General features: G+C 46.3%; 4 protein-coding genes across 5 annotated transcripts; 1 reads left to right on the top strand and 3 right to left on the bottom strand.

Moving 5' to 3' along the window:
• Positions 1-3518: 3518 nt before the first annotated feature.
• Positions 3519-57687, top strand: MGAT4B (alpha-1,3-mannosyl-glycoprotein 4-beta-N-acetylglucosaminyltransferase B). Its single transcript, XM_082489801.1, has 15 exons — positions 3519-3656; positions 41502-41681; positions 42380-42520; positions 43364-43497; positions 46091-46137; positions 48240-48353; positions 48764-48839; positions 49214-49328; positions 50092-50222; positions 53209-53316; positions 54283-54476; positions 54871-54949; positions 55417-55504; positions 56505-56617; positions 56702-57687. The coding sequence occupies exons 1-15, from the start codon at positions 3560-3562 to the stop codon at positions 56723-56725; spliced, it is 1641 nt and encodes a 546-aa protein (XP_082345927.1). The 5' UTR covers positions 3519-3559; the 3' UTR covers positions 56726-57687.
• Positions 57688-58702: 1015 nt separating this feature from the next.
• LOC309677264 (leukotriene C4 synthase-like) lies at positions 58703-65764 on the bottom strand. The gene is made up of 5 exons (XM_082490031.1): positions 65559-65764; positions 61791-61890; positions 59837-59907; positions 59173-59254; positions 58703-58910 (listed from the first exon to the last, which is right to left on the bottom strand). The coding sequence occupies exons 1-5, from the start codon at positions 65722-65724 to the stop codon at positions 58763-58765; spliced, it is 567 nt and encodes a 188-aa protein (XP_082346157.1). The 5' UTR covers positions 65725-65764; the 3' UTR covers positions 58703-58762.
• A 6313-nt stretch (positions 65765-72077) lies between these two features.
• On the bottom strand, positions 72078-92528 carry MAML1 (mastermind like transcriptional coactivator 1; the record flags this gene model as incomplete). The annotated part of the gene is made up of 5 exons (XM_082489849.1): positions 72078-73069; positions 75273-75387; positions 78038-78307; positions 80887-82299; positions 92160-92528. The coding sequence occupies 5 exons, from the start codon at positions 92526-92528 to the stop codon at positions 72078-72080; spliced, it is 3159 nt and encodes a 1052-aa protein (XP_082345975.1).
• A 1014-nt stretch (positions 92529-93542) lies between these two features.
• Positions 93543-119097, bottom strand: CANX (calnexin). 2 transcript variants are annotated; one of them, XM_082489982.1, is made up of 15 exons: positions 119067-119097; positions 106385-106573; positions 105850-105923; positions 105281-105339; positions 104792-104933; positions 103436-103517; positions 101587-101779; positions 100467-100656; positions 99635-99748; positions 99019-99175; positions 98478-98693; positions 97946-98065; positions 97706-97841; positions 97466-97557; positions 93543-96846 (listed from the first exon to the last, which is right to left on the bottom strand). In XM_082489982.1, the coding sequence occupies exons 2-15, from the start codon at positions 106568-106570 to the stop codon at positions 96793-96795; spliced, it is 1815 nt and encodes a 604-aa protein (XP_082346108.1). In that variant the 5' UTR covers positions 106571-106573; positions 119067-119097; the 3' UTR covers positions 93543-96792. The 2 variants fall into 2 exon arrangements, with proteins under 2 accessions (XP_082346108.1, XP_082346107.1); XM_082489981.1 differs by lacking the exon at positions 119067-119097 and adding an exon at positions 118983-119026.
• Positions 119098-120617: the final 1520 nt, after the last annotated feature.

Raw genomic sequence — 120617 nt, 5'->3', positions numbered from 1 at the left:
ATAAATTTGGGTTATGTTTTATAATGAGACCTAATAAACATTTTCTCATTCTAATTTTTGTACCAGCCTGTGGATTGCTATCGGAGTGTTATCTGTGGAAGCTCCTCATTTGAGCAGCATGCTCAGTATTGCCAACATCAGCTGTTCGAAGATCGTGAGATCACCTTAAAAAACCATCTTCACTTTGTTTATTTGCTGCTGGGGTTTTGAGTCTCTGCACTTCGTATTTTAAACTTCACTCTGCAAAAGGACCAAGGCTCAAAACTTGCTTTTTAAAAACAGAATAAAAGACAAAATTGGGGTAGGAGGGAGGGACTTCAAGAAGAAAAGTGAACTTTGCAGGTCTGATGTAAAAATCGCAAGTGCTGACCATTTTGCTTCATCCCTCATTTTTTTTCAAGAGAGCCCAAGGTTTTTGTCATGGGAGGGTGGTATAAAGCTCATTCATTTCTTCAGACTTTTATGAAGACAAAGTATAACAGCAGAAATTAGATTAAGCTTTATCCTTGGGAAAGAGTCTAATTAATTGTCTTGGAGAGATTATTAATGTTATTCTGTTCCCTTCTGCTGCAGACACACCGCATACCTGGAGCAGTAGGAGCATTTTGCACATCTGAAAATAAACGCCCAACATCTAATGCACTACAGCGTGTCATGTTGTTTCTCTAAACGCTTTAACGGCAGTAGGGTATCACGCGCCTTTCCCACCAGCAGCTCCGACTTGTCTGCTGGAGGGTTTTTGCCATTAATTCCTTGTGAACCCTCTGTCGGCTCCTGGGTTTAACACGCAGGTTTGAGGCGAGAAAGCGAGCAGGCTGGGTGGGACAGAGCTTCTGGGGCTTGTGTTCTTTGCTCTGAAGGTGAAAATGCTCTCGCTGGCGTGGTTGAGGCTTTACCTGCAGCCGAGGAGCGAGTTACGGGCAGGTGTGCCGGGTTGGGGCTCTGAGCCTGAGGACGTGGCTGCTCTCCCAGCAGCCGACCAAGCGCACAGCGGCTGAACTGCTCCGAGACGGGGGACGTGCTGCTGGCTCGGCTTCTGCAGGTGGCGGTGGCTTGGGCAGTGCCCTGCAAAATCCAGGTGAGGACACACAGATGCAACCTCCCTCTTTGTTTATTTTTTTTTTTCAATATTCCTGAGAGCGGTGTTCAGTGCATTTCCCTACTCAGGGATGTGCCCGGTGCGAGCAACGGTCTGTGCTGGTGCTCTCCAGCTTCTGGCAGCGGAGGCAGAAACTTTCGGTGCCATCCAAAGGGCTCCCTCTGCCGATGTCCTTCCTGAGTTTTCTAATCACCGGGAGAGGCCATTTCAAAATTTGAAAAATGTGGGTTTTTTTAGGAACTAGAGAAGTGTCCAAGGCTGCAGGTAGGGACAGGACCATCTCCTGCGGAAACGGGCGACCCGTGCTTTTCCTCATACACGTGTACAGCTTTCAATGAGGCACGCGTATTGCCCGGAGCGCCCCGAGGCAGCCCCCACCCCGCACCCACCCCTCCTGGGTCCTGAGCTCCTTCACCCCTCGCCTTTCCAGAAGGAAACAGAGCGGAGGCCTGAGGACGCTTTTGCCAGATTTTCCCGTTTTGGGAGGATTCCTATGTCAGCTGCAGCGGTGCCTGGAGGGGCCGTGCCTGTGGAGCCCGGCTGGTTCCCAGTGCATCCCTGCTGGTTCCCAGTGCATCCCTGCTGGTTCCCAGTGCATCCCGGCTGGCTCCCAGCGCATCCCTGCCTGGTCCGGCTCTGAGCGCCTGTGTCACCGCTCCTGCCTCTGGCACAGGCACGCGCTCCGCTTTACATTACTCCCTAATTGAGCCAAACATTTTAAAGAGCAGACTTTGATCGCTGGAAGCCAGTCCTACTATATTTACATGTCTGAGAAATATTTACGTACTAAAAGAGGTCCAGGGAATGAAAGATGACACCTTTATAGCCAGAGGAATTATGTCCTCGTGTACAGGGCACACGAGCTGCCGCCTCCTGTTTGACCTCACAGGCAAGAGCAGAAGCACGTTCAGGTGACGGAGGCACGGAAACACCGCATTTTGCACCTGACCGCACTGTACAGCTCCTCCTTTAATATATAAAAATTAATAAAAAACAAAAAGAATAAAAAAAAAATAAAGCCAGATACATTAAGAGAAGAAAACACAAGCAAAATAATTTTAAAACCTGATTTCTTCTATCCTTCATCTGGGCAAGCAGCTGGAGGCCATAACCGCCGAACGCCGCGTCCTTTGGAAGAGCGACGACGTCCTTCTGGGCGGCAGCTCCCATTTGCGATATTCATCTGGCATCGATTTTCCCTCAAGAAACATGAGATGCTGTTCCCTTAACCAGGTTGAAACATTTCTGCGGGAATGGCAGTGAGTGCGCACCGCGCGTCTGCGGGGACTGCTGCCCCCCACCTCGTCCTGCACACCCCCCAGAGCTGTGCACCCCCCCATATGTAGGGGCACCCCATGCACAGGGGCTGACACAGCTCCATCCATAGGCACCCGTGTGCACCCCGGGTGTTGGGAGACGCGTCCACCCGGCCCGGTGCGTGGAGATGGGAACACGCGGGTCTGTGGGTGTATGCTCCATGCAGCGATGCACGCTCCCCCGTGCATGGGTAGAGGTGCTGAGGCCAGAACACATGTGCACGCACACGCATGGACACAGGGACCCAGGCACACGCGCACACACACGCATAGACCCACGCAGTCACCCATAGGTAGATATGTATATTTGTATGGACGTACACATGTGCACAGGTATGCATGCATACATCTGTATGAATAAACCAAGTATATAGGTGTGTGCATTTATATATGTGACCCACGAATGTGCAACTGTGCGCACATGCACACACACATGCACACAAACATACACACACATACAGACACACATACACACACGTGCGCACACATGCACGCACACACACACACGTACACACACATACATACACACACGCATGTATGCACACGCATGTATGCACACACATACACACAAACACACACAGAGGTGTACACACACACATACACATACACATACATATACATATACATATACATATACATATACATATACATATACATATACATATACATGCATACATATGTACATACACGTACACACACGTACACCCACATACACATGCATACACGTGTACACACACGTACACACACACATACACACGTACACATAGAAACACGTGTACACACACACGTACACACATACACGCATATGTGTACACACACGCGTACACACACACCCACAGAGTCCCCCTTCCCCCCGCCCCGCCCCGCTCCCCGCAGCAGCCCCGCAGTCCCCCGCACGGGGGCGCCCTCCGCCCGCTGCCGCCCCGCCCCTCGGCCCCGCCCCCCGGCCCCGCCCCCCCGAGCCCCGCCCCGCCCCGCCCCGCCCGCCCGCCCGGCGCGGCGCGGCCCGGCCCGGCGCGGGCGCTGCATGCGGGCGGGCGGGCAGCGCGCCCCGCTCCGCTCCGCTCCGCTCGCCGGGGCCCCCGGGGCCGCCGAGGCCGCGCCGCGCCCGGGACATGCGGCCGCCCCCGCCGGCCAGGAGGCGATGAGGCTCCGCAGCGGCACGGCGCTCACCCTGCTGCTCGGCTGCCTGTGCGCCCTGCTCTCTCTCTCCTGGTACGGCGCCTTCGGCGGGCACAAAGGTAAGGGGGCTCGGCCGCCTCCCCCGGGGGAGCCCCGGGCCGCGGCCCCAGCGCGGGAGCTGGCGGGGCTCCGGGAGCCGGGCCCGGCTGGACCCCGGGGATGCGAGGCGATGCGGACCCTGCGGGATCCTGTCCCCCCCAGCCCCCGCGGGACCGGGACCCGTGGGACCCCCGGTGCGGGCGTGCCCGTGCCCAGCAGGGCGGGTGGTGACAGGGCCGGGGGTCCCTGCTCGTCCCCGGGCCGCCCACGGAGGATGGGGGGGCTGGGGGGTGACCGGCGGGCTGTCTGCCGGGTCGGGGCGCGTTGGGCTTCGCTTGGGTGATGCGCTCCTTTGCACCCCTGCGTTTATGGCGAAAACCTTCGCGGGTGGTGGGAATCCTCGTGGGGAGGTGGTGATGCCATCGATTGCGGGGAGCCCTCGGATGCTGGGGTGTCTCTGGGCAAACTGGAGGTGAGGGGGGATCTGAGCAGCTCCGACTTCCCCACACAGCACACGGCTCTTGCAGCTCGATGCCGTGTCCCATAACTTAAGTGCACGGGGGACGGGTGCGAGGGCTGCCAGCGTCAGCGCTGAAACATCGGCACTGGTTTTGCAGCGAGTAGGCGGCTGCAACGCAGGGGTGCAGGGGCCCGTCCCGTCGAAGCTGCGGGGAATCCCGCAGAGGTGTCGCAGAGATGCTCACCACTGGTTTTTCCTGACAGCGTAATAGTTGCTTTTCCCCTATCCTGTCACTCACGAAAGCAGCGCATCAGATTTATCCTGGCCTGGAGGACAATTCTGGTAGTTGCTTCTGAATTGTGTATCTGCCTCGTGTGTGGTTGTGCAAGGTCTCACGCCCGTGCTAGTCACTCAGCTCTTCCAGTTCCTGCAGTTTTAGGGGTCGATAGAGGCGGGCGGTCCGGCCATCCAGCTCTTGACCCTCTCTTCCCACTTGCTGTAGAAGCATCTTTTCCCACTACAGGTGAGAAGCAGCTTTTGCTGAGCGTAAGACGTGACTTGATGGCTTTGCAGTCCCGCGGCACACCATGCACAATCACAAGGTGCAGCTTGTGCGTGGTGCGAGACCGGCGTCAGGGCTGGGGCAGCGCTGGGGGAAGACTTTTTGGCTTTTATGGGCAGGATGACATTAGCCCATGTAGGTTCCCATCCAGCCCATCCCCTTCCCTGGCAGCAGGGCAGGAGCTCCTGGGATGTGCCATCTTCTCCTGGCAGCTGCAGGTGTCTGACGGGCGGCTGCTTGGACTCCTCTGCCTCGTTCGTCAGCTGAAGGACTCTCCTGTTGTGCTGCTAATGGGGTTTAAATCCCACCAGAGCTGCCTCCCCGCAGAGGTTTGGGTGCCGGGCGTTTGTAGCGCAGGGGTACCGCTGGTGGATCGGTTAGTTTCTGCTGGTGAGGTTTTCAACTGGACGAAATGTTTGCGCACCCAGGTGGTGGTGTACGCGCTTTCAGCCAGAAATGCTAGACCGTGGTGAGTTGTGCAGGGGCAGAGGAGCTCTGAGAGCTGCTTTCTTGTGGTTACCGCTGAGCAGTCGCTTTGCTCGTAGCTCCCTCCCATAAATGAAGTGAAACCAGCCTGCGGAGCTGCACGGGCTGCGAGCAGTCACTCCTGCTTGCTGAAGAAGGGTGGCCAACCCCGCTGTGTAGTCTGTGCTGTCCGGACTGTGTCATCCTTTGACTCACTTGTATTTTTTTAACAAGTAGGTTTTCCGCACTGCTCATTCAAGTGCCAGAATAATAACCTTGGGTACCGCTGTCCCTGTCCTCCTTGGCAGGACACTCCCTGGGATATGTGTTTTCCTCTGACAGCAACAGATTGTCGCTTGCAAACAGGGATCACTACAACAGGTCACAAATAACGCGGGTCGGGCTGTGTCAGCACAGCAGGTTTCCGGCTATTATGGTCATTTACGTATCAGGCTGTTATTCAGTACAGAGCTGGAGAAGACCTTGAGAGGTCATTCAGTCCATCTCCTGCCCCTGTGCGGGATCGATGATAACCAGCCCCTTCCTGACAGATATTTATCATATTAATTCTTGAAAACCTCCGATGACAGAGATGCCTAAGGTCCCCGGACAATCTGTTTGACATTTAGCAGCTCTGCCATTAGATTTTTCTTAGGATCTGAACAGAAATGTCTTTCCCTTCAGTTTGGTTTCATGATTTCTTTTTTCCATTTATTGGTCACAGGCAGAAAAGTTCCCTCCTTCATTCTTTGCAGGAGCCTCTTAGATAGTTGGAAGTTGCTATCGTGTCTCCCCTTAGTCCCTGCTAATATAGATTTAACCATACTCCTTCCTTTCATCATTCTTTTTAGCTATGTATTCTTGATCCGCAGTTGTTCTTGTTATTCTCTTCTGGACCACCATCCTTCATGAAGAGAGATGCTTAACCTGCAATACAGGACTGAAGTTGCTGCCTTAGTTTTGCTCAGAAGAAAAAGGGATTGCTTCAGGTCTTTTACCTACCATGATCCTGTCTATACATCCCAGTGTGTTTGCTTTCTGCTGTTGCCACAGATGACTTGTGTTTAAATTTTTTTTTTATCCCATTGGCCCTTCAGCCATTCTTCTCCAGAACTTCTGTTTTTCATTCCTCATCTTGTGTTTGCCTGGTTAATTATTCTTACCAAATCGCATTACCTCACGCTTGTCCTTGTTGAACGGCGTCCTTTTTTTTTTTTTTTTCCAGACTGCTTCTTCTAAAGTGTCAGTGTTGTTTTGAATTCTGATCCTGTCCTCCCGCGTGCTTGCAGTCCCCCTCAGCTTGGTGTAGCCTTCCAAGGCAATCAGCGTGTTTTCTCTGCCATCGGCTGAGTTGTGGGTGAAAACACCGAGTGGTATCAGATATGGGATGGTTTCTCCTTGAACCCGCTTCAGTAAGGTCCTCCCAGTCTGTGCTCAAAGAGCAATGACCAGATCACTGGTGGTCTTCTCAGCAGCGGTGCACCCACCTTCAGGTGGCTCAGTCCAGCCCCTGCGTCCCTAGCTGGGTCATGGGGATGTCCCGGGAGGCACTATCAGAGGTCTCTCTGAAATCTTTGTTTCTTCTCCCCTTCCTACAAGTCCTGGCACCCTGTTGCAGAAAGAACTACGATAGATTTGATGTGATTTGTTCTTGATAATCAGAGATTAGCTCTTGCTCAAGTTCTCGTCTTCTGAGCACTTCAGCGGAAGTTAAGGTGATTATTCTGTAATTTCCTGCATCGTCCTTATCCCCATCCCCTTATTTTTCAAAGACAGGCTTCACATTTGCCAGTCCTCTGTAACATCAACTGGCCCCCGTGAGTGACTGGAGAGAATTCCCAGTGATCCTGAGCTCTTCGTATCATTGCATTGTGGGGAAGGCTGGCAAGGTGTCCACCTTGCCTCCAATAGGGAATAAAAAGATATTAAAACACATGTAAAGCATCACAGAGCCTGCTTGTCTTCCCTCTCTGTGTTGGGAGGACAAAGCAATTAGTCTAAAGAAAATAAACCAGGTCAAACCAGCTCTAGAGCTGCTTTTCTGTGACGGGTGCAGGGTTTGTTTACCTGCTAATGGTGCCTTGCCATGCTGTGGTTATTAGTGAAGTTTTGACCTCGTGGTCTGCAAAAACAGATGCTGCCTCTTCCCAATTATAAACGAGGTTTGAAATAGTCTGCTGGAGTAGGAAGAGAAGGGCAGCCTCAAATAGCACAACCAGTCACCCAGGCGGCCCGTGTCCAGCATCACGGGGTGGTTCGGAGGTAGACCACGTGCTGTGCATCATGGTGGTGGGTGTCTTGGCCAATGTTTAATATTCTCTCTTTCCTGATTTTAGGTTTAAGTACAGTTTAACTTTCAAAACCCAACAGCTGCCTTGGAAGAAGCTCTTCTGTAACCTGCTGTCAGGAGGTTGGCCTGCAGGGTTTAACTGTGGAGGGCGACCTGCAGTCGGAGGATCAAGCCTTCGGAGAGGCATGGGCCGGCGTGGGCAGTAGCGTGCCCGACGTGGGGATGGCAGGGGGAGTTTTACTGAGGGCTCAGTAAAACCGAGAAGCTTTCATGACTTTAGATAAGAAACAAGTGCAGATGGGATGAGGGTGAAAAAGTTTAACCTACAAGATGTTGGGCTTTTTTTTCTTTCCAATGATGAAAACTGTTCAGTTCTCATCCATAATGTTTCTTCTACTCTTGACTGACCAACCAGCTAGGCACTATCTTTCCAGCCCTTCTCTTTGCCCCTTGCAGCCTACCCAAGAGCCTTAAATCATAGAATCATAGAATGGTTTAGGTTGGAAGGGACCTTGAAGATCATCTCGTTCCACCCCCCTGCCTTGGGCAGGGACACCTCCCACCAGCCCGGGTTGCTCAAAGCCCCGTCCAACCTGGTCTTGAACACCTCCAGGGGTGGGGCATCCACAGCTTCTCTGGGCAACCTGCACCAGGGGCTTGCCACCCTCAAAGGGAAAAATTTCTTCCAAATATCTAAATCTAACTTCTTCCAGGTATGCTGCAGGATATTTGTTTTTTTAGGTGTATGTTGTTTTTTTTTTTATTGAATGGGAAATTCTAAACCTTGTGTGAACCTTGTAGGAGACTCCTGACATGCTCCCTCTTGGAAATGACACGTTCTGAGGTTGTACCTCCAGGGTATGGCTGCGTAGCTCAGGGTGGGCTCTATACCCACGCTGCCTGTGCAGGCTTCCCCTGGCAGGTTCCCCCCCCCCCCCTCAAATTTTAATGATTTCTCGTTACCCAGTGCCAGCCAGCTCCGGGTTTCCATTGTAAAACCTCAACTCTGGGCACGTCCGTACCTGTAGACTTGCCTGCGAAGCGGGGTTGCTCTTTGCCTAGTGGCTTCACACCCCTAGCATCAGTTTTGATTTTGCGGTATTTTGGATGCTCATCCCGAGGGACCTGCTCTTCCCGCGGGCGTTGTGAAAGCGCTTCAGAACAGATGCGCACAGCTCCTTGAAGGACTTGCCGCTGGCGTCCCGGGTGGGTGTCTCGGTGCGGGTCTGAGCACGGGGTCTCTCCTTTGACTTGCGAAGGTGGTGGGGAGCGGGGTGCTGGGGTGTTGGTGATCGCGGGGCACCGGCTGCAGCGTGGACGTTGCTCCAGTGCCCGTTGCAGCCGTTAGGCTCAGGCAGCATCTCCCTAAAGAAATACTGCTTGTTCGGTGCCTCGCGCAGCGGGATGCTCCGCTCGCTCGGGGTGTCCTTTGTGGGAAGCAGACTGCGTCCCGGAGGGACGTTCCTCTGAGCGTGTTTACAAAGTCTTCTTATATAACGCGTAAAAGCCGTGAACGCTAATCCGCTGGAGAAGCTGCGGAGTCAAAGCCTGCGATACTGCTAAATATGAGCCGTATCTTGCGGCACGCGGGGGTTCCCGCTGCTTTTTCGTTTCTGTTACCCCCACCAGCTTGGCTTCAGGTTTGTGCAGTGTCTTTGAGGTCTCGGGCACAGGCTGCAGCCGGACGGGTGCGAGAGAAAGCCCTGGTCGGAGCTGGGCTGGTTTCAGTGCAACCCGTGGAAGCATTTACCAGGAGGAGAGGCCCTGGCAGCAGACCCAGCGTGAGCTTCTGATGGCTGAGGAGGTGCAGGTGAGGACCCGGTTGAGGAACCGTAGAGTTCAGCAGTCTGTCATTAAAATGCATGGCGAATAAAGAGATGTGCAGGAGCATTTCTGAGAGCCTTTGCTTTGCCCCTGTGGAGCTCAGCAGACATTGTGTGTAACTGGTGGCTGGAATGCAGCAACATTTGCAAAATTGTCCTGCATATGATTTGACCAAATTCATCCCAAGAGCGAGGGACACCATGCAGTCTGTCAGTACGCATTCATCAAAATAAATCTTTCATTGTCTGGAGTCACCTGTATTTCTGTTTTTCTTTCTTTGCGGTTTTTGTTAGGTCTTTAAGCCGGGCTCCTGACCTGCGCTGCACGTGCACTTGCCCGTGTCCCATTGCTGCTCCGATGGTCAGAGCAGCAGTTGTGTGATGGAGTTGAAGTTCCTGGAAGCGGAAGAGGGCTTTCTCCTAACGCAGACAGTGTTCCCTGGCGTTGGAGACTTGGATTTGGGTCCCTGCTATGTCGTATCCCTCCCAGTCTTGGGAAAGTCAGTCGGCTGATTTCACGCCTCAGTTCCCATCTGCTCTCTGGGGACAGTGACATCTCTTGTCACAGGGGGTTGGAGGACACAGCCGCGCTTCTGTGACAGCGGGGACTGCGTCAGTGCGTAGGAGAGGAGCAGGCAGGGCAGGTTAACACACCCCCCCAGTTACACCGAGTGCTTCTCTTGGTTTACTTCGGTAACTGAACAAAACCTTTCTCATTCGCGATTCCCTTTGATTCATCTAAAACAAACCATTGATTTGTGCTTATATCCTGAATGTTCATTGATTATTCACTTAGTGTTTAATGTAAACTGCATCTATAGCCGGCTAGTTTAAGTGAAGCTGCTGGTCATCTCCAGAAAGCTTTGAAGCCTGCTAAGTGATGGAGAAATTGCTTTAGTGATAGATTGGGCAAGGCTGCTGGCAGGCTACTGCAGGCAGGCTCGGGTTATCCCCGGTTCTTCCTCTTCACGAAACCCAAACCAGTCCCCGAAAACTGATTTCTCAGTTCAAGGTGTAAAGAAACACGGAACAAATATCTGTGCCGGGGTGCCTGGCTCGGCACGGGGATCCGCAGCCACCCGGCGCTTGCCCGTGGGAAGGTGCTGGTCGGGAGGCTGCACCATGGATGCAGGATGGTGGGGTTCGTGGGGTGAGGATGGAGAAGAAAATCTTCTCTTGGGGTGTGCTCAGGGCTTCCAGCGTGAGGTGGGATGGGACGTGTCCCCCCTGATTTTCACTGGTGGAAAAAAGTGAAGTGAAATTCGAGGTTGGAGCCTACTTGAGGCTACGTTGCAGGAAACCTTTGCGGAGGTGGGGCCGAGCCACCTGCCTAAAAGGATTTGGAGATGAAGCTTTACGTTTCTCATGAAGATTTTCCCTGTCTTTATTGTGCCAATTCTGATGTAGACATTTTGTTTTTTTCACGAGATGAAGCCCAAGAGGTTGGTGAGGCTTTGTGGGTGGAGAGGGCTGCTGCGGCAGCAGAAGTCACCGGTCAAGTTAAAGGATTATGGAAACTATTAAAATACACGAAGGGCTTCAGCAGGGGCTGGCAGGTTAATGCTGTTAGGAGAGGCTTTTCGGGGACTGCTGATCAAGTATCTGCTTAATAGCTTCCTGGTTCGGGGACAGGATTGTTGTCTTTGATGAAGGGAAATGCATTTTTTTCTGCCTTTTTAATTTGAATTGAAGTGTAGGGTTTTTTTTATTCGGCGATGCCCTTCTTGGGTTTGTTTTTGAGCTCACGTCAGGTTTCTCTTGCGGAGCAAGAAAATCTGGGAGGGGCAGATTTCTGTTTTAAATCATCTCTTTCTGCTTTAATTGTGGCACGGGCCGCTTCTCCATCTGGTTTTTGTCCCGGTATCAAGTCACATTCGAGTCTCCAGGATCTGTGCATTAGCATGGACACATCTCTGATGCACAGAGGCGCTTCCATAACTCCATCTTCCCTCCTGCCAGCCCCTGCCTTGGAGTGACTCCCCCAATATTTCAACATTCCTGCCCTCTTGTGCTACATACAGGACAAATACTTACCTAAAGGTTAATCTGTATTTTGAAGTGACTGGACACATTTGTGCAAGATGTTTTCGCCTCTGCTTATATTGAAGTGGGCAGCAGTAGCATTAAAATGTAAATCGTCAGGCTTTAAAGAAGCTTCTCTGCAAAAAATAATCTCCACCTGTCTTTTATTTTTGTTATGAGTTTTGTTGAGTTGTAACCTCCTTTTACTGGTAACTATAATTGTAACTAACCACCGCCAACTGGTGGTTTAGGACTTGTTGGCAGAGGGATGGGTGCTGAACCGGGGGAAGAGCTCGATGTTGGTTTGTGTCAGTGCTGCTGCCTGGTCCACACCTATTCCTCAATGAGTTTTTAGACCATCTTGATCACATTTTCAGGACTGCCTTAGAGCACATAGGTTTTTCTTCTCTCCCAGTGATGGTGAGAGCTTTCTGGAAACAAGGTTTAACCTGGAGACCCTTTTTTGTCACTTGCTACTTGTACATACACGGCAATAAATCCTCTATGTATTGTCACTGCTCCGAGGAGTTCCATGGCTTGGATAGGAGGCCTGCGGTACCAAAACAGTTGTGTAGCCCTCAAAAGCTCCTGTACATAATCAAAGAAATGCTTCCAATACTGAGATACGAGCTACTTAAGATACGTGTAACAGCACTGCATGTTTGCTCTAGTGAAAGCATAGTAGCAACATTAACCCTGCCAAGTACCAAGAACTTTGTACAGAAGAAGCTGGAGAAGTTTTCTGAGTGAGGAGTAAATTGCTGTATTCCTCCCCAAAAGGCGGGCACTCAGGGGAGCAGTGCTGCTGTGTGGCGTCCCCGTGGCATGTCCCCATGCTGGATGTGAAGAGCAAGAACAGTATCTGACCGTACGGGTTGCCTGGTGGAGGGCTGGACCTGCACAGTGTTGGACACTCTCAGACCCAACCACTGCCACTGACAAGTGCCTGTCAAATGAATTATTCAGACAATGCTGGCGAAAGCCGTGTGATAGTCTCCCCTCCCTTCTCTCTGTGCCCAGACTGTGATCTTTTGCTTTTATTTGATCTTGCTTTTCATGTTTTAACTATTCCTTTTTCGTGCCATCTCTCATTGCGCTCTCTCCAGAGCTGGCTTTGATATCTTTTCTCTTTGTCTTCCTTTTCCCTCGGATTCCTCCCTTCCTTCTTCCTTTGATGTTGCAGCAAATGACCAGGATGGACATCTTCCCACATCTCTCCCTCTCTTAATCTTGTCCGGTTCAAGTGATCCGCCATTTGAGGAACTTTACCAGGTGCTCACCTGATAGTGTGGCTTCATTGACTCCAAGCACTGATTTTGGGTAGAAGCTGGTAAACGTTGGGCTGTCTGAGGAGGAGGTGGCGCTGGTCTTTCCACCGGGTGTCGGGGGATGCTCCGAGTCCCTCCGGGTCCCAGGAGTGATGGTGAGGCAGGGTGCAGCCCCCTGGGACGAGCCCTCCCGGTTCCAGGGTGGGGACGTGTGGTGGGGACGCTCTCATGGGCATAGCGCGTGGGCGGCGGGTGCTGCCGGGCGGCGGGAGCTCATCCCGCACCCCACAGACGGAGCTTAAACTACAGAGAAGGCAAAGCAAGAATCGTGTTTGAAAGCAGATTAATTTGCTGACTTTGAGGAGCGAAGGGTATTTAGAAAAAAAAATGGAAATGCAAATTCTAGCCGAGCTCAAACTTCGTCATCGGATGGCTGAAATTCTCTGCTTTGTCGTGCCAGTGAAGCTGCGTGAAACATGTATTTTCCCGGAGCTAAAGAGCTGACCTGGGTGGGGGAGGTAAGTACCCAGAATGCTGGATGAGCATAATTGGGACGTGGATTGTGGGTTGGCTCCGTAAAGATCAGTTTGTGTTTCGTTAACGTCTGGTTCCACCCTGTCTGTCTGTTTTATTAGATTAATTTATTACTTTCTGAAAGTGCCTGTCCAGTGAGCTAAAATATCTATTTACTGGAAGTATTTGGTTACCATGAAAAAGTGTATTTGGCTTGTGTTTGGCAAATATTAACTACTTTCTTCTGTTTCTTTTGCAGTTTAATTGTCTATTTATCTTGGGTATTGATTGCTGAAGGCCTTGGTAATTATTTGCTGATTTTGGAAATAATGATTTTAAAGGCTCGGGTTACTTTTGTAATATTAATCATTACCTTCATGTGCTTGCCTCAAAGGATGGGATCTCTCTGACGGCTCCAGTTGCAATGTGGACATGTACTGTCTGAAACTATGCCGCCGTCTTAAAATAACAAAATCATTACTGGCGTTTTGTTGCTGAAATTAAGCAGATATTTGCAGAGATGCAAACCTGGCAGTCGCAATTAGCTCACAAATTTGCTGTTTCTGTTGGCGGGAGGAGTGGCCAGATTCTGGAGTCAAATAAAAAGATAATTTTATTTACTTTCTGCTGTTTCATTCTTTCCAAATTAATTTCATGCCGTAGTGGTCTCGGTTCTGGCGCAGGGCTGGTGGGGAGATGGGAGGCCCCGCGCCAGTGGTGGCATGGCGGCGACGCGGCTTTGCTTTGTGAGAGAGAAGCAAAACTCTGAAAGGGTGTTACACCCGCAAGGAAATGTGCTGCCGTACAGCGGCACATCTTGCTTTGGGGGAAGGTGAGAAATTGGAAAGTCTCTGCTGGGAGCTGAGTAATTGGCACCTGCTATTATTGTGCCCCTCCTCCCCCTTTTAATAACTTGTTTATAAAGATAACTCTCCTACGGATCTCATCACACAGCCGTAAAGCACGCTTTGTTAAAAAATAAATGCATTCCTATTCACATCAGGTCGGAATACCGACCTCCTTAGGTTTCTGTGAGGAGGAGGAGGGATAGTTTTTGTGTCGTCCAGGCATCTTGCCTCACTGCTGGGCAGACTCGTGGATGCCCATGGGGAGGCGAGCTGTGTCCCCGCCATACCTGGAAGGAGATGTAATTCTTCCGTTAATGCAAAACCTGGCAGGCGGCTAGAGCGGCTGGGAGGGGAATTTTGTCGTCTTGTTGTTTCAGGCCTTGAAGCAAGGGATTGTGTTGGCGGTTTGAATGATGTTGGCCGTATCTCCATCGGAGCTTGCGGAGTGGCATCTATTACTAGAGAGCACGACACGCGACGTTTAGCTTGCGCCCCTGGGATCTCCAGTGCCGGGAATCCCACTTCTTTCTCTTGCATCGAGTGATTTGTTTAATTGGTTTGAACAGTTTCATCCTCGTTCTTTTTATCAGTGGATTGTGGCGCAAAAGGAAGCCGGGAGCGTTTTTGGATCCTGTCCTGGGTAATTTGATGACTAAGTCTCGTTGAGCTTCATCTCTGTGCAGGTGCAGCGGTGCATCTCCTGCAGGGGATGCGGTGGGAAGAGCATCTCCTCCTCCTCCCGAACGCACGCGTGGGGGAAGGAAGAGGAGGAGAGGGCAAAATCATGTCCGTGACAATTGTTTTCTGATTCTTTTCATCACCTTGCAGAACAAAAATGATAAAAGGGGCCTCAGAAAAGAGGGCATTGCAGCAAGCCCTGGCCGGCATGTAATCTCTTTTCTTTGTACTGAGGTATAAAGATAATTCCAATCTGGATTGAAACAGCGGATGGCAAATAATTCTTGAACAATCCGCTTATGGTGTTCCAGGATGCGAATGAAAACCACTAATGGGATAAAGAAGGATCTAGATAATTATCTCTGCTGCATTAAATCCTGTCCTTTCAGGAGAGTACTCTTATGTGGACACTAATTTCATGTGTATGAAATCCTAAAGCTGACTAGACATTTTCAGAAGTTAGCTGCTTCCAAAGTAGCCATCATCGCTTGGTGACCATCTATCTTTTATCTACCTGGTTGGCCCTAATAAATCTGATTTCTGGTCTCTGCCATCCTGTTTCCTTCCTCCCCCCTCCCTACAGCAGGTTAAAGCTGCGACACACATTCTTTCCAGGGCGGATTTGAAACCTCCTTCATCCTTTTCTTTTTTCATTTGGTCTGTTGGTTTGGGAGACTTCCTGGGGTTTTTTCCCTTTTACATCTGGTAATGCTGTTGGTTTAAGTCTGATGGAAGAACTGCTTACAATATTAAGGTATGCAAGATATTTTTTTAATTTGATTCATTTTTTTCCCCCAGCGAGAGCTGTGCCTTGCGGCGCGGGGGACAGCACCGTGCTCCAAAACAAATCCGGTTGTACAGTCAGTTAATGAGGCTCTTGTTGTAGGCTCTGTGCTGCCTTTGTGTTTGAACCTAATGGATGCCCCATGGATGAAGTGGAAAGGAACCGTTTTGTATTGACAGCAACCGTGACATTTGGATGAGGTCGGATCAGTTAACAGTGTTGAAAGATCTGTGTTACGGGATCTCTGTTCTCTACGACCCCGTGGTCAGAGGAAACCGGCTGTTCGGAGGTATGGGTGACAGAAAGGCACTTCTTAGAAGTAGCTGCTTCTTCATTATCCCCCATCAGCTGCAGGCGGCTGCATTTGGCAGCTGTCAGAGGGTCGTTTCTCCCCAGCCTCACACTGAGCGAATTGAGGCATGCCTGGACCGGCTGCAGCATCCTTTGGCGAGCCGGGCTCTGCATCCGACAACGGGAGCCAGGTCTGGGGACTTCAGCTGAGCTGGTTGCCCGTGAGCCGTCCTGCAGCTGGAAGAGGAGGATGGGCAGTCAGCATCGTCCCTTTGCACACTGGAGGACAGGTGCTGTGCATGGCTGTCTTGTCAGGGAAGGACTCCGTCATTCACCGTGTGGAGAGTGCCCAAATGTAGTTTCTCAGCAGTAGACCCTCTCGAATCACAAGGTTCCCATCTTTTCTTGCTTGCACGGCAGTACAGTTAAGGTTCAGATGTCTTTTGGAAGTACGGAAGGGCTTCCTTGCTTTTGATGAGAAGTCAAACAAGAAATGCCGTCCCATCCAAGGTGGGCTTGGGTTTCCAGTCTCTTTCACGTGGCACAGAGAGGTCACAAGGGCCAATATTTTGTGTTGAAATCTGAGGAGTCGGTATGTCTATTTTTGCTGTGGGCTGGAAGTTGCTCTTGACACCAGATTCGCTGTTGACACAGCCATGAGCTGGGACTTGCCTGTCCCAACTGGAGAATGTCCTTCGAGGCACATGAAGCTCAGCCCTGCCATACCAGGCATGGATCTGGGACAGAAAGGCTGCAAGAGGGTCTGATACGCAATTAGGCACACCTCAAGAAGGCACTTGGTCAGTAGGGCTCTGTGTAGAGAGGAGAGTAGGTGGGATCCTTGCTGCCTCTGGAAGACTCTTTAAGAAAACAAATTACACTTAAGAAATGTGGTCACCTTTCGTCTTGGTGACATGCTTCTTGAACAGCAGCTCTTAAACTGAATGGCTCACACAGAAGAGTGGGTATCAAGGTTTCTTCACCTCCCGGTCACAGTTACCAGCCCTGTGGCTGTAGGAGCAGGGCTGAATTTAACAGTGGTGCCTGGTGCAGGCTTTTGCCCTAAAACCACCGTCATTCTGCAAGAGCAGTCTGGTGAGGTCTGGCAGTTGACCCCTAAAATCAATCGATTGCTGTGTAAGGCAAAAGATACTCATCTTATCTCAGAGAACACCAGCCCTCCTACCTGCCCTTGACTTCCACAGAGATCTTAATGGGGATTTTTTCCTGGTTCTTGGTGTCACTGCATGCCCTTTGAATGAACCACTCACTAAGAAATCTCATTACTTGCTCCTCATTAAAGGCGTCTGGTTAGCGGAGTTGGTAGTTGAAGTGTCCTTTCCTCAACGCTGTGCTGTGATGAGGTGGTACCTGGAGCTGTTGTGCCAAGTGTTACCTCCATAGAGCATAATAAATTATCTCCTGCCATCTCCTGCCTGGGTGAGCTGTACCCAGAGAGAAACGGTGTTTTTTCCGGGATGTCTGCAGAGCGTTCTGTCTGCGCGTCGTGTAAGTCACTTGAGAAAGGCAGATATTTCACATCTCTTTGGAAATCTGTCAAGACAGTGGCAGATAGCTTAGCCTGAGTGGTGTTGTCTGGGCTGTGGTTCTGAGCTTCTAAAATGCAGGTCAAGAAGTATTGCTGTAATAGTTAAAGGTTAGGCAAAATGACAGCCTTTAGCCCTTCGTAGCGGGAGGTGTTTTACTGCTGGGCTTGAAACTTTAAGCACTCATCTGTTGTTCCAGAGCGCCGGTTAATTATTCTTAAAGCCTTCAAACCAAAGGTGGTCACTTCTGTAGCTACCCCTGATGGTGACCCCGTGGTGCTCGGATGCCCCAGCCAAGAGCAGGATCCTCTCTGCTGTGCCCGGAACGTGCTGGGTGCACGGGGAGGCTTTCCACTCCCATCACCGTGAGAGGCTGGGCTAGGAGAAGTGGGTCCGTGGAGGTGGGGCGGTCATCAGTGGCAGAATCGGCCATTTAAAATCCACATCTGCTCATCAGCATCATTTGGTGGCCAGGATTGCTGCAGTGCCGGGGAGGGGCGCGGGGGTCGCTTGCATCAGGCTTACAGATTTGGCAGAGGGGAGGAAAGGGGAAGAAGCTGGCAAGAGAGAGGGCTCGTAGGCGCTTAAAATTGGATTGCCAAACAGTGCGGAAAAGGTCAAGAACTTCTTTTGTCTGGTGGTGCGCGGCGTAGCGCACAGGTGAGAAGGTGGGGATTTATTTGTATGTGCACTCTTGTTTAGTTTGGCTTCCAGGAGAAGTCCTTATCTCTCCTCCTGCTGCCAGCTTCCTTTGAGCTGCCCTCTTTCCCTCTGCTCTGCCTACATTTCTTGCTGTGATTTCAATTATTTATAGTATTTCTTTTCCCCTTAAACTACTCCGCTGCGTGTGCGCTGTTGAAGCAGCTGTCGCTTCCCGAGCCCGTTCCGCTGGTAGGTGAAGAGACGATCCCCGCGCGTACAACTCGTTAAGAGCATTTCAGGGCTCTTCAGCGCAGGCAACTATGTGGATGTAAAATTGCAGTTGGATCTTATCTTCTGGAAGGTTTTGATTGCGGCTGGTGACATAATGATCCACTTGTTGGTGTAGAGTAACAGGAGGAAGCTGGTGAGGATAACGAGGGGAGAGGAAAACGAGTTTTGCAGAGGAGCGTGCCCCCTTTTTTGGTGAAACTTTAGCAGCCTGAAACAAGAGGCATATTCTCCCCTCGGTTACATCAGTGTGCGTCCGGAAGAACCTCGTTAAAATAATTTAATTTCTTTTTGACACAGGCTGGTGTCACAGCGAGGGGACTCTTTGGTTGCAGGGAGGCGCAGGCTGACCCGGCTGGTCTGATCGCAGAGCCGAGGCGGGGAGAGGCAGGTTTAGCTGTTCAATTTAGTGCTCCCTCATTTTTACCTCTGCAGTAGCCAGCTTAGAAAGGAAGCAGAAGATATTTATTTAAATCCCTTTCTTCCTTGCTGCCCTGTTCAAACGGAATGAACTCTCGTCCGAAGGAAGCCTGAGCTGTAGGAAGCATCTGCCACGGTCCAAATTGCGTTTGAGGTGGGAATTAAAATGTGTGTAACTGTTCAGCGGTGAGCAATGAATACGCAAATCCTGCTCTTTGCCAACAGTTGTTTCGCGAGACATGATTTGTACGCTTCCCTTGTACCTGTGCGGTTACACGAATGTGTTATTGGAATACGAACCAGCACAACGTGTCTCAGGAAATAACGATTATCGGTGAAGTGGCTCGCTGGAATGTCAAATAGTTCCTTATTTCAAGCTTACATTTGTTGGTTTATTTGTTTTCTACGAACAGCGTTTCTGGAGTGTACAAATAATTGATGTGAGGGTGCAGTTGTATTCACGGGGCGTCCGTGTCAGGGGCAGTATTTATGTGCAGTGACTGCTCCGTGAAGTATTTGTTCTCTTGGCTTCTCTGTCCAATGGGTTGACGTAAGCTCTGGGGGAAAGTACGAACAATTTTTAGAGCTGTTCTAGATATAGTCCGTACAGATTTTTTCATTGTGTAACTGAAAAGAGCTTTTGAAAAGACAGAACAAGTCTCGAGTATAGGCCCACCAGGGAGAGGCTGGTGCTTTGCTGTATTTGACGAGCTTTCGGTCTGATGAATTAAGAAAAACTAAAGCTCCCATTTTATGGAGTATTGTCTGAGGACCGGGACTCTTGGGGTATATTTGGGTGCGTAGGCTTCCTTCTGGCTTCTTTTGGGTAAAGACCGTTCAAGTTTGAAAAAATTGTTCAAGTTCTTTAAATTGTGTCCTGTCTTTCAGCGGGAATTGCAGAGATAATTGCAAAATAGACTGAGGAGCGGCTGACAAAAATGAGCAAGGCAGAAGTTTGGGCAGGACTCGGTCACGTGTGCTAATGCTGTATTTCTGGTGCACGGTGGCAAACGTTGGTACCCCCTGTATTTCAGAGTTTAGTTACGTGATACTGCCAAATTCCCACTGGATTAATGGACGTTTGGGTTCAGACTGACAGCTCCCGAGGCCCCAGAGCAGCACGGTGAGGGTGGTGGCACCGGTGCCCTAGAGGTGGGGGTGGATTGATTAAAAGCAAAGCCCTCTACAAAGCTGGCCGGGTGTCATTCAGCACAGGTGGGAAATCAAGGCACAGGAGGGGTTCCCAACCTGCAAGGTGCATAAATCCCTCTGAAACCTCCCTCCGACCGTCTCTCCTGCAGCCGCTCAAACACAAAAGCCGTGTCTACAGCAGGACGGGTTTGCGTTTCTCTCCTGGCACGTTTGCTGGCAGAGAAGTGCCATTTATTGGGTGGCTCCGGAAAGTCTACGCTTGTACTGGGATGGAAAGCCTGCGGGGCTCAGGGCAGGCACCTCGAGCGCTGCGGTAGCTGTTGGGAGGGCAGATGGAGAAACCGTCCACGTACCTGTGGCTGAGATGCTGCATCATCTCGCCCTGCTCAGCTGTGTGTCCTTCAGCAAGACTGCTGGTGCTAGACAAAATACCTGTGTGGGCGGGAGGACGGTGCCAAAGCAGCAGTTGGCCATTCATTTGCTCTAAGGTTGGGTGCATTGATTCTGCTGCTGTGAAACCCCAAGTGGATGAAGGGGCAGGAGGACAGGGGTGGTAGGTCACACCAGAGTCTGCTGTTGGCGCAGAAGAGGGGGATATTTATGTTTTGTGGCGCCTCTTTTCCTACTTTGAAAAAAGCTTCCTTTTTATGTGCCTGTGTAAATGCTCTGTAGCCCGAGTGCTGCGACTTTGAGTAGTTCCTTGGAAATTGATGGTGAATTTTGACCACGTACAGCCAGTGTCTTCAAGTTCCTGAGAATTCTGCTCTCAGTTTGCGATGTGGGTTTTTTCCCTGCATTTAAATGGGTGATTTCATATAACTTTTCTGACTTTTGGCAGACTTACAATTGATTTCCTCCTGTTTTTTCAGTTCTCTTTAACCTTGTTTTTTTCTAAAGGACTGAAGCTATGTCCTTCTTCCCAACAGGTTTCAAACTCCTAGTCTCACTTTAGCCCCATTGAGTCGCAGTATGAAGATCCCAGAGGTGATCTAAAATCCTTCAGGTACTTCTGAAGGTATCCAGGGGAGCAGAAGAGAGAAGGTCTGTAGGTGGCTCTGCTGGAGAATAGTATGAACTTCTCCATCAGGTGGTGATCCATACAGAAGGTGTTATCTTCATAAAGCCCCAGCCATGAGAAATGCTTTAATCAAAGCTTTCGGTGGAGTATGGGACACCCAGATGTTGTGTTCCTCCCTATGGAGGGATGTGGTGGGGTGGCCATGGCCACCACTGTTCTCTGCGCCCAGTCAACAGCTCAGCCGATCCCTCATGAAGTCCTGCCAAGTGCAGAAAATAAACAAGACCAAGGCTGTTTTTTCCTTCTCACACTTCTAGCGAGGGTTAGAAATAACCACAGAAAGAACATAATCGGGTTTGGGTTTGTTTTTTTTTTTTTTGTAATGGGACCATCCATTTCAGTATTGCTACCTATGGCTGATGCCTCATTCTCTAATTTTTGTTGCTCCGTCTGCTTTGTTTTTCTTTGCTGCAATCAAGATAATGCAGTACAATACTGCACGAGGAATTTCAGCTATTCAATTACCTTTCAGAAGTTGACTTAATTGGCTCTTTGAGTGATAGCTCTCTATTGTGTGCAATCAGCACCACTCAAGGAGGGAGCAGGAAGAGGATAAGGACTTTTTTTTCTAATCAATAAATAAAGGTCTTTGAAATAATACTGCTTGCAATTTGTATCACCGGTTAAATTACGCCAAAGATGATAGTCCGCACCCTCCTTGCGGAGCACGGCTATAACAGAGTAATAAGCCCTCGCTATCAGCAAGCACGAGGGCTATTTTACTCTGTGCTTCCAGCAAATCCCATTCTCCCCTTGGATTTTTTTTTTTTTCCCCTCAAGTATTAGAGAAAAAACTCAAACCAAAACTGCTGCAGAGCCTGGCACAGATGGTTTGGGAAAGCCTACTATGTAATGACTAATCATTTCTTTTGCACCTCATAAAGTATGCAAATGAATGTGATACCTGATGATAAATAATTCAAAATGGAGCTGCAAGGCAAGGGGACATTATAGACAGAATAAATATACAGTAAACCGACCTTAAAAAAAATAAGCAAATGCAAAAGCCTAAGCTTGGATCCATAGAAATAGCTGCTGCTTGGTGCGGGTTTGTCTCCAGTGCTTGAATCCAAGGGACTCCGGGCCAGCAGGATTTCTAGAGTTTGCAGTCGGGGTTTGGCCGAAGCTACAAATCTCACCTTTGCAGAGCTCTGTTGCACCTCAGGTCATCACCGAGCGTATTCCTGCCTTGGTTTAGGCAGCAGGAAAACTTTGCCAAGCAAAGGTTTCTTTTGGAATTTTTTTTTTTTTCCTAGTTAAAGTGAGTTAAAAGTGATTGGCTGCTTCACGCTTTTATTAAAGCTAAAATTACTAACCATAATTAATGATTTAGAAATATTTTTAATCCAGAACGGTCTTCTTGAGATTGCAAGAGGCACAAGACTGGAGGCCCCCCTCAGCCCCCTTACGTGGGCGGTACTGCCAGTGCCTGTGACAAACCCAGCTCCTGTCACCACGGTCCCCTCCCCGAATCCATCCCCTTCCCAGCCGCAGGGGAAGCTGAGAGGTGCAGGTGCAGAACTGAGTAGAGCCACAGGATTTAATGTTTGAGCATCCAGCACTCTCCTGGGTACGGCGCGTGTCTCCGCACTCCGTTTCCAACACCTGCAGGCGTAAGGGGTTGTGGTTTTTTGGGGGGGGACCGGCCAAGGGGTGTTCTTTGCAAGGATCGGCAAGCTCACAGCAAGATGGGATTTAATTGATTAAAGATGCTTCCTCCTTTGCTCCCTGCCTGCTCCCGTCCTGGTAAGAGACGGGTGATCACCCTTCAGTGCGACGTTCTTGCTGGGGGAGGGAAGCCGGTGGTGATCCAGATTTATAATCCTGCTCCGAGGAGCAGCTTTAAGACCACTTCACATACTGGCTTTTACTAGTTTTCACAAAACTGTGGAGGTGAATTGAGCTTGCCCTTTTATCAGCTGGAAACGGTGATGCTACGGCGTCCTGGTCCAGCTCGGCGTTAAGCATGGCCTTAAATCGCCAGCAATCTTCTCCTGGCAGCCGCTGGCTGGTGTCGGGCGCCTTCGTGCCCAGACACCCCGACAAGGCTGCGTTTGTTAGCGGAGGGCTGGTACGGTCTTGCTTCGGTGGAGGAGTGGAACTGAATGGTCGTTTTGTGATGACAGTAATTGCAGCGTCCATGTAGTTTCACCATCCAGGCGTTTTACTGATGGTCCTAAGCGCCGCATTGATTCCGTATTGACTTTGCCGAGCGCCGCGGGGCTGGGAAGGTGTGTGGCATCTATTTATACGATGCAGTAACTGCTGGTTTGCTCGTCATTTTGTCTGTATTGGGCTAAGCAATATAGGGGAAGAAGGGCACAAGAAACTTCTTTGTTGTAAATTTACTCTGTGGCTTCTTTTGGTCCTGGGAAGGGCTGTTATGATAAAGTCTGATAGATTTTTTTCACATCTGCCTATGAAGAATGTAGGATTTATCCTTCAAATGAAATTTGCTTTGCTGTGCTGCCAGCGGGGTTTTGGGTTGGGTTTGTTTTTTTTTTTTTTTTCCCGATGAGCTATTTTTGTGAAATATAACCTGAGAATTTATATTGGCTTAACACTTAAAATGTAGCCAGGGGAAGATGGAATATTCATCTTTATTGTATTTGTTTCTCCCGTAATGAGACATTACTGTCTGTCGTAAAGGAAGCGGTCCCCGAGCCCGGGGAACGTGCCCAGTTATTTTCTGCTCGCTCCATTAGCTCGTGCGCAGACCTCCCGATATTTTTTTTTTGTGTGTGTGTGTGTGCATGTGCTTTTCTCCTTGTTTAATCCTGCCAACTGCTCTTCTGGTTGGAAATCCATTTCTATAATGCTGGGTATTACACAAATTTGTTGAAGCTCTTAATGCCGATAACGTGGGGGTGAGGCTGGTTTGCCCAATCCGGCTGTGCCGACTTTCTGCTTTCCATCAGTCGCACACAGAGCTTTACGCTGCAGCTCACTGAGGGCGTAAAACGCACGCAGTAAAGAAGAATAAAGTTTAAGGAACAACTAGGGTGCTGTAAACATTGCTTAGATTTTGATTTACAAAGTCCAAGCACAGCACAAATTGTACGGCTTGCTGTGCCCCGTGGAAATCTCTCTTTGTATTCCTTTTTTTTTTTTTTTTTTTTTTTTTTTTTGAAAAATTTCCATAACTAGTAATCACGGGATCGTAGCAGAGAGCCCTTCTGTAAATAGCTTTTTGGTCACCGCTGCTGTTTACTATTACTCTGTACAGCGTGGTAATCGCAGCTCCTCCTTCACGGGAACATTCGTAATGAATTGCAGCGGGGATGCGGGCGGCGGAGCTGCGCAGCCCCGGATTTCGGGGGTTTGTTGTGTGCGTGATGCTTTGGGGACCAGAGCCGGGGTGGTGAGAGGCACCTTCTCCCCGCCAGCGCCGCGTGTGAGTCGCAGCGTTTGCGTAGCCGTTTCCAGCAGAACTGAGCACATGCCTGCCAGTTGTACTGTTCTGGTTGTTTTAATCTGTCGAATTTACCCGTGGCACTTTGCCTGGTGGAGAGCGGTGGGAATGTTGTCAGCAGTGGCAGAGAAGGATGCCAGGCTGCTTTTTTTTATTATTATTATTTGTAGTGAAGCCATACAAAGTCCATCCAGGGCCTCACGGCAAGGGTTGAAGTAACTCTCAAGCACGCATGTCACCTTTGTTTAAGCAATGGAGTAGGCAACCTGCTCAAAGTTTAGTGTGAATTTATATCCTTGTGTTAACTTCTGACTTAACTATCCAGCTATATTAAAAATAAAAGGAACGAAATCATTCTGGCACACTTTGATAGCTACAGCAGTTGGAAACTCTTCAGCTTCTCTCTCTTCTCTTTCCTGATTTCCTCCCAAGAGTAGTTGCAACGCTTTTCTTTTTTAGGACTTTGCCCTAATAATTACATCTGTGAAGATCCGCTGGGATGGGTTATCCCACAAGCAGGATTATGCCCTTAAATGGAAAATAAGCCACCGCAACAGCCAAAGTTTGGGAAAAAATATTATTGTGGGAAAACTAAGTTGCTGGATGTATTATTCCACGTTGCGGAGCTGCACAGTCAGGAAGTGCTCGTTAGTGCGGAGAGGAAACGCTCGTGTTTTCTAAATACTTGTTGCATTCTTTTTTTAATCGTTGTTAAAAGAGGAAAACATACCTCTAATAAAATACCAGCTAACACACCCTCTGTAACAGGGGCGGGAGGCGTGAGAAAACACTCGAGGGAGACGGGGAGGCCGGTCTTGCTTTATGAACTCTTTAATTTATTCGCTGGCTCACGCTCCCTCGCGTTCCCTCCCCCCAACCCGGTGGAGGTGCAGGTCCTCTCCAGGCTGCCCGGCTGGTTCCCCGGCCCCGCTGCCTCTCGGCCAACGATTTGGGCTAAATAATCCAATTAAGCTTTGCAGCTTATATAACTCTCTTGGCTTGAGGCAGCAGCCGGACTGACGGGGATACAAAACACATCTGGAAATCGTGTACTAAACATACTACGGCGGCCGGAGCCAAAACGATTTGGACAAATTTGCTCATACGCACAAGATGTCCTTTAACAGCAAGACGGTCTCCTTGCTGAAGAAGTCGAAGTTTGAAAATGCTCCTATCCATAAATCGTTGCCCCGGCTGGGGAACTTAACTGGCTTTTCTCCTCTCCTCCTTCGCCTTTGGAAGATGGTCTGGCTCTTCGTCAGCTCCGGAGGATCAGCCAGTCCCCGTAGTATGCTGATCATAAATAACACATAGGTTTATGTATTTCAAAGGTGGGAAGGAATGCCAGCCTCATTGAGGCTGACTTCTTATCTGATACCCATCACAGGAGTCGCTTTTTATTTAAACTGAAATATAACTTGGTGTATAACTGGAACGTAGCTCCGAAGAAACAATCAAGGTTTGTTTTTTTTTCCTGAGAATTCATTATAACCCTGCTAATTTATGCTAATGGTTAATCACACTTACTATTAAAACGTGGGCATTTTACGTCAGCTTGAGGGCTGGGGAGAAAGAAGAACTCAGCGATTCTGTATTTCAAGTAGCGTGCCCAGCACAAGCCTAGGAAAAAAACAGCGCACGTTTTAGCACTCTCAGATGTCTGTTCTCCTGTTGATACCCATTACTCTCAGTAGGGAAGTTATGGGCATTAGCAGCAGAATGAATTTCCCTTCATGTGCAGTGATATGCTCTTGTAGCTTCATTTTATCATCTACTGTCTGATGTTAAAGTAAAGAATTTATTTGTCTTTGCAGGTGTGCAGGGCTGGTTTAGCGTCCTGCCCGCTCCCGCGCGCCTGCATGGCCGCCTGCCCGACACCTCCCAAATCTGTGCTGGGGACGGGGTGTAGAAATGCCACCCCCCGAAATCTGATATGCCACACACACACACACACACACACACACACACATACACACAGCTGCTGGGCTCGTCCTCGGGAAAACATACTCAGGGAATTAGCTACAGTCGACATGCGCTGGCCGGGTTGCGAATGAGCGGTGCCAGCACTGCAGGGACCCCGGAGGTGGTTTGGCAGAGGGTACGTTTTGGTCCCGAGAGGGGACGTCGCTGGGGCACAGCGATGCCGAAGCAGCGCTCTGTGGCATACCGACCCCAGTTTGGCTTCTGAAGTTGGTTTGGTCACTTCTGGGCAGTGCCCAAGGGTAGGCAGATGGGAGGTGGTGCTGAGCGCTGGGCGGCTCTGCTTGGGGCTGCCCTGGTCCGCACCAACGTTGGGCTAATAAGCACTCGACCCACACTGACAGCATCCAGGATATTTTCCGTATCTTTGCACTAGCAGGGCTTGCTCTGGTTTGTTGTGGACAAGTTAAGATACTTCTTCCAGTGTACTGATTTCTAAGGCTGTCAGAATGCCCCTGCTCTCACGGGGCTTTGGACATGGCCATGGGAGTCTTCTAGGAGTATCTTCGTAGTCATAAATACCTACATACAAAGTCATGATCTTATAGTTTATACATTTTGGCTTTTTCCATGGTCATAAAACTAAATAATATTCCCCAAAAGAGGCTGTGTACCTTGAACCGCTCCCCCTAGCCCATGACAGCATCGGAGCTCACCCATCTGCATTGCTTCTCTTCGGACATGGGTTTGGTGGAGACGATGACACAGCTCTGCCTCCACTTCTTCCACATTGCTACTGTATCTGACAGTCTGACTGCCCTCTCTTGATGTTTTATCCCTAAAGAAGAAGAAAATTGGATTAGGTTTTTCGCAGCAACGCACAGCGGTGGTCCTGGGTAACGGAGCTGGTCTGTGCACGGGAAGCTTTGAGAAGTTGGGTACGAGGGTAAGTTACTAACAGGGGACTCGCCCAGGGTGATTTGCTTTACGGCCATCTCATGAAGGCACTCCAAAGGATGAGCCGATCACTAAACATTTCTTCATGTGCTCAGATGACAGCTTTTAGTACTCGAAGAGCTGCTGAGCAGCCCCAGCGGCCGGTGGGAGACCATTTCCAAAGCGGTGTTTGGATGCAGCGAAAGCACCCGAGTACAGAAATGGCCTCCGCGGGCACTGCAGTCCAACAGCAAACCTCTCTGTACAGAGGGAACAGGGGCTCGAACTGAGCTCGAAATACTGGCGCCGCAGCTTTTAAGGGCAGTGTCCATCGGGGTGACTCACGCTGCTGGTTTTCCCCGTGCTGTGCCGGACCCGGCTCCCCTGCGATGGGATTTTCCCTGGGTTTTGACCCCCGGCACCCCTGGGACAGCCGGGCTGCAGCGAGCGGGGTCAGGCCCCGTGCGCCATCACTCCCACGGGTGCAGTTTGCTGTGATTTTGCGCAGTTTAACTCCTTCAGTACAAGCTGTGGCTCTACTCGGCTGTGCCGGGGGGGGTTCATCTTCCGCAAAGCCCCTCTTCCAGCTTTGCCGGGCGGCCGTGGCCCCGCTGGAGCTGTGTGCTCTCCCTTGTCTTCCCCTCACACCTCCCCAAGGTTAACGATATCTGGGCTCTTGGTTTGAGCATCTCAGCGAATCCTCCCATCCTGGTATAAAACCTGTCGATCCATTGATTTCATCCCAAGGAGCGCTTTGCTCTGCGGACAGCCCAATTCAACGTTGTCCCACGCATGGACGTACGGCTCTGCTGGTGCTTTCTGGGGCGCCTAAGATACTGCGGTTTTGTTGTGGAAAACTCTCTCTGTGGGCTCTGACAGTGTTTGCTGGGTGCATCTTGTGGGTTCCTGCGAGGAGACGGGGACTCTTCTCCTTGCAGCAGGCAGTCTGTCCACCTTCACAGACTCATAGAATGGTTTAGGTTGGAAGGGACCTTAAAGATCACCTAGTTCCAACCCCCCTGCCCTGGGCAGGGACACATCCCACCAGCACAGGTTGCTCAAAGCCCCATCCAACTGGCCCTTTAACACCTCCAGGGATGGGGTCTCCACAGCTTCTCTGAGCAGCCTACGCAGGTCCCTCACCACCCTTATTTCTTCCTAATATCTAATCTAAATCTCCCCTCTTCCAGTTTAAAACCATTACCCCTTGTTCTACCGCTGCACTCCCTGATCAAGAGTCCCTCCCCACCTTTCCTGTAGCCCCTTTAGGCACTGGAAGGGGCTATAAGGTCTCCCTGGAGCCTTCTCTTCTCCAGGCTGAACAACCCCAACTCTCTCAGCCTGTCCTCATTGCGGAGGTGCTCCATCCAACTGATCATCTTCGTGGCCTCCTCTGGACTCGCTCCAACAGGTCCATGTCCTTCTTGTGTTGGGGCCCCCCGAGCTGGATGCAGTACTCCAGGCGGAGTCACACCAGAGCGGAGTAGAGGGGCAGAATCTTCCATTCTCCTTGCAGCACCTCAACATGTCAAACTGAATCTTTCTGTAACATAGCTTCCCTCTGGGTGGGAAGTCTGGAAAACTGAGCCACAGCAGCCCACATAGCAATTAGCGTTACCGTATGTATGCCACCAGTAAAGGTAACAGCGTGTGAAATACTGAAAGCCCAAATGCATTTAAATAGACATGTTTGAAGGAAATGAGAGGCGTGAACTGCGCATCTGCTCGCAGGGAGCGTGAAGTGTCCTCTGCCAGGACTGAACAGCACTTTAGGAATAGTTGTGGAATTAAGCATAAATACCATTGTCTTGTGGTTCCGGGCTACGGGAAGTATACCTATTTTTGGAGGTGGTAAGCAGCATACTGTAAGGGCCGGTGCATTGTCTTTAAGCCATTAGGTAAACCTGACATTGCAAGAAAGCAAAACCTCTAAGGATGTGGTTTCACGAGCCATTTCAAGTGCTCTCCGTTCGGGCTGTTGTCCAAAACAGCATCCTAGTTCCCATGTGCTTCCTTTGCAGCACCGGCTCGGTCAGCAGGATGGTCTGGCCAAAAATTAATCACACAATGAGGATGCTTAATTTTCCAGCTGGACCAGCTCATGGATACGGTGGACCATGGGGCTGCGCGGGTGTTGGTGCCGTCCGAAGAGGCAGGGCGCAGGGAGCACTCTGGCTTTAGGGCGCCGAAAACCACTCATGACACCCTGCCCGGAGCTCGGCACGGGGGCGCGGGAGATGCCAGTAACATTTCAGAGCAGCAGCTTGTGGAGAAGCTTTCAGGCATCATCAACCAAAGGTCTCAGCAGTAAGACACCCGCATAGTCAGCATCCTCCTCCTCCCCCAGCTGTTGGTTTTCTACCCTTGAGCTGTCCTGCAGCCCCCGGCGTGCGCGGTGCCGTCGGCAGCATCTGTGCTGCCTCGCAGTGGAGCCGACCTGCCGGAACGCCGCTGCGGGCACGGGGCTGGCAGGCAACGCCGCCGCAGAACTGCTGTCAGATGCGGAACCAGGGCCACCGAGCTCTGCGTTGGTCCCTGCCTTTTCAAATAGGGAACAGCTGACTTACCACAGGTTGCTGTTGCTGGCGAGTCAGGAACTCCCACCTTTTCGTACTTCGGTGACGTGTTTTCTGCAAGGGGAAGAAATAAGGGTGGGTTTTTTTCACTCTAAAGTTGGCTGGTATGGTTTTGTGGGAGGGGGTGTCGGCATTATTTGATAACCCTTTCTCATGTTTTCTTGGCTGCTGAATGAGAAAAGGGAGAAGTGGGTCTTCCTACTCTTTTAGCAGTATGGTTGTTTTTTTTTCCTGGGAGTTATCCTAGCATATAAAATGAAACAAGAGCCCTCAGATAGCATCAACACTTATAGTTGGTCTAAGTGTGCTATTTAATGGCAATGTCTTGTTTTTTCTCTGGAGAGAAGAAAATGTACCCCATTAAGTGCTCATGTTACAGACCTGCACCCTGGGGGATAAATATTTCAAATACTAATGCTGAGTAATTTTTAAAAGGTTCTGTATGCATTTTATTTTAGGCGTTCTGAAAATTATTTAAAACTACTAAAACAAAACGCAATTCATATCAGCTCATCCCGTGATCGGTATGCGGTGATTTAAAAATCTGCTTCTCCCCACCGGCAGCGTTGGGCGTCCCATCGGGCATGGGCACAATAGGGAAATTGTAATCTGTTTGCTGCTGCGGGTCTGTAGGTAGACAAGATGTACAATTTACATAGACAGTGGAGCAAAGGGACCGCTCCAAATATCCTTTCACTCTAATACAGTCGCATGCATTGCAAATGAGTTACTCTTTTGGAAAAAGAAGTCAAACCTGACTTGCATTGAAGTTCTCAGCTATTAATGTGAGCGGAGCCAGGGACTCCAGCCAGAACTTCTGTGATTTCCTTGATATCCCTGCGACAGTACATTGCTTTAACTTTTCCATATGCGTTCTCTGATTTATAACACAGCACTACTTTATTTTGCTGTTGTAAAATTATTTCATACGCTCAGCCACGCCAAAAGCTTCATATGTTATTGATTAAACAAATTCCCCCTGTTCCAGGATTTTGGCTGTTCTGAGCCTGGTGGTAACTTTAGTGGAATGACGAGTGTGATGGTCAATCGTACAAGGAGGAGGGGAGAATACTGTCCCGGCACTTATTGCTGCTAATCAATAAGCTATCCTTCAATTTGCAAAGTGGAACTGCTTTTTCCACTCACCACTGCCGCATCTCTCCCGGGACAGGCTCAGCTGTGAAGTGCCGGTGGCTCGTGGTCATTCGTGGGGGGGATGATGATGATGTTGGATTTTAGTAATGTTGGGAGGAGGATTAACAAGAATTTCATTTCGACTCCTTCACAGGCAATTAGCGACAGCTGCTCCTAGAGAAAGGGCGTGATGATTAACACGGTGACCTTTGCAAAGATCGGCTTCCCTTCTTGGAGAGCTTCCTTTCAGCTGGACTTGCGAGTCATTAGCGCTACAGCGCAGAGCGGGATGCGTGGGTGCTTTGGGGTTTGGTGGAACAAGGTCTCTGTTTCTCTGTTAACATAATTAGGTTGTAATGAAAAGGGGGTTTCCTTTTGTGACCGTGAGGCATTTGCTCTGCTTCAGGATTTTCTGCTTCCTTAAAGCTCCAGAGTTGGGCTTCACCAGCACCCGCAGGACCGTGGTCCTGCACGCTCCAGCCATCAGCTGTTTCTTCAGGGTTGTTTCGGTTCATGAGATTTTACTCTCGGTAGCTTTGGTACTCGTTGCGCAAACAAGGTGAAAAGGAAAGAAATCCAGTCTGGAGGTTTGCAAGTGGTGAGAGCCAGGCAAATCCGATTTGGGATTTTATTGCGTGCGACGGTTTGCAATCCAGCGTGAAGCTGATGGCCACAAGTGACAAGGGAAACAACCCATGACATGGCCGGCACCGAGACCCGTGTGCCTGAACCTCGATGATGTGCGGACGAGGCTCCCGCAGGCTCCTGCCGGCACATTTTCAATACAGGAGAGCGACACGTTGGCCACTGCAAGTCTGTTCCCGCTGCCCTTCAGTGCACCCAGGAGCCTTCTCATTCGTGCCGTGGAAGGACGGTGCATTAGGCAAATGCATCCCCTTTTAAACCGCACGCCGGTTTGCTCGGTCAGGACTGACCACGTCTATAAATTCCCGGCCTTTCCCATTCCCCTCTTTTCCCCTTTCTTTCCACCCCTCGCCCAGGTTTGCCTGTGTGATGTCCTCCCTTAAAAATCCCATAGAGCTGCAATTATTTCGAGGTTTAATGACCCATGATTTCTGTAATGCTTTATTTTGTTCACTTTCAGCATGTTTTTATTCCCCAATCAAATAGAGTATTAAAAAAAACACCAAGAACAAAGCCTTCACTTTGCATTTGGGAGAAAAATGCTTCGAAAGCTGTATTTGTGCTACACAGGTAAATAATTAGATTGCTAATGAATTAGCTTTGCTTTGAAGAAGAAAGCTGCAGTGTTCCTAGTTAAGTTGTGAGGAGAGACACAGAAATTTGGGGTCTTTCTCCCAAACAATGGGGGGAAAGGGGCTGCCAACCCACAGGAGGCCAGGGACCACCAGGGTGGTGATTTACCCCATCATCTCATTGCAGCACCTTCCAGCTCTCCTGCGTTGTTTAATTTTGTCATTTCAGTGTTTTTCCGTGGCAGGAAATTCAGAGAAATAATATACTCTTTCTATGCAACACATTTCCTTTTATCAGTTTCAAATTAATATTTGAATTGAATGGTTGGTTACTCCTGTATTTTGAGACAAGGAGAATGGAAGTCTGTGATATATTTTCATTATATCACTCTATTTTATATGCTTTTCATCATAAGCGCTATTATTATGACCATCCTAAAATGAATAATCTCATATATTCTTTTCTTTCCTCACAGAGCATGGGGTTTTTTTTTTCATTCCTTTGATCATTTTCATCACCCTCTTCTAAAGCCCCTTTTAAGTCTGTAGTAATACTCTTTTTCAGATGAGGTGAAAACTATTCTGAGATTAGGCAGCATCATTTTAATAATGTTATAATCTTCATGCTATTATTCCCCATCCTGTTCACTAAGCAGACTAAAATCTTGTTTGCCTGCCTCTCCATCACCCCTTTTTTTTTTTTTCCCTGGATCGCTGCTGTGTGTAGAGCAGCATCAAGACACTCTGATGCTCTGGTCTCCTTCCTAGTTAATATTGTTCATTAAGAACCATGTGAAAAATAGCTTGATTTCCCCCCCGATTAATTTGCATCTGTCATCTTTGGTGTTAATTTGCCATTCTGCTGCCTTTTCTCTTGGTCATTTGCTTCTTTTCTGGCTTTGACAAACTTATCTCCGTATCATCTCTGTATTTGGCTACTTCACAAATTCATCTCCTTCTCCAGATCCTCACTAAATCTATTAGACAGCGGGTTTAATACCAATCCATATGGCTTCCTCTTGATAGTTAACCTTTTGCTATGATGAAAATTCACTATTTAATTTCGTCTTCTTTCTCTTTAGATCAATGGCAGTATTTGCCCTCTTCCCTTCTCCTCCTCAGCTGTTTTGCAGCAAAACGAATTGCCGTCTGATTTGTCCGTCTCGTTAAATCCCCTGAACGGGTTGGTAAAAACCCAGGAAAAATCAGAAGGACTGGTTCCTTTTGCAGAAGCTGATGGTGGTTTATAGCTGGGGGTTTTCCTTGCCCGCCAGCACTTTTGTTTGTGGCAGGGTAAAACCCGGGGGATTTGCAGTGATCTCAGAGCTCTTTGTATGGTTCGATGTGATTCACCCATGGAGCTGGGCCGCAGAATGAGATCCCAAACCTGCTCCGCAGGTACCCGAGAGCGGTCAGACGGCTTCTGCTGCCTCCTCTGCCCAGATCCGAGACAGTTGAGGCATAGGTGATGGGCATCGCTGTTTGCTTTCCTAATTTCTGAGTTTCTACATCCTTGCTTTGGAGCCTGCATCCCTCCTGCAGCTCCCAGGGGAGCTTTTTGGGCCTGAGGGCAGGCACCGCTGCGACTTGCTTTCTTCCTTGGAAGGGGAATTATAAGGCTCACCATCCATGGTATGGTTCACCATCCCCGTAATGGGAAATCTACCCAGCCCCAGTCCTGAAAACTTACTGCTTAGGACTTTGAAAGTAAAAAAAAAAAAGCTTATTTTTGGAAGGATCTGTGTGAATGTTGTCTGAACTGGATCTGAAATGCAAACAGTTGCTCCTACTTTGGAATAATAAGGCATGGGGGATATGTATTTTCCTTTCTGCTTCTGAGGATGTATGTGCTGAGACAACATTAAACTCCAGCGAGGAAACGTGCAACAGGAATAAGATCAAACCCTACCACTGCAAAAATAAGAAATAGTGACTTACGGGTGCCTGCGTTCCCTGGGTAGAGACCGTCTGTGGAGAGATGCATTGCATTTCTATCTCATTATGTGGAGCTGTTGAAGGTTGAAATGCTGTTAAATATACCACAGGCTCTTATTAAATGGCTATATTAAAAAAAAAAAAAAACACAAGCCACCACACATACACACACCAGCCTGCAGCTGGTGGAAGCACATTCTTTATTTGAGGATCATTTTTTCAGACAGGCTGACTTTTAATAAGCCTCTTGCGCCGGCTGATATGTTGGCTCAGCGTGACAGTGGTGCAGGGGGATGCTCCAACCCAACAGCCGACCCGGGGGCAGCGCAGGAGCCTCCGCGGCGCTGGGCTGAGCGGTTGGGTGGGCTCTGGCTGCAAAGGTTCACTCCCGCTGCCATCATCCAGCTGGGCATCCAGTGCCTTTTACTGGGTGCAGAGGTTGGATGCATCAAGCAGAGTGTGGCCAGCAGGTCGAGGGAGGTTATCCCCCTCTGCTCTACCCTGGTGAGGCCACATCTGGAGTACTGTGTCCAGTTCTGGGCTCCCCGGTTCAAGAAGGACAGGGAACTGCTGGAGAGGGTCTGGCAAAGGGCTACAAAGATGATGAGGGGACTGGAGTGTCTTTCTTATGAGGAAAGGCTGAGGGGCTTTTTAGTCTGGAGAAGAGAAGACTGAGGGGGGATCTTATCACTGCTTATAAATACTCAAAGGGAGGGTGCCAGGGGGATGGGAACAGTCTTTTCAGTGGTGCCCAGTGACAGGACAAGAGGTAATGGGCACAAACTGGAACATAGGAAGTTCCATCTTAACATGAGAAGGACCTTCTTTACTTTGAGGGTGGCAGAGCACTGGCACAGCTGCCCAGAGAGGGGGGGGAGACTCCCACTCTGGAGCCATTCCAAACCCGCCTGGACGCCGTCCTGTGCAACTGCTGTAGGTGCCCCTGCTCTGGCGGGGGGGGTTGGACTGGGTGATCTCCAGAGGTCCCTTCCAACCCTGACCGTTCTGTGATTCTGTTGGGTACCCATTTTTGTAACATGCCATAGACCCTGATGCTGCAGAACGGTGCTGCCTGTGCTCAGGGTGGTGCTTGAGTACAGGCTCTAAGTTGGGGCATGGCGATGGCACCAAGATGTGTGTTGGGGCTGGTGGTGGCATCGAAATACATTACTCGGCCCCAATTCAGGATAGCACATACCTAGGGCATGTTCATCCTCTGCCCTTTTTGTTTACACTTCGTTTCATACCTACATACCAGGATAGCACATGCCACAAGTATGAAGGTATGTAGGTATGAAACAAAGTGTAAATAAAGGGCAGAGGATGAACATAAGGAACAAAACCATAGCTGCCATTTTTGATGGCTGCTTTGACCGCCTGTGCACATTATCCCCCATCCCTGGAGGTGTTCAAGGCCGGGTTGGATGGGGCTTTGAGCAACCTGGTCTAGTGGGAGGTGTCCTTGCCCAGGGCAGGGGGAGTTAGAACAGGATGATCTTTAAGGGGTCTTCCAACCCGAACCATTCTGTGATTCTGTGATTTATGGTGACTCTGGGGCTTGCTCCATCAGTGCCAGCGCCGGCACCATCTAACACAGCCTCTTTGCTTTGAGCTGGGAAACCCACATGCCGCCTCCTTCTGTCCCTGGTCCCTCCCTGCCTGCCGCTCTCCACGCCTACAGCTGTTTTCCCAAGAATAATGAGCTTTCCAGTGGTACTAAAGACTCTGCTTTCCATGTTACTTCTGAATATAAAAACTTGAAAAAAACTTTTTTAAAAACCTTTTTTCTTTAAAAAGAAATAGTTTAAAGAAACTTATTATAAAGAAACTTAGGGTGTATTTTTATAAGCAACAGCTAGAAAATGTCTGTTTTGATTCAGTGTCCGGGTGGTTCAGGACACAGTGTAGCTCCAAATGTCGCGTAATGTTTACTGAATAGAGTGTTCGCTGTGTGGTGATGGCACTGCTGAAATGCTCTTTTTTTCTGTGGGGGCGAATCAGCCCCCAGTGGGGTAGTTGCAACTGCTGGAGCCTTTTGGGAGGTCCACCCTGCCAGATAATGTCCACTTTCTGAAATCTGGCCTTAACCACGTTTGGTTTGTTGCTTGGTGTGTTTCGGTGCTCAATTCCTTAACGCAAACCAAGTTCTCAGTGGCCGCATCTATCCTAAGCTGCCAAAACATTTATGATTTTAAAAGACGAGTCCAAGACTGGAAATATTGGTCCGCTGGCTCATGGAATAGGAGACAATCTATCTCTCATTTTACAGGAGCACAGTTAGCGTTTCTTCAGGTTTGAAGGAAAAGACCTGCTCAGTCTTCATCCTGCCTGGCAAGGACAGTGACTTTTGGGGGTTTTTTTTGGATGCTGAACTATCCTTTCTTCTTCTTCTTTCTGCTACTTAAGAGAATATTTTTACTGTTGCAACTTACCTGTAGCTCCACGTACCCCATCAGAGTCATTTTCCCGTGGCTTTTTGGGGGATGCTTTGGAGTTTTGTTTATGGTGAGTCTCTAAAGCTGGTTTCTTCCTTCTACAGTCAAATAAGCAAAGGGCAATATTTTGCTTTTAATGGTGCGTTTATTGTGGAATTACTGCCAATCCCTGTGTATCTGTGTGCTCTGCTAGCCTTCAGCTTTCCACGTAAAGCAGGACTATCCCTTTTTGCATCTCAGGAGCTGAATTTACAGCGCGGTAACTCCTTATACCCGTTTTAATGGTCTGGTGAAATTCTGTTAGCAAAATACCTAATGAATGTTGCGATTCAATCAGGGCAATCTAGAGTGTAATGTGTGGAGCGGTGCCAGCATTATATAAATCATTAAACATCAAAACGTTAAAAAAAAAAATAAGAAATCCCTAATCATCATCTCAACTCCAAGAGTTCCTGTAAATGGCAGGGGACGAAGGCAGCGGTGGGCAGCGCAGGCGCCTGGCTGGGACGGGGACGGTGGCAGGCTGGGGTGGGACGGCTCCCCAGCTTGGTTCCCTGTTGTTTCAACCAGGGGCATTTTTGGATAACATAGATGCTGTAGCATGGGGAGGGGGTTGTTTGTGTGCTCTGGAGTCCCCCCCAGCCCTTCCAAATCCTAGAAAGGCAAGTTATTAATTAAAGGGATGCTGTAAATAATGTGAAGGAGAATAGGCATTGCAGGTGCATTTTCTGTGGGCAGTTTAGTTTTCTACTCCAACTCCATTTGCGTTGTGAACTGGGGACTGACTACTCTATTTTGGCTGGTTTGGCCCTGGGAACTCTTGCAGCCAAAAAAAAGGTGCAGTTGTGCTCCTGAAGCCAGGATTTTATAAAGATAAATGGTCTAGAGCTTTGGGGGTTGTTTTTAGTTTTTAAACAAATCTCTTGAAAGACTTCCTAATGAGAGGCAAACCCAGCTAGCAAAGACTATGCGTTTGCTTTTGAAAAGATTGAATTGGAGGGAAATCTCTGGCTTTGGCCATGGGTCCGCTCTGCTGGGAGAGGTTATCTGCGGAGAACAAAACCAAAAGTAATTGGTCCTGAAATACGGACGTGTTTGAAATGCACCGCGGGCTCGCTGGGAGGTTGGAGTGTGATTTGAAAGACTACCGCAAAATACAGAATTATAGCGTTCCTCACTGTATATAGATATAGATATACACACATATACACACACATATGTATATGCACGTCTATATATAGATATGTATATGTGTGTATATATATACATGGATGACCATGTGAGATTTCAGCGTGGGGGTTTTATCAGCACTAGTCTGATTCTGTGCCCATTTGCTGTTTTAGGATCAGATGAGGTATTTTGCATTCACTCAAAAACTGAAAATGGATAAGCAGACTGGACGCAGACGTCCCAGCCCGCGCCTCTGCTGGCAAATGGTTTGCACTTAATAGTCGCTTAAATAAGAACAAAGCCACAGAATTCTCCGTCATGGAGAAATACTTTTTATTAAATGGATGCTGTCTCGGCTGGACAAAAGCCTTTGGGAAGGCTGGAGGAGATGAGCTCTGTGGAGCCCAGGTAAGGCTCCCGGGGAGCAGCCCCTCGGCCCCACCAGCGCGTGCCCATCCGCTGCGCATCACTGCATCCCGGCTGCCGGGAGAGGAGCCCGGTCCAGCCGTCCTTGCCTGCAGCTTCACAGTGGTCTGCGTTGTTGCCCAGCAAACCCAGCGCAGGGATCTCAGCTGGAGGCCCTCAGCTGAAAAAAACCCAAAGCCTGGCAGCTGCGGCTGGGCACAGCCGGGGGGAGAGAAGGGAGCAGAGGGGAGAGCCATCGGTGGGCGAGCGATGCTCAGCCGGACGCTTCCTACGGCCGCCGTCCCTCCGCTGCAGGCTGCTCCCCTCCCCCCTCCAGGGATACACCCCCAAATCTGCTCCGGGATGGATGGATAGATGGTGGCGGGTGCTCAGCTGTGCCCAGCGCTGCCTTCTCTGGCCTGCGGAGAGCTGGCTCGTACGAGGCTGCTGGATGCACGCTCGGAGCCTTACAGCCAGCCTGTTTCTACAGAGGGCTTGCGAAAGACCGTGGAGTGCAAATATTAGGCATGGCAAGGTGTGAAACGTGCTGTTTGCAGGGCACGGGGCACGCACAGTGTGCGCTGCTTGTTTGAGAGGTTTTTGGTCTCCCAGGTCTGTCCTGCAGACCATCACCTAACACTGACTTTATTTCTTTCAAACCAGTATATTTTAAGCCTGAAGCATTGTGTTATCTCTCAAGAAAAAGTAAGCTGAGTCTGGTTTTTTAGTATAATTTACAGCTAGGAGTTTTTGTCCTGCAATGCTTGAGTCTGGGGATATTTTGAGCGCTCTGCTGTCTTGTGCTGGGAGGGAGTACAATAAATATGTAGACTGCTTACAATAAATAGGTAGTGCTGCTGCTTTGAAAGGTAAGTAAAGGGTCTGTGCTGAACTGACACTGGCTGAAAAATTTGTTCAGCCTAATTAGCAGCAAATCACTCGTGTGTCCAACCTTGCTTGTAGACATGGGCGCCAATCCCCCCCTTTATCCCCTGCTGCCCTTCGTGGCTTTTCCGTGCCCTCCCTGGCTGAGCAGCTGAGGGTTTTTGTGAGGACAGCAGATCTGCATCCACGTGTCATTGCAGACCGACGAGTGCAAAATGGCATTACTGGAAATTCGTGGGAAACTGTACACCCACCTTGGGCTTTGTCTCGGACTGTTCAAGCTGTCACCGGCACCGGTCACGATCGATCAGCTTTTAAATTTCATGAAATTTTAATTAAAGAATGGAAAGCCTACGAAGGCATCATAGGACAAGAGCACTGGAAACAAATACAATTTCACTTCCAACCATTAGCCGGAAAAGCAGCAAATGGTTGACTGCACATCACCATTGCAGTCTGATGAAAAGAACGGCTCTTGGCTTCGGCGGGCAGGTCATTAGTGACTGAATAATCAGTGACATTTCCCTTCTAAATCTGACACAAACGAAGTGCAGTGCTCTGGAAAAAGCCATTAAGTGCAAAGCCTTGCCTTTACTCTGCTCCAGGTATTGCAGAACAAGATCTAATGGCAGCCTTTAGCTGTGATTTGGCTTTGGTAGCATCCACAGGATAGTAACCCCCCCGCTATGCCGAGAGCCAAATGCTCCCAGCCTCGCATAAGCACGGTTCCTGTCATCGTGGCACGCAAAAACAGAGAGCGAGACTTGTTCCTTGCTGGTGTTCACAGATGCAGCCGGTAAAAGATACAGGTAGGAAAGCCTATAATCTAGAGTACTGGGCAGCTGAAAGGTATATTCTGACGTCTGAGAGGTACCAGGAGGTAGAGGTCTAGCTCATCGTGGAGTCAATTTAAAGCCCGGCATCCTCCTGTGAATTCCCGTGGCAGCTCCCGAAGCTGGGTGTTAACCTGTTTTTCTGCAATTTTTTAAATGTTTTCTTGACGGGAGTGGAAAGTGAGCGGCACCGCACAGGAAAAAGGAAGGAGTGGCCTTATTTATGTCTGTCCCTCGACTTTCTCTGAATAACGTGTTGTCAGATGGATGGAGTAATCAAATGGGTGTAACTTCCTCTGCTCCCTCCCCGTGTGCCAGTGGCTTTGAAAATAATGCTGAAAGGTTAATAGGAGGCAGGCTGCCTTGCGGGGGGTCCCTTGTGTTGAAGCAGCGAATCTTTAAGAAGGATTTTTTGGGGAAAGAGACCCCATGGGGGAAACTTTTCCTAGGAAAAAGCATTACTGGGAGCTGGATTGGGAAGCGCTGTTGTCTTGGAAACTCTGTGCTTTGGAGCTGGGTATGTCTGATCTTCAAAATTCCTTTTTCTTTATGGACCCCAAAATAGAAGTTGTCGATGCAGTCAGTGTATCTTTTTTCAATGGCTCTGATTTATATTTAGCCCTGTGTTGGGACGTTCCAGTGCAGTATTTTTGGTCATTAGCTCTCCTGGTCGTGTTTGGGCTAAGGGTCTACTATTCAGTGGATAAATCTGTTTTGGGTGGAGTCCTGTGACTTACAGCCTTACTGAAAACATGAGTGACCACAGATGAAAGTGGGTATAAAATAATGGGGTAAAAAATGGCCCGGGAAAGTTCATTAACGGCTAACTGATTCCACTCCCAGCTATTGTATAGTTAGTTCCAGCTGAAGGCTTTTGATAGTTTTATTGCTTAAAAAGGGCATGGTGATAAGATGTTGTTTCAAAATACAAAGCTTTATTACCCAGCATAAGTTTCTTTTTTATATATTACATTTATAGTGTATCCTTAAGGTCTGTATCCAAACACTTGGATTTATGTAAGCATCCAGGCAGCTATTGCCATGTGATATTCTTTATCCTGCTGTGTTTTGGAGAGGTTAGATTCCCAAAATCCCTTTGGCTGTTAAAATTTGGGACTCTCTTCCGAAGTTGCTTGTGTCTGCCCTCGTCTGACTGCAGAGCAGCATCCCCCTTGCCAGCATCTCGCTTTCCATCACTCAGGGTCATCCAGGAGATACCCTGTGCCATCTGGAGAAGGCCTTCGAGATGCTGTCCGGGGGTTCTCCCAAATTACCCACCTGAACACCCTTTGGCATGTGCTCTTAAAACTCTTTCCTTTGTATGCCATAAGGAAACCAAAGCAAAGAGCGAGGTGGTTAAAAATATTGATATTCCTTGGGTTTGTCATGGCTTTAACAGGCCATCGCCACCAGTGCTTTCAGGTTTTTTTCACTTGACTTTGTTTCCCTGCTGCTCACTCCAGCGGTCGCCATCTCGCACACCCAAACTTCTGGAGCTACAGAGAGATGCAGAATATTGCTCATAAAATTAGTGCCAGCAGCTGACTCCACTTTTGTGAGTATGTAGTGAAGAAGAGCTACCACCCAACTTGTTTCCTGCGTGCTTTGGTCACAGAGAACCAGGTCATATTTCTCTATGACCTGGAAACCCAACCTAAAGAGAAAAATGGGAGCAGCTTTTTAATTGTAGTTCTGCAACTTAAACTGCCGTCTCTCCAACCCTCTCACCGATGGGTGCGCGCTGTACCTCAGCTCCCTGAATCCATGTTGTAAGGATTGTGGAGGTAGAGGGGGTATGAGTGACGCGCATTGCTTTTGCGACTCGAAACCCTTCAGAGCACAGAGGAGAAAGCTTCTCTCTCTTTTCCATCCGCAGGTGACGTTGTGGACATCTACCAGCGGGAGTTTCTCGCCCTTCGGGACCGACTGCACGCAGCTGAGCAGGAGAGCCTGAAGCGCTCGAAGGAGCTCAACCTGGTCCTGGAGGAGATCAAGAGAGCGATCTCGGAGAAGCAGGCCCTGCGGGATATAAACCGGACCTGGAGCAGCTTATCTGGTGAATAAACAGAGAAGTTGAGGATCTCGGGCTGTTGTGAAGCTGTTTTGATGAGGAGGTAGAGAGGTGTGCGTGCGTGTGTGGGTGCAGGGCTGTGGACAGGATGTGCTCGTCTCTCCCCCGGCGTGAGCACGTTGTGGAGTCCGGAGGGACTTGGGAACTCTTAAGCTCCTGTTTAATTACAGGTGCATATGCAGCATTAAACATTGAGATTTGCCTCTGCTGAGGGTACTTGCCAATTTGCTTGCTTACAAGTTGGGTTTTTTTTCTTGCAAGTCGTGTATGCCGTTTCCTCTGGCTGTATTGAATCCGTATGGAAAACGAGTATCCAAAGAAAGGGGGGAGGAAGGCGTTAGGTTGGCTGAGCACCCCTTGCCAATTTATTTGTTCGGTTTTGTTGTTTTTTTTTTTTTAAGTTGCTCAGTTGAAGAAAATTGGATCTCTGCAGAAAGATCCAATTTGACCTTCATTTGATCTTCATTCTCCCCGCTCCTTCCCAAATATTTTGGGACTTCTTTAAGGCCCTCATGGCTCCTGCTGAACTTTAATTGGGTTTGTGGGAGCATGTTAAAGGTTGGCCTGATTTTTTATAACCCAGCAGTAGTCTCGGGTGGCCAGGCTGCTCTAAAAAGGCTTTTCGCCTTGCAGTCTCTTCCTACCTACCGTGCCTCGCAATTGATTCCCTTTTCCTTTTTAAGACGAAACCAAGTTAAAACTGTGGAATATCACCAACAAGAATGTGCTGCACCTTCCCACCATCTTCCATCATTTGCCACATTTGCTGTCAAAGGAGAACAGTCTGCAACCAGCCGTGCATGTGGGACAGGGGCGCACTGGAGGTAAATGGGAATTAGTGCTGCTCTGGTGCCCTTCCTCACCTTGGTGCCTGTCCTTCCCCTTTCCTCCGGGCCTGGCTGTGGTACAGAGATGAGCAGGACTGGAGGAACGGCTGCATGCATCATGCAAGCTTCTTGGTATGGTGGCACGCGGGGTGGGTAAGCCATGTCACGTCTGCAAGTCTATGGGAGAGTGCTGTCTGTGCTCGTGACTGGCACTAAAATGTTCTCGAAGCTTCTGCCAGACGTTTTTTGCTGCTTTCCATCTCCAGGGTGCTCTAGACTTTGCCTGGAAGGTGGTCAGATGAAGGCACAGTTTGTAGGGTGCTTCATGGAGACTCGAGCCAGTCTTAGGTGACAAATCCCATCTGGAGTAGGACTTTGGGTACTAGATGATTCCCCCCTGCTCCCAAATCCCAACCTAAACCCAAAAATCTGACTTACCCCTCCTAAACTGAGGTGCTTCTGGCCATGGGAGGGGTTTGGAGAACAAGGGTGGTCTTGAAGTTGGCGTTCACAGGCTGAAAATGCCCCTAGGAGGTGGAGGGGGTTTGGGTGTTTCCTTAGGCATCAGTCTTTCGGGGAGAAAAGAAGGAGTCTATCTGACTGCCATGGGTGCCCTGCCAGGCTGACACACTGGGGTGCTGCTGGTTGGTACTGGGCTGGGGGACAGGAGTATGGGAACCCTACGTAGCCCAAGGACCTGCCAACCTGCTGATCACTGCTGGTTTTTAACGATGGAGCATAGTACTGAGCAGGGGAACCATGAGGCGATCATGGGAGCGAAGCAAAGTGTCTTGTCCCAGCACCCCTCCCTCTCTAAAATCTCTCCTTGGCCCTGGGCAGTGTCTGTTGTGATGGGAATCCCCAGCGTGAAGCGGGAGGTGCATTCCTACCTCACCGACACCCTCAACTCCCTCATCTCAGAGCTCACTCAGCAGGAGAAGGAGGACTCTGTCATCGTCGTCCTCATCGCTGAGGTAAGACAGAGCTTTGCCTGTTTATCCCGTTTCCCTGGCCCCCGCTGTCTGCCAACCGGTGCCCAACAGGACGGCTGCCCACCTGGAGGCCAGTTCTGCCGCTTGCCGGGGCAGAAAAGCCCAGCCTTGGGCTGCCATCCGACTGGGATCATTAGGTGCCTCCTGCCCAAAACGAAACATCGATTGGGCCAGAGAGGGTCAGGATGCGAGCAGGCAAACATTGGGAGCCGCCAGTGCAGCCAGTGTGATAATCTTTCTGGTCCAAATCATGATGGCTCTTGTAGGGTGTTTGGGTGGTTGTTCCCAAAATGTGCTGGAGCAGTCCCATGGCCGTATCTGGGGGAGCTCTCAGACCCGCTCCTGAACCAGCTTCGTTTCTCCACGTACCTGTAAGACAGCTCTAACCCCCTCTCCAAACCCAAGAGCCTGCTGATTTGGGGCTGAGCCTAATATGATGCCTCTTCATACTGGTGTCTGGAGCCCAGAGTCAGTTGCTGAATCCAGGGGCTAAAAAGCCTCGATACATTAATCTGCAAGAGCTGCTTTTATCTATGGGTTTAGATGGTTATTTTTCTCCATGGTTTTCCCCTCAGGATTATTTTCTTGAGCTTGAAGTGCATTTGTCTTAATTTCCAGAAATCCGGTGAGAAAGATAAACCTCAGTGGCATGTTACTGGGAGCGGAACAAAGATAAATGTCTGGGTTTGCTGCCTGTTTAGCCATCATTTGACATTTTGAGTAGCGTTTGGCTTTTGGGTCTCTGGCTGGTACTTCATACAAGGAGAAGGTGTTCACGGATGGGTGTAGCCCAAAGTGCCCGGACAAGATTCGGTTCTGGCTGTTGTTTCCTTTTGAGCCAGGACAGGTTTGGTGGCTGTTTTCACAATGACTGAATTAAAGCATGAGAGTTTTTAAGTAACTTGACTAAAAAATCTTCTGTTTAGGACGGCAGTAATATATGGGGTTTTTAAGTGGGCTTGAAAATATGGTGCACGCTGTGATAGCAGCACCTGACTTTCCGTGTGTGCCTGTGGTAACAGAAGTGAGCAACAGAGAAATTAATTCTGATACTGTGAAGTGCAGGAGCACACGTGCCATGGCCCCGTAACAGCAATGGTAGTTGTTGCAGATCAACCACCGCCGTCACTGTCCTCTCTCGCTAAGCTTGCCCTTGTAGCTACACAACGTCCTCCTCCCGTGGGAGTGCCAACCACCGCTGTGCCTCCTCTGCCTCTTCCCAAAGTGTTTCTGAATGTACCGGCACTCAGCGTTGCTCGTTAGACTCTTCAGACACGGGATAAAGAGTAAATAGTGAAGAGGTCATATGAACCTGGAGTGGACACTGGGTAATTTGGAGACTCAGGACAACTCAGGAGCAACTGAATGTTCTTTTTGGGATGGGGACTTCTCATTTCCTAGTGCCACCGCTAACGACCGCAAGTGTCATCCACAGTGGTTGGGGCTGCCTGGGGGAGCCGGGGGCTCCTCGGCTGGCAGAGGGAGCCCCGGGGCGAGCTGGCCAGCTTGGCTGTCACCAGCCTGTCGTTTCGGTGGCAGCCAGGCGCTTGGAGCAGAGCTCTGCCATTTGCTCCCAAAGCCAGGAGCATCTTTCCTGCCTTTGTTTTTCCCATTGCTGTTTTCTTGGCAGCGCCGGGGTAAGAAATCAATCCAGCACCGGGAGCCTAAGCCCTGTTTGGGAAAGGGACCTTTTTCCTCTCGAGAAAACCCTCCCTTGTCACCGTTCCAGTGTGGAAGCGCTGGGCTCAGCTTGTGACATACATCCCCGGCGTCTCACTTCTCACCTCCGCCTGGCGCCGAGCACAGCGACAGCCGGTCCCGGCTTCTGCAATGCTGCGTCTGCAGATCCGCCTGGGACACGCGGTCCCGTGATCCCTACAACCTCCCTAAACAATGCCGCCACCAGGAAACAGGCACAGTTTTTGCTCCTAGGTCTCCTGCCCTTTGTTCTTGGATTTTGTTTTCCTGGTCACTGTGCAGATAGTTTCTGTCCGGTGCCTGTCCCTGTGTTTGCACTTATCCCGCCAGCGGATAGCGGCGCGCGGCGCTGCTGACCTTCACCTCCCAACTGTTCCAGGTTGACTGTGGGAACAAATTGTTGTTTTAGGAAGAAAAGCATCGAAACGAACCTGAAGTGAAAAATGCACACTTATAAATAGACTCCTCTCTTTCACAAAGGGGGTAGAGGTCCTTTTCTGCTGAGAGTATTCGCTTGGATGAAAGCCAGCGTGTATAGAGAGAAAAAAAAAAATAGCCCCGAAGTTAACACTTTGTGCAAACGCTTGATGCTCGCAGGGGCAGAAGTGCCAGGAGAGCATGTGGGGAAGATGTGCAGCGTCTTGAGTCCTTTTGGGTGGTTTTTGGTGCGTGTGATGCTTTTGGTTAACACTGGCCATAAAGGAGGGCTCCGAGGAGTCTCTCAGCACAGGGAGAGCGGTCAAACTGGATAAAAGGAGACATGAAGATGGTACGGAGGTGCTGGCGCTACCCCGGGGTGTGTTGAAGGTGATTTCTGAGCCACAGGGGGCACGGGCTGAGGCTGAAGGAGCTGACACTGCTTATTGTTTGTTTTCAGACGGATCCACAGTACACAGCTGGAGTCGCAGAGAATATCAGAAACCTGTAAGCAAGTCCAAATGACTACGGCGGTACGGTCTGTGCCTTTAAGCAAGGCCAGGGAACGGCTTCGTTAAGGAGAAAATACATGCTCTTCTGCTTCCCTTTTGTATTTTTTGTTTGTTTGTTTTTTTCTATTCTTAAACTCTGGGCTGTCTTTGCTATTGCCGCTTCCACTTTCTGCTTGTCCTAAAATGCATCCCGTATGTAGGTTCCATTAGGCTGCTTTGTGCTTGCAGTATTTAACACACGGGATCATGCCGTTTCATTTTGCTCTTTCTGTCCTGGGGCGTTGCGAGAAGATGGATTATTCAGATTTCCAGTGATCCTGGCAATTGTTTCCGTGTCTAGTGCAGCCCTCTACCTGCTCTGCAGCGTCAGAGCAGCCGGGCAGGGTGGTAAGCACACCCAAATGCTCCTGCCTTATTTTGCTTTAAAATCCATGATCCGTTTTTCATCCCGTTCCAGTCTGTTTTTCCCCTGTTCTAGGCGCTAGTGACATTTGTCTCTCGTGCTGGCTGCTGTTTATGACCCGACGTCTCAGTGGCTCTTGCAGCTTCGTTTGTGGCTGTTTAGGCAGAAGCCGGTGACAGATTACTAACCGTGAGCCGGTCCAGGCGTTAACAGCATCAGAGCTTGGAGGCAAAAGGAAAAGGTGGTGAGAGAAGAGGCTGTGACTCCCATCCAGCTCCTGCGACTGCGTGTTTCCAAAGGATCGCAGTCGCCATAAGAAGGAGACGCAAAAGGGCAGCACATCCTCCGGGCGCCCCGCGTCCCCGAGCCAATGATGGGAGAGGGGCTGGGACGCGTGTGGGGCGGGTTGTGTTCCCGGGCACTTGCAGAAGAGCTGAAACAGAGCCCTCCATCTTGCTGGGCAGGAGCTGGCAGAGCTCCCCTCCTTCTGCCTGCTGGCAGGAGGACGCACTTATCGGGGGATAATGGACTGATTGTCCGATGGATCCTGATGAAATTACTGGGCGCTGCTGCAGAGAGTGCTTCTGCGTAGAAGGCCTGAAACTTTAATTGACTTAATGATGTGATTTCTCGCCGTCCCCCTCTCCGGTGCCTCCCGCCCCTCCCTGATTCACTGAAATTATTTTTCTTCCAAATTGAATTGAGGTAGTGTGGGGCCAGGGCATCGCGGGAGGGAGAAGGCTGTTGCTGCTTCAGTGCAGGTTTTGCCAGCTCAGTGAGAAGCGCCTGTTCCACTGCTGCCCGAGGAAGGGAAGGTTTGAAAATGTTAGCTGAAAATCTTGCCAGTCCCAAAAAGGGAATAGGGAAGGGAAAAAGAAGAGAAGTTGGTCGCAATCTCGCCGCTTTGTCTCCCTCTGCCCCATCTCCTGTCCTCCAGGCTCTGCACAAACAAAGGAAATCAGCCTTGCACCAAATGTTCTCAAAAAGGCAGTATAAAAATAACTGGTTTTCCCGCTTATCTCTCACAGTTACAGTAATCTCTGGGTATTGCTTGCAAGGCTGTTGTAGGTACATATTTTTCAGATGGGTGACATTTTTTTCTATTTGAGTTTGACTTTTTAAAGGGTTCTTAACCTCATTATAGGGAAAATAGATGCTGATTTTTATCAGCGTAAGGGAACTAGGTAGAATTCCTGCTGGCTGTCCTAACTACAGCACAGCACTCTTTTAAGTAACTTATCAGAAATGCATAACATAATCTCTGCAAAATGGCTTTTAATTACTGATGCATTTGGAAAAAAATCTCTAAATGCCGGTAAATGCCAGCAAGTCCTTTCTTTAGTGCACCAGTCTGTAGGTCCATTTAATCCTGTAGAGAGTACGTGGTGCTCGCAGCTGGTCTTTAAAGCTGACCTGTGTGTGCAGGAGGGCGGGAGGAGGGATGCTGGGGGGGAGCACGCAAACGTAGGGCTATTAGAGACCATGGGAGGGAGAGAGCAGCTTTAAAACTCTCTGACAGTCCCCGCCGATGTCCTTCGGTGAGGCTTGGAAGTGTGCTAGCTGCTGGGGAGGTTTTATCTTAGAGGCTGTATTTTTTGTTGCGTTCTGCAGCTCGGTGTTTACCCAGCGATTTGGTCTATGAAATGGTGCGTCAGACGTGGAGATATTTGTTTACTGCTGCTTTTCTCCCTCAGATTCCCAAAGGAAATACACTCAGGTCTCCTGGAGGTAATTTCCCCGTCTCCGCATTTCTATCCTGATTTCTCCCACCTGCGGGAATCCTTTGGGGACCCCAAGGAAAGAGTCAGGTAAGAATCAATGAGCTTAAAAACAAGCAAGCCCTGAATTAAGTAACTGCAGCATGTCCCCCCCTGACTCCAAGCAGGGAAAGCTCTTCTGCAGGGCCAGGCAAGGCCCTTAAACTTGCTTTATCCAAGAGCTGGAAGGACACGGGGGTCAGGGGGGTATGAACTGGCACCAGCTTTGCAGGGCTTGCCTTGTGCTGCGGTGTTTCCATCACCAAGCGAAGGGGGTCATTTTAACCCAGATGATGTTCATTTTGGACGTCCTTGAGTTTTCCAGTGAGTCTTAGCTGACCAGTTCAGAGGCCATCCCCTCCTCCAAGAGCTGTGTCACCTTCCCAGCTTAAACCCAGCCTCGGCTGGCTCCCCAGGCAGCCCGGCATCCTGGGAGACACCAGCGTGTTTGTCTCTGGCAGGTGGAGGACGAAGCAGAACCTCGACTACTGTTTTTTAATGATGTACGCCCAGTCCAAAGGCATCTATTACGTGCAGGTGGGTTTGGTGCTGGGGGCGGAGGGGAGTTGCGTGTACCTGAGAGTTCACGGTGGCTTGTACCCAGCTGAGAGAGGGCTAAGAGCCTGTCTGTGTGGTGTGGCAGAATGGGAGCGGGTTTTAACCAGATAGGTTCAAAAGCTCCATTTCTAAGATGCTTTAGACTTGGAGACCTCCCCCCCTAGGGAGGGCAGGAATCCTTGTTTCATTTACCGTTTAGATTGGGTGAGAAAAATCTACTTGGAGAGTCTTCCAGAATAAACTAGGTCTGCGCCAAAGCTTTTCTCCAGTATACGGCGTGATTGCTCCGCACAGAGGGGCTCTTATTGGAACCTGGATGGGTCATTGGCACTGATTGTCCTTTCCTCTTGCAGCTGGAAGATGATATTGTGGCCAAACCAAACTATCTCAGCACGATGAAGAACTTTGCCTTGCAGCAGCCCTCCGAGGAGTGGATGATCCTGGAGTTTTCTCAGCTGGGGTTTATCGGTAACATTCTCCCTCGCTCACCCCAGTCCTGGCAGACCTGGTCACAAGTGCCTGCTGGTTCTTGCAAGCCCTTAATGCTCTTGGTCCAACTAGTTGTCCCCATGAGATGGTAAAATACTTGGACTTGATCCCTCCCTATTTTTGCAGTGACCCTTGTGTTTGCACAGGGGAGAAAGATCCTCACAGCTGGTACTGCTGATACTCACTTTTAATAAAAATAAACCTGGTCAGTGGCCCAGCAGACAGCCGAGCAGCTTAGATGTGACCAGTAGCTTTTAGGCTGGATGGGATCTGGAGTTGCCTAACAGTGTGCAAAAGGAAGTTTACATCAGCACAGAACTATTTTGGGAACGGCAGTACGTGGTTGCAGTAGCAGCTTGATCTGTTATTTTGGATACTGGTTTGACTGGCTTAAAACTTGTAGTTTTCGGGGCAGGAAATGGTCTGTCCTGCAGCTGGCTGAATGTTTTTCATCCTTATTTCTCCCTGCTGAATGGAAGAGTTTTAGACCTTTTGATGCTGTCGTGACCTGTGAGACACTAATGCGTTCTAATTCTATGATGAATATTAAATCCGGAACTGTATTAGCAGTGCCAGCAGTACTGGTACGTAGAACAGAGCTGCATGCTATTTCCTTTACGTAGAGAGATGGACACATCCAACCTCCACTGCCCAGTCTCCCAAGTTTTTTTTTTATCCAGCTCTGATTCTTGACCGTTTCACACCGTAGCTGCTCTCTCTCCCCCCTTTCTTTGTGCTGTAGGAAAAATGTTCAAGTCTCTGGATCTGAGCTTGATCGTGGAGTTCATCCTGATGTTCTATAAGGACAAACCCATTGACTGGCTGCTGGATCACATCCTTTGGGTCAAAGTCTGCAACCCTGAGAAAGACGCGGTACGTAAACAGCCTCCATTGAAGGGAAACCTTCTTTTGTGCGTGGGCAAATGTATGCTCGGTGCGTGTCTCCAGAGGATCTTTTCTGTGAGCCCTGGTGCTAACTGACTTTGCACTGAGCCATGCTGTCGCTGTGGAGCATGCTGCGGGGCATCCTTGCAGATTGTGTAAGCAAAGACCTGGGCGTTCAGGCTTTTGTAGTCTGCAGCTGTCAGAAAAGGCATTATTTCCGCATCTAAGCACTAAAAAGGTATTCTTCCTCCAGTCCTTGAGGAGAGTAGCTGTTCCCCATTCTTCTGTGTTGTTTTTCATTACAGCATGCTTCTCTCCCTGAAGCCGTTCCCTGCTCGCTGACTATAACCCCAGAATAACCCTTTGGCTCAGGGCTGGTGTGCCATACCAGCCTGGAGCACACATGCAGGCTGCCCAGAGAGCTCACCCCAGATGACCCAAGAGCGAGCTCGCTGCGCGTAGCGTGCCAGAATGAAGCCAGAGCACGCAAACCTCTTGTCGGGGTTTCTAGGAGGGTGCAGAGAGGTGAAATGGGCTCCGTTTTCATGCTGCCATCTCATTAGCGGAGCCGTGTCTGCAGGAAACCTTGCAGACAGCAGCACGGAAGCCCCCATGCCCTGTGGAGGTTGTGTCTGAACTCCCATCGGCGGCAGCAGCGAGGGGCTAAAGCGAGTGGAAAGGGCAGAGGAGGAGTGTGTGTGACAGTAAGTGTAAAATGAGCTCACCACCAGATACTCTCATGTCTCCTCTCTGAACATATTGTATTTACTCATACGCTCGTTCACCCTCCTCCCCCGGCAGAGAATGAGCAGCAGAGTCCTCGTGCAGCACTTGAAGCCAGTTGCTTAGGATGGGCCTCGTGGCCACAACTATTTTGTGGTGGCAAACGCTAGGGCGTGTGGTCACTCTGGGGATAAATACTGTATTTATGTGTTGAGGGGGACAGGGCACCCTGAGGGCTGCGCAGAATTAGGGCAGGGCTGTGGTTTAATTTGGCCTGATCACTGGCAGAGGCCATGAGGTTGGCTCCAGCCCCTCGTGTGCAGCAGGACCGGTCTCTGATGATGTCCATTGTGTCCTCCTGGCACTTCAAACCATGTGCTCAGGTGTGGCAGAGCAGTCCCCGGAGTTGTCCTGCAGCCCCCGGGGTCCTCACAGCCACGGGTAAGGCCAGGGTGGCGGGGTGCTGGGATGGAGCTGGGAACAATGCTGCTTTCTGTGTTTCCCCCTTCAAAATCTTCAACTTGAGCATTGATTAAGTGCAGATCCTGCTGCACAGGACCATCTTCGCCTTAGCTCGTCTTTGCTCATCTTCTCCTACCTGGCGGAGCCAAGGTTTTCCCAGGGGAAACTGCAAACCTCTTAAATGCATTGCCTTTTTAAAAATTAACCTACTTTCTGTGTGGATTTCTGGCTCCTTTCCCCCACTGTTTGCATGATTAACTCTGCACAGCGCTCTTTCAAACACGGCTTTCCCTTGTAAATCCCACTGTGCAGAATCAAATTGGTAGCGGGGAGGATTTGTCTTTTTGATTGAAAGTTTGTTTGACCTGAGCTTTTGGTAAGTGCTTTGCCTGCTCTGGATATATTCTGCTCTTTCTTTTTTAACTAATTTTAGATTTACCTGGGGTAAAGCTGTGTGAAAGGATGACCTTCTTACCACCAACTGAGCCATTCCCCCTCCTGGCTCGACTGAGACAACGCTGCTTTCAGCAAATGCTTCTTTAGCAGAAGGGGAAAAGGGGTAACAGAGAAATGAGGAGATGCTGTATCTCCCTCCGTTCCCCTTCCTCCTCCTCCACTCCCCATCCAGAGCGGAATCAGACCTGATGGGGTTGTGTCTGGGGTTGCTGGCAATGAGTAGGGTCTCTCCCATTAGCATGGCTAGTTTTAATTTTCTAATGTAACGTGAGCTGGATTAGGGGATTATCTCCTCCGCAGCTTGCAGGGGTCATGCCTGGAATTTCCCAGCTCCCAGCCCGGTGGCGGTGGCCCGTGCGGGCAGCCCATCGTGGGGGCGGCTCGGTGTGGCCGGCTTTGCCCCTGCACCCTGCCTGGTGCCAGGCAGCCGGTGACGCAGTGCCCGGCAGCGGGCTTTCTGCCGGGCGTGCTCTTGGGTGGGAGGTTGCGAGAGCAGATGTGGTAGGGGTGTGCGTGTGTTTCTTTTCCTGGAAAAAGTAAAATTCAGAAAACAAATACCCTCCCCCTCCAGTTTTTAACCCTGTATTTTTGTCCCGCTCCCCCAAACTGAGAGAAATGAACTGTTTTTAAAACGTGAGTTCTTGTCTCCGTGCGCTCAGTGGTTTTCCCCTTTGTCCTTTATTTCTTCTCCATTGCCTCTCTCCTTCCACCCTATGGAAAATCAGGGTTGGCTCAGAGTTGCATCTCCAAGTTTATTTACATGGTGGGACGGGTGTGAAACAGCCAAACAGCTCAGACAATGGCACGTGCCATACGTCTGCCTAACAGCCCCTGCCAACAAACTGAAAACTCTGCCCGTCTGAAAAGAGCCCACACTTGCTACCTGTTCGCTCAGGCTCTGAATCATCCCAGGACTTACTGTACCTTCAGATATCAGTGATGCTGAGCTCTTGAGTTGTAGGAAAAAGGCTTTCCCGATAAGCCAAGGACAAAAGAACCTAAATTCTCTGGCTGTCTCTGCCTGACAGCACCCAGAGGAGGTTTGCTCAGCGTTTGCTAAGCTGTGCTTGGCAAGGAGACGTTTGACGCTTAAACCTGGGCACTCCGGCTGCCCTGCAGAGCCCGGTGGGTGACCGGCCGAGAGTCATGGTCAAGTTCCTCCAGAGTATGGTTAAAAGCCCTCTTGCCAATAAAAGCATAGACATGGAAGGTCAGGGCTGTTTATCACTCCCCTTTCCCTGGGGTTTGGCCATGCCTTTGTCCGTTCCTCTCGCCGGGCACAGCTGACCGCAGAGGTTTAAGCATGGGGCTCTGCGGGGTTGTGTTATTTCAGAAACACTGCGACAGGCAGAAGGCAAACCTGAGGATCCGCTTCAAGCCCTCGCTATTCCAGCACGTGGGAACCCACTCCTCCTTGGCTGGGAAGATACAGAAGCTGAAGGTGGGTACCAGCTGCCTGTCTAAGCTGCAGATGGCCTTTCTGCCAGGCCTGGCCTGTGGGCACACGGGAACCGGCTGCTCTTGGGGCGGGAACATCAGTGACAGCAACTGGTGGGGCAGTGGCAGCTGGATTTCTGTGCAGTAGTTGTGTTTTATTCTGAATTACAGGGAGCTCATGTAGCTCCTACTTGTCAGCATGGCAGTGACGTGTACCAAGAGTCGCTGCAAGCTTTTAAGCTTTGGTACTGGTCCCAGACACCCATCCTGAGTGCTGAACCAGGTGATTTCCAGTGCCGGGCAAGTGGTTTCAAAGCATCTACTGAAAAACCCTGGAGAGATGACTCCTGGGTTGCTCCGACTTCCTTCCCACCCCCCTCCTTGTTCTTGGGATTTGCTGCTAGACAAACTTGAGCTTGCTGTGTAAGAGCTTAAATTGTTTGTTTATGTTTAAACATCAACAAAATCAAGCTTCCCACAGCTATATGTGCAGGACCCATAGACACGTATCCCTGGGCTGTGCTCAGTCCTGTGTATCCCCAGGTATATAGATGGTGTAATCCAGTTTCTGTCGCAGCGCAGTGCCCATCAGGCTGTGTAATCCAATCATTTTATGCTATCATCAGTCTCCCAGCAGCCTTCTGCTCAGGTGTAAGGACTGTTTGCAGAGCTCCTGGGGCAGGGACAGGCGTTTGAGGACGCTTGGGCAACAAAAGGCTTTTTGGTGCCGGATCAGAGTGCAGAACCATGGTGTGTCTCTGCTGCCTCTCATGAAGTTGTGTCCTCCTGGGATCCAGCCACGCATTGCCCTCTCTGGTGCCTTCACTGGATCACTCACATCCCTCATCCTTCTGCTCTGTGCTAATCAAGACCTTTCACTTTGCGGTGCCTTTTTGCTGGCACCTCTGTTCCTCATGAGCGAGAGCAGTTCATGACCCCTTTTCTGCCCTTTTGCTTTGCGCCCACCAAGGATAAGGACTTTGGCAAGCAGGCCCTGCGGAAAGAGCACGTCAACCCTCCTGCGGAGGTGAGCACCAGCCTGAAAACCTACCAGCACTTCACCTTGGAGAAGGCTTACCTGCGGGAGGACTTCTTCTGGGCCTTCACTCCCACCGCCGGAGACTTCATCAGATTCAGATTCTTCAAACCACTCCGCATTGAAAGGTCAGTGCCTGGGGGGGGCGCCTCAGTGATGGGGGGACACGAGGACAGCCTGGAATGTACAGAGACACTTCCTTTTTGCTATTCTTGCTCATACTGAAGTTCTTGCCCACCTCCTGCTCCCAGGAGGAGGGAGCAGTGCTCTTCCAGGGGGGAGGGGATAATTTGACCCTTTTTTGGTGGGTCCATGTCTGCCGGAGCCCTTTGCTTTCTGGCGTCTGTCAGCAATCTACCGTTTGCTAATCTGGCACAGGTGGAATCCTTCCAAACCATGTGCCCGTGGGCTTTTTGGGAAGGTGCCTGTTAGGTGGAGCTGTTTGATGGTTCAGCTAGGTTGAGAGCCATCATGTCCCCCCTCACTCAGTGTGGGTTTCCATGGCTTTGGTCTCTGTCACAGGTTCTTCTTCCGCAGCGGGAACATCGAGCACCCAGAAGACAAACTCTTCAATACGACTGTGGAGGTTTTGCCATTTGACGTAAGTGTTTTATTGAGAATTGAGACGGGGGTGGAGTGGGAAGCGAAAGAGGTTTGAGAGAAGGGAACTGCTTAAAGCCGTCAGGAAAATCTTTACAAGAGTCATTGCCTTTGAGAGGTGGTGGCTGAGAACCAGGGAGTCACGCCTGGTGTCGTACCCGCTCCGGAGCAGGATGCCGCACTGAGCAGTCGCTATGGTAGCCACCAGTGCCTGCAGAGGGGATGCTCAGATAGATGGGATGGCTGCAGGAGGAGGGGATGGAGCCAGGATGATGCAGTGGAAGGAGCAGCATGAGGGCAGCAAATGTCCTCTTGTTTTGGGGCATGAGACTCAGGGTGCCAGGCTGGGGGCAGGGACAAGATGCCAAGGGCTGCTGGTGAGGGCAGCTCCAGGGCTGCTGCTGTTGTGTGGGGCTTTTGGGTGGCTCTTACCACTGGTCTTGTGCAGAGCTCCTCTCCTTCCCGCAGAGCCTGCAGTCGGATAAGGAAGCCTTGCAGGAGGGAAGAGGCGCAGTCGTCAAGTACCGCAGGACGCCGGATGGCTACATCCAGATAGGTACGGCGGGGTGCAGGGTGGTAAACTGCCTGTTGGGTTTGATGCCACAGCCCGTATCCTCACCTTCAAGTGAAGCGAGACCCTTGGTGCTGTTGGCTTGGCAAAGGGTAATTTCTGCTTGCCAGGAGTCTGGTTGGAATCAGATCTATTTATCAGTCTCCTCTCATCTACTGCCCTCCCTCCCCCTCTTAGACAAGGTGTCCTCTTCAGGTACTTTTCAGTCCTGTGTTTCTGCCTGTCTCTGCTCAGAGCTGGGACCAAACCATTCAGGTTATCCATTTGCCTAACCTGGTGGTAAAAACCCGCACCACGAGCGATTTCGTGCTCTCCCTCCGCAGCCTGTCTCAGTACTCGCACCGCTTGGACTTTGTCTCCTGCCACCTGAGCTGGTTTTAATGCTTGTCCTACCCTTGGACAAGAACGAGGGATTGCAGCCTACAGGGACCCACTGGTGTGTGGTAAAGCCCTGGTGTCCCTGCTAAGACTTCTTTTTTTTTTTTTTTTAATAGACAAATAAAAGAATAATTCCCTGGCACGTGTAGCTTTTTGCCATTTTAGCCTTCCTGTGCATGCTGTCTAGTTTCTCCCAGTTGCATTTTCAAAAAAAACCCAAACAAATCACACCCAAAAATGGGACACAGCAGCAGGCTGAGACCTTGTTAGAACTATGGATATGAGACTTGTCTCCGTGGCTTGGATCCCGAAACGACGTTTGCCTCAGAGGACAGTGCTGCCCTCAGGCTGCTCTGCTCCCCTTTTTGCACAGCAGTGATATGTAGCCAAATACTCCCCATTTTGTTTGGGGTAGCTGATTTTCTTTTTGTTCCCCTCAGCGTAGCATTTTGCACTGCAAGGATGTCCACGCTGCCGGTCTTCAGCCCTGGTGTCGGGGAGCTGCGGGCAGGGGCTGCCATGGCTGCTCGTGGTCCCCCCGAGGGGGGGACAGGGGCCTGGCTGCCAGGGGACTGTCCCCGCGTCACCCGTGTGCTCTCCCCTCCAGGCTCCTTCTCCAAGGGCGTCGCGGAAGGCGAGGTGGACCCATCCTTCGGGCCGCTGGAGGCCATCAGGCTGTCCATCCAGACCGACTCCCCGGTGTGGATCATCCTGAGCGAGGTAAGCCGGGCTTCATCGGCAGGGCCTGGGGCTCCCCGCCGCCTCCCCCAGCTTCTCTCTGATCCCAGCCCTCTCTCCTTTCAGATTTTTATCAAAAAAGCGGAGTGATGAGGGCGTGAGGAAGGGTGGACACGCGTGGATTCCCCGGTCCTGCTCCCTCCCCTCCTGCTCCCTCCTCCCCGCAGCGTCTCGCCCGGGCACAAGGACAGCCATGCCGGCGAGGCGCAGGCCCGGCCACCGGGAGGCAAATGGGCTGCCAGGCCGGCACCACCGTCCCCAGCCGGCGCTGCAGGGCCAGGATGTCGTCTTCTCCAGAAGAAGAGCAAAAAGCAAAACCCAATATCCCGTGCAGAGGGCTGGCGTCGCTCCCCCCGGCCGCCGCGCGCATCGCTCGGGCCGCACCGACACAGGGGACAGTTTGGGGTCAGGATGAGCTGTAATAAATGTGGGGACTAAAAGCACCTTCAGCCCAGGACAGGGCAATCCCCCACTTTGGAGATGGACTCCAGGGGGAGCTTGGTCATGTTGAGTCCTGCCAGCGCGCTGGGATGGAGGCGGCCGGGGACCGAGGTCTGCCGTGCCTTCGCCCAGGCAATGGTCCTGGCCACAGCTGAGGATTAAGCGAGGGTGAAGACTGACCCTCCTTCGGCGGAGGAGGAACGAATCCGACGGGGTTGGAGCTATGAGTATGGCAGGGAAAACAAAACAAAACAAAAAATAAAATACGCCACACTGTGCCTGCCAGCATCGAACACAGCCCCTTAACTCACGGTGAAGTCTCCAGTGTTTTCATGCCTTGAGATTGAGTGCAGAAACCATCTTTTTAAATAACTATTTCAGTTATTGATAGGTGTGAAATTTTGGGGGGGGAGGGGGAAACAAAAAGGAGAAGTAGCCCAGTTCAAAAATAGTAGGGATCAGTGTAAATCCCAATGTCTCTTCAGCTATACACTGGAATGCATTATACTACTTTAATGTGCTGTATTTTTTATTATTGGATACATTTGATTTTTCAAGTACATCTCTATATATAAATATATAAAATAATGTGCACTGTAATAAAAGCTAAATTTAAAGCTTTGGTGCGGCGGTGAGAGTCATTCGCAGCAGGGAGGCACCTGCCCTGGCTCTACCCACCTGTTTCCCCTCCCCAGGACAGTGGGTGTCCCTGGGGCCAGGGACCCGCTGGAGCTCCTGCACCCGAAATGGAGTCATTCCTCAGCGCTCACCCGTACCCGATAACTCCCAAAGCATCACTCCTGCTGGGGAAAGCACTTAAGAGTGGCCCAGTGGGAAACTGGTCTTTTTGCCCCAGCATCACAGGAACCTTCATCAGTTGTTAAAAAAGGAAGGCTGGACAGCTCTTTCCTCAGCGGGAGCAGGGAAGGCACTTGGGCACCCATACACACGAGGATGCACTTGTGGAACAAGTCTTAGAAAATAGGTTGCTTTTTTTATTCCCACATACAGCTTAGCAGAGCGCTGCCTGGGTGATGCCTGCTTCAGTTACCTGCAAACCCTGAGCTTGCAGTGGGTTGGTGATAAATGAAATCAGGGCCAAGTCAAGATCATTAAATCAATGCCAAGCACAGACATTAGCATTTGGACTAGTGTCAGGCTTTTTTCCCCAACATTTGGGTAAGGTTTTAGACACATTTACCTAGCCTTTCGAATTAGGTTCAGTAACGGCAGCTTTTCCCATATGAGCCCTTCAGATGTTCTCACGCCCAGTCCCCAAGCACTTTGACAACCCCAGGTGATCTCTCCTGAGAAAAGGAATTTATTTTTTGTATGTCCATGTTGTGATCCTTCAACATTGATCATTAAAGCAGTAAGGAGGAGTGACAGCAGCGTACGGGTCGATCTGTGCTCCACGAGACAGAGCCAGAGGCATTAGAGGTTTTAGAGCAGACAGCGCTACAGAACCCGGCTGTGAAGCCCAAGGGCAGGGGCAGGGGCTGGGCAGCGTTTGCTTTCTAGAAGTGACATTATCTCTGAAGAGCAGAGCTTTGCGAGCAGAGAAGTGCCAGCGTCCACCTCCCTTCAAAGGTAAGCACAGAGCTGGGGAGATGCTCAATCTCTGACCATGCCAGGCGACTCCCTCCCCTCTGCCGAGGGGTGGTTTTGGGAGAGCGGTGGCCCCGCTTACCAGGTGCCGAGCAGCTGGAGGGGCTGCGTTAGCGCTGCCATCCATGCGGAGGAGTCGGGCAGCAGAAAGTGTGCCAGGAGCCCGGCCACCGCCAGGCCCAGCAGCAGCCAGAGCAGCCGGGCGCTGGCGTACATCGGTCCCAACCTGCGCGGGGAGAGAACACCGTCAGACACCGCCAGCCAGCCGGGGCACAAAGCGTGCTGGCGGGGGCTTGGCGTCCCCCATCCACCTCTGAGACAGTGCTGGGGAAGAGTTGGTGGGGCCACGAGCGTGTGGGGGCAGAAGGGGGTGATGCAAACCTGCCTTCAGTACCACCTGTGGGAAGGAACCCTGCCCCGGGGACACATCCTGCACCCAGCCTCCCTGGGCTGGTTTGGGGTGACCACAGCCCCGGCTGGGTACTAACCGTCCCTGCGCAGCCACGGTGTATCCCTGGAAATACTTGAAGCGGGTGTAGAGGTACAGCAGTCCACACACCGCAGCCACACCTGTGGGAGAGACAGGAGCTGAGCGTGGGATGAACTTTTTGTGAGGGATGAACTTCTTTGCCCCCTAAAATTTGCCCCGGGACTTGGGTTTGCAACGCTCTCTTTCAAGGTCCTTCCTCACTTTTTCCCTGCAGCAGCAGCCGAATTCCCAAAACCCACTTGGTACGGGATGGACAGTAGATGACTAATTGTTTGGGTTATGGTTTCTCGTTCTGATGTAGCGATTTGGGTATTGCGTTGCAGCTCTGCTTCAGCTTGCTACTGCCCTGGCACCATGTGCCGGCCTGACCTTATCTAAGAGATGCAGCGCGGGGACAGCCGGGCTCTGGCGTAGGAGCGCTGGCTGCCTGTGCCACCAAACCTCTCCTCTGGGCAGGAGACCGGCTCGGCTGCTACCAACAGCTTCGTGCACTCTGGAGCTGGGGCGCTCCGCAGTCTGTCCGGCCACAGGGGAACTTTGCTTTCCCCAAGTAACAGCCTCACGGGTACAGAGAGGATGTGCCTAAGTCACAATGGGATTTAAATTGGGGGTTTTCTGGTTTGTGCATGTGTTTTGGGTTGGGGTTCCCCCTCCCCCCTTACCTTGATGGAAGAAGATTCCAGCAACCCAGAGGAGCGAGAGAAAGATCGGGAAGTACTCTGAGCAATTCACCCTGGTGAGAACCAGAGATGAGAGTTAAAACCGCATCCTGACACGTCAGAAACCAGTTAACTGAGGCCAGAGAGGTGAGCTGGAAACGCATATTCGAGCAAAATAAAAGGGCTGATAAGAGGCACTGCTGTGCTGTGCTGTGCTGTGCTGGGGAGAAAGCTTTCTCTGCGACCAAGGACACCCGATATCTGTATCTTAGAGAAGAAAAGCACCCAAACAACGCACGGCCTCCACCTCACCCGCGTTCACATGGGCCCCGCCATGACGAGCCGTGGCCGAGATGGAGATTTGTCTCTGCTGGTCCCTCGGCGGGCTCTGTCCTTGGTCCCACACGCAGCGCCTTCGCGGACAGTGAAGCACAGCTACGGCTTAAAAGCTGCAAGGGTGGAGGTTCCTTGGCATTATTTAAGGAGCGTTCCCTTCCCCTTGGGTGAGCACAGCTCAAATCTGGGTGTCACACGAGTCACGCTCCAAGAAGGAGCCTTCTCCCAGATTCAATTTAGCAGAAGGTGATCGGATCTGCAGCCAAGTTTTCTTTTCTTCCTTCCTTTTTCTTTTAGTGACAAAAATACAGGTTTTCCACAAGAAAGAACAGCGGGAGCTGTGCTATTAAAGACAATGGGTTCATTTCTCAATTTCTCCTACATTTTACCATTCCTTAGGCAATTTAATCTTAAATTTGGCCAAAAATTTACTAAGCCTCGGGGAACGGAGCCAGATTGGGAGCTGGAAAAAGTCTGAAGACCCTTATACTACAAATGCAGTTTGAGCCTCAGCGAGGGGAGGCTGCCAGGTTTCCGCGAGTGAGTAATAAATCAATACTTTTCTTCCCCTCTTTTTTTTCTTTTTTTAATATATCGAAACAAATTATTCATTTGTATCCTTTTCTACAGGGAAAAGAATAAGGGGATGAAAAAGCACACGATAAAGAAATACCTTCTCAAACTCAAGTTCCCCGAGGTCGCCTCCTCTGCAGAATATAGCGGAGGGCTTCCCGGCACGCCGGAGCCCACAGCACGACCTGCTTAATGCACAGCAGCCCAGAATATAATTAAAAGCCTCATCAACGGCTACCCAGCGAGCAAAGGCTGATGCCTTCCATGCAGGCTGGCCTTTCACAGCATCGCAAAAGGACCGAAGCGGGTGTTTTTGTCACTCCGCAAATGTTTGCTGCACGCTGGCAAGGAAACGCAGCTGCTTTGTTCAGGATTTAGTGCCGTGCTCGAGCTACCCTTCAAACCACCCCCGGCCAGTTCCTTTCACTCGCTTATGAAACAGCACGATTGAGATGAAAGAAGGAATCTGGTGTTTGCTGGAAGCCAAAGGGATCTGTGAACGTTTCCAGCTTAGCTCCAGCATTGCTCTCTCCATAGGAACAGAGCAAAAAGAAACAGCCCTCGGCACGGGCCCGCGAGTGCCGACTTCCACAGTACAATGGCTTAAAAAAAAGAAAAAAATTAAAACATCCTCATGGCTGGTTCTGCCAGCAAGGCCCTTTGCTTCAATTCAACAGCAAAAACACACAGGCAAATATTAGGTTATTAATATAGCTTCAGCTACTCTCACAATTTGGAGCCAACATTAATATTAAATTTAATCATTGTAATGCATTAAGGCTCAGCACCTCTTCCATACCGCCACTAATTTGTAACTTGGCTGCCTCTCACGATGCCAGAAGGAGGATTATCATGGATGGACAGAAACACTCCAGCCACAGCTAAGTGCTCCAAATCAAAACTCAGACTTCTGCACACAAAGCATTAAAAAAAAAAAAAAATCCTATCAGCAGCAATAAATGAAAAGGTGACTTCAGTCTTTCCTGGTAGTGACGTTTGACTCAAGTCATAACTAGAGGGAGTCACCACAAAAAAGTCAAAATCTTACTGAGCTCTGAAGATCCGCTCAAATTCAGGGTGCCCTGTTGTCTCGGGAGGGGAGATCTTGAACTTCCGTCGGGCATAGATCACCTGCAGCGTAAAATAGGCTAAAAAAAGAACACAGGAACAGTCCAGAAGCACTTCATTCAGCCAAGCTTTATCTAGCTTGGAATCGAGCAAGTGGTTAGAGGGAAAGAGCTGGTACTGTCTAGGTTCATAGTCCAGGGCCGTCACACACAACCTGGAATAAATGTGCCATTTATTTCTCGCCCGTACTGTAAACCCAGATTTGGTTATTCTGGCAGAGCGCCTGTGCCACAGAGCTGATGTGTCGGCTGGTGCTTTGCATGGTCTCGCACCCGGCAGCGGCAGAGCCCTGGGTGCTGCTCCCCGACAGATCAAACGCGCTCGGGAAGGCCAGCAACACACATTAAAACCTTACTGAGTCTACATCCCATCACAAAATTATTCTTTTTTTAACCTCACGCTCTGTATTTAGTGTTGGTACACCCTCAGCCAGTCTGGTGGGAATAATATATAACACCTCCCGCTACACCCAGCAGGCACAAAGCTTTTGTACAAGGGCAGCACCGTGTCACAGCGCAGCATCCAAACTGAAGCACTGGGGTATCATTAAGTCAATTAGAGATGCTCTTATTCATGGCAATAAAAGGAAATGGGGAAGGGGGTGACAGTTTCTTCCACTTCGTTCCTGCAGGGCAGCCCCACGGCTTGAGCAGTTCGAGGAGCAGCGGTGCTGCCGGTGACTGCTATCAGCCTGTGCCGAGTTTGGGCCGAGGTGCAAACTCTGCGTCTGCTACATCGCTGCTTTGTACATTTGTAAGGGACGTAGAGAGTCACTTCAAAACAATGAAAACTTGTCAACCTGAAGATTTTGACGGTTTCACTGTTTGATGAAAGATCTTACTCCCACGGGTGATTGCTGATGTTTCAAGTGCATATATTTAGGTGCAATACTACATTGTTGCCTTTACCAAAAATGAGAATTTTCATATAGGAGAAAACTAAATTAGAAAAACAATTACTTTGGTGGCTGTGGCAGCATGCTGCTAAGTGAGTCACTTGGATTAGCAAGGTCCTAACGTAGCAACATCTCCAGAGCATCGAGCTGCAAGGACTGCCTTGTGGACCATCTTATTCTAACAAAGAAGAGAAAAGCAGAACAGGAGAGAGAGGGAACGCAGGGACAGATGTTGCAAGATTAAAGACAAGACAGATCCACGCGTGCCTGCAGAAAAGCATGCGAACATATGTAGAAGAAAAGGGAATTAGAAATGTAAATAATCTGATGCTATGTGACCTATGCATTACACAACGTATTATCCATTTAAATACACAGACATTCATTTAAGATAACACCCGTATGTTCTAGTATCTTCCACACTGTGTGCAGTGACCCAGCCCCACACGAGAGTTGCTGGGAGAGAAAGCTGGGGAGGAATAAGTTTGCTTCCTCCCACCCCCGGTTCGTGTGCGGCTGATTACAGCGGAGGGTGAGGATGTGGTCCTGCCCCGAGATGCAGCAGGATACACCACAGCATCCCCCCTGTGACACCAGCCAGGGCTGCAGCAACACACAGCCCACAGTTCAGCAGCGGCTGGCAGAGCTCGGGGAAAAGGATGACCCACCCTGTTTGTTACCTCCTCTTCGCATCAGGAAAGCGCATCTCTCCTACGTGACTATTCAACGCTCCCACAGTCTCGTCCCAACCACCTCTCAAGAAATGGGCTGAGCTGAAGTTACTGCATCGCGCGCAGCTCTGGCTTGTGGCATAAGCCTGACTGTGCTGGGCAATGGTCTTCATCCTGCTTTGTGCCATCTGCACCCTTCCTAATGGAGCATTCGTGTGACCGATGGGCTGTAAGAACAGTTTCAGACCCAACCTCTCCATCAACCCTATGCTTAACATCTTGCTTGTGTACAGGGGCAAATATTCAGACAAATCCCGCAACAGATGTTTTATGCTTAGGGGTGGATAATACATAAAACATCCAGCCAAGAGGAGCAAGACCCCTTTGGAGGATGGTTAGCTGTCCTCCACACCTGCCGTATGGGTGAAGCATTAAGGATGAAGAATCACCCTCCGAAAGCGCTTCTCAGAATGAGGTGTTGAAAAAAACCACACTGCTCAAGCCTTCTCAGCATCGACTTTTGGGGTGGGGGGGTGGGGTGGGGAAGAGTTCCATCTACTCTGCAGAACCGTTCAAACTATTTTTTTTGTGGTTCAGGTCTCAAGGTTTAAATTCCTGTGTGGATCCCCACACAGCTCAGAGGGGCTGAGCTCTCCCTGCACTTTGCCCCTCAGTGGAGCTATCAGCCGGACCTTCATCCTCTATTTGCTTATGTCCACAAACTTGTCAGACCATATCATAGCTGATAGCCACCACATTTGAGTGAACGTGGCAAACAAGCTCTGTGGGGACTGATAGTGACATTGCATGTGTTTTCTTTCCTTTGAAGCCATAAAAAAAAAGGGGGCAGGGGGGAATAACAACTGTGGTACCATTGTTGTGCTGTCGGGTACAGCGGTCGAGACAGGGCAGGGACACATCCTTACGGAGCACTAAGCTCAGAGCTTTACTGAACTGAGCATAACTAAATTAAGAAGGGGAAAGTTGAAAGAAAGCAGAATCTGTGTATTCAGAAGAAAATAAAAATTAAAATCAACCAATGCTGTACTAAGCCATTGAATTGTGTCTCCTACATCAGGATGTGATGGAAGAGTATTTGTACATCTAGTACCCATCGGCTGATGTCATTACTGATAATTCAGGAAGCTTGAATGCTGTTCTTCAAGAAACGTATTTGTGGTTTAAATAATGCTTATATGATGAAATTTTCATCTGATGGCTAAAAAAATACATCAGGCTGCTCAGAGATTCACATCCATTTGTAAGTAAAGAGGTGCGATAGCTCTACAGTGAATTAATTCAGTAATAAAAAAAAAAAAAACACAAACCAACCTCCCCTCATAGAAACGTGAAGACTTTAATAAAATGGGGGCTCTGTCCCCACCCCAGGCAGGGGCAGTGTCCCCTTTCCTGACCCTCCCAAAGCCGAAGGGGGAGAGCCCTTTGCCCAAAGGGCCCACAATTAGACACAAGAGGTAGAGGGAGTACGGCAACACTGCTGCTTCTTTCGGAATGGTCTAAACCAAACGCGTCTATTTAAATTACAAGAAGTCGCTGACTTAGTTTGAAGATGTCTGAGTCTATTTCTGACCAGAAGGGCTTGCATTAGTTTCCAAATTACTGTGTGCTGTCAACTCATCTTGTCATCTGCTCTGTGCAGCTAAGTTATATGAATTGAACACATAACAGTATCGGTCACAGGGAAGAAATACATGTGTACAAGACTCTCTTTTCCATATACATATATGTTTGTACACTGACCTCTTCATCGGTGTATTTATTAACCTGTCTTTATTACAAAGTTACAAATTAGCTGCTAAAATTCAATCACAGAAGGCATTTTCCTTTAAAGACATTCTATTGTTGAAATTAGTTTTATTTAACTTAAATTTCATCTCCTTCTAGGATGCTGGCTTTGAGGTTTGCGGATCGTTTTATTAAATTACGAACAGCCTCGGGTACAACATTCCCACCGGGAATGACCAAACTTTTGCATCATTTTACCGTGTTGGCAAACAGCAACTTTCATTCCAGAGACTCCAAGCAAAATACAGGAACCAAGTTCCACAAAGCTTAATATAATTAGTGTAATACTACCTAGCATTATATAAAGCACATTTACCTTGCTCCAGGACTCCCAAAATTGTGACAGTGGCCAGCAGGTCTATCTGATTTCTCATGCTGCTGACTGGGGAGCAAAGCCCTGGCCAGGTGCGGTGAGTACTGCTGCTCTCCAGTCCTCTTCTCCCACTCTCCCACCACCGCAGGCTCCACAACAGCCGCCTCATTGCTCTGCACCAACACGTGTTTCCTCCACCACACGTTAACTCTCCCCACACCACACAACTTCCAAAGCAGGCAGCCAGCTGAAAGCGCCTGTTCGAGACAAGTGCCTTCTGTGGAACTGCGTAACAGCAAAAGTTTTAGATGCACAAACTGTGAAATTCTTGCAGTTACATTTACAGATTCTATACCATGACTGAATTACATATTGCCGGCCGTGAAAAGACGATGGGAATTTTTCCAGCCCTCTTATTGCTAGTTTTAATCAAGTGTAAAGCATCTAAATTATGTGCTAGGTCATAAAAATCATTAACAAGCATTTACAAATTAATGACATGACCTTCTGCTCTTTACTCCAAGTAAGTTGACCACATGAAAGATTTTCTAGGCTTCAGCTGGAATAACTCAGTTCTGTTACTGGGTTCTGAATTTTTAAAAGAGCATTCAGCTATCTTACCCCATTAATTAATGCTCTAAGTTTCCCAAATAAAAGTACTGTTCTTTTCTAGCACTTGGTCACTTTTTGTAGTTTTCTGGCGTTTTTACAATTCTGCAGTACAAACCTTTTCCTGGCTAACATACAAAATAGAAGTTCTCAGTTCAGAACAGAAGGCAGCATAGGATGTAGAAACACACAGACCCTCAGAAATGTTACACTGACATCAAAATTATAACTGTGAAATGAAACGTTTGAAAAACAGCAGTATTTTAGCCCTGCACAACTTTTCTCCCCAGTCCACAAAAGCAAAATACACATCAGTTCAAAAAGTTACTCCAAAACACAGGATACGGGTAAAAGACTACTGACTTTGAAGATTTGAAAACCAAAAAGGAGAAGACAAAGGTATAATTCAGTATCAGCTAAGGTTTTCCCTTAATTTTGATGAAGAGAGGGGACAGGATATGGCTGAGCTATTGCATTTCTCTCTGTACAGTCACACACAAAACCTCAGTACAGAATTTGTGCACAAAACCAATGAGAAGAGACCAGACCTACAGTTTCTCCCGAGTGGGACCCAGCAAGTTTGTTCTTCCAGTTTGGATGCTCACCACCTCAAAACCCCGTTGTGACAACTTAACAAATCGAACACTTAATTCAAATATACAATTGTACATTTTTTGTAAAACATGCATGAGGAATAGCAAAAGCGCTCCATTTCTCTGCAAACCACTCATATGACATGACTTTTGACCCTCCAGGCTGCTAGCAGAGCCAGACTGAAATAGAAATGAAACAATTAACCTTAACAGAATCTATTGGTGACCTAAGATTTCATCTGGGGCGGTTAACGTGAACATCAAAGGGGAAATGTCACTAGGAGTCTACTTCTGCTTACACCATTTCAACAAACAATGCAGGGTCTGGAAAACATTTCCATCACAGAGCTTCATTAGCCTCAGGAAAAACACTAACATCAAGAGGTAAAAAAAAAGATGAGTTTCTAAGCAGAAGTTGATCACAAGCTGCCAGACTCCTTAAAATTTTTAGAAAAACATGCACGTGCACATCAACAGGGAACAGTCTGGGAAATTTCTGGTTTACTCAACAGTAAATACAATGCAGCACTTTTAACGGGACAATAAAGCAAAAGTTAATAAAGTAATAACTTCACAGTTGCCCACAAGCAGCTCATCCTGGTATTGTTACTTAAGATGACACAACTTGGTTCTTCATAAGCTTCTGAAAGTTACAGGTCCCCCCCACCCCCAAACACAACACACGACTTGTAGAGTAGGAATATACTTAAAATACACTCAGGTACGTCAGGATGTGCTTTGTGAGGAAATCTGAAGGCTCTGAGCTGGGGCCTTAACCACAACAGCTATACAATGAGACACCGCCTTCAATGTTTGAAGCTGATTAAAATTCTTATTATAGAGGGAGATCCTTGAAATTACAGTAACACATAAAACGAATACAGCCTTAGCAAGGAATGCATACGTCATTTTTTTGCAAATTCTTTATCACTACTGCTAAATCTGTGGTTGGAGATGAGATGTTAGTTTAGAAACTAAGGCTAGATATAATCAGTTAAAAGGTGTACTTGACAAACAGGAAACACTATATAAATAACTGAATTCTTAGGTCTGCTGCAAATGGTATGATTCACTAAGGAACTGCTTTGAAATGTTCAATTCAGAGTAATTTGTCAAGTAATAACTTGTTAACAGGAGCATATTAACACCCATACACAGCCCACTAAAGCTATGCTCCTTTGGGCACGGACGGAGCCACAGATCCTTGCTTTGCTTCTCTTCTAACCAACCTACCTGTGAGTGCCCATCTTAAGAGGCTCAACAATCCAGCAGGGGCTGATGGACTTATTTTGCCCCTTCAAGCCACCAGCTCTATGCAGTGGCTTAGGGACCTTACCTAGCAGCTTTAAGCCAAAATCTTCACGCAACTCGCTGCCAGGATTGTGGTCCTTGTTCAGAACCATTAACTCAAGCTTGCAGTACATGTTTCTCATTTCTCAGTTTAGGATTTTTTGTGCAATCTGCCTACATCAAGCAAACATAAGCTTTGTCTTTTTATAAGTCTCAAGGAAACCAATTTGAACCTCTAAGGCCTGCTATTTTGAGGGAATCTGAGCATATTTATTTGAACTCTACAATTCTGCACACAAGTAGTTATTAACACCTTTTTCACTAACAAGAACTAACTCTGCAGTTGTATTCCTGAGCTTAAGGCCCACAACTGCATTTAAAAAAAAAAAAAGTCCAGAAGCAGTGGGTGTAGCATAAAGCCTTGTTTTCCAAATAAAGTTTTCTAAGGCCTTTTTATGCAGTTCTGATCTGTGTAAATGGACTTTCTGAAACCGTAAGAATTGGGAAGACACAGCAGAAGAATTTGAGCCTTAGTAACAGGCTGACCACAATTGTGTGTTGGGAGGAAGGGAACCACCTCGCTAGGAACAACAATGCTGAGCTCTGCTCAGATCACACAAATGTAGAAAGTCACACCATGTATGTTTAATACACTAGCAAAATATTTATTTCATAATGATAAAACAGAAGTGAAGGATTTCTTTTTGGTGTGCACCAGTAATTGTAGTAAAAGAATAAGGGGATTAATGGACTCTTTATACATTTCAATGACAAAAATTCATAAAGGTTAGCATCAAATTCAACTGTTCTCCATTTACAAGCATAAAACTTACCATAATACCCCCCAAACACATATATAAAGAATTATAGTTTTAAAATCTATAAAAAGTAAAAAATATACAGTCAGAAGATCTAACTCTTATTCAAATCTTTAATATAAAATTGTAAACATTTATTTACACAAAGGAAATGTGTATAACAAAATTTTGAGCACCCTTTTCAATTGAATTGTGGTTTTTGGAAGGCAGTGGATGTTGCACAGTGACACTCTCACCTTTCCTACCCAACCAAAACCGCAGTTTATAAATAAAGCCATGGGCGGCTGGCTAGGTACAGTTCAGGGGAGATGTATTTTATTGCTCTGAAGCTGCAGCAAATGGAAAGCCCAAGTGCATATAGACAGCTACATGTCAAAGGGCATAAAGGCAAAGCCCAGCCCTACCCATGCACCTATGTACATCTAAACCGTATTTCCATTTCCATTGAACTGTTTCAACTTTGTTACAGTGATGCCATATTTCCAACAGTCTGATCGTATTATGTGGACAGGGACCAAAACCAGAAGCGAGGGCTGTTTTTTCTACCAGGTTAAATGCTGTTTGGATCCTGTTCACATATGAAGACCAATGGGCATTATAAGCCAGTTTGCCTAGAATCACAATTTTACTTCAACAGTACCATGAGAAGGCCCTGTTATCAAAACTAGATACCTTCCTGAACAAACCCTCTGGTCAAGCAGGGCAATATCCACCTTAGCTTCCAGAAACAGTGGAAGAAAAAGTACATCTGCATTTTCCTGGACATTTAGCTGGATTGCCTTTTTGGTAGTAATAATGCAAAAAGATGTTCTTCTCCTCCAATTCAGAAATCACAACTGGATGGATTGTATTTTGACTTAAAAGTCTGTGTGCAAAATCTACTGGGAAACGCAGCAGATTTCACCACAACCTAAACAGGGAAGAAAAGCTGAATCCTACTACCCTGTTATTTCTGTCAAGTGTTTGTAAGGGGGAGAAAAAACTAGTGACATTGAAGGATGTCACTTCAAATTATGAGGTCCCAAGCACCCCCAACAGGAAGGGAAGGCACACTGGTGCAAAGTTAACCCTTAAAAATAAAAATACAGCAAACACTCCTTCCCCTGCCATTGCTAGTTTATATCTATACTCTTCTAATGACACTTACCTTGGACCGGTTTTTGGTTTAACTTAATAGTAAACCAAACTCACTAGCTCTTTTCTTAAAAGATTGCCAGTATAAGAAAAGTTAGCATCAGTTATTTGCATCTCATCTACTTATTCTAGAAAATATCAGAAGTGTCAACCACCAAAGTCACTAACACCTTCGTCTTCCCATCCAAAGACAATCTTTATGTTATCTTTTCAAAAGCTCTACGAGGGATTAAGTCTGCTTCGGTGAAGTTTTATCCACTATTTCACCAACAGTTCAATATGATACAATATCAAATCTGTTCATCAGAGCGTAAGTCATCCACGCTAGGTAAGTCTGCTGGACAAACCATGTTCCATGCATATTTGGAAAGGGTTAAAGTATTAGTGTTAAAAAGCAGTTTTTAAAAGTGCAAATTGTCACATAAAGGAGCTGCAGATACAGTAAAATATTTTCCTTCTTTGAAATCAACATTATCCTTCACTTCCCTTCACCCACTGTGGAAAAAAACCCTCTCTCACACATCTCTGCAGTGCAGAAAACTGAAAAAGCCAGTCTGTGTCGAAGGAAATTGCTTTTAGATCACAATGTTGGGTTTGACTAGAAAGTTTAAAGGAGTTCTCAAAAAAAGTGGATTTAAAAGGGAAGAGGTATTTGTGCATTTAAAACAAAAGCTTTCAACTTTATTTTCATTTTAAAATAAAGGTTAAGGCAAGGTGGTTTGTTGGTGGATAGGGGATTTTTTTGGTAGAAAGTAAGGATTTTGGAACATTGACTGTTCCCATTGCGGTTTTTGTCCTTTCTGGGACTGACCCCAACATATGGGTAAGAGGTCTCCTTGGGCTGAGCTGAAGAACCAGCATCTGCTTCAAGGGATATTAAAGAAGTAAATCCACCAGTCTATAAAAAGATTATCAAACTCGTAACCCAGTATTAAAAAAAAAAAAAGGAAAAAAAAAAGTATTTAAAGGGGGAGACTTCCATATTGGAGCAACCCTTATACAAATATTCTCCCAGGCTGCCTGTGCTATTATTGCTGATAAGAACTTTCCACCTCTCAGTCAAATTCTTTTTTCCTCATTTTTATCCTGAAGTGAAAAAGTCTTGTGCTCACTGCATCATTGCTAACTTTGGGGAATGAACAGATCTCAGAAGTTAGTTTTACTTTTTACAGCAAAGAAAACTAGATGAGCTGTCATGAAGCAAAGCCTTCATTTAAATACAACTACCTTTGGAAATAAATTATGAAGAAACAGGTGCAAAGTAAATGGCTTTATAATTCATGTTAAACCTACTAGAGTTTAAAAGTTCTCCCATAAGAAATTCCCCCTTTAAACACAGCAAGGTATAAGCCAAGAACTGTGCCTCTCTACAACAGAGTGCAAACTGCAGCTTAAAAAGACTACAATCTATTAAGACGACTACCTAGACTAACTGGCCAGGTTTTAATACTTTCTTTCCTCTATTACCAGCATCTAGAAATAATTACTGTGAAATATCACTTGCTTATTGAGAGCACAGGCACATGCTTCAGCGATGGGGAAAAGAAACAATTCAAAATGTTTTGCAAGCGTACTCAGGTGCATAGAGCCTCTTCTCAAATAAAAAGTCAGAAGTCTGATGGACAGTACAATAACAGCATGTCAAGCTAAGAACAAATAATGATTGCAAGTAATAGCTGCAGCAGACTAAGTCCTAAACACAATTGTGCAACTATTTGCTTTCTTTCTGCACTATTTCTGTGGAATTTTGTTTTATTTTTAAATAATTAAAAAAATTAATTTTAGAACACTGCAAGTGAGATTTCTGAAAGGCTGGCTAGGACACTCACAATATTTTTTGACCTGTTCAAGTGTGCGACTCCTTAGAGACACCAAGATAAAGCGCACTATTCCTGCAGACCTGCTTGGTGCGCCATTACCATGTATCAACACTCATTGAGAAGCAGCTCCAGTCCCTTTCCCAACCGTTTACCTCTAATGCCTGCAAATCTCCTCAATGCCACAGGTTTTTTGGTCCAAGTGTTGTTTATATTTCATGAAATAATTAAAAAAGTAGAACCCCCACCCCCGGCCCCATTTTAATGAGTTCCTAACAACTCATCCAAATCATTCATCCACTCCTCTGAAGTCCTGTTTTTCAGCAAAGAGTCTATCAGATCCGTGTCACCAGTTAAGTTCTGAAGTCCATTATTGCCCGACTGGCCGCTGTAGGCAAAAGGCAGCTCTTGACTGGTTGTCCTCACAGGGTACCCTTGACTACAGTGCAGATTACCTCTGTTGGGCATTTGCTGATTTGGATTCTGGTTGAAAGTGTTCAGATCTGGAACAGTCTGGTTCATGCCAGGCAAGACTTGCTGTGAGGGTACCTGCTGTTGTGTAGGTGGGTTTGTCCGCTGCTGCGCACCTAAAGATGACGACAACATCTGCCCAGAGACGGCAGCATTCATAGAGGTCATCGGTCTGCTGGTGTTTAGGCTTACCTGAGGCATTCCTTGGGCAAACTGTTGGTTGGCCATCTTCAGATGAGTTTGCTGCATGTGGAAAGAGGAGCTGGCAGTAAATGGCCCTAAGCCACTGTTTGCTTGTGTCTGGTTGTTAATATTAGGGATACCTTGGTGTTGCCAAGATGGATTTTGAGCCCCCATAGCAGCTGGTACTCTTGCCATCTGTGTCTTAGATAAGGTTGGATTCAGTGCACCTTTACTGTGCTGCTGAGAAATACTTGAGTTTGCTAAGGTGTTCTGCCCATACCCAGCAGGAACAGCAGCACCCTGGCCCAAGCTGCCTTGTCTCTGCATCGGCGGCTGTCCATTGGCACTTTGCGTTGCATGCTGGGGAACCATCTGTGTCATACCAGATGCCAAGTTGTATAATCCCCCTCGCTGAATGTTTTGCATATTGGTATACTGAGTCACCCCCCGATCCTGCTGACTGGAGCCCGACTGGAGTGGAGGAACAGAACTGTGTCCAGGTCCCATCTGAATCATGTTCTGGGTCTGAGGAAACATCCGCGGACTATTGGAGCTGGACTGTCCTAAATTACTAACCCCAGGCATAGCTGAAGATGACCCTGAAATACAAAGAAATATGTTGTACATGAATACCTCAGTTCAACTAGAGCCAAGCAAGGCTTGTAGACACTACAAGCCCAAATGGAGTTGCAGCTGCATTTGTATAAAGCAATCTATGCAACTAACACACAGACAGCAGTACTTTAATTAAAGAGTGTCAATTGTTGCTCCAGTTAGCACCTCCACCTTGATCTCAAACACAGATATGCCAATGTCCTAAAAAAATCTGACTACCACTTCAAAGACTTCAGCATCATCAATTTAAAAAAAAAAAATTAGACTTTAAAGGCAGGACTCTGCCTTTCTTTGTGAACAAAGGTATACACACATAATTTGAAGTGCATGCACAATTTGCCAGGCTGTTAAAAAATACCACTTACTGCACACACATGTTGTCAGTTATTCTGTGCATACACTGTATATTTCTTATTGTACAACTGTAGGGTTTCCAGTCCTGCGTTTCCTCATTTCCAGAAATTTCTTCTATTTTATATAACTTTCAGAAATTTTTGGTCAAGTATCTTTTGGATTTCCACAATGAAATACTCACTATGTTAATATACAATGCTAACAACCAAGCAAGATGATTTGGAAAAATAAGTCTTTTCAGCAAACAGAAAAAGGTCCCTTGGTCTCGTAAATTCTGAGTAAAAAAGATTCTTCCCATAGAAGAAACAGCCCCCTACTTAAAGCAAAAAAAAAAAAAAAAAAAAAAAAAAAAAAATAGAGAGCACTGTGAAGTGCAACACATATAATCCCTACCCCCCCACTTCTTACAGCAGACCAAGGGAAACCTACCTACACTACTACTTTCTCTACTTTCAAACCAAATAGTAAGCTGCAGATTTTTTTCATATTTCAAGATAGTTGAGGATTACTGGCTCTCCATTATTATTAATTCAATTTTTATTCAAATATAATTGTATTCAAATACAATTCAAATTATATTGAGTTAATTATCAACAAAGCACACCATAAAAACACCAATGTTACGGGCAGGTGGATGGATGGGGAAAGGGTCTTACTAGAACACTACAGTGAAGAAGTAGTACACATACCAGTATTTAAGATGCAAAAACCAGTTACAATTATCATAACAAGGAAAAAAAATAATTTTAATAATACTGATGTTTATTGTAGCAAAACATCCTCTATTTCTAACAAGTGTACTACTGTATTTTTGTAGAAAAATGTCAAGAGAAAAAAAAAAGTTTCAGTGCAATATTTGAAGGACGCTGCTGATGACTGTGTTAACACACAATCCTTTTGTATTGGTATCAAGTTTTTTCAGTTAAGTAACAAAACCCAGTCGTAGCTCTACTAGACACTGGATAGTCACAAACACCGTCAGAATGAGGGTATCACATTTCTATTTGCATCTTTTCCCTTTCAGTATTTATTTCTGTGGGAACATAGACAGTAAGGAAACAAAACAAAGGGAATAAGCACTTTTTTGTACACTAGGTTTATGAAAAAAGACAAGTGGCTTCTCGACACCTGTTAAGTAAGGATTTTTCAGGTAAGGAGATGAGTTTTTACTGTTCTCTAGTCCTTCCACATTCATGAAGCTATTCCAGCTTAACAGTAACAACATCTTTTATTTATCAGCATTAATACACTGAAGACATACCAAGCTTCTCCTACATAAAAAACCCAGCACTGTGTAGGACACTAACATGTAATGAAGAGAATTCAAATTGCATTCCCTTCTAAAAGTAGCAGGGATAAGAATATTAGAGAATTTTAAACTCATCCCAGTAGATGAAAGAAAGAATACACCACTCTTTTTTTCTTTAATGAGGGCCTGTGATAGATAGGAGCAGTAATGATGTTAGACTTCAGAAAAAAAACTGAATTCCTGATATCACACAAATATATGGAAGTTAAGAAGAATTTACAATCTGTAAAGGGAAATGGTAGTATGAAAGGGCCTTTAGAACAATGAAGGTGCTTAAGAATTTTATCCATTTCCAAAGCAGTATTAAGAATCAGAAGCTTAAGTTGTCCCAGATATCCCTGACAGGGGAAACTTAATTTGCAACTGAATCAGAGTATAGGTCTAAAAGTTTCAAGGCACAGTGACGTGCAAAGATGTTGTAATAAATTAATTAAAAGCTATCCAATCCAGGAAGTTGGGAGACACCTTGTTTTTTACTCCTGATATTTTTTTCTGCCACTATTTCAATTGCCATGTTTACTTACCTGTGAACTGTCCAACCTGTTGCTGGTACGGATTCTGCGGTTGATCCTGATACTGGGGAGGCGGTCGAGTCAGATGCCGCTGCAGCTGTTGCTCTTGCTGCTGCCGCTGTTTCTCCTGAGAAAGGTCCAATACAAGACAATTAGAAAACCAGCCAAGCTTTTTCAAAGGTGACTATCTTGGACAAACACAAGCTATCTGTATACTTATTTGTGGAGCTGGTAATTAAAGGGGCTTCTGCAGCATTAAAGTCACTTCAGACCTTTGTTCTCAAAGTTCAAACACAGTCAATTTAATCTGATGATTGACAAGACTAGGAACTCGGAGACAGCAGGACAACAGCACGCATTACAGGAGTTACTGCAATGCATGTCTGAAGCCTTTAAAACACTGAAAATCTGAGATGTTAGTCTTTTAATCAGTAACATAATCAACAGGTATTTTTAGCAATACTCTAAAGACACTAACAGGTACAAAAAGAGCAAAAGCGAGCATCTGTAAGAAAATTCACACATACTTTTTTGCTCTTTACCCCCAGAACAATTTATTTGAGACCTCTCTTTGGAAATTAAATAAAGGTACAAGACAAATATCAACAACGTTACACAGAAAAGTAAAAACTGAACATGTAAATAGTTTCTAGCCCTTGTTTTCAAAAATGAAAAAGATATACACAAACCCAAATTCTTATATACCACAGGTTTTCCTAGAAGACTATGGAAAACTGCAGATCTAAGTTTATAACAGAAGTTACGAAAGTTTTGTAATCATTGGTGCATTGTTAAGAAACTTACTTTGAACAATCAGTTGAAACAAACCCTACTAATGATTCAAAAAATCTTGCCTCTTTAAAAGCACGTTCAACCCATACCCACTTTATGATAAAACCATTCAAAAAATAAAACAAGCAAATTTTCCATTAGGAAACTTGGGGAAAATGAAATCTAAAACCATGAGGGGAATGCTGAGAGTATGTACATGCACTAATAGTACACTCTGAGATCTTGACAGAGTAAACAGCCAACAGGCTGGTTTTACAATATGAAACATCAAGCACAGTATTTCTGGCTCTTGTTCCACAGATATCTTCAACCAGACTGAAATTCTGAGATAACTATGTAGTGATACAATGCACAACTACCTACTTATCTGAAAAGTTACACAGAGCACAGAACCGCACAGAAATTCCCCTCCAGGAGTCCTGGGCTAAAGACACAACCAATAAGCCTTTAAAGAAGAGACTAGTGCAATGTAACAGACAGATACACATTACTATCATCCTTTTGAAATGTCTAAAACTAAGAAGCTGTTGAGACATGCAGAGGAATGAAGAGGGCAGGCTGCTTGACAGAAAGGACCTGCTGCTTGCAGGACCAGTCAAACCTGAAAGAGGCTGACCACAGAAGCCAAGAAGAGATGTCATAGTTCTGAGAGAAACCTAGAGCTGCAGAACCTGGCTCAGAAAAAGAAAAAAATAAAGGGGGGGGGGGGGGGGAAGATGCCGAATACCAAATGCAAAAACAGCTTTCGAGTGGCAGGGAATGGCACTGAAGCTACCCGAAACTGCAATTCTCCTGCATAAGAGAGATCAACTGATTTCAGAAGTCTTTTTGTAAAACTACATCCAGTATCCTGTGTATCCAAAGAAACAAACACCAAATTAGAATGCTAACAAGATCTAGCCTGACTGGGCAGCACAAGGCCAAGAAATGTGGCAAATGCAATATCCGAGTATGTTCAGCTCCAAAGCAAAGCTGCTCCTTATTTGGGATCAGAGTCCCAGCATCACTATACAAAGATGCAAGCTATAAGTTAGTCATAGTTACCATAACTAGGACAGGAATATCTTCAAAGACAAAACGGTTCAGCAGTACAGATCATTACACTTTTTCCAAAAGATCTGAATACCAGGTTCTCCCTGGGTCACAGTCCTTCTTTGAAAACACATCTTTGCCCTCCTCCATACCTGATATTAGTAATTTCTCTGTAGGTACAGTGCCAGTGCCTGAAACATGCCTGCATAGACTTTTAAAAATGAAGAAAAGCACTGGTGACAGAAATAAGGCCCTTTGGGCTGTTTCTCAGCTGGAAGACTTGCAAGAAGTTTAAAGCTTAGAAAGGTTCACACAAGGAGCCTACTTCCCTGAGAGAGGCTAACACAGCTTTCTGCAGTCTGATGGACAGCAGAGTTAAATTCTTTTGGCAGGATAAGATGCAAGTTGGATGCAGATGTCTAATCATCTTCCCCAAATAAACAAGTGAAAGATGTTTTAAAATCCGAAATGTGAACTTCTGTGGATCTCACAGAGAAGAAAGGCAGAAGGCACAATGAGCCTACAGAGTCCCTTGCTCATTGTTTCCATTTTTAAAGCTCTACAGAACACATCAACGTTATCCCAACCTTATCCTTTATTCTTGCTCTTATTCCATTTGCCTTCTTTCACAAAGAATTACACCACTGCTGGTATGATACATTCTCTCTGTGTAGGTATTGTCTTATATTTTCACACTATTCAATTCTAACCTATTCTATTCTTTTCATTCACCACAGTGCCTTGTAACAACAAAAAATAAGTCTGAGCAATCAAGCACTACATATTTGGGTTACTTTTACAGAAATATAAAGCAGCAATTATGATACCAAAGTGCCTTGTAGTTTACATCCCCTATTTTGTATTGTGATAACTGTCCGACAAAATCTCTAATGTTGTTTCATCCACCAAAGCAAATCAGCGCAAAAAAAAAGACAACTGCTGGTCCCTCTCACCTGCTCAGCCAGAAGATGTTGCTGTCTCTGCTCCATTAGGAATTGCTGCTTCTGTTGCTCCATGAGCAAGTGCTTTTGTTGCTGCTCCCTCTGTTTCTGCTGGTCCATCAGCATTTGGTGTTGCTTCATCACTGCTGCTTGCTGCTGATTGCTGAGATAAGGTGGGTTGCTGTGGTTACCTGCCATGGAGACGTTGGGAGCCTGGGCACCCACACCAGGGCCTGGGACAGACACTGGAACGCGAGGAACGTTAGGAGAAGGGGTTTGATCCTGCAGAACGTAGAACAAGTGACATGAGTTACAGAAAGAGGTTAGCCCTCCAGAATATAGAAACTGTATGCAGTTACACAGATGAGGAAAGGCACTTTCATGGTGATGACCACCATTTGTATTATTTTTATCATTTCACGGGATAAGGGAAAGAGACTTCATAAACAAAGTCTACATGGGGAGGGTAATCGCAACACATCTCAGAAAACCAGAAACTGTCAATTATTGCCTATTTGTACTTTTACGTGACTTAACAAAATTAGTTGCTTATATTTTGCCACCTTTGCACGATAGCTTCTTCACTTCTGAAGCTTCTAACGGAAAGTCAAAGTGTGATACAGATTCCAGTTCAGCTAAAGACAACCAAAAACCCATCTATGAAGTGCCAGACAGAGTGACAGTTTGGAGTTAGGTCCAAGGAGGCTTAAACTTCAGTCTCAGAGTAATTCCCAAAGTCCAGCTCAAACAGAGGAACGGTGCCAGTTCCACAGCAGCTTCAGTTTACGTTGGTAGCAGCTTTTCAAACACATTTTAAATTTTCATTATACAAACACTTATTTAAATCCTGCCTCTTCTGTCAACGTTTAATTAAGCAAGTATTTATGCCTCCCCTCCTAAAGTTACTTTTTTGGTATCAGAGTATTTACTATTTCTTATATTCCACTGAGAAAAATACTACTACAGATCAACCTGTTATTATTAGTTTTTCTGAAGTCTGATTTTTTTGAGATCAAAACTTTGCATAAGGAAAAATACATGGAACAATTATCATTCAAGATCTGATACTGCCCTCTTCGTACCAGCAAATCTACTTAAAATTTGACAATTTTAAAGCACAGTTCAGCCTCATCTCTAATTACACAAACAAATACTATTTTCAAGTTTAGTATTCAGCTAATTTGGGCCACAAAAATTACCAGAGGGATGGAACACCTCTAAAATGAGGACAGGCTGAGAGAGTTGGGATTATTCAGCCCAGAGAAGAGAAGACTCTGGGGAGGCCTTATTGTGGTCTTTCAGTACCTAAGGGGGGATAAACTTTTTAGCAGGGCCTGTTGCAACAGGACAAGAGACAATGGTTTTAAACTAAAAGAGGGCAGATTTAGACTAGACAGAAGACTTTTTTTATTTTTTTTTTACGATAAGGGTGCTTAAACACCGGCACAGGTTGCCCAGAGAAGTGGTAGACGCCCCATCCCTGGAAACATTCCAGGTCAGGTTGGACTAGGGACTTTTAAAGGTCCCTTCCAACCCAAACTGTTATGATTCTAATGGGTTCGGCTGTTGGTTCTCACTCTCTGCAGTTTCATAAGAAATCATGAGCCCAATATAGCTAATGAACCCAATATAGCTAATGCTGTGCTAAGTTGTTCTATATGCAAGCTTTTGAGAAACTCTCCAGAAGCATTCATCAGTATTTCTGTTAATTCAGTGCAAGCATGGCAGTGTAGATGAAAGGTCACCCTCATGTTTTTCACTGAGAGGGAGATGTGACATACAGTCATCTCCACCCTTCCCCTTCTTCCATCAAAATGTTGTTAGATTGTTATTCGTGTTAGCTTTTAAAGAGATTAATTTTTTGTGCCTTTATGAAGCGCATACTGATCTCAGATTTTTATTTGTACATCAGTCTGGTCTTTATCGCAGACTTATCAGATCTTTTTCACAGTTTTCTGTTTTGTTGAGGGAACATATTACTAGAGTTGGATCCCCAGCAGCTTTTGCTAGAGGAGCTTTAATCCACATAACAAAACCCTTTTCTCTCAACAAGCCCTCTAGGACATGCATTGCAGGCACACATTACAGAATCCCAACAAGTCTACACCTCCATCCACTACATAAGTTTTCACCTGCAGCATACCTATAATATCAGTTATATAAAAGGCAAAGCAGCACCATCTGGAATTTTCCTTCACAGGAAAACCTGAAGCATATTGCTTCAAGCAGACAAATATTACTATTATTCATTCTTAAAGATATATTTCTCTCCTATCCCATGTTTCCCCCATCCTCAGAGACTTAACCAATAACAAATTCTTAGATTTGAAAAACCCCAAGGAACCCCAAGAAATCAGGAATGCCGCCCACACTTCCATCTCTCTTCAAAAAAAAAGCAACCAAAGGCATGCCTTTTTATAGTAAGCCAACACTGACACAAGTCAAGGACTAAAAAGAAGGTAAAGAAATCAAAGCTTCTTTGAGAACACTGTTTAACACTGCAGTTTTATATGAGTTATTTTAGGCAAAAGTTTACAAAGCATCTATTCATCTTTGTAAGCAGAAGCTTCTATGAAGCGTGACATAATTTGTTGCCCACAAAGTATATTAAGCTGGAAATCACACATTACCACATGACCTAGAACCAGCATTAAAAATTGTCCCCAGCAGAAAATAGAGTTCTTGATTCTTGTCTCAGCTTATTGCGTGTTATCGTTTTCTTCCTTAAAGTCATGCGGCAACTGTTTTGAAACAATATCAACTAATCTGTACTCTAGCCTTACCTATCCAACACCCTCTTGTGAACACTTCAATCTGCTGCTAAACAAAGGTAACAAAAACCAGAACATCAGAACATTCACCTGACTGTGCGGTAGTCGGTAGGCAATGTTTCCAGACTTAGGTTTCAACAGGATCATCCCATTTTGGTCATCACTCACATGAGACAGTGGTGCCTGCTGGCGCTGTTGTATGTATGCCAACATGGGAGTCTTGTTCTGACCAGGTACAGTAACATTCTGTTCACATTCTGCTTTGTAATGTGAAAGAGGTTTGGTGTTCCCATAGTCTAGCATAGAGCCTTGACTATTCACAGGGTTCTGGTTCAAGCTGTTTTGCTGATGACCCAAAATGTTCACATGGTAATTGCCTCCAGCTCTCGGTGAGCTTTTATTTCCCATATTAGGCATCATAAGTTTCTGATTGTTGAAGTCGGGCTGGTAAACTGATGGGCTGGTGGGATTTTCCATGGTATATGGGACAGCCAGTGGACTATGAGAAGGTCCAGACTGTTGCCACGTAGACATCTGATTTGTTTGGTGGACTTGTGAAGCTTGCTGCTGGTTCTGCAACATCTGGTCTCTCTTCTGCTTGGCAGCAATCTGCTGAAGTTGATGAGCAGAAGACATTTCTTTGGCACTTCCTGCACCCTTCCCAGGTAACAACACATTGGGCAGAGGCCTCTGGACGTTTTGAGAGTGGTTTGATGCCTGCATCATGGGCTGATTAGGATTTTCAGTCATTGACTGACTGGAAGGCTGAAACATAGCCTGAGAACTACCAACTGCTGGAGAAGCAGCACTTACAGGTGCAGAAGTAGCACCAATAAATGCTTGACCTGATGAAGTGGATCTCACCTGGGGAGATCCCATCTGTTCCTGTTCAAAGGGTGCTGGGGAAAACTCAGTCTTTATGTTAATATCTTGTGGCAATGGAGTCTGTGCAGCTGAATTTGAAGAATCTGCATCTTTTTTCTCTTCAAAGTCTTCATTAAAGAGATCCTTCATGTCTTCATCGGGCACTGATCTATTAAGCTCCTCAATAAGTTCCTTCCATTCTTGCTCATTAAGATTAAGATCAGGCATCAAGTTATTCTGAGATATAGAACCCCCTGCTCCAGCAATCATACATGGAAGATCATCTACGGGCTCCTGCTTCAGCTCTTTGTTCAAACTCAAAGGAAATGAGTCATCAGCATCACCACCTCCATTCATCTGCAGGCTGGAATCTGGAAGACACTTCTTGCTGATGCCATCTAGCCCCATTGGATGCTTTCCATTAAGCTGTAAGGTATCTGCGCTGCCAGATTTCTTGTCAAGGTGATGGAGTGGAGACACAGGAGGTATTCCATTGGAAGAACCACTCACTCCACCAAGACCATCATCACGACGCAGCTTCTTGGACACAGAAAATACATCACCATAGCCATTCGGCTGGTCTCCATTCTGAGGGGAAGCAGCACTGTCAAGCTTTCTTTTCACAGTCTCATGGAGCTGCTGAAAAAAAAGGAAGGTTTTAGTTATTTAGTTTTATGTTTCATAGATTAGGATTTTTATTTCTTACTAGAACATTTTCTAGCTCCAAATAGAACATTTTAGGAAAAAAATGTTATAATTAAAAAGGTTACATCTTTTCTTTGGTAGGATCTGTTTTATAAGTCATCACATGAGATTACTTCCTTACTATAACCTCTTGGAGTAAACTTTCAAAAAGATGTACTATATCAAACACAGCTCCCTCCTTCAAACAAAACCAAAAGCTGCCATATGCTTTGAGAACAACAAAAAGTTGAGAAATGGCTGTGAACTGGAACATATTATGCTTTTTCCTATTCAAGGTGAAAAAAAAATATTGAAGAATGTAAAGATTAAAATTTTAGATGAGAATAAAAACCTGTATTTGGCCCACGTACACACAGTATAATTGTTCTCCGAGACTGCTTTATAAAGCAGTCTCACATTTAAATATTTAGAGAAAAAGAAAACCATTTCTCTTGTGATTATAATTTTTGCAGAACTATGTATATAAATTTTGTACATAACCACATTTTTGGCACTAAAGCAGAACCAGTTTTTCAGTAAGCAACCACTGTTTCACACATGTAAAATGAAATTCAGAATTCAGTCAATTCTATCACAGTAGAGTAAGTTTATTCCTTTCCTCCTTTCTCCTGGAGTATTTGCCAGCTGCTCCTTTCAGCGCTATGACCACCAGAGCCCCAACCAGCTCAACAATTGGCTTCTCGTAGCTATTGAATGCATGTATTCTTTTTCTTGTAGTGCCACCTAGAAGCAACCAGAGGGTACAGCAACAGTTTTACAACCAGAGTTTGAGAGCCTTTGTTCAACTTCTCTCTCCTGGCAGCAGTCTTTCAACTATAAAGTTCTTTCCATTGACCTCAAAATCATCTGAAAACAGAATTCATGCACGCATCAAAGAAGACTATAAACTTTTCCTCCCCTCAGGTGCATTCCGTAAAAAAAGTCGTGCTTTGCTTGTGCTGGGACACTACACCAACACAGACAAACCTGCAGGGCAGAGACACTGCTCAGAGAGCAGTGCGCTTAAGAGGGAAAGCTCCCATCAGCTCCCCTGACCTGGATGAGATGCCTTTGTACACCTCACCCGGACATGCGAGGAGAATCCCTGCAAAAAGCCACCCTACTGAAGTGTGGTTCACTGAACAACAGTTCTCTCAGATGGCAGAAAAGCAGCCCATGAAATAAACCTCAAGACAAGTATGCTTATTTTAATATTACTTGCAGTCTCCACAATGCAGTCCACTAACCCTTGGGGAAAACTCTCTCATCCAAGAACAAACAGGGGAAACCTCAAGATCTCAGCGCTCAAGCAAGAGGGTGTATGTACAGCCAGCATAAATTATCAGAAGAATTTTACAGCACTTGCCTGGGCAACAGCATGCTTTGATTTAAGGACAGAAGGACTGGTTCACAGTTAATGGTTGCAATTTTTTTTTTTTTTTTTTAACAGTCTACAGTTAGCTGATCTTCAGGAAAAACACTATTTCTTTAATACTTGCATAAGTAGCAGCAAAATTGTATTCTTATCTGAGGGACAGACTGAAGCTTCCCCAGGGGACTACGATCTTCTAGATGGTTCAAGGAAATAGCAGCAGAGTAGCAAGATCAGAAGACCTAGTAGGACGAGGTAAGGTATACATTGGGAGAGGAGGCTGGAACTTGAATTCTTTTAATTTGAACATTAGGTCTACAGCTTGGAGTAGCAGATCTAGAGTGAATTTTTCAAATACCAACTTGAAAGAATAATGGAAGTTCACTTTTTTTGTAAAAAGGCAAAACGACAGAAAGCAAGGAAGCCTCAATTCAATTGCAACATTTGGCTTTCAGCAAGTTTGCCATTGTTTACTTAGTACTGACTGGGAAAACCAAGGCTCAAGGTGGATGAGTAACTTGCCCAAGGTCATATGATGAGTCAATCACTCAGAGTTTGGGAATGGATCCTCCTTAATTTAAATCACTAGGTAAAAAACACACTCCCTGTGAACGGACACACAAGTAGTAACTCAATTTTGTACACTAAACATTCTTCTCACAGTTGAAGCAAATTTCTACATTAAAACAGAATATATGCCCATTGGGGTCACCGCTGTAATTATAATTCATACAGACAATGCAACTATGATTTTGGTAGCTTTACAGCTATAACTGCACACAGCTCTTCACAGTCTGCAAAACCCACCTGGGTTGATGGACAAATATTCCAGAAATTAATCTGTGCTAAGGTACTACTGTACTACACCACTTGCAATATATGCAACCAACAAGTTCAAGATTAAATCATTCATGCTTATAAACTACACTTACTGTAGTCTAAAAAAATATATCATCCCCTAATCTCCATCACAGGCTCTTTGCCTCAATAATAAAAAACAAACAAACCCAACAAAACAAAACTAGGAGCTTTCATATCTGTATGGGTTTTAATGGTTACAACACTCATATCCGATTCTTGGTGATATTGTGACTTTAGTCGCTCTAGACAGTCCTTCTTTCACCTAAAACTATATTCCTTTGTAAAAAAAAATAGTCTAGAAAAAAAAACACTTTAATAAATCCATCAATGACACAGAATTTGGCGGTGATTGCTTCCAGCCTTGCTTCACCTCAGCTAAATCTAAGATTATTTGAAAGATATCCTACCTGTACACAACAGCCAATAGACATGTAGGAAAGAAGAAAATCTGCTTATCTTCTATCCATATCAGAAAAGATTGAGCCCAGTTTGTAATCGGGACACTTAACTTCTGAGTTTTAGAAGCTATTCACCAACTGCACTTTCATCCTAGTTCACTTTTTACATTAAAAAGAGTCAAAAGCATACTTGGACATTGCAGCAGTAAGTCTACACCCAGATTTATGCTACTGTAGTTAGCTATCTACAATACCGCCAGCTAACCAGCTTAAAACTAACCTAGTAACAGTGCTCCATTTTCTACCTCCTTTCCTCTCTCAAGAAACAACAGTGCTATAAAAATTTGTGGGAGCCAAAAATTACAGGTTCCTTCTCCTCTGCCATTAGAAGTATATCCTGATACCTTCTATTTACTCATGTTTAATTTTAAGTAACAGAATCTGAAGTTCTCACACCAAATACATTCATATGACTGCTCTGCAAATAATGCAACTTTCTCTTGTGAAATTCATTTCTCATATGCATTTCTTACATACTATCTCAGCTCTTGATTTCCTAACAGAAAAAGAAACATTAAATTCAGTTCTCCCCAATTTGTCTATGTCTATCCAAATAATCTGGTTTTGGGGGGAAAAAAAATAACAAGGAGCATGTGAGATACAAGTCAGACTGCAAGCTATCTACATATCAAGCTGCTCCAACAGAGTTCTTAAGGCAAGAAAAACCTGTTCTCTTCTGCCAAAACTAAAAAAAAAAAAAAAAAAAAAAAAAAAACACACAAAACCCCAAACCCCACAAACCTAAACCACCAAACAAAAAAAACACACCCCAAAACACTGACAAAGTAAAGCATAGCTTGCTACTCACTAAGAAAATCCCTTTAGTTTTCATTTTATTGTCCACTATCACTCTGTAAGGCACAGTGGCCCTCTGGTATGCTGTCCATGGTTTCCTTAGCAGAATCAATCAATTTTATTTATAACACATGAGCCAATCCTTTCCATTGTCACAAGATCAGATACAGAAATGTACTCCCATTTTCTCAGCCTACTCAACTTCCCAACAAAAGGTGAACCTCCAAGACCTCTGCTGTTAAGCTTTGCCTAAAAGTATAACCCCAAAAGCATTTATCCAAAGTATTGAAACCAACATAGGAACAGTGCAAAGACAGGGATGTAAGCAGACCTCAGTCCTTCGGCCCAAGTCAGGAGGGACATACAGTTTCTCAAAGAGCCACTGAAGGGCCAGAGGCTGCACCTCCTCCACATCACATCAGAGCTGCCTTTTATTCATGCAAGCAAAATAGAGAGTCCTCAAAATGGTAATAGTTGGCACTTGGCAGGAGCACGCACAAAAATCATAACTGTTGAGTCTTTATGTGAGGAACACAAACTGATAAAACCTGGTTATCACCCATTGTAACAAAAGGGGTGTCCAACATAAGCAGCCTCTGATCATGTAATTCACAGTACATACACGCTGTACTTCACTAGGACACAGGACCACAGTGCAGGAGATGGATGAACGCTCAATCAAATTACAAGGCTTTAATCAGAAAACAGGCAGTACACAAGTAATTTCTGAACAGCTGTATTCAATCTCAAGTCTTCAACCCACCAGTTTTACCACAATGATGCTCAGCCATATTGCAGCCTTCCTGCAGGGGCAAGCTGGCAGACTTCATAAAAGCTGTCCACAAACTGCCACAGAAGCCCAACAAGAAGAAATCGGTAAAGCTTTAAAATTTCATCTCCACCTTTCCTGTTAGCACTGGCAGAGTTCAAAACTTCAGCGTCCAGTGCAGTGCTCTCCTACTGCCTTGGTGGGAAAGGGGCACAAATCACTGATCAAAACCGGGGCACAAAGTTCTTCTGGTGGTTTTCGGGTTTTTTTTGTTTATTGGTTGGTGGGGTTTTTTGGTGTTTGGTTTTGGTGGTGGGTTTTTTGTTTAAGAGAAAAAGATTATTCCAGGAATCAAAACATGAGTGTGAAATACTCAATACCAAAAGTTAGTTTTAGATAATAATCTGAAACCAATGACATTTAAATGCATTAGAACTTAACAAGCATGAAAGTTTAGTTTACATCTGTCATGGTTTAGGCCAAATTGGCTACTGGGGACCTGGGTTTCACTTGAAAGCAATAAATCCTTCACAATGCAGAACTTTTAAACTGAGGACAGTCAACCAGACTACTTTTGTAAAAATCCAGTAATTTGTTATACTCTGAGTCCTGTACCTGAAGACAGTAAATAAATAAATAAATAAAATAGAAACTGCATGCAAGTTTCATTTTTTCTGAAAAAAATCTCTTGAACTCAGCAGAAACAAAACTAAAAAATCTGGTTGTGATACTACACCTTTTAGGCTCCATATTATGTTCTTGTTTAGTTTTTTTAAAGCATTTGTTACAGAGATTAAAGTATTCTTACAGGATTCAATAGGGTTTTAATTTTTTATATTTTATTTGGAATAAGTTTACCATTTCAGTCTCAGAATTAAGTTATGTCTACAAGGATTTGTCATAAAATACCAGCAAGAGAAATACAATGCTGGTCACGTTCAAAGAAGAAATGCTGTATTACTCTAGAAACTTAATAAAAATCTAGTTCCAATATGCCTCCTAGCTAGATACCAGCACTGTCACCTAGAAGGGGAAACCAAAATAGAATATATCCGGTTTTCTGCCATGGAAGTGGTGGCACTGCAGCACAGATAAGCTCTCATGAACATGAGCTTACAGTAGGCCCTCTATAGACACAGATTCTCCTCTCCCGCCTGGCCAAGGACAGGAGCAACAAAGATGACCACCTCTTAAACTGGAACAGCAATGCAAATATCAAAAACTGTAGTGTATGAATTTTGGACAGAAAACATAACATTTTGACAACATGACATAGTAAGAACTTCCAATTTACTGTGCAACTACCCACAGCTTCCAAAGTTGCACTCCCCCTGCAAGGAGAGCTTTTTATTACCCAATGTGTTCCTGCATTCCACTGTGTTGTCAGAACCAAACTGCTGGACTAATTTTAATTTTGACTTTTACTTTAATTCCAGAAGACTTTTGTATTTGGGTGACTGCCTGCTGGAGTGAAGAAGGGCTGTGGATATGCACGTCTATAAATATCCCAAGCCTGCATTAGTCACAAGGGGCAGCTTCTGCTACAGGAATTGTTCTGCTGAATCAAAAAAAACTGCTGTGCCTTCAGCTGCAACGCCGGATCCTCCACCTCACTTGAACTTAAACAGCAGCAGCAGATCAGTCACTCCCAGATCCTTACGATTTAGGAAGCATCACTGCATATCTAACTAATCTTGTAAGGGAAATGTTTCAAACATACAACAATACCTCACACGGAATTAAAAGGAGACAAAGAAAAACCTGTCTGAGTTGTTGGGCAACAAACTATCAGACTTGTCAGCAAAAACAAACAATGGTGGCAAGCCTACACTGCACTATAGTTACGCATAAATAATGTGGAAATAATTTGCTATTTTTGTGGTAAAACATAATTTCACAATTTAACACTCCTATACCACAGCTTACACAAAAAAATGAGGTCTTCTGAATTGTTACCGTACTAGCCTGAGCTTTGTTAGTGGAATGCTATGAATACTTGTCAGTACAAACCAGGCAACCTATTCCCTTTAACGCATTACATTAGTTCTTTTCAACCAAGAAACTTGCTTTGCTCTCCTTATACTTAAAGTTCTTTTTTAAACTTTTACTTTGCGCCTTTGCTTAAATTAGAACTTACCTATTATTAATGCAAAAACTTCTAACACTCCCAAATAAATGCTGGTCTGCTCTTCAGCTTTAACACAAAGCATTCCCAAGACAGGCCATCGACTAGACCTTCTCTGCCCATTCCAGAAATACTGTTTGTGGTTTTGCCTCAGCCCTAGACAAAGCAAGCCATCCACACCGCAATTGCTCTCAGGTTGGGGGGGCAGTAAGAAACAGGGAGCAAGTCTCCTTCCAAAAGACCACATCATAAAACCAGGAGCGGAGATGAAAATCCAGATCTTGCCATTCTCCTCATTCGCATGTCAATGAAACCCTTTTTGTTCAGCTCAGTGATACGCTACATTATAGTCTATCAGAGAAATACAAGGAAGCCAACCTTCTACTATTGAGAATTTAAACAGCGTTATTAGAATGAACTTTCTCAAATCAGAAACTGGAAAAGAGGTAAAAAAGTGTTCTAGGGGACAAGACCTGTCTCTTCCCCATTTCTCAAAAATATAAGATTAACACAACAGACAATACATTATCCAAACATTAAGCATCCTTTACTTTGAACATAGTCTTAATAATGTCATCTTAAACAACAGAAATGCAAAGTAAATGTCAACATTTGAATTTCCCATTAAATAACGGTCTCGATATTTAAAAAAATAGGAAGCTAACAATTTTTTCATCTTTTTCCTCAAATGAAGGACAGGCCTACATGGTGCACAAGTCATTCAAGGTACTTCTGTATCAACACTATATTCTCTTGGTTTCTGAGGCTCAAATTTTAGAGCTGCTTAGTAAGAAAACAAAGGAAGAATGTACCCCTTACTCCTGCTTGTATGCAAGTTCCATCCAACTTCAGGATCTAAAACAGCAAAAAGACTAATGGAAAAGAAAGTATCTGATTTTGGCCACATGAAAAATCATAGAAGACAAGAAGGAAGTGGTGATGCTGTCCTCCTCCCCATGACTATTCTGAATTTGCAGAAGATCCTGTGAAGTGCAGCGTCTGGGAGCACACACATTGTCCATACTTACAGCAATGCAGCTTCATGTCCTTTTACAAGCCCTCTAATGCTAGATCACAAACCCTTTACCTTTACATGAGTTGCTTTCCCTTTCAAAGATCAAAATAAATACTTCATTAACTTTCAACACCAAGTACCAATTTCCAAGAGAAGATTCATATGCAGCTTCATGGAAAATTTGTAACAGCAGTAATAGCTGATATAAAGCATGTTTCACTGATCTAGCAGCATTCTTTTGAAAGGAATGTGTCCAGGATATTTTAAACCAAGATAATTTTGGTGTTCATCCAAACTTTATTGACTATTGTAAACCAAACCCATGTCCTTCCCATACAAAGCACATGCTTGGTCTTGATAACAGCTACCTGACTGCTAGAGCTAAAATACCAACCTAGAGAGGTACCTTTTACGACAAAGGAATGAAATGAGCAGCAGAGGTTTTTTTGTTGTTGTTTTTCAAAACTTGAATTACTAAGCAAACCAACTTTACACCCTAGTAACGAGGTGATGAATCAGCAGCTGCAATTAAGCTTACAGTCATGTATCCTAGGAAGGAAACAGAAGGCCAGCACGAGGAAGAGTCATTCATACACTAAAACCCTCTTCTGTTGTGTAAATTGGCCGCTGGCAGCAGTTTCCTGTACAAGAAGGGCTTCCCCAGATGTGCAGTGCGTTTCAGAACCTCACTGCTGTTGAGAGACCTCATTATAATGGATGCTAATTAGATCAAATCCACATCCAAAGCAATTTAAAAGAAACAACACCAATGAATTAAAGGCATCTTTCTTTTAAAAAGATCAATATGAAGACGTATGGTGGCAGTTTAAGCAACAGGATTTGACATGCTAAAGAGCTCTGTGTGTATACACATTATTAATGGATAGAGCCCCATATGCAAAAAGCCTTAGAGCCCAGACAGGAAATAAATAGAAATCCCACCAAGAATTTAGATAATAAAACACGACTTTGAGCCATTTTTATTCTGACACAAGTCTACATTCAAGATCAGTCTACTAAACAACAGCTACCTGGAAAGTTTTACAGAATCACCATCAGGAATGCACAAGGTTTCCTCTCTTCCTCAAGTACCCTTCTGTAACAACCACCTGAAGTGCTTTAACTGTATCACAAGTATCTTAGTCTTCAGAAAAGTCAGCAAGTCCTAGATTCTTATACATATTTTGGCAAGAATAGAAACAATTCAGCTGAATAACATCTTCAGTTCATCTTGTAAATACTACAAACTGCACACATAGTGCCTAGTGCTAGTTAAAGATGACATAGATGCACCCCATGTTTCAGTATTTCGCATCATGTCCAGTCATACCCAAGTATACAGTAAGCTCTATCATGAGTCTGTTTTAAAAACTGCAACTAAATGAGGTCCAAGACAGCAGAGAATCACATCCTCCTTCCCTTCTAATCTGATCAAAAACACAGACCATCTTAGAAATGTGATTTCATCTATATATTAATCTAGAAATGTCTCAGGTTAATCCAGTATCCCTTTTTAAAGGCACTCAGAACAGTACTGTACCATTTTCATGCAGGCCACCATTCAGAAATACCTGGGTTTAAGACAGACAGGTATTAAGACAAGCAGCCTTTAAGAGGTTATCCTACTAACCTACTTTATTGACACATTACTACATAGCAGTATATTTCAAGGGCTCAGAATAAGTTAAACAATAGCTATCTTGATATACAAACAGGGATGCATGAGTATATCCTGACAACCAGAAATGCTAGAGAAGCCAGAGAAACATTAAGATTTTGAGCTAAGCCAGTTTTTAATGGGTGGAGTGGGATTCCCACAGTGTTCACACCCACTACAGCGAGTGGCAAATGAGCAGCTGCCTTTCCACTTAAATTTTTTTTTCCAATACGTACCAGAATTAATAGATGTTATTTGTCTTTAAAATTCCCTCTCGATAATAAGCACATCCTTATCAAGCGACTCCACTAAACCCTGACAGCCTGCACTAAAGACATAAGCAAGCAAACAAACAAAACAACCCAAAGCCACCGCAGTCCTAACGCTCCTCTGACAGTTTCTGCAAGGACATTTTAGGTGAACCAGCCAGAAGCATCATCCACAGAACGCAGCTCCGAATGACTGTAGCCAGACCACCCCCTACTCCTACCTCAACAGGCAGACGGTTTTATGTCCTCTTCCAGCGCGCAAAGGTGACAAGAGAGAAAACAAACCGACCCCGATCAGCCGCAGAGCTGTAACCGCACAGCCCCAGCCCTCCCTCCGCGGGCGACCGCGCCGGCCGAGACGGCTCCTTCTCGCCGCTCCACCCGGCTCCGGCTCCCGGGGACAGCTCACGGCCACCGGCTCCCTCCACGGCCCCAACCCCCCCGGCCGCCCACCCCGTACACCACCCCCCCCGGGGAACGGCCCGGCCCCTTACCGCGATCAACGTGCTGCTGCGGCCGTGCTGCTCGCCGCTCGCCGCCTCGGCCTCCAGCCCGTTGGCTCCGGTCCTGTCGGCGCTTCCCGCGACGGCGGCGGCCGGCGGAGGAGGCGCCGGCGGCGGCGGGGCTGGGGGAGGCTGCCGGTGCTTGCCGGCCCGCTTGGCCTTGGCCTGCAGGCAGCGCTGGTGCAGGGCGAAGGTTTGCTGGCGCTCCAGCTCCAGGCGCTCCGGCGAGACGGCCTGGTAGCGGGACTCGCAGGCGCTGTGGTGCCGCCGGCAGAGCTCGATGCGCCGGCGGAGCCGCTCCATCACCGCGCTGTGCCGCGGCACCACAAACTCCGCCATGGGGCAGGGGGGCAGCACCATGGACCGGAGAGCGAGGGGGGCGGCCGCCGCCGTTCTACCGGCTCCTCACACCGGCCCCCGCCATGGCGGGAGGGGGGCTTCCCTCCACCCCCTCGGGCCCTCCCCAGCCTCCGCCGCTCCTCCCCCCGCCCGCGGGCCTTACCTGCGCGACCCGCCGGGTTCGCCCCCGCCCCGGTTCCTCCCCCCGGCCCAGCCCGGCGCCCGCTCCGCTCCCCCCCCACCCCACTTCCTCCTTCTCCCCCGAGGCCGGTACCGCTCCGCTCCCCCCTCCTCTGCCTCAGCCCTGCCCGGCGGCCGCTGCCCGCCCCTCTCCGGGGCCCGGCCGGAGCCCGCTCCGCTCCCCCCCGGCGCGGCGCGGCCCGGCGGCCGCCGCTCTCAGGCACAGGCCGGCCCCAACTCCCGACTCCCCATTGTTATCCGTGCCGCCGCCATCTTGAAATTGTTTTTCCCCTCAAGAGCCGAGTTGAGAATAAATAGGCGGAGCTTCCTGGGTGGTGGGGTACGTCACGCCGCGTAGAACGTCACGAGCCGTGAGGGACACCCCTCTGAGCCAATAGGAAGGCGCGGAAGCGCGAGCTAAGGCGCAGAAGCGTGGGCGGGCAGCGCGGCTCGCTGGAGGCGGCCTCCGGCGCGTTTAAAAGGCAGGGGCAGGGAAGGGGCGGGGCGGCGGTGGCGCAGCCATTCAGGGGCGCCGGAAGGCGGAGCCAGAGTGATTGACAGGGAAGGTTAGGCCCCGCCCGCAGGAGCAGAGCGCGGCCCGGCCCACCTGCCGCTGCACGTCAGAACCTCGGCTTTTGGGTCAGAACGCGAGCTCGGCTCGCGCCTGGCTGCGGAGCGGGGGGAAACAAATAACCCCACAGTCCTGCAGCACCGACAATTGCCGATGGGAGACTGTCACCACCTCTTTGCCACTTGCTGAAGCCAGTGCCTGCCCCAGACCTGCTCCCTCTGCTTCGAGTCAACCAGAAGTGATAAAGATGGGGCAGTTTTGCTAATTAAACAAAGAAAACCAAGGCGGTTTAAGTTTCTTTATTGATTAGTTTTTACATATTTTCTTTTTTCAAGTTTCATCTACAGGTACCTTTCTGAAATGGACAGGTCTTTTCTGCAATTAAGATCACAGTTGTGGACAACACTAAAAAAAAAAAACAAACCCAAACCAAAAAAAAACCCCCACCTTTTTGGAACCATGATGCAACAGCAGTATGAACTGGAGAGCAGTTAAGGATGGAGAGAGTGGCAGCAGCCACCCATAGGTAACCACAGCCAAAGTAGAGCGCTGCTTTTGAGGAAGGAGGACAGAGAAAGAAACAGGGATGTGCGTCTACTGCAATTGGCACTCGCAGGAATCCCTCCTCGGGCCCAGGAGCCAGCCTTAACACCACTCACAAAGCATGTTATAGGTCACAGCCTCAAGCTGTGCTAATTCACCGTTAGCCAGACCCAAAAAGGCTCAGTCACATCCAACACCACTTTTGGAACAGGTTAGTTGGTTAGCTGCATCTTCATCAACCCAGGGAGAAACACACACACCCCTCACCCCCACCGCCGTTTTCAGCATTTTTACTGCCTTGTGTTTCAGACCCTTGGGGTTTTGGTTTGATTTACCATCTCAGTCTAACCCACCCCCTAGCACGTTCAGTGAAGCAGAGCATCCTTTTCAGAAGCTGCCACTCTCGGGTGCACACACAAGGCCCAAAACCACCTTAAAGTATTTGTAACAGTTCCAAACCAAGCAGAGATTCAGTACTTCAAGAACACAGCTACACTTTCAAAGTACTCAGAATAAGCAGATAGCTAATTTTTTTCCTCCAAGGCCTTAAAAATAAGTCATTCTGATGTTAAACTGAGCCACCCAAGTCAGAAAGCAGGATAAAAAGTAACTTTGGAGTTGTCTATCCATTTTGGAAAGTCTTCATTTATTGTAGTGATTATTTAAGAAGCATACACTATGGTATCAAAAAAAAGCCGTAACATGCAGACAGGAGACCTTTTCAGGAGATTTAGTAGAAGCAAATGTAGATTTACAGTTAGCTTTAATATAATACTATTCAAAAGCTGATAGCAGATCTTAAGTTCACTTTTGATGCTTTGAAAGAACATGTATGCACATGAATTGTTTGGGAATTTAAGGCAATTTGCATATTAAGATAAAAAAATTAGATCAATAGATTTTTACGTTGTGCTCAAAACATTAGCTGAATTGAAACCATTTACATATACTTCATCTCAAAGGACTGAGAGTCATAAATAGCAGCTGCTCCTCGATAAAAATACAGTCCTGAGAACAAGCTAGTAGCAATGCTTAAGCTATGACATCTTCCATGTCAGAGTATAAGCTATTTTTGCAATACGGAGCAGTATTTACCAGGTGTTCAACAGGCAAAGGCATTCTAAACATGCAATAGCTCCCGACAGAAGTCTGAAATTACTTCCAGTATCTTGCTTACAATAGTTTATTTGCACACTGCAGATAGATCAAGAAATCCTGCTATGCATTTGTGATCACTAGTATTTCAAACACAACAACCAAGGGATACAACATAAGGACAGGCAGCGAAAGGTGTACTACCAAAAAAAAAAAAAAACCACCAAAAAAAACCAAAACAACACAACAAACCCAAAAGCAAGGGTTTTTTTTTTTTTTAAGTAATTGGTTAGATTGTTTGCAAGGTAATTGGAACGCTCTTCCCTCCCCAACGCCTGGGAATTATTCCCCACACTATTCCTATGCTATGACCAAACAACACCGGAGTGTTTAAATTCAGTGCAAGAAGAGTAATTTCTGGACATTTAATTTCACTCTAAACAAAGGCAAAAGTTTATCTATATAGACATCCAAACGCCAACATATTTGGTACAGTGTAATGAAGTTACATAGATTTCACCCTCAGAGGTATGCTCTTGTAGTGATCACCTGCATTCCACAAAAAAGTGTTTGAAACAGTATAATATGGTAGACTCAACACTTTAAAAAAATTTATTCAGCTGGAATTGGAACTCCCTAACATTCACAATATAATTTAGGATGTATTTGTTACATGAAGAGCAGATAAAAGACTTAAACAGTTTCACATACCAGTTAAGATATTCCACATGCTCCTTCCCCACCTACAATACTGACATCTTGGTTTGGTTTCTTTTTTTTTTTTTTTCCTTTTTCCTTAAGAAATACTCAGTTCAACTTGCCTACCTGACTACCTCCCCCATTTCTGCAGGAGTAGACATACAGTGATAACAGTGAGAGGATATGGGACACTGTCCTATCCAGTGTTTGGACCCTGGAAAGGAGTAGGCCTAGCTATAAAAACAAGAGTTTGACGATGAGCTGAAAAATGAAGCGCTTCAGTAACTGAGGCAAAGCTGCACTCAGAAAAAGCTGTACAGTCACAGAGAAAGGAAAGCATCAGTGGCTGAACAGAGAGGAAAGGGGGAAGTAGTCTAATCTTCCCCTCTGACAACCCATAAGCTTTACAGAGTTCAAGAACTAACAAAATCTGTTATCTGCAAGGTCTGCAGGATTAAATGCCACGTTAAGATGACCCACTCCAAATCCTAGATCATTTGTCAACACTTAACAGGGCTTTAGCCATGTACAATATGCATATTCTATAGACTAACCCCTTCCTTCCACCCTTCTTCCTCTTTTCCCTCCCCACAAAAGAATGAAGTTGATTAGAGAGTTTCACTACTGGTTTCCCCATACATCCCCCCCAGTTTTCTTTTCTTTTGAGGGCGGAAGGGTTGTCAAATATATTGACAACTTTTCTTTTGATAATTGTTTAATTTTAAGGGATATAAAGACATTGGTGCACTTAGGAATTTACATCTTTGTAAAAAAAACTAGTTATAAAACTGCATTTTTATCACCTAGCACTTTCAAGATTCATTGTTATTTTTCACTAATTAATATATTAAATTAAGCCAAGGTTTGAGACTGGAAAAGTTCTACCAACCTACTTCAAAACAGAAAAGAATATTTAAAACCAAAAATGAAAAGGTTAGTTATGTTACATTCCAAAATCCACAGCCCATTATATTAAATGCATTCTTTCTACAGGAATGATGTTCTTTAGAATAGATGATTGCAAATGTTTTACTGCTAGACACTCCATTACATTGGATAGTGTGACTGGAACCTGTGGATGGTGAAATCTTGAGGTTTGTCCAAGTTTCAATGTAAGGTGTCCAAGGTCCTCTCCCAGAACCATGTTTGAAAAAAAAAAAAAAAAAAATCTCACAGATCAAGTTCTTATGACTTTTTTCAATCTTTCCTTGGCTTTCTGTTTCTGGGTGATCTATTCACGGTTTCCTCCTCCTGCAAGAAAGTAATTTGTGTAAACATCAAGGAAATAAAATCCAAGAATACCCTTAAAAACCATTTTGAGAAAATCTACAAAGAATAATCTACTTTCAGTTCTACATCAGGATTTAATTTTTGACAGGACCTACTGCTGCCACTACCCCTTCATTCTATACATGGCAAACACACAAATCCTCTTGTTTTCACAGAGGCTATACACTATTTGCTGAGAGTACTCCACAGCTTCTGCTGCTGTGAGAATCCCTTTAACATCAAGCAACACCCCACCCATTTTGAAGTCAGCCATTATGTCAGTGTGGAGCACTTGAGGTCACATCCTGACTGCAGACAAAGCTGAATAAGCCTTCTGCCTCAAGAAGAGGCATTCCACACAATCCCGCTCCTCTCACAATGCAGGGACTACAGCAGTGCCTTCAATGTGCCCAGCTCTGCTGAAGATGGCCACAGCAATTCCTATTCTGCAGGGTAATTAAGTTTTCCAAAGTTCTGACACTGGGATGGAGCTTCACATGAGCCAGGTTGACTTTTAACACTTAAGTTGTGTAGAACAAGCCTTACTAAAGCAAAAAAGACACACACACACGACTCCTCTCAAAAGATTAAGCACTCTTACCTCTGATGCAGGTTTCCTGTCCTCTTCCTCCTCCTCTTCCTCCTCCTCTTGACTAGCACTTCCTATGTCAGCATCACTTTTCTGCTTCTCTTCTAAGGGAAATAAAAAAAAAAAGCCCATTCTCATTTCAGACTTACCTTCAGTTCACCATTGGCTTTTTTCCGTGTCTGCCAAATCCTCCTGTTTTATTCTATCAGAGAGCAAACTTGAAACCGTTTCAAAATTTTCTAGTTTACCTACCTAGCTTTTCCTCATTTGCTTCTTCTTCCTCCTCCTCCTCCTTGTCCCCTTTGTCTTTTTCTTCCTCTTTCTCCTCATCCATCACGTCAGGCTGAGGAGCATCAGTCTTTTTGTATTCTGCAGCACTTGGCTGTTTCTAAACAAAATTGTCAAAACTCAGCAATTATTTGTGACATTAAAGCACATTTTGCTGGATCTCTTTTAAACGTTATACTACTTATTATCAGAGGAAATGCATACCTTCCCAGAACAGTAGAAAAGTACAACAAGAAACACTGGCAAAGCCACAGTGAGGATGTAGACTACCCAAAGCCATGGACGCTCTTCAGCAGCTGCCATCATCTGGCCCACAACACCAGGCTACAAGATAAAGAAAACAACTGTCAAATTCCATCCCATACACCGAGTTGTAGCAGTTAAGTTTAAGCTACAGAATTTTCAAATAAGCCTTTTTTTCAACTTTGAATATTACATTTCATACCTCAAAAAACTGAAAGCTAACCTGCACAAATACTTTTTAAAAAGTAAGAAACAGGCTAAAGTTAACAGTCCAACTGTCACAGCAAAAACCTCACAAAAGAACAGTGAGTACTCATTGCTACTTATAGTAACCATTACCATCTTATAACTAGGAACTGACATTCCAATTTGGTTTATCATAACACCGACTTTGGTACACATAGGTATATATCAATAAAGACTGTGGGAGAAAACAGCACCAATGCTCCTACTGTTCCGGACAGAAGTGCACAATTAAACCTTTATTTCTCACCTCAGCAGCACCATCGGCTGCCTTTTTCAGTCCCCATCCATCACTGGCCCAATCATCAGCCACAGCTCTTTCAGTACAGATGATAAAGTTGTCAAAAAATATGTCAGAAGTCATTGACCATAGCTCAAGTCCCACAGCACTGAAGGGAGTCATCTTGAAAGGTTCCAAGTCTTCAAAGAAATCGGGGTTTGGTATCTTCCTAGGTTTCCATATACCCTAGGAAAGACAAAAGACATTTAGCCTCACCTGCCAGAATACTATTTTTAGTTTTCAGCCCATTTTGAATCAAGAGAAAAATCAATCCATTGCACTTAATTACAATGTCTATGGGTGCAACTTGTCAGGTTTTGGGAATCAATTTTCATTTACACCCCAAAGAAGTGAAGCCAAGTAAAAAAGCACTTTGAATCTGTTCACTGGAAACACAGTATAACCATGAGAGCATTTGCATTCTTAATTACACCTGCTGAATTTAAATCATTCTGCTTTTTGTAAGAGAAATGCTGCATGGGCCAGCAGTCTAAACAATAAAAACACCAACCTGATAGTTCACATTATCAATCATAGGAGGCTTCCATTTGCCTTTGTAGTTTGGATTGTCAATCATGGGTCGCTGCCAGGTACCACAACCAGGGGCAGTTTCACATTTAGGATTCGCAATTTGAGGTGCCTCCCATTCACCATCCATATCCTCATCCCTGAAAAGGAAAATTCTGTTTTGAAGTCCACCTCTTATCTTTATACAGAATAAGACTTAGACAATGTCTGATTTCTGGGAAATTTAAATTCCTACCATAAAATGGAGATATTGAAATTTTGTATAGCATAGGTCCGTAGATAAAGACACCACAGAAGGAATGGTGATTTCAAGTAGCTTGGAAGCACAGAAGCTCAACAAAAGCCAGTCCCTGAGCACAGCCTCCCCCTCTGCCCCTTCCAAGTATGGTACAACTGCAAGATGACCATCCCTGCCCTGGTCAGCTTATAATCACAGCAGAGTTGAAAAGTGTGCAGGTAAACACAAGACAAGACTACTCAGACCAACTCTGCCTTCTATTTTTGAAGCAAGACAGCCTGAATCGACAACTTATACTTGTAAAAGCCAGTACCAAAGCCATGAAACATTTGCTGTCATATGCAACAGGCAGTAAACATACCAGTCTTCAGGCTTCTCAGCATCGGGGTCTGCTACATATTCCGGCTCATCATCCAGCCAGCCCTCTGGTTTCACAGCATTTTCATCTGCAATCTTTGCAGGAGCATCCTCATCCCTTCAGGATAGAATATTATGTATTAACACCCACAACACGTAAGAGTTCTTAACCCAAAGGCATGATTCTATGGACTCTGAACAAGTCCACTAATCTAGACAACCAGAGAGCTTCACTTCTGGTAGGGTAAGCGTGACACTGATTTCAGAATGGAATTGCCTTGTCATCTGGTACCTATACCTGTGCCTCATGGAACATGGTGCCAACTGTAAGGTAATACTACTTACTTTTCTAAAACCAACCTAGAAAGGGCATATTACAGCAAATCACGTATCTTAGTGGTTGCTGCAAACACACATTGAGCTTGAAATTGAGTCTACAGTTCACAAAGCATAGGTTCAAAGGCATTTCGGATTGTCAGATACTTCAGTCACTTGTAACTATGCATTACACACATAACTACAAACATCTTACAGTTAGACCTTCTGCAGCTCATCTTTTGATCTCATCAAGGATGAAAGCATCAGCTAGCATAGCTGTTTCAGTAACACCTTTATCTGTGGCCAACACAGTAACAGAAACACTAAACAGTAATTCCCAGAGGACATGGATCTTGTCTGCCTTTGTCTACCAAACTGTTACTCAGATGCCTAAACTGATTGTGTTTTGACAAGGGTAAGACTCAAAACCTTCTATAAGTCACATTAGAAAGACTTTTTGATCATGACCAAATTAGCAGGCTAAGGCCTCTGCCAGTTCCACCCCTCCAAGAGCTTACCAGTCATCTGGTTTAACAGCATCTGGGTCTGGGATTTTTGGTCTCTCATCCCAGTCCTCGGGCTTCTGGTCATTCGGGTCCTCAATCTCTCGGGGTGGATTCACAGGAGGAGACATATCATTTAGCAAATTCCCACTGTTGACAACTGTTTGATCAACCAGTATTTCAAAACTATTATCAGGATTCAAGACTGTAAGGGAAAAAATTCGATGTAGCCATTACATGTATGATACAAAGTGTGCATCATAAAGCATCACTCAATCCCACTGTACAAGTAAAACTTCAACAATCCAAGCTTCCTACCCAGGAACTTTTTTTTTTTTTTTTTAAAGAGTTCTTAAGAACCTTTCTCCTTATGCCAAAGCATAACTAGTGATGATGTACCACATCTCACCTTGTGAAAAAGACAACTTATTGCAGGACTCCTACTTTAAATATGCTAAAAGCACAAAGCAGCTTGTAGAGTGATTTACCACTTACCACAGCAAGTTGACTTTGGTACAATAAGTACTGATTTAATAGTAAGAATGTATATATTTACATTCTACTCAAGAATAAGACTCCCTACTACTGACCTCACAGAATTTTAACCTCACTCCTTTATCCACTGCGACCTCTGTAGTAGGAACAGCTAGAAAGATCCCCCTGAAAGATTTCAGTTATAGCTAATATATCAGACACTGTACTTCAAGAACCACTAAGTTTGTCTGGTACTCTGAAAGCAGCAAGAAAAAAGACTATTCCTCTCAATCTAAAGCCTCGTATACCCCAATTTACTAGGGGGGAGCATTCAAGCAGTTTGTAAGTGTTGATAATTATTTTGGATATACTTAGCATATCAAGTTACTCATGACTGTACTCACGCCTGCTTTGAAATTCTGTTCTTTAACTATTAAGTTCAAGGTCTCATGACCTTTCTTACATGAATCAAGACTTCTTGCAAGGAAGAAATAAGCCTTTGTATAAGACGACCAGTTTCTGCATTCAGAGCTTTCAAGTGGTTTTTAGTTGTATGGTGTGTTGACACAAATATTCAGTTGTTCATCTGGCTCATTTTATGAGCTTTTGAATCAGGAAACACAGTAGTAGTTATTAACATGCATAGTTAACAGTCACCAACCTAGAGTATAAAGGTGGGTCTTCTTATCAGTAAAGTAAGTCTTCAGGTCTGCATCTGGACGCTTTGCATGCTTCTCCTCATATTTGCCAGTCTTTGGGTTTTTGTGCCGGAAGATGAAATGCAATTTATAGTCCTCTCCACATTTGTCAGGGCCAAACATGATTGTATATGGAGTTTTATCATGGAACTGATCCTTTAAAAACAATGCAAAACTAATTCCATTATTTTGAAATATTTTGCAGAGACTGCAAATCAACAAAGTAAGCGCAGTCAATGACCTGCCTGCCTGAACACAGAAAAATAATCCAACAAGGTGTTAGAAGACCCCAGACCAAAAGTCACCAAAAAACACATGAACAGCACATGAAGAGCAGCTGTACAGATCACAAGGGTATAGTTGCCCAGGGATTTCTTTGTTCATGGTCCCTCTCCGGAGACAGCCAGATAGCTGACCCTGCTGCTGTACCTTTCAATAAAGTTGTTTATTGTTATAAAATCTGACACCTGAGACTCTGCTGCAGGAATCCTTGGGTCAAGCCTGAAGGAGGAAGCTCACCCAAGAGTAAGCGTGTGTGAGGAGTCAAAAGGGGGCACCCATGGGCTCACTGGAGTTGCCCACTGTGAAGTCCTAGCAGCTTAAGATTCAGTTGGGGTTTGTGCGACTCCTTGAATAGTGTGTGAATGTTCCGGCAGCAGGTTCTCCTTTAACAGATTTTAAAAGCTATCCATATAGAAGTATCGGTTACTGGTAATAATGACTGACTAGCTGGTCCAGCAAGTTTCTTTCACACAAAGTTATAAGCAGCATTAGAAGTGAGGCCAGGTTGTATTTAGTTTACACACTTATAAACTGGTGTACAGTCTCAATCTGAGAGCTAACTGGATATAATAATCTCACCATTGAACACTGCAAACAAGTCTATTTGTTCTCGCTAATGTTATCTTAAAGTTCAGTGCACACATAAAACTGGTTAGACAGCCAAGTAGTATTTCAGGTATCTTTTTTTAATGCTTTTAAATCTGTGTTAATAACACAATTCCAATGAGACCACAGAAGGAAAGGAGAAGGAAGGGTAACAAGCCATAAAAGGTACTGCCTATAAAGTCTAGGAAGATGGCTAAAGAAAACCCATAGGCTACAAAAGCCTGCGCAAGGTGACCCAGCAGTTAAGCTTTGTCTGAACAGGCTAAACCACTTTAGGTAGGTATATGATTGACAGAAGAGAAAATGATTCTTAATCCTTGGGAGTTGTAGCACAGTTTCTTCCATTGACCACCTTTTTAAGACAATGCATTCAAGGGTTGTTTATGAAGCAAATTGTTCTATATAGCTAGCATCTGCAGCTGAACATATAAGGTTCTATCCAGTCCAACATCAAGACTTTTTTTTTTAAATATACCCAGTAACTCACAAGGGGGTTCGTCTGTCAAAAGCAAGGCAATAAATACAAGTTATATTTTTAGTTATTTGCATTAGTCTGTTTTAGAAGATGAAACATGGAATCTTCCTTCTGCACAACAGCTTCCTGAGGTTTCTCCTCATACACTGGCTGCTTTCATAAGATACCTCCTCTTTGATCCTCAAACCCAGGGAAATCTGAAGTGTTGCAGACTTTAGCAAAGGCCTAGAACTGTTCAGCTACTAGGGAACTCCAGAGATTTCACTTAAGAAGCCAGAATATTTCAGTATTTATCCTCTCCAACCGAAAATAGCAGCGAACTGCTGAGTGCAAAGTACTTTGGTGATCAGGCCCTAAATATGCCCCTTCTACTGAAGGTTTCTTCAGGTAGAAGCAAAATTAAAAAGCTTTCTTTCACAGCTAATACTCGAAGTAGCAGCACTACTCACCAGGTTCAATTCAGGGGTTTTTGAAAGCAGTTTCACATAGGCCCCACCACATTCTATTCCGTTTTGGAAGTTTACTTCGTACCTAATTTTAGTTTTGGACAGAGAAGGGGAGAACGTGTTATACATGAGGAAAAATTACTTCTGTAATGCACTATTACAGTTACAAATTAAGAGTAAGACTGTTTTGGTTTTGTTTGCTTTAAATCACGTACCTAGTGAATATTAAAAATACATGCTGCACTCTAAGCAAATATTCATAAGGGCCTGAGAAACAAGAAAAAATGAGGACTTAGAAGACTTAACCTGACAGAAAAGATTAAAGGAATTGAGTGTTGGTCTAGAAGATTATGATCTAGAAGTAGAGAGAAGAAAGGAAGGAAAAGTTTTCCAATATGTAAGACACTGCAACAGAGATTAAGGCAAGCCAATTATTTTCCCAACAACTACTATGACGGACAGACAACTCAATTTGCAAGACTACCAAAGCAACAACAATTGGATCCTAAGAGAAGCCCCTTTAGGCTTGTAAGCATACAACAGTATATTTAGGGATGCCAAGGAGCCTGAAAAAGGCAAAACATCTCTGTCAGGAATAGGCTAAGTATGCTTGATCCTCTCAATGCCAGCAGCTGGAGTGGATGACCACTGGGATTTATTTTTAGCCTTGTATTTTGAGCCAAAACTAAACAGTCACGAAAAGCAAAGTGACCAATTCATTATCTTGTGCAAGTATGAATCAGCTTACTCTTTGTTTAAAACTGATAAAGTAGGTATTAATCCACAATTCAACTATTCAGACTGAATGACTTTGTTTTTTCCCCAACTTGCATGCTAACATATGTACAATTAGATTCTTCCACATCAGTCATTGCCAAACAGAGCTAGGGAAGCTGTTCATCTTCCATGACAGAGGACAAAGGAAGGAGGAAACAAGTGAATCTTTACCACTCCGTCCACTCCATCTTGGAAACGGGGCAGTTCACTGCATAAGGAAGTACACTGACCTACATACAGACCAGCTTTTGTCCAAAAGGACAAGGACTTTCACAATTAGCAGTACAAAAGTCAGCTGCCTGACCTTGTTACTACAATCAAATCAAGTGAACTGAACTCCCAAGACAGGTTACCAAGTCTAGTTTTCACAGCCTTCTTTCTTTTTCAGGTTTCAGAGGTACCCATGCTGTTCCTAACTTCCCACTTCAGGAATCTGGGCTGCTATTTTACTCTTACTTAATAGGTTATAGCATTTTGTGTCATCTAGACCTCCAGTCAACAAAAGCTCAATTATGGAATTAACCTCAGCCTGCTATCATGTCACCCTTGAAATAACAGAACACTAAGTTATCCTTCACTTACTGTATAATAAGGGGTTTGGTATCAAATACAAAAGGCTTTGAAAGTCTGGATGAAATTGCATGATGCTTGGCTCGAGTTACCAACACAAGCCCTTTGTCTCCTGGAAGCTTAGTGTCCTTCATGTCTTGGACTTCCCATTTACCTGGAGAGAAATTAACCGAATGTTATCAAAACTTGTTCAAGACCGACTTTGTTTAGCTCAAATTTGAACAAGATAGCAGGCATTCTGCAATAACACACTGTAGGTTACCTTATCAAGTTATTAGTGTAACATCTTCACTAAAAATTATTTTAAAATCCCCAGGTGGGTATTTTATCTAAATCAGAACTACACTTCATATTGTTAGCCAGGTATATAAACACTCCTCCCATTTTCTTCAGTAAATACAATTTTAACTGGGAAACAGAAAACAAAGACTTACACCTCTTCTTCAGATAAGACAAGAGACATCAGAAACATCTATCACCCAAAACCTGGGTTAGACTCACCATCATATTTGGCAATCTCATCATCTGTATCATCTTTTTTGGCTCTGGAAAGGATCCATCTAGAAGACAGACATCCAATTGTTAGAAAACCATACTCCCCCACCACCACCACTAAAAATCCTGCCCTTAAGATAATGCTTGCTGTCCTATGACTACAACCCAGTGTCTTGATCCTCTGAGGAGTTCTATCCCCATGCCTGCAAAGTCTTCTGCATTTGCCACTTCCCACCCCAACGCTAAAGTATGATCGTGGCTTCAGTGTCTTGCTCTTGTAAAAAAAGTAGTACCTCACCATCCTCATGTTATCTGAGGAAAGTAAGAAGTCAGATGAAGATTAAAGCATTACATATGTATGGCTCACCTCCCCCTTGTTACTAGAACTTAAGGAAATACCAGTTTAGCTTAGCACTTTAACAGCCAGCCTTGTATAGTCACTGCTGCAATCCTCCCCAAGCACTACCCTTTCATTCAATTTTGAGTAACACAGGTTCTAAAGAGGGTTTAATTGGCTTTCACAAAGTTTTTTTTAATTATTTGCTATACCAAATCATCCTTCAGGTTATACTCACCCATCCAGAGTTCCTTTATCAAAGGACTCTGCAAAATACACCTCACCAGTCGGGACTGGGGCCCTGTAGGTAACCTGTTGGAGAAGAGAGGCATTTATGCACCTTTCAAGTCATCTTCTCTACTCCAAGAAACACAGACATATACAGCTCGCATTCCCCCTCTACACTCAAGTAGAGTTTACCTGGAACACCCTTGCAGCACAAATACAGAAGTTACATAAACATTGCTGCTTGTGCCAAGCCATCATGCTCTTGTCTGCAACTAAAACTAAAATATATATCTAGCTGGAAACATCGGTGTTAACTCCTGGTAATCACATCACAGATTTCAAAAGTAGATCTAAGTTTTCAGGAAGAATGCGGGGGACAAGAATAGGAACAAAGCAGGTAGGCTTAATTCCAAGCCCTACTCCCTTATAACATCTTTAACATCACAACATATTAAATGTTAGCAAAGTAAAGACAACTCTGATCAGACTTACATTAACCACAACACAAGCAGTAATTTAATTTTAAAAGAAGTTCCATGCCAAACCTTTGGAGTTGGAGGAGGAGTGCTTGTTTCAGGCTTCAACTCTTCTACCTCCTCAATGCCATCGTCCAAGTCATCCTCAATATCAACTACATCATCACCATCATTGTCATCATCCGTATCATGTGCCCGGACAGCAAGAGTTCCGAGAGCTAGCAGGGTCACATACAGTAGCCATTTCAGCTCCATGATCTGAATAAGTAAAACAAGGCAAAAAGAGGTTAAGCCAGCACTGCACCCAGAGCAAAACACTGCTTCTTGGTACAAAACCAAGCATCCAAGACAACAGGTGAAGTGTCTAGTCATACCACTGACAGAAAAGTGCAAACTCATCTTTTCAGCTGTTATTTACTGCATCTGGCTGGTTAAGAGTGCTCCAAAAGCTGGAGAGGAATACAACATAAAGCTAAATATTTAATACAAAACAGAATTAACTGAGTGGAGGACCATGGGTGCAAGTTCTGCAGATGTATCATAATTTTGCTCTTGCACTACAACAGTCCATAAGCAGAAGAGGAGATACATATACACAACACCCCAACCTATGTATCTACAAAAGCCTAAACAAAACACCTGTTTCTTGCTTATGAAGGACTTAAAATGCATCATGAAGAACCGAGATTTCCATTCCATTCAGAAATTGAAATACAGTTATCTAGCTCTTTCAAGCATGGAGTAATCTATGAAGTAATGAATCTCTATCTCCTGTTCATTAATTTTTTTGTCCTTTCACTGTAGGACACTGGCATTTTCATTCACTAGTCCCCTTCCTCAGGTTTTATTACCGAACTACTGCCAACAGTCATTGATACTACTGCCCCATGTCTTATAAGCAGTCATACAGAGGTAGACTCAGGAAGAAAATTTCTTACTATTTAACAGTTGATTTCATTCTCCTCTTACAAGCTCTAATTTAACAGGATAACCAAAGAAGAAAACTGCAACAGAAGCTTTAGAGAATTAAAATACCCCACTCTAATTCGTAAGGTGCCCAATGCATTGTCACACCTAAAATGTGTTAGATCTTGGCAAACATAGTTCAAAAGACCTAGTACAGAAATGAGTTTCAATTTGACTTACTTTCTAGAAAAAAAAATACACAATCAGTGCACCTTTAGATTGCTACAGAAGGCAACACTCCTAGCATGCTGCCCAGTTTATCTGCCAAAAAAAAAAGCCAAAACACAAAAACAACCTGTGTCTTGCTCACTTTTGCTCCTTTGAATCATTCCAAATTTTTCTTCCAAAACCAGAATTGTAACTGAGACTAACACTTTTTTGAAAGCACATACAAAACCACACATCCCCTCCTTCCTCAGGCTGTAGCCCTGTAGACTTACAAACATAACTCAGGCAGAGTTAACAGTGTCCATAGGGGCGTAAGTTCATACTAGAAATCAAACTTTCAACTTTCCAAAACCTGTTTAGACAACTAGAAGAATTTAGTCTTAAAGGCTTAACAGCACTACCCAATACTCCAAAACTATGTTGCATACCAGATCTACCATTCTTAGATTATTCTTTAACTTACTTCTAACAAGAGGGGATGTTTTATAACTACAACAAAACTGTATTTTAAAGACTTGTGCTGAGGTCACGTTCCGTTTGTCACTACAGCAACATGCAACTCCAGCCAGTTTTCTAACAATAGTGATGGCCTTGAGGATTATGGTCTAAATGCACACTCACAACCCTCCCCCTCACAGTTCAGGCAACTGCACTGAAACACCTCTGAGCCAAAAGGACACCATTCACAGCATGAACAGCTGACAAAAACCCCAACTTTCAAGCGTTGTTACATATGAGCAAAGCTTGTTTGCTTACTGCACAGTGTACAATCAAATTTGAAAACAGGTACAGACGTGGTAGCAGGTGATAGCTCTTATTATTAATGTGGGAACCACAATACAAACCCAAGGCATGAACACTGTCAAGCAAACATCAGTACCCTTGGAAGTTCAAGCACCTCTTGCATAAATAGCACATTCTCTAAATAAACTCATGTCCACCAGCATAAAAACAGTACAGAAAACAAGAGCCTGAAACTTCATTTGAAAACGTCACCTTTAGAGCCCTGGATGCGTCCTGTGCGACTGAAGCAGCTACAGATGAGATGGCACAAGGACACCTTTCCAAGAGAAGGGCTGAATTTTGTCTTACCTCACCAACAGGGCTTCACCAAATTCATTTTTAGCAGAGCTAAATTCAGGAAGACTTTACACCAAGTTTTATAACTGCTTTCAAATTATATTATGCAGATAGAATGACCTCTTCATGATTTGGAAAGTGATACGAGGAAGTTTATCTTAAAAATACAGCAAGGTTAAAGATAAGTCAATACTCTCCTTTGAAGTGAAAGGAGTTTCTACATACCTCCTCCCAAGCCTGTGCAAAGGATATTACTTAAGGGATTACTTGTATGCTAAATAATTAATCTCACCAGTAGCCAACCAGCAATAAACTTTTGGTGAAAGAACTAAATCATCCCCCTCTAACTTCCATGCCAGTACTGAGTCCACACATAATAATTACCTACTTCACAATCCCACCCCAACTACAATCCTTGGGAAATATTTGTCAGCAGCAAAGGGACTTTGGTAAATGCCAGAACTTCTCGCTTGGCTAAAGTGGCAAAGCTGCCCAGCCTCATGGTGCAGGCAAAGTTGGTCCAGAAATTCTTCTGTCCAAGCAGCCTAGTGAAACCAGGCAATTCTGCCAGTGACCCATACAGCAGGGGCAAAAGCTCGGCTGGTGGAAGCAGAATAGCAAGCAGAACTGCAACCCTGGACTTCAGCAGGGCAAACTTTGGCCTTTTCAAACAATTACTAGGGGAAATCCCGTGGACAAAGCTATTTGAAGGTAAAGGTGCCCAGGATGGTGAATGAGATGGGTGCCCTAGTGGTGGAGGACGCAGAGAAGGCAGAGTTACTGAATGCCTTCTTTTCTTCGGTCTTCACTGCTAAAGCTGTCCCTCATGAATCCCACACTCTGAAGGCAAAGGGGAAGGTCTGGAGAGAGGAAGATTTTCCCTCAGTTGAGGAGGACCGTGTCAGAGACCACTTGGCCAAGCTGGACATTCACAAGTCCATGGGCCCTGATGGCATGCATCCGCGAGTGCTGAGAGAGCTGGCGGATGTTATTGGTAGACCACTCTCCATCGTCTTTGAACGGTCATGGAGAACAGGAGAGGTGCCTGAGGACTGGAGGAAGGCCGACATCACTCCAATCTTCAAAAAAGGCAAGAAGGAGGACCCAGGGAACTACAGACCGGTTAGTCTAACCTCTGTCCCTGGGAAGGTATTGGAGCGACTCATTCTGGATGTCATCTCCAAACACGTCGAGGAACAGGAAGTTATTGGAAGTGGTCAACATGGATTTACCAAGGGTAAATCATGCTTGACCAATCTGATAGCTTTCTATTATGTTATAACTGGTTGGCTGGATGAGGGGAAAGTTGTGGATGTCATCTACCTTGACTTTAGCAAGGCTTTTGACACTGTCTCCCATGACATCCTCATTAGGAAGCTGAGGAAGTATGGGCTAGATGAGGTGACAGTGAGGTGGATTGAGAGTTGGCTGCGGGACAGAACTCAGAGGGTTGTGATCAGCGGCACAGAGTCTAGTTGGAGGCCTGTAACCAGTGGTGTCCCCCAGGGGTCAATACTTGGTCCAATTTTGTTCAATATATTCATTAGTGACCTGGATGAGGGGACAGAGTGTATCCTCAGCAAGTTTGCTGATGATACCAAACTGGGTGGGGTGGCTGACACCCCAGAGGGCCGTGCTGCCATCCAGCGTGACCTGGACAGACTGGAGAGCTGGGCAGAGAAGAACCTAATGAGCTTCAACAAAACCAAGTGCAAGGTCCTGCACCTGGGGAGGAAGAATGCTAGGCACCAGTACAGGTTAGGGGCGGACCTGCTGGGAAGCAGCTCGGAGGAGAAGGATCTGGGGGTCGTGGTAGACAGTAAATTATCCATGGCCCAGCAATGTGCCTTTGTCGCCAAAAAGGCCAATGGAATCCTGGGCTGCATAGGTAAGAGTGTGGCCAGTAGGTCGAGGGAGGTCATTCTCCCCCTCTACTCTGCACTGGTGAGGCCACAACTGGAATACTGTGTCCAGTTTTGGGCTCCCCAGTTCAAGAGGGACAGGGAACTGCTGGAGAGAGTCCAGCGAAGAGCAACTAAGATGATTAAGGGCTTGGAGCATCTGCCTTATGAGGAAAGGCTGAGAGAGCTGGGACTCTTTAGCCTGGAGAAGAGAAGGCTGAGGGGAGACCTTATTATGGCATACAAGTATCTAAAGGGTGGGTTGAAGGAGGATGGAGCCAGGCTCTTTTCAATGGTTCCAAGTGACAGGACGAGGGGCAATGGGCACAAGTTAGAACACAGGAAGTTCCGTTCAAATACACGGAAACAGTTCTTTACGGTGAGGGTGACAGAGCACTGGAACAGGCTGCCCAGGGAGGTTGTGGAGTCCCCTTCCCTGGAGCTTTTCAAGACCCGCCTGGATGCAGTCCTGAGTAATGTGCTCTAGGCAATCCTGCTTTAGCAGGGGAGTTGGACTAGATGATCTCTAGAGGTCCCTTCCAACTCTGATGATTCTGTGATAGCTGGTCAGCATTCAGGGACTGCTTCTACCAAGCTCAAGATCAGAGCATCCCGACACATAGGAAGTCAAGGAAGGGAGCCAGGAGACCTGTGTGGCTAAACAGGGAACTGCTTGGCAAGCTCAAGTGGAAGAAGAGAGTTTATAGATCATGGAAGGAGGGGCTGACCACTTGGGAGGAGTACAGGGCTGCTGTCAGGGGATGTAGAGAGGCAACTAGGAAAGCTAAGGCCTCCTTAGAGTTAAACCTGGCAAGAGGGGTCAAGGACAACAGGAAGAGCTTTTTCAAATACATGGCAGATAAAACTAACACCAGAGGCAATGTAGGCCCACTACTGAATGGGGTGGGTGCCCTGGTGACAGAAGATACAGAGAAGGCAGAACTACTGAATGCCTTCTTTGTCTCCGTCTACTCTGTCGGGGGCTGTCCTGAGGAGTCCTGTTCTGCTGAGACCCCAGATGAAGATGAAGTCAAGTCAATGGATGAGTTTGCCTTAGTTGATGAGGACTGGGTCAGAGACCAGTTAAGCAACCTGGACATCCATAAATCCATGGGTCCAGATGGGATGCACCCGCGGGTGCTGAAGGAGCTGTCTAAAGTCATTGCTGGACCACTCTCCACCATCTTTACCAAGTCTTGGGAAACGGGCGAGGTACCTGAGGACTGGAGGAAAGCAAATGTCACTCCAGTCTTCAAAAAGGGCAAGAAGGAGGACCCGGGTAACTATAGACCGGTCAGCCTCACCTCCATCCCTGGGAAACTGATGGAACAGCTTATCCTTGGTGCCGTCTCAAGGCATATCAAAGATAAGAGGGTTATTAGGGGCAGTCAGCATGGCTTTTCCAAGGGGAAGTCATGCTTGACCAACCTCATAGCCTTTTATGAGGAAATAACGAGGTGGATGGATGATGGCAGAGCGGTAGATGTGGTCTACCTTGACTTCAGTAAAGCATTTGACACGGTCTCCCACAGCATCCTCATGGCTAAACTGAGGAAGTGTGGACTGGATGATCGGATAATTAGGTGGACTGCGAACTGGCTGAAGGAGAGAAGCCAGAGAGTCATAGTCAATGGGGCGGAGTCCAGTTGGAGGCCGGTGACCAGTGGAGTGCCTCAAGGGTCGGTACTGGGGCCCATATTATTCAATATATTCATCAATGATTTAGATGCGGGAATTGAGTGTACTATCAGCAAGTTTGCTGATGACACTAAGCTAGGAGGAGTGGCTGACACGCCAGAGGGCTGTGCTGCCATCCAGAGAGACTTGGACAGGCTGGAGATTTGGGCAGGGAATAACTTAATGAAATACAACAAGGGAAAGTGTAGGGTCCTACATCTGGGCAGAAACAACCCCAGGTTCCAGTATAGGATGGGGAGCTACCTGTTAGAGAGCAGTGTAGAGGAAAGGGACCTGGGGGCCCTGGTGGACAGCAGGATGACCATGAGCCAGCACTGTGCCCTTGTGGCCAAGAAGGCCAATGGCATCCTGGGCTGTATTAGAAGGGGGGTGGTTAGTAGATCAAGAGAGGTCCTCCTTCCCCTCTACTCTGCCCTGGTGAGACCGCATCTGGAATATTGTGTCCAGTTCTGGGCCCCTCAGTTCAAGAGGGACAGAAAGCTGCTGGAGAGAGTCCAGCGTAGGGCAACTAAGATAATTAAGGGAGTGGAGCATCTCCCTTATGATGAAAGGCTGAGGGAGCTGGGTCTCTTTAGTTTGGAGAAGAGGAGACTGAGGGGTGATCTTATTAGCATTTATAAATACATAAAGGGGGAATGTCATGAGGATGGAGCCAGGCTCTTCTCAGTAGCAACCAATGATAGGACAAGGGGTAATGGATTCAAGCTGGAACACAAGAGGTTCCACTTAAATTTGAGAAGAAACTTCTTCTCAGTGAGGGTGACAGAGCACTGGAACAGGCTGCCCAGGGAGGTTGTGGAGTCTCCTTCTCTGGAGACATTCAAAACTCACCTGGACGCCTTCCTGTGCAACCTCATCTAGGTGTTCCTGCTCCGACAGGGGGATTGGACTAGATGATCTTTTGAGGTCCCTTCCAATCCCTAGCATACTGTGATACTGTGAAGCTATGCCACTCCACACATCTGTGCTCCTGATACAATCATAAGCACCTACCCTGCAGGTCTACATTTATCAGTTAATGTTCAGTCTGAATTTGAGGCCTCATGGAACCTCATTTCAAGGTAGAGGTACTATCTGTTCACCTTCCCAAGCAAGCTTTTTTTCCCTACCCAAAAAATAAAGCTACAAGCATGAAGAGAAGCTAATCCAGTTTCATGTTCTTACCTCCTTATAATCATTGACACGCAGTATTCACAAGTTTATATCCCTACAGAAAGCTGTTTAGGACACCTCCTACATATCAAATCAGTCCCAAATTCAACATAAGCTACCATTCATATACCTTGAGTACAGAGTGGTAGCATCTCCTGCAACTGCCAGGTGTCATGCCAAGCCCTTTATTCTATTAATCTGTATCAATACACTAAATTATAAAAAAAAAAAAATAAAAGACACTATGTTCTCAGAAGAGCAATTTAAGTGAAGCACACATTTTCGATATTTAAAAAACTGCTTTTATGCATAATGGATGCACTGCTACAGGAGAAAATTTCAACTTCACTTCACACGATCCTTAGGGACACAACATAAACATGATTATGCCCTAGTAAATTAGGTTATTCCTAAATAGAAAACAGAAACAGAGGAAAGGGGGAGAGAGAAGAAACATAGGTTTTACACAAAACAGGCATAAACCAATTTTTCAGTGGAGCTTTAAGTTGCTAGCAACTATAGGTGTTCACTTAGTCACCTAAAACATAGGCTAACCTTCAGACGCACAGCCACCTACTCCATTATGATCAGATTTCTCCCTCGAAGTGTCCGATTTCCAAGCAATTATCATCATTAGCCATTTTTGACTCTGCCTGCACTTCCCTTCTTTAACCATGTAATATTTCTGAAGGTTAGTGTATTTCTGATCACATAACTGCCAAAAGCCTTTAACAAAGGAACCCTTTCATAACAGGCAAGAGCTTCTGATGTCTCCATTCTACCTCAGCGCAACCCTCATTTTCACCATAACACTGCTGCACATCACAGACAACCAGAAGTTCATCTACTTTTTTTTTTTTTTTTTTTTTTTTTTTTTTTAAGGTCTTTAGGCACTCATAGACATTGGCACACCACTTGGACCAAACAGAAAACTACTGCAGTATAATACCAAAGTACCAACTAGGAAGAGACTTCAAGACTGCGAAGGCTAATAAATCATTTGTTCTACATCTGTGTTCATCCACAGCCAGTTTCTATGCTAGAAAAAGTATAGGTGACATTTAAGTACCCTTCACCAACTCCTGATTGTCAAAAGGCCAAAGCATTTTCCCCTGGAATTTACAGAAGCTACAGCAGAGTGCTGAAAACAGACGCACTACACAGACTTTACTTTTTACAAAGTAAAAAACAAACCAAATTGTAATGAGATTCAGAGACAAGATCAGCTTCTTGCCATACAAATAGCACTCTTAAAATGCAGGGCTAAGCGATTGGTACCTTTGGATTTCAAGGCTTTCAAGGAAGTCATGCAGCTTTGGAGATTTATTTTTAATTAGAATTTCCCCTTCACTGTGCATAAAGGAGAAAGTTCTTCTTGATTATTGGCATGGCACTGGAAACAGTTGACCCATACAGCAGTCAATTGTCACCACTCTCTCCAACATACATGTCCTGGGGAAGGACAGACAGCAAGAGGTCCCACACAAAGGATGCTATCATACTTCCAGAACATACTATTTAGAAAGTAACTTCCCTGTCAGGTCAAACAGAGCCTGTAAAACCAGTTTAATCATCTCCTTGGTTACTAATCTATTTGAGTGGTTCATCAAGCCAGTTCTTCACATTCCATATTTCAGAATATATAACTACATTTGAATTGCTGCTGACTAGCTAGTTTACCACTGTCCTGGTTTCAGCTGGGATAGAGTTAATTTTCTTCCTAGTAGCTGCTGCATTTTGGATTTAGTATGAGAATAATATTGATAACACATATTGTTTTAGTTGTTAAGTAATGATTTTATTAAGTGAAGGACTTTTTCAGCTTCCCACAGCTCAGGATATAGATAGGGATGGCCAGGGGGTGAGAATTTGCGATCGCTGTTTGGGACAGGTTGGGCAATTGATCATCAGGTGGTGAGCAATTGTACGGATCACTCATTTTGTATATTCTTTTACCATTATTATTCTTTTCTCTTCCTTTACCATTCTATTAAACTGCCTTTACCTCAACCCATGAGTTTTTTCCTTTTTCTCCCTATCCTACCTGGTAGGACGAGAGAAGTGAGTGAATGGCTGTGTGGTCCTAGTTACTTTTTTTTCTTTTAGAAGAATTAACAGTCAGATGAAATGGGTCTTAAATAAGCCACTTACTATGAACTACACCTCAGCAACTTAACTGGAAGAGCATCAGTGGTTTCTATTTCAGCAGCATCTGAAATGACAGCTGAATAACAAATATAGGAAAAGCAAATTTTGTTAGCAAGTCCTGTGTTCCAAATACTGGATTTCAGTATGGTATTTACAGTGGAAGCACACCAGTAAAAACAAGCACAATACATTCTCATGCAAGGCAAGAATTATGGAAGAAAAATTTAAAGGCACAAAAGTAAAGAAATTCATCACAACAAAAAAATACAAGGAGACAAGAACAGAAAGGCTGAGACACAGACACTTATGTTCCCCTCAAATGACATTTTCACAGTTTCCAAGCAAAGGCTTGGCTACCCTACTTTGCAGTCCACTAGTTTCTTAAAAGTCAGAACTACTGAACAGCAGAGGAAACCTTTTCTACATCTCACAAACCCTCCACCTTCCTCATCCCAGCACCTCTGCAGTGCCAGGGTAACTGTTTACACAGCTTCATGATGAACTAGCAGCTGCTTTAAGATGGCTCGAAGTCCTCCTGCCGTGTTATTTTAACCCTGAATCAATACCCCAGTCCAATCCAGCAGGCAGAGGCAAAAAGAGATGTAGCAGGACAAGTGCAAGTACTGTGAGATAAAGTAAGTAGCCAAGGATAAAGGAAATTAAGCTGTTGGCAGCAGAGTCAGCTTAATGCCACAGTTTCATGTGCAATTCTGTCATCCGCTCTTGTCTAAGACCTGTCTTTAGGCAGATTTGGGATATCTACATTCTATGGCAAAGCTGAACAACTGTGTGGCCAAGCACTTTAATTTCAGCAACAAGTACATTACTTCATCATCCCTCTGAGGAGGATATAATAAAATTATATTCATAAATGCAGCAATTTGCATGATGCAGACAACACTATTTTTTCGCCTTAAATGCTTGGTTTTGCAGGTAGACAGCTTCCAGCATTGTGAAGAATCCACCTTTAACATTATAGCTCAATGAGCAGCAGATAAGGCAAAATTAGAACTGCCTTGCTCACAACAGGGCAGAAGCATGAGCTCAGGGGTGTGCAGTGGTTTGCTCCCTCCCTCCCCCCTTGTTTTTTTTGGGTTTTTTTTTTTTTTTTTTTAATAATTTATTTTAAAGGAAGAGGTGGCTAGATAAGGTTTGAGGAAAAAGTCTCCTGGAAAGGATTAGCCAAACCTCTCCTGGAGAGCTTGACAGTCCCACAGAAAAAGCTGCCTTCTATTTGGGTTGTAAGGAACACAAAGCAGGCAAGAGATTAGGTGTGAAAGGTGACAGCAACAAAGCTTGCTTTTAATAATCATTTCAAATATGCCAGTTCCTAAAAATAATGTACAACAGTGCAGACACAGTAAGGGAGAAAACACCATGTTCTGTTTGTCAGCAAAGAGATCATTCCCGCAGAACTGGAAGTCCTTGGAGGGCAAAGACAGAACTGCAAGGTTTTTTGACCATAAAACAGATGGGCTCCCAGGGAAATTACATTAGGCAGGGGGAGATCTGGAGGTGCCCCAAGATCTTTCAGACCACCATGCCTAGAAATCAATTCAAGTTTGCCCTGCTACAGAATTGACTCCAGCAAGAACAGGCTGCCATCGAGATCACTACTAGAGGCAGAAAAATGAAAGGCCAGAAAAGGAAGTAAAAGGCAGGGCTAAGTACAAGTCACAGTGTACTCTCAGTAAAGGATTTATTCGTTTACTTAGGGGGAAGTGCTGCAGCACATCAAATGAGAGGGTAATCTAACGGAAGCTGCAGGCTTTCTTACTGTTTTGCATTAGGCTTCCCTTCCTAGGGGAACAGTTGATACCAGGAAGCAGTTTACATCTTATACTTGTGATGAGCTTGTGATGTTGTCTGTGAATTGTACAAGTATTCCCTCCATAATATTTTTTTTTTAACTAGATATACTGAGACTTAGTATAAACACAAAGTTTAACTCCAAGTTTTTTCTAGTTTTGCTGTGTTTTGGATAAGCCCATGTAATATGGCCAAATCACCAGTAACGAGGTTTTTGAAGTCACGTCAAGTGCATTAGAGCGTTACCTAGAGTAACATTTCAACTTATATTTAACCAGCATTTTATCTGTATTATCTCTTACAATATTATAGTTCTACTGCCTCCTTGCAATGCTAGCAACAACCCAAACCACAGTGGGTAAAATGTGCCATAAAACGTATTAGCTACACTTATTTGACAATGTTAAGTAAGTGTACTGCATTTAGAAACACATTACATTCCTAGAGACATATAACATACTCTAAATAAGTTCCAGAAAGAGTTTTCCACAATGCTCTGCAGAAACGCTGCAGCGTTAATCACGTCAACACTAATAATAATAAAGTCTGGACCTTTACCATTACTACTACTACTATTAATACATGTCTGCTCTCCTTCACAACCAAATCACCTGCAGCATTTTTCCTTCTACAGCCTAGAAAGTTCTTAACCACAAAGCTGCATGTGAAAGTTCACTCTTTAGAATCAGTACAGACAAGAAAATAGTAGGCTACGCATGTTTTAATTCAAAGGTGTGGGGTGTTTTTTTGTTTTAAAAGCACACAATACAACCCTCAGCCGAAAATGAGACCTCAGTTGTCATATATACTATTTTGAAGACACCCAACACGAATTATATTCGGGCAGTAAAAATCAAAGCGTGCGTTTTATGTCCCCAAAATTCTCAGACCTTGCTGGTGCAGAGTCTCTTCATCTGTACTTCACCTTTGGCCTCCCTCGCTCTTTGATTACCACATCTTCCCCACCTGTTGGGCCTCCAGTTCCATGGCTTGATCTCCCCCCCGTTCCAGAGACTTCCACTTCACCTCGCACAGCCCCGGACCAGGCCATGCGCCACGCTCTGCGCCCACCTCCCCTTAGAGCTCTGCAGGCCTTCCTACTCATGGAGAGCACTTTTAGGCAGCTCGAGATTATTTCCACGCGTTAGCAGCCGACATTAGAACAAGAAGCCAGACAAAACCCAAATCCCCACGCCAGCCCACATCCACCTCTGACCCCGGCCTCCTCCCGCCACAGAAGCCGCTCCCCGTCGTGGTGTGGGGTGAGACAACGCCAAGTGTCCCACCTGCCCTGCCACAAGCCGCTCCCCAGCATCAAGGTCCCAGAACTTACCAGAAGACCCGCCACTCCCCGCCAGGCCGCTCAAAGGCCTACAGGGGCCGAGCGGACTCCGGCGGGGCCTGCGGCAGCCCCGTACCCGCCCGCAGCCGCCGGGCCTCCCAAGGCACGGCCGCCCCTCTCGCCCCAGCTCTCGAGGGTCCTCATCTCCCCCCGCCCCCGCCGCACGCCTCCCCCCCCACGCCGCCCACCACACCCAAAGCCCAACTGCATCCCTCCGGTACCCCAGGCCCTGCCCGCCGCACGCCCCCCCAGCGGGCCCAGCTCCCCCGTCGCCTCACCCCGCCGATCCCCCGGCATGCCCCGCGGTCGGAGCTGCTCCCCCACCCCAGCGGTGGTAGACCTGCCCTGCCCAGGCCAGGCCAGGCCAGGCCAGGGAAGCCGGGGGAGGGGAGGGCACACTCACCCGCCGCAGCCCCCGCCGGCTGCTGCTGCTGCCCCCAGCCTCGCCTCGCCTCACCTTCTCTCCCCTCCCCTCCGCGGCCCTCACCTCCGTCACGTGTCCGCGCGCCCAGCGCCGCCGCCGCCGCCCGCCTATCTACCGCTCGTCAGCCCCACCCCCGGCCCACCCCGCTCCACCTCTCCCATTGGCGGAGAGCGCGCCCGCCCGCCCACTCCGCCGCCAGTCCGGCGCCTTGACTGGCTGGCATCGCCGCCGCTCAACGACCCGCCCGCCTCAAAACACGCCCCAACGGCGCTGCCCTTCGTGGAGCGCTGTTATTGGTTGGTGGGGTTGTAGGAAGTGTTGGGTGATTGGCTGGTTGGCTGGTTGAGAGGAGGCCGTTGAAATGTGGGCGGGGACCCAAAGGATCTCCATCCAGGGGCGCTGCGGTGGCTGGCAGGACGCTGCGGGCGGCGGGAGCGGCCTGAGGTAGCGCTCGTGACCCCCCCCAGCCGCGGCCCTGGGCACGGCTTCGCCGCCGCCCGCTGCCTCAACGGCCCCCCCACCGTGGGGATGGGGTGGCCCGGTCGTGGGGAGGGGCTGAGGGCGGCCCTCGCCCCACAGCTGCCGCAGGCCCTGAGGCGAGAACGCAGCGGCCGAGCTCGCCTCACTGTGCGGCAGCGGAGGAGCCCTGGGTCTACCTGTGCAGCTGGACATACCGGGGGGGCTCACCCGGGAGGTCTGTCCCGGGGGGCCACGGGCTGTCCCCAGTGCCTGAGCACCATGATATTAAACAGCAAAGTCATCTTTACGTCTGTCTTCTTGTTCCTTAGCTCCTTAGAAAGGGTTTTCAAGTTTCCTGCCTATTCAGTATATCTAGTATTTTTTACTCAATTCCAAACTGAGGGTTTAAGGAAACCATAAAAAGTGACGCGTGCTCCAATGTTAGAACGTGGCAGTGCTGCTCAGGCAGCTGCTCGTTTAAAGGCCTTGTTTAATATCAGAAGCCTTAAGCTGTGCTATATTTCTAAAATTAACTGCCTGTATTTCTGCAGAGGTGAAATACCGTGTAAACACTCAACAAGTGCACATCCAAACACGTACAGAAGCACAGGGAAATGCCTATCCCTGCTGTACTGACTGGGAAGGAGAGGCTGGAGGAGGTGGCCGGTTTGCATGGGACCACGCAAGTACCTGTCAAGAGCAAGGTGAAACTTCAGGAATCCCCATCTCCTGCTGTATATGTACAGCAGTGTGGGATGGCAATGACTGAGGCCTTGCGATGAGAAAAGTCCTGTTACCCTATCAGTAATATCACTTTTAAGTTGTATCTGAGCTGCTCCGTCTTGAGAACAGTTAAATGGAAAGCTGTATCTGAACTACCCAGTTTAAAGCCAGCTTCTGTGTGGTCTGTGGGCTGCAGCCTGTTCCAGCAGATAGGAGGTGTTCTGTAGGAATACCAAATTCAGTATTGCTAGGAGGGGTGAGAAGGTGGAAGAAAGAAGGATTTTTTTTGTAAACATAAATCTGTTTTGAGTTGATGCAATGAGTCAGCAACAGAGAAAATTCCACCGCGTTAGGACAATGCAAGCAGGGCCCCAGCACTCAGAAATAAGGCTCAGCATAAATGAAATCAGCAAATCCCTGTTTACACTGAAG

The sequence above is a fragment of the Vanellus vanellus genome (genome assembly GCF_965231255.1).
Source record: "Vanellus vanellus genome assembly, chromosome: 13".
In the NCBI taxonomy this organism is placed as follows: Eukaryota; Metazoa; Chordata; class Aves; order Charadriiformes; family Charadriidae; genus Vanellus; species Vanellus vanellus.
Note: the sequence above shows the minus strand (reverse complement) of the source record. Positions and strands in the feature narration are given on the sequence as shown.

Bases quoted from the DNA above. Each gene is read 5' to 3' on its own strand.
- CANX (XM_082489982.1), bottom strand. From the start codon at position 106,570: ATGGAGCTGAAATGGCTACTGTATGTGACCCTGCTAGCTCTCGGAACT. The intron at 104,934-105,280 runs GTGAGTCTAACC...ATTTCTCTCCAG, and splicing joins TGAGATTGCCAAATATGATG to GTAAATGGGAAGTCCAAGAC. The intron at 103,518-104,791 runs GTAAGTGAAGGA...AACTAAAATTAG, and splicing joins ACCAAACCCCTTATTATACA to GTACGAAGTAAACTTCCAAA.
- MGAT4B (XM_082489801.1), top strand. From the start codon at position 3,560: ATGAGGCTCCGCAGCGGCACGGCGCTCACCCTGCTGCTCGGCTGCCTG. The intron at 46,138-48,239 runs GTAAGCAAGTCC...TTTCTCCCTCAG, and splicing joins GCAGAGAATATCAGAAACCT to ATTCCCAAAGGAAATACACT. The intron at 54,950-55,416 runs GTAAGTGTTTTA...TCCTTCCCGCAG, and splicing joins TGGAGGTTTTGCCATTTGAC to AGCCTGCAGTCGGATAAGGA.
- LOC309677264 (XM_082490031.1), bottom strand. From the start codon at position 65,724: ATGAGGCGGCTGTTGTGGAGCCTGCGGTGGTGGGAGAGTGGGAGAAGA. The intron at 59,908-61,790 runs GTAAGATTTTGA...GGTTCTCACCAG, and splicing joins GAGCGGATCTTCAGAGCTCA to GGTGAATTGCTCAGAGTACT. The intron at 58,911-59,172 runs GTTAGTACCCAG...CTCCCCGCGCAG, and splicing joins ACCGTGGCTGCGCAGGGACG to GTTGGGACCGATGTACGCCA.